Source organism: Liolophura sinensis, chromosome 1 (assembly GCF_032854445.1).
Source record: "Liolophura sinensis isolate JHLJ2023 chromosome 1, CUHK_Ljap_v2, whole genome shotgun sequence".
In the NCBI taxonomy this organism is placed as follows: Eukaryota; Metazoa; Mollusca; class Polyplacophora; order Chitonida; family Chitonidae; genus Liolophura; species Liolophura sinensis.
Genome location: NC_088295.1, coordinates 77,292,296 through 77,397,121, shown reverse-complemented (window position 1 = coordinate 77,397,121; position 104,826 = coordinate 77,292,296). Strand labels below are relative to the sequence as shown.

General features: G+C 39.1%; 4 protein-coding genes across 5 annotated transcripts; 2 read left to right on the top strand and 2 right to left on the bottom strand.

Annotated features, from left to right (window-relative positions):
* Positions 1 to 9,381: 9,381 nt before the first annotated feature.
* On the top strand, positions 9,382 to 41,458 carry LOC135461559 (DNA-directed RNA polymerase III subunit RPC2-like). 2 transcript variants are annotated; one of them, XM_064738713.1, is made up of 30 exons: positions 9,382 to 9,483; positions 11,536 to 11,625; positions 12,078 to 12,142; positions 13,873 to 13,948; positions 14,383 to 14,483; positions 15,044 to 15,253; positions 16,186 to 16,267; positions 16,638 to 16,787; positions 20,913 to 21,029; positions 21,993 to 22,178; positions 23,226 to 23,339; positions 24,802 to 24,912; positions 25,962 to 26,051; positions 26,390 to 26,552; positions 27,783 to 27,936; positions 28,224 to 28,298; positions 29,169 to 29,267; positions 29,742 to 29,869; positions 30,338 to 30,423; positions 31,326 to 31,449; positions 32,855 to 33,013; positions 33,459 to 33,579; positions 34,404 to 34,547; positions 35,001 to 35,049; positions 35,537 to 35,554; positions 35,847 to 35,952; positions 36,420 to 36,516; positions 37,060 to 37,257; positions 40,331 to 40,420; positions 40,876 to 41,458. In XM_064738713.1, the coding sequence occupies exons 1-30, from the start codon at positions 9,415 to 9,417 to the stop codon at positions 41,006 to 41,008; spliced, it is 3,405 nt and encodes a 1,134-aa protein (XP_064594783.1). In that variant the 5' UTR covers positions 9,382 to 9,414; the 3' UTR covers positions 41,009 to 41,458. The 2 variants fall into 2 exon arrangements, 1 of the variants encoding a protein (XP_064594783.1); XR_010443374.1 differs by lacking the exon at positions 40,876 to 41,458 and having other exon boundaries at positions 37,016 to 37,257; positions 40,331 to 40,417.
* A 2,241-nt stretch (positions 41,459 to 43,699) lies between these two features.
* LOC135461563 (dolichyl-diphosphooligosaccharide--protein glycosyltransferase subunit STT3B-like) lies at positions 43,700 to 69,054 on the bottom strand. Its single transcript, XM_064738720.1, is given in 18 exon segments — positions 43,700 to 44,947; positions 45,910 to 46,113; positions 47,074 to 47,187; positions 49,898 to 50,071; positions 50,671 to 50,842; positions 51,710 to 51,903; positions 52,380 to 52,579; positions 53,498 to 53,701; positions 54,479 to 54,561; positions 54,563 to 54,623; positions 56,691 to 56,789; positions 58,308 to 58,407; positions 60,313 to 60,378; positions 60,743 to 60,831; positions 61,357 to 61,445; positions 62,256 to 62,365; positions 63,732 to 63,840; positions 68,882 to 69,054. Coding segments are annotated over 18 exon segments (2,331 nt in total). The 3' UTR covers positions 43,700 to 44,857.
* Positions 69,055 to 76,655: 7,601 nt separating this feature from the next.
* Positions 76,656 to 94,422, bottom strand: LOC135461565 (centrosomal protein of 70 kDa-like). The gene is made up of 19 exons (XM_064738722.1): positions 94,383 to 94,422; positions 92,446 to 92,520; positions 89,883 to 89,982; positions 89,498 to 89,624; positions 88,325 to 88,421; positions 87,258 to 87,431; positions 86,907 to 86,992; positions 86,100 to 86,168; positions 85,661 to 85,757; positions 84,991 to 85,079; positions 84,066 to 84,143; positions 83,370 to 83,481; positions 82,674 to 82,772; positions 82,215 to 82,379; positions 81,670 to 81,810; positions 79,863 to 80,034; positions 78,737 to 78,851; positions 78,192 to 78,271; positions 76,656 to 77,377 (listed from the first exon to the last, which is right to left on the bottom strand). Exons 1-19 carry the CDS (start codon positions 94,410 to 94,412, stop codon positions 77,316 to 77,318), a joined length of 1,968 nt encoding a protein of 655 aa, XP_064594792.1. The 5' UTR covers positions 94,413 to 94,422; the 3' UTR covers positions 76,656 to 77,315.
* Positions 94,423 to 94,623: 201 nt separating this feature from the next.
* Positions 94,624 to 99,599, top strand: LOC135461583 (fas apoptotic inhibitory molecule 1-like). The gene is made up of 5 exons (XM_064738749.1): positions 94,624 to 94,687; positions 96,372 to 96,507; positions 96,831 to 97,053; positions 97,425 to 97,474; positions 98,242 to 99,599. Exons 2-5 carry the CDS (start codon positions 96,394 to 96,396, stop codon positions 98,389 to 98,391), a joined length of 537 nt encoding a protein of 178 aa, XP_064594819.1. The 5' UTR covers positions 94,624 to 94,687; positions 96,372 to 96,393; the 3' UTR covers positions 98,392 to 99,599.
* The last annotated feature ends 5,227 nt before the right edge of the window (positions 99,600 to 104,826 follow it).

Below are 104,826 nucleotides of genomic sequence, written 5' to 3'. Positions count from 1 at the left end.
GAATCAAATTTTAATCTGGAATTCTTGCAAGACCACTGGATACGCCATGTAAAAGAAACTGGACACAACGATATATTGCTGAAAGGCAAAACAGAATTGATAACATGGTTGTGCTTTCGACTTTCAGAATGTGAGCGTTTTAGCTTACATTAAACTGTGATATTTCGGTTAAGCAACATTACAATACTAAAAAGGTATACGCTGCTTAAACTTTATGCGGGATGAAGTATATTTTCGTTTCTTTTAAATTGGTCTATAACAAGTAAAAATCCGAATGGTGAGTTTGCCCTTTTAAGGTAAGCGAGAACCATGGCGAGATAACCCCCCTAATTCCTCACCCAGGCCTCAGTCTCTGACCTCCATAAATCACTGATTGCACAATACCACCCAGGGTAGACTCCTAATCGACCCAGTCAACAAAACAGCTAATAAAACCCCGTACCATGAATCTGTTAACAGCTTCAAGAAAATCGATCGAAACCGATTCACTTGAAGGATTCTCCTTGATTACTTTTTCTCCTCCGTCTATTCTCAATTTCACAGCGCTATCAGCCAACCTTAAAGATGACACATGCCGCTGACAGTTCTATACTCCATGGTCGTCGCTTTTTCACAACAAAGATTGACTGGAGTGTAAAAGGGTGGAAAGCACAGATGTGTTTTTCAATCTGGTGAGTAAAGCCAGCACAGGTGGATTGGGAAAGAGTTTGGTGAGAGCCTCCAGGACAAAAGTAGGTAGCACGCCTACATGGTAATGTTGTCAAAAAAGAAGTCATTTGCTACCAAACGTGTAAATTGTTGCGCGTACAACTGTAGCATGAAGTAGACGATGTGATGTAGGTCACATGTAAATATATTTATTTATTTATTTATTTGATGAGTGTTTTACGGTGTACTCAAGAATATTTCACTTATACGACGGCGGCCAGCATTCATGTAAATATAGGTTCTATGGTTCCGACATATATACATTGAGCTACCAGCAGTCAGTTGCCATTTTGTACTAAATGAATAAATGTTAAAGTCTAAAACCATAGCCTTAAGTGACATTAATCGATGTTTATACGCCCCTACATGGTTAGATGTCAAATATATAGCTTATGATGCCGGACGATTGCATAATTTTACCCTTAATATCTAAGGAATTGTTGGTGTTGATTGTGACAGTTTTAATAACTGCATCTCAATTACGACAAAAGCAGTTTCTCTTTAACAATAGAGTATTGCGAGATAACAAAATATTATTTCTGCGGAAATGTCCCTGTGCAGATTTGACTCATAAATGATAGCAATAATTTGGATATTTCTTCAGAAACTTCATGCACTCTATAGAGGATATTGCACCGTAAAGGTTGAATACCATAAATATTGTTCGAGTGAGAGGTGGAAATGATAACCCACGAGACGCGAATTCTATTTATTATGTATATCCTGACATTTTCTCTATATGTATGTAAATGTGTATCAGTTTATCTGTTGCATTCGTGAAAAAAATAAGCATAAGCAACATCTTCGTCGTTTATCTATTTATTTATTTGATTGGTATTTTACGCCGTACTCAAGAATGTTTCACTTATACGACGGCGGCCAGCATTATGGTGGGAGGAAACCGGGCAGAGCCTGGCAGAAACCCACGACCATCCGCAGGCTGCTGACAGGCCTTCCCACGTACGGCCGGAGAGGAAGCCAGCAAGAGCTGGACTTGAACTCACAGCGGCCGCATTGTTGAGAGGCTCCTGGATCATTACGTATCTTCGTCATATTTCTGATTCTATTCATACGCGCTGCAATTTCGTTCACGACTGCGCTCACAAAACTTTTTTACAGTTTCGGCCTGTCATAGATACATGACCAGATTATTTTCAAGATACATGTAGTTACACAATTAAGACGCACATCACAGAGAGAAAAAACAGTGCAGCAACGACAGTATGATAGCTGGCAAATGGTCACACGTAACCGGTGAAATATGGCCTCTTGTCAACTTACCTCTAAAGCAGCTGTATTACTGAAAAACCAAGACAACGAATGATTGATCAATGCCCTCACGGCCAGCAAGACCATTTTGGCCATCAGTGATTGGTCAGTCACTGCCCTCATGGCCAATAAGGCCATCATGACCAACAGTGAATGGTCAATGCCCTCATGGCCAGCAATGCCATCATGATCACCAGTGATTGGTCAATGCCCTCATGGCCTGCAAGGTCATCGTGACCACCAGTGATGGGTCAGTCTCCCTCAAGTCCACCAAGGCCACCATGACCAGCAGTGATCGGCCAGTCCCCTGAGGCCCAACAAGACAATCGTGAGTACCAGTGATTGGTCAATTCCTTCATGTCTAGCAAAGAAATCATGACGACTTTTATTCCGACAAAATTAAAACGATAAAACATATACTGAACCCTATAGAGGAAAATAAAGTTAGAGCGAGAAAATAGTTAACACTTAATTTTCTTATAGCTATCGTGACGTGTAATGATTCCATCATCGCAATCAGATCGATGGCAATAAACAACACTTTCACTACAGTTAGTCTCGCAGTTCCCCTAAAAGATTAGGGTTTACCGGAGTTCAGTGTCAATAAGGGACGTGTTGTGTTTACAAACGGCAGACTGTTATGTTTAAATCCTGATTCTGACGCCTGGCGGTGTGTTCCAGTACACAGGCTTAGTTTGGCTAGGTTTCGGCATGGCGGAAGATAAGATCAACCCGAAGGCATTATAGATCTGTTCATAGGTATGTACTAAATTAAAAGATTTGCATTTGCAGATAGCAGAGCTGAATTTTTTTCTGAGCATTATGCTCACTTTTTATCACAGATGCAGATAATATGGATATACAAATATATTTCTGGAATAGAGCTCGTATTATATTCAGCAGTGGCACTGGCAAACGGCAAACTACTAGAGAAAATCCCAGTATTTCCATTAACACGTTAACGTCCACCAAGACAATTATACAGTCTTTAGTCTGATCTGATTTAACACACCTATAGGGACTGTCTGTTATTACACATGATCGAATAGTGATGGGAAACAAATGCCAACAAGACCGTCTGGCAAAATGTGCATATCTAGACACTGCAGAACCAAGGCAATGGCACGCACAGTCTCTTGCCTGGCTGCTTGATTTAGCATACCTATAGGATATTGCATATTATTATGCATGGTGGGATAGTGAATGGCACAAATTCAAGACCAACTCAAAAAATGTGTGCATTTCCCACTATACACACACTTCGTGATTATTGAAAATATTATCGCCAGAGGCCAAGAGATGTGGATACGTTCATGGCCCATGTAGATGGACATTTATCGGCTATCTCAAGGCCTGTCTGACAAATCAAATGCAATGGTTCCAAATGAAGTGCAATAAACGTTCTCGTCTTGTCATTATACCAACGATCCTTAAAATCTGCTGTAAAAGATAGCGCGTTTCTCGAATTGTTTTGCCCAAAGCTATGTGAAAATGTCTTGAAATCAACACCGAAGGTATTTCAAACAGAGTATTTCTCACAGCTCGATGTGGAATTCAGGAGTGTTCGTGTTGACCATTACTCCTATAACATTGAATAAATCGAATTCAAGCTATCATCTAAAGAGATAATTGTAACCTCTGTCAAAAAAAAAGAAGAAGAAGAAAAAAAAAAAAAACAAGAAAGAAAGAAAAAATAGGAAACCTTTCGAAAGCTTTCAGAGAGGAATATATTCTTAGGATCTTTATGATCACCTTTCGATGGACTGAGACGAGGGTTATCGCTATATATTATACAGTTCTATGTACCACCTAAATATAGAAAGATTGCAGATGATTCTAGATGAATCTTAAATCATCTGTGAGCATTCCATACACGTTAGAGTTCGTGTATTTATCAAACTGAGATGTACAATGACTCTATAATGCCAGCCATCATGCCATCCCACAAGACATCAGCAGAGTTCATTATCATTTTATATCTGAATCGTCTGTGATGAATGGGACGTTTTGTGTAAATTATCACAATTTTCAGCCTTTCGCGTCTGGAATGGGGATAACTGTACCAATGTATCTTCTCTAGGGCTTCTCCTTTATCACCGGCTTATATGACTAAGTGAATTCAAGGAGAGCTCTAGACAGTCGGCCTCCGCCATGATAAATACTGTATACCGTGAGCGCAGATATCCCTCAGTGCTGCTGCAGCTCGCTTATTACGTTTGAGATCCTAAAGACTCCCTACAGACATACCAGCTGCAATATATCAAAGACAGAGTTGAGCTGTCCAGCGTTTGTCTGCGAGAACCCCAAGACTAAAGATGTGACAGTTTTATACATGAGCGATACAGACAAAATTTGTACATACAGACCCTGTGTCATAATGGAAATTCACCTCGGAAAGATCTTGTCGTAAATTTTTTTCGGGCACCACACATTATATAGCCAGATAATGTAAACCCTACAACCAAATGCCGTAAATCATACACCCAGACATCCTTAATCATACAGTCAGATATCGTAATTTAGACAGCGTTTAAGCTAGAGTCACGGATACAGATGAATCGAACGTGCATTCGATAAATGTATTTATTTCCTTAATGGATTATTTTTTGACGCCATGCACGAAACTTATACAATATGAAACCAGAGTGCGTCGCAAGAAAGGTTTTGTCATGTCATGCCTTCCACCAGACTGACACTACTTTTACAGTTGTCTAGTCCGAAACCTGTAAGGGTCAAGCTGAACACATGTAGCAAAGACAACACATTTAAATCTAAACCGTGTCTCTTTCTTTTGTGTCATTTAGCTTCATGTTGTAGGGTTACACCTTTAAAGATTTACATTGGGTCATCTTGGGCCAGTCTTGAACACTCTGACCCATAAACTTTGCTTATCTTAATGTTTATGAGGCAACAAACTAGACGCACAGTCTCACATCTCTTTTTCATGAAATCTGCATGGGTAATTAACTGGTTAAGCTAAAGACACCAGCTAGAGCCAGACAAACTGGATCTCTCTACTGAGTAAGGCGAAAGCCTTCGTTCTACTGATCGGTCCAAATATTTATAGTCTGAGACATTACAAGATTTATTCAATTAATGTTTAGCGCCTCAAAAATTTTTCACTTATGTGACTATGGTCAGGTTTATGGCTCCGGAGTGGTTAAAATAAACCACGATGGACTTGGCTGTAGGTCCCTGACAAACCTACTGTCTTAAAGCCGCATCCGCGAAACAGACAGAGTTGGGTTCGAACACGCAGCCTCAATACAAGGGCTTGATATTCACAGCCAGCGCTTTTACTATCTCAGACATGGAAGGTTCTCAGGCAGACAGGCTAATCTAGATCTGCATCAACCGATATAATCATAAACATGTATATGTACATATATATCGTGTACATATCGTGTTTAACCCTTAATCCTTCAAGACGCTGAGAGTAAAACACTTGTTTCTTCATTTCTTGGATATTTAAGTCTTGAGAGAAGTTTATTACGGTTGTATTAGCTAATGAGTTCGTCAATGTTCTGTAAGTTGATTCGGATAGTGTGTTTGATTTTAGTAAAGAAGACAACTTCTGTTGAAATTATATACTATAGCCTCTTGATGGAAACACACAAGCTCCAGGTCAGTACCAGGATGTGGAGTCCTATATACGGTCAGATGAACCGTTATAATCCGTTGAGCATCCTACTCTACGTAGTTCATTCCGCCGTGTAATCCCTCCTGTCATGCGCAGACTGATTGCACGCTAAACCATGTGCCATGGGGGAATTATACTGAGGAACGCTAGTAGAAGTTGGCCTTTAGGCACTAATTTTGTACCAGACAGAAACAAGCGGTAATCTTTCCAAATTCGAGACGTATCTTCTCTATAGTGACACCATGTACACTTAGAAGGCTGGTATCACCATATATATACGATGTTGATGTGTCCAAGAAGTCGCCAGCCAGTCAAATCAAAGCAGTGTACGAGAGAATCCAATCAGGCAACCATTCACATACATTATGTGAGATTAGCCAATGAATTTTCACGCATGAATACAATGTAGCTAACATAACAAATTGGGAAAGAACTGTCCCGGAAAAAGCATCGCACCATAGCAAATAGTTCCTAAAACAAGGAAATTCCTTACATATAAACCTAAACACCGAGACAAAGCAACAAAAGTTGTCTTATACATTAGTATATGGTGGTGAATCGGTTTAGGTATGAAGGAAACGGCTTCAACGTAGACGAAATCACTGTATTTTAACACGCAAATTTAAATCCATGGCAATGAAACAGAATTTAGTGTTTTATGTATGTATATATGTATTTGTGTGCGCGTGCGTATGGGTGTGTATGTAGTCCGTGCGTGTATGGATACATGTATATGCTGTATGTTTTACATCGTATCTTTGCCACGATACGGCTGAAATATTGCCAATGTGGAGTTAAGCCCTAACCATTCATTCATTTTACATCGTCCCGGCACTTACCAACTTTTCAGTCAGATGACGACGAGGAGTAAACTCATTTAGCCCATAGGCCATGACCTGGTTGAAGAGAGTCACACACAAAAGCCCTGGCGCACCAATATAATGTAATGATGAGTGGCGTCTGAAGGAAGTAAAAACTGGGAGGGGTCGGGGGGAAAGGTTCTAGGGGCCGCCTAAACCCCATGCAGAAGATCCGCGACTCTAAATTGCCCTACATGAGATCTCAGCCATTTTGGGGCTTTGGAAGATGGGGTCTGGAAGGTATAGAGTTGTAAACGTGACATGCTGAAAATGAAAATCACATTAGGCGAGGTTCAGGGGTCGCTTAGGCCCTGGAGGCTCGGTGACCGTATTCTCATAGACGTATTCTTGAGAAGATACTTTTTAAACATGGGTTGAAAAAGTTCAGAGCCGTAAGAGGGACCAGGTTAAACAAATTTGGCTGAAGATTTAAGGTGGGGCATCGGGTGAGGAGTGGCAGTTTTCGGAGCACATTGGGCCAGGGCCCAGGAGCCGCTTAGGGCCCAGATGCTCCGTGACTCTATTGTCGAATACAGACCATAGTTTTCAGTCATTTAAATGTAACTGTTGCTCCGAGACGTGAGGTCTAAAAGAGAACGGATTCGAAAACTGAAAAAAATGTCAAAGATTAGAATAAAGTTATGTCGTTGAGTTTAGGAGTGCTGGTTCGAGGTGTTACATTGGGGCCCCAACTTTCATTTGACAACCATAGATGGGCGTCTTTTTTGCACTATGTAAAAGGCGTCGTAAAAGAGCCTGTTTGATCCAAAGAAAATAAAAAAAATTAATATAAATTTGAATACTTTCTTACTTCACGTTAGGCCTACTTGAGAAAACCAAAGAGAATCTACCTCTAAACTGTATAGAAGCCAAAGTTGTGAAGTTAGCCAAACGCAGTTATATAGTTAAAAAATCAATCATATGTAGGCACTTAATCTGTTTGATTAAGAAACGATGACTTATCTAGTCGTTTTGTTCATTTTAGCATACAGCGAATGTGGAAAAACTGAACTTTTAGAACGATACTTAGCGTTTCCTGTCGGATGAAATACTCTCTAACATGTAAAAAGTGAGGGGGACTGAGTATTTGGGTCCCCATCTCTTGAAAAGTGGGGGTGCCCTGGCCCCCCTCCCCAGGTTCCGACGCCACTGATGGTACATACAACAATGGCTGTTATCTATATAACGTAGTTATATTACAACAATGATGTAATGCAGCATATCAGGGGGGGCATGGGGGGCGAGCCCATGCACCTTCAAAAGTGTGTGACTGGGGGGGGGGGGGGGGCATAAGTTTTGGCCCCTCCACTTTTCACCCCAACCATATAAAAAATAGGCCTACACCACAGTGAAGTGTTTTCTTCACTTTCTTATGCTCCAGCACCCCGCAAAACTCAGTGCAGTATTTCCCTTATTTTATGGGATATTTTCAGCAAGGCGATAATATTTACAAACGATGCCAATGTTTTATGAAACCATGCATGTTTAACACTGAACGTAAGAATATAAATATCGAGTTTACCTAGATTATTATCATAATGTTGAATAGGAATTCCCTTTTGCGATTTTGTGGATGCTTGTAGCTTCCCGTTGCAGATGATCTCCACCTTTTCACACAAATTTTCAATATTATTAAGTCAGTCTCCATACGTCTCTTTGCATTTACTTTAATAGGTCGAAAGGGCATTTGGAACGTGTCTCCGGACGTCTGGAATCTCGGACAGTCGTTCCGCTTGCCTGTGTGCGACCGCACCACCTTTCAACCTCGCTGCCTACAGGCCTGATAACTCTGGTCAATGAATAATAAACATGGTTCAGTTTTATCCTTATGTGCTGATATAATAAATATTTCACAATTCAAACAGCTCTTATCGGTATTTCAACGGAAATTATAAGTATATACATGTAAAACTAAATTTGTGCCAGAATGTGCAGTAGGCCTATAGGCCTTCTTCATCACAACCTTGAGGATGGATATTTTTTTCACTTAAAACACGTTCAAACGCGCGTACGGCCTTACAGGGTACATCGCTTCCTATACCGGTACGCCTCTGACTGTACCGGTATGTGATCACACTGACTGAACCCACGGCATGAAATCCTGACATGAAGAGCTTGATGTTAATGTGATATGATTTTGATACGCTGTTTTCAAAGCCTATTTCAAAACCGTAAATAAAATGTCGGTAATCAAGGTTAATAATCATGGTTTATTCACACATGTTGTGTCCAGGTTACAAAGAGCTCACGTACACTTAATTGTTCAACTCTTTTCTTTTAACACTCTTGTATTTTCCACTTTGTTCCTAAAGTAATTGTAGGTTTTTACTGTTTTTTTTATTTCAATTAATTGAAACCGGCCTGGTCATATGTGGCATGGATATATAGGCCTATATGTAATCTTGATTGCAAGTCTGTGATTGCATGTTGCTTGTGTTTTATTTGAATATAATTGTTGAAGGCAAGAAAGCATATATACACTGGCGGGATAAAAGCCCCACTGATCCTGTTTTTATAACTTTTTTTTATTTCACACAGAATTAAAGCCATGTATAATCTTATGGTACCATAAATCCGGTTGAATGGTAACATGAATCCGGTTGAATGTATTTAAGACAAAATACATTTAGAAGTAGACCCCACGGTGTCAGATCGGTAGTGCATGTACATGTAACTGTAACATGTAAACTCTTGTTACATACACCTGAACTAGCGAACATTTCGATGTTGGTTCCATGGAGTCTGGTTCCCTGATGTATTCTGCGTACCTTGAATGTGATGGCTGAAGCGAGTAACACGACATGAAGTCGGGGGCAAGGAACCAAATACGTAGCTCTTCAACGATTAGAGATAGAAACGGTGTCTCAGGGGTTGCAGCGTGCGCTTTCGGTTTTCATGATAGAATTTGGTTGCTGTGGGCTGACAAACGGTAGCAAGATGGAAAGCATTGAGGAAATGATGAAAATGGACAAGGAAAAGCTTGTGTCTAGGATTGACAAAGTGGAAGTGCGTGGCAAGGTTCTTCTAATTTCTGTCCACGAATGCCAACATGTTGTTGTTGTTGCAGATCAAGCTATGTTGCAATTTGCATGCAAGATAGCCGCAACTATCCCAATGTTTACTGTGCTAACTTCTGTACCATCGTCGTAAATGTCACTGAGTTCAGAGGTGGAATATGACACCTGCATACTTCATATTGTTCCCACATTCCCGATCTGACTTACAACTTATTTATTTGTTTATTTATTTGATTGGTGTTTCACGCCATACTCTTGTACGATGGCGGCTAACATCATGGTGGGAGAAAACCTGGCAGAACCCGGGGAAACCCACTACAATCCGCAGGTTGCTGAGAGATCCTCCCATGTGTAGCCAAAGAGAAAGCCAGCAAGAGCTGGATTTAAACTGATAGCGATGCATTGGGGAAAGGCTTCTGGGTCATTGCGCCGTGCTGGCACGCTGAGAACCTCAGCCATGGAGGTCCCCTGACTTATGAGGAGAGAACGCCTGTCCCACTCGTCAAGTAGTCCGAGTACACTGACTGTAGGTGATTGGTCTTTTACGCCATACTGGCTGTAGATGATAGGTGTGTTACGCCATACTGACTGTAGGTGATTGGTGTTTTACACCATACTGACTGTAGGTGATTGGTGTTTTACACCATACTGACTCTAGGTGATTGGTGTTTTGCGCCATACTGACTGTAGGTGATTGGTCTTTTACGCCATACTGACTGTAGGTGATTGGTCTTTTACGCTATACTGACTAGGTGAGTGAGTGAGTGAGTGCTTGGGGTTTAACGTCGTACTCAACAATTTTTCAGTCATATGACGACGAAGGAATCATTAGGGTGCATGTACGTGTAATGTGCCTCCTTTGTTGCAGGACGGATTTCCACCGCTCTTTTATTTAGTGCTGCATCACTGAGATACTGACTAGGTGATTGGTCTTTTACGCCATACTGACTGTAGGTGATTGGTGTTTTACGCCACACTGACTGTAGGTGATTGGTGTTTTACGCCATACTGGCTGTAGATGATAGGTGTGTTACGCCATATTGACTCTAGGTGGTTGGTGTTTTACGCCATACTGACTGTAGGTGATTGGTGTTTTACACCATACTGACTGTAGGTGATTGGTGTTTTAGGCCATACTGACTGTAGGTTGAGGAATATTTGCATAAAGCATATTTATGTCAGCTCAAACTACAGTCAGAGACCAGTGCCGTCATCTAAATTGTGAACAGATGACAGCCCAAGTAAGCACTCCACTTACCTCTAGCTGGGGATATCAGACAATGTGATTTACAGGGATAGGGCTTCCCTTGGTCCTTTGCTTGATGTGGAGCACTGCTACAGTTATTACGCCTTTGGACTGAGTGATACTTGTGATAATGCTACATGTAATCATCAGAGTGGTGTAGTTATGCTGTAGCCTGTATTTTTAACAGGATCTAATGACAGATACAAGCCAGGGGTCAGGGTCTCAGAACTGGCTGTTTCATCAAACATGACCTCTTAGATTAGGGGTAATTAACATGGGCAAGAAAGGGGAGTAGTAAAAAATAATGTGCAAATTAGAATAGAAATTATATACATATGGTCCTAGTTTTCCACTATGACTAGTAGAACAAACTTATCTAGCCAGCACATTCTTTGAAAACAGAAATTTTTGCAGATTTGTAAACAGGCAAAATTCAGGAAAAGTTGATATTCTTCCTATTCGATGCTCATGTTCAATTAGCATGTTTCAAATGAACTAGCTGGCCCCATGATTTCTACCTGGGCAGCCTAGATTCAGAATGATATTGCTTATCACATCCATAATCAGTTGGTCGAGTTATAAGTCAGTGATGGAAGCGTAGTTAAAGCATAATTTTTTGCAGATTAATTATTTAATTAATTTACAAACTAAGGTGTACAGGGTGTGCCATAATTAGTAAAACACACATGAAATCTTGAGAAAGGTGTTTACACACCAATACAGCAAATAAATAAATAAATTCTTAACAATGAGATGTTGACCATTCAGAACAAATTTTGTGTTTTCTTATTTCAGGATAAGTGGAAGCTTCTTCCAGCTTTTTTGAAAGTAAAAGGACTTGTCAAGCAACACATAGACTCCTTTAACTACTTTGTGAATATTGAGGTAATTTTTGTATGTGGATGAAAAGTACTTTTTTTTTTCAAGTTGTAAAATATGTACATGTAAGATCACTGCGTTGTGTCTGTTATGGACATGTTTTGTGTTTGTTTTTGTTGATTTGTACCCTGACATTCATAGTGTCAACTGAACTCAAGCACATAGATAATCAGTAATGTAGTAAAATTGTCAATTTACAAAACATTAAACAGAGTTATTAAACAAAGTTGACTGAAAACGTCAGCAAGAATTAGACTGTCTTTTTTCTCAACATTTACTCTCGTTGATGAGGTATTGAACTAGAAAAGAACGAAAATGAATGAATGCAGTTAAATGATATATACTTGTGTGATATGTACTTTTAAATAGTAAGGACTTACTAAATGTATGTTTAACATAAATGTGGGTTAATTGCAGAGAATGGTCTTTATTGTTGCTAATTTTTTCATGTTTTCCAGATTAAAAATATCATGAAGGCCAATGAGAAGATCTCTTCAGATGCTGATCCAATGTTTTATATGAAGTAAGCTTATTTTCATGGTGTAGTAGGTTATGGCTCAACATTGTCTTAGTAATCATACTGGGGGCCTCCTTGGTCGAGTCAGTGGTGTAACTTCACGCCTGTGCACATGCCAAATGTAGGCAAAAATCGCTGCGGGCATGTTACAGGCTTGCATAGCCTACCATATTTGGCAGCCACTATTTCTCGATGCCCATTTTCTCCTTCACGAATAAATTTAACTCGTAAGGCTTGATGGATATCATGTGTTACCCTTTTACTCTTCTGTTGTTGTTGTTAACTCGACAAAAGTGCCTCCGCCACACAAGAGTTCTGACAATGAGTGAGGAAGTTGTCTATGTTCTCCGTGACTAGGTTCTTTGCGATCCGGTAACCATGATGTATACATCCAGTACAGGCCGGGCACAGGAGAGTTTGTGTTTTAAACATCAAATCCATTGCTAACGAGAAACTACAATTTTGTGGTGTGCACTGTTTTCAAATGAACATTACTCCGAAAAATCCAAACAAAGGTCATGCTACCAGCTCTTTATCATCTGATGGCTATAGGTTGTATGACCATAGAGTATCTTTTGGCGTGCTATTCTGAGATTTAAGTACACCCGACTTGCCATGGCAGCTCAAAGTTATTTTGACGAGGAAGAAGGAAATATTTCTGTGGATTTCAAGAGCTTTTCGACTCAGGAATGGATTTATACTCATAGGAGTGGTAATTAAGGTCCTATTCTCTTCAATGCGCACCAGAAATTGGCGTTTGGAGCCGTTTCAAAGTGGATTTAAATGCCTACTTCTTCCTGCAGTGCCTTGCGGACTGGACCTACAGGGCTTTTTAATCCAACGATTAATCGTTGAGGCAGGTAAATATTAGAAAGTGTTGAAAATTATAGACCTCAGCATTTAGTTTAATTGAGTTAGTATGACCAGGACAGGAGAATGATCAATTTATATAATATATGTTATGCTTTGTCCTTCATTGTGTCATCCATTTTGAGAAAGGCATTTTAGTTGGTAATATTTGGCTGTTGAAGATTGGCTTTGGGCAGGTAGGTTAAGGCTGTTACCTGCCCTGATGGCAGGCACCAAAAAAAAATGAAGTTACACCACTGCGAGGTGGTTGGCATGCCAGTGTGGTACAATGACCCAGGGGTCTCTCACTGATAAGGTCACTGTGAGTTGAAGTCCAGCTGATGCTAGCTTCCTCTCTGGTCTTACGTGGGAGGGTCTAACTGCAACCTGTGGATGGTCATGGGTTTCTCCAGGGCTTTGTCCTCCCACCATAATGCTGCTCGCTCTCGTATAAGTGAAATACAGGCATTCTTGGTGTAAAACACCAATCAAAAAAAAAAGAAAGAAATAGTAATCATACTAATGTGTTACTATAACTTTAGAAATATCAGCCATCTTTGTATCAGAGGAAAATAAACCTGTTGTTCCAGAAGTTACATTTTTTTAGTACACTTTTTACCTGTAAATTTGATGTTACAACAGTGTGCAGTTTATAACTTTGATGTTACAACAGTGGGCAGTTTGTAACTTTGATGTTACAACAGTGTGCAGTTTGTAACTTTATATATATTGTAACATGTTAGTGTATACAGTGGGGAAGTTCATCAGTTAATTGCTGATGGGCAGTGGTTTTCTCAGCGCCCATTCCAGATTTCTCCACCTATAAACCTGACCACTACCCTAGTAAAGTATTTTAGAGCATACTAATAAATTGTTTCATGTTGAAGGTATTTGAACATATATGTGGGCAGTCCAGATGTGGAGGAAGGATTTAACATCACCAAACCAGTATCTCCACATGAGGTATGTTTATTATTGTGGATTGCAATTGCTAATGTGAGTTACAGAGGAACTTGACAAAATTTTTGATAATACAACTCAGTGTTTTATAGAAGTATTACACTGGATCAGAGCTTCATTGTCTAGTTTTATCCTGATGTTCTCATTGGAGATGTAGATTATGGTTGTGGTCTTGGTTACCTTTGCTGTCTATGTTATTGTTTTTTTTGTTTTTTTTCGATGAATGAGTTTCTGCTTTGATTCACAATGACCTCAGTGATTGTTATTGTTTTCCGAAGCTAGTATGGACATGTATTATCTAGACATTTACATGTAACATGTTTCTCCACAGTTTTTATCTGACAACCATGCTTTGATTCCGTCAACCTTTGGTACGGGTTTATGGTAATCATTCAAAAAGTTAAAAATTTGGTTTTCTTAAAATTTATCCACAACAGTGTAGGTTGAGAGATATGACCTATTCAGCTCCAATCACAGTTGACATTGAGTACACCCGAGGGAACCAGAGGATAGTTCGCAAGGGTCTGCCTATAGGAAGGTAACAGAATTATAACAATGTTTACTTTTTATTGCAATAGATTATCTTTCTAATAAAAGTGAGTATAAAAAATTTAAAAAGCTGTGAATGTTAATCTTGTCATGATGTAGGGAACAATGTTTCATTGTTGTAATTTCATTTCTCAAATGTTAGCAGTTATCCCTAATCACACTAACACTGTTACATAGAAGTCCACTTCCTTAATGACATTTACCAATCTGATTTACAGATGTTGACAGGAGATTTTCTTATTTCTTCAGCTTCCTGAATTTTGTGTATTTATTTTTTTATTTTATGTTTGATTGGTGTTCTGCACAACATTCAAGAATATTTCATGTACTAGACAGCGACCAGCATTATAGTGGCAGGAAAGCAAGTAGAAACTGTTAGCATGCTTATGTTCATTTGCAGGTTTGCTGACAGACCTTGCTGAGAGATAGTGGAGAGGAAGCCAGCATGAGTTGGGCTTGAACTCACGGCGACCACATGATGCCCTAGCATGTTAACCATTTGTTGCTGTATGTAATATAGATGTAACATTGCTAATAAATGTCTTGTAGAATGCCCATTATGCTGCGCAGCTCTAACTGTGTGTTAGCCGGGAAGTCGCCAGCTGAATTTGCTAAGCTGAATGAGTGCCCCATGGATCCAGGAGGGTACTTCATCGTGAAGGGCTGTGAGAAGGTCATACTCATCCAGGAACAGCTGTCCAAGAACAGAATGATTGTAGATATTGACAAGAAGGGCAATGTAGAGTGCTCAGTTACAAGGTGAGGTGATGGCTTGCTGAAGTATGTGGATAGTGAGGCGTGAGGTGAGAAAATGTGGATGAGAAGGGAATATTAGGTGAGGATGTGAGTATGGAATTCATGTGATGTGAGAAAATGTGGATGAGAATGGGACATTAGGTGAGAAAATGAGGATAGAAGGTATGTGAGGTGAGAAAATGTGGATGAGAAGAGAATATTAGGTGAGGATGTGAGTATGGAATTCATGTGATGTGAGAAAATGTGGATGAGAATGGGACATTAGGTGAGGAAGTGAGCATAGAAGGCATGTGATGTGACAAAATGTGGATGAAAAGGGGACATTAGGTGAGAAAATGAGTATAGAAAGTATGTGAGGTGAGAAAATGTGGATGAAAAGGGAAGTTAGCTGATGAAGTGTGGATGAAGAGTATGTGGGCTGAAATTGTGTGAATGTAGAGTAGTTGCACAGGAAATGTGTGGATGGGTTAAAAAGTTGGGGAAAAGTTAGCCATGGAAGTGTGGATAGAGGTTATATGAGGTGAAAATAATGTAAGCTTGAGAAATGTGTTATATAAGTTTTTGGGTAATGTACTAAGAGTGGCCTCCAGGTGTTGAGGGTGTGTATGTTCACCTACCTACATGTACCTGATGACGCTTAGCAGGTAACATGCCAAGCTTTCAAGTTTGTATGATTGACATTTATTAATAAAGATTACTTAACAGTCGGTTTAATTTGTGTACATATTTTATTAGGGAAATACATTAAATTTATGCCAATTTTACTGTCCTTATTATTCGTATTTAAGTCTGTCTATGATCTCATTTTATGTAACATACTGTACATGCACTGTAAGTTTAATACGTTATTGCCGTGTTTCATGTAATTTGTTTATCATTGTCTGGTATCACAGCTTGTTTGCTGACCATGTGTTGTACTTCCATCTTCTTCATAGCTCTACCCATGAAGTGAAGAGTAAAACTTATGTATCAGTGAAGCATGGGAAGTACTACCTCCGCCATAACACATTCACTGATGTAAGTAAGAAAATGATTGGTTTTCTCAGTACAAGAGAAACCCACTGACAGCTGACAAATATTTGCTGATTAATAGTCGAGCAAATGCCTTTAATATACTTTTCATGAAAACTTTTGACGTGTTTCACCACTTTTGTGGAAATTACTTCTGAGTCATGCAGTTCTATGCTCCTGAAGCAAGTGGCCATATTTCATGTCATGAAGACTTTTTGTTTGAATTATCCGACTGTTTATTCTTACCCATGAGAAATTCACCTCACTGCAGTCACAAAAATTGCGTTGTCTAGGAGACCAAATGGCAGAACTGCTTGTAGGATTAATACAGTGGTATATCGCCATTAGGTAGAGTTGGGTGGAATTGTTGTTGTAGGACATACCAGTGGCTATAGCATTCAAGGCTATGGGCATAGAGTGTGACCAAGAGATAGTGCAGATGATTGGCTGTGAGGAAGATGTACTCGATGCAGTATCACCCTGTCTAGAGGAGTGTCATAGGGCTCAGGTGTTCTCACAGTTACAGGTGAGTATCACTGTGGATAGATAATTGGCAGTGAGGAGAACATACTTGACACAGGGTCACAGGGCTCAGGTGTTCTTACAGTTACAGGTGAGTATCACTGTGGATAGATGATTGACAGTGAAGAGGACCTCCTTGACACAGTGTGAGCCTGTCTAGAGGAGTGTCTCAGGGCTCAGGTGTTCTCACAGTTACAGGTGAGTATCAATCATACTGTGGATAGATGATTGGCAGTGAGGAGGACATACTTGACACAGTGTGAGCCTGTCTAGAGGAGTATCTCAGGGCTCAGGTGTTCTCACAGTTACAGGTGAGTGTCAGTCTTACCACGGATAGATGATTGACAATAAGGAGGACATACTTGACACAGTGTCAGTCTGTCTAGAGGAGTATCTCAGGGCTCAGGTGTTCTCACAGTTACAGGTGAGTATCACTGTGGATAGATGATTGGCAGTGATGAGGACATACTTGACACAGTGTGAGCCTGTCTAGAGGAGTATCTCAGGGCTCAGGTGTTCTCACAGTTACAGGTGAGTATCAGTCTTACTGTGGATAGATGATTGACAGTGATGAGGACATACTTGACACAGTGTAAGCCTGTCTAGAGGAGTATCTCAGGGCTCAGGTGTTCTCACAGTTACAGGTGAGTATCAGTCTTACTGTGGATAGATGATTGACAGTGATGAGGACATACTTGACACAGTGTGAGCCTGTCTAGAGGAGTGTCACAGGGCTCAGGTGTTCTCACATTTACAGGTGAGTATCAATCATACTGTGGATAGATGATTGGCAGTGAGGAGGACATACTTGACACAGTGTGAGCCTGTCTAGAGGAGTATCTCAGGGCTCAGGTGTTCTCACAGTTACAGGTGAGTATCAGTCTTACTGTGGATAGATAATTGGCAGTGAGGAGGACATACTTGACACAGTGTGAGCCTGTCTAGAGGAGTATCTCAGGGCTCAGGTGTTCTCACAGTTACAGGTGAGTATCAGTCTTACTGTGGATAGATAATTGGCAGTGAGGAGGACATTCTTGACACAGTGTGAGCCTGTCTAGAGGAGTGTCTCAGGGCTCAGGTGTTCTCACAGTTACAGGTGAGTATCACTGTGGATAGATGATTGGCAGTGAGGAGGACATACTTGACACAGTGTAAGCCTGTCTAGAGGAGTATCTCAGGGCTCAGGTGTTCTCACAGTTACAGGTGAGTATCAGTCTTACTGTGGATAGATGATTGGCAGTGAGGAGGACATACTTGACACAGTGTGAGCCTGTCTAGAGGAGTATCTCAGGGCTCAGGTGTTCTCACAGTTACAGGTGAGTATCAGTCTTACTGTGGATAGATGATTGACAGTGATGAGGACATACTTGACACAGTGTGAGCCTGTCTAGAGGAGTGTCTCAGGGCTCAGGTGTTCTTACAGTTACAGGTGAGTATCAATCATACTGTGGATAGATGATTGACAGTGAGGAGGACATACTTGACACAGTGTAAGCCTGTCTAGAGGAGTATCTCAGGGCTCAGGTGTTCTCACAGTTACAGGTGAGTATCAGTCTTACTGTGGATAGATGATTGACAGTGATGAGGACATACTTGACACAGTGTAAGCCTGTCTAGAGGAGTGTCACAGGGCTCAGGTGTTCTCACATTTACAGGTGAGTATCAATCATACTGTGGATAGATGATTGGCAGTGAGGAGGACATACTTGACACAGTGTGAGCCTGTCTAGAGGAGTATCTCAGGGCTCAGGTGTTCTCACAGTTACAGGTGAGTATCAGTCTTACTGTGGATAGATGATTGACAGTGATGAGGACATACTTGACACAGTGTAAGCCTGTCTAGAGGAGTGTCACAGGGCTCAGGTGTTCTCACATTTACAGGTGAGTATCAATCATACTGTGGATAGATGATTGGCAGTGAGGAGGACATACTTGACACAGTGTGAGCCTGTCTAGAGGAGTATCTCAGGGCTCAGGTGTTCTCACAGTTACAGGTGAGTATCAGTCTTACTGTGGATAGATAATTGGCAGTGAGGAGGACATTCTTGACACAGTGTGAGCCTGTCTAGAGGAGTGTCTCAGGGCTCAGGTGTTCTCACAGTTACAGGTGAGTATCACTGTGGATAGATGATTGGCAGTGAGGAGGACATACTTGACACAGTGTGAGCCTGTCTAGAGGAGTATCTCAGGGCTCAGGTGTTCTCACAGTTACAGGTGAGTATCAGTCTTACTGTGGATAGATGATTGGCAGTGATGAGGACATACTTGACACAGTGTAAGCCTGTCTAGAGGAGTATCTCAGGGCTCAGGTGTTCTCACAGTTACAGGTGAGTGTCAGTCTTACCATGGATAGATGATTGACAGTGAGGAGGACATACTTGACACAGTGTAAGCCTGTCTAGAGGAGTATCTCAGGGCTCAGGTGTTCTCACATTTACAGGTGAGTATCAGTCTTACTGTGGATAGATGATTGACAGTGATGAGGACATACTTGACACAGTGTAAGCCTGTCTAGAGGAGTGTCACAGGGCTCAGGTGTTCTCACATTTACAGGTGAGTATCAATCATACTGTGGATAGATGATTGGCAGTGAGGAGGACATACTTGACACAGTGTGAGCCTGTCTAGAGGAGTATCTCAGGGCTCAGGTGTTCTCACAGTTACAGGTGAGTATCAGTCTTACTGTGGATAGATAATTGGCAGTGAGGAGGACATTCTTGACACAGTGTGAGCCTGTCTAGAGGAGTGTCTCAGGGCTCAGGTGTTCTTACAGTTTCAGGTGAGTGTCAGTCTTACCATGGATAGATGATTGACAGTGATGAGGACATACTTGACACAGTGTAAGCCTGTCTAGAGGAGTGTCACAGGGCTCAGGTGTTCTCACATTTACAGGTGAGTATCAATCATACTGTGGATAGATGATTGGCAGTGAAGAGGACATACTTGACACAGTGTGAGCCTGTCTAGAGGAGTGTCACAGGGCTCAGGTGTTCTCACAGTTACAGGTGAGTATCAGTCTTACTGTGGATAGATGATTGACAGTGATGAGGACATACTTGACACAGTGTAAGCCTGTCTAGAGGAGTGTCTCAGGGCTCAGGTGTTCTCACATTTACAGGTGAGTATCACTGTGGATAGATAATTGGCAGTGAGGAGGACATACTTGACACAGTGTGAGCCTGTCCAGAGGAGTATCTCAGGGCTCAGGTGTTCTTACAGTTACAGGTGAGTGTCAGTCTTACCATGGATAGATGATTGACAGTGATGAGGATATACTTGACACAGTGTGAGCCTGTCTAAAGGAGTATCTCAGGGCTCAGGTGTTCTCACAGTTACAGGTGAGTATCACTGTGGATAGATGATTGGCAGTGAGGAGGACATACTTGACACAGTGTGAGCCTGTCTAGAGGAGTGTCTCAGGGCTCAGGTGTTCTCACAGTTACAGGTGAGTATCAATCATACTGTGGATAGATGATTGGCAGTGAGGAGGACATACTTGACACAGTGTGAGCCTGTCTAGAGGAGTATCTCAGGGCTCAGGTGTTCTCACAGTTACAGGTGAGTGTCAGTCTTACCACGGATAGATGATTGACAGTAAGGAGGACATACTTGACACAGTGTCAGTCTGTCTAGAGGAGCGTCTCAGGGCTCAGGTGTTCTCACATTAACAGGTTAGTATGTCTCTTAATATTGATACATATTTACTTAACTTGGTGGAAGAGCCATACCTGGAAAGGCCTGTCAGCAACGCTGTCAGCGGATGGTCATGGGTTTCCCCAGGGCTCTGCCCATTTTCCTCCCACCATAATGCTGGCCGTCATCGTATAAGTGAAATATTCTTGAGTATGACGTGAAAGACCAGTCAAATAAATAAATAAACTGGCTGGAAGAAAGATATGGATCTGGAGGTTTGTTATGACAGTTCCATCTTGTCTGCCTTTTTCACTTGTTTCACATGTCCCTGATTGCTGTCTGCAGAGAAATTTTCCTTTGTACTGCTTAAAACATGGATAAAATAAATACAGTATTAAACAGTGTTGTTTTCTGAGAATACAATTTGAGTGATACTGAATCAGTGAATGGATTTATCATTGAAATGGATGCATTTACAGTACATATTGTTTTGTAGGCTCTGAAGTACATAGGCTCAAAAGTCCGTCCTCGTAGGATGTGGGGTGGACCAAAGAAGACAAAACTGGAAGAGGCCAGAGAAGTTCTTCATACAACAGTATTATCACATGTGCCAGTAAGATAGTTTTATAACCTCAGCTAGATGTTCTTACCCACATCAGTAAAAAACAAGTTTTATGCCTTCTCTTGTGTAGTGTTACCTTGTATCACAGGAGTTCAATAGTGCTTACTTGTTTTGCTTTATAACGACATACTCAAGAATTTTTCACTTACGTGATGGTGGTAAGTTTCATGGGTGAAGGAAACTGAATTGCCTGGTGTATTCCATCAGCCTTTGGCAGACTATTGAGGAACTTCCCCACGGTTGGTGTCCAGGTATGCACACCATATTGGTGGAAAAGAGGTGATCTTCAACAAGTGCTACACGAGGCAAACAGCCACACCAAGCATCATTGGCTGGTTATTGTTACTATGGCCCCACAAGGAGCTGGAGCTAGGGAGATTTTAACAGTAAGATCATTTTATATGCTCCAAGGGGCAGATTATAGCAAGTCCTGCCTGTAAGGTAGCTGTATGTGCCAGAAGACTCATCTTTCATCATTGTAAAGGAATATGCAGGTGTAGCCAAGTGTAATCAACTTCGTCCACTGTTGTGGGTATCAGGTGGATGAAGTTATTCACATCCTGGAGTAAATTTTTGTAACGTATACTGATAATAAACTAAAATATTAGTAGCTTTGTAAAGAAAGATATGACTGCTTGTAATCAATTCTGAATATTTATTCATCTGTTTGATTTGTGTTTTACGTCGTACTCAAGAATATTTCACGTATATACGATGGTTGCCAGCATTATGATAGGAAGAAACTGGGCAGAGCATGAGGGAAACCATCCTGATGACCATCTTTCCATGTATGGCCGAAGAGGAGGCCAGTATGAGTCACGGTTTGAACTGACAGTGATAGCAATGGTGAGAGGCTCCTGGGTCGTTGCGTCGCGCTGCCGTGCCAACCACCTCGGCCACGGAAGCCCCATATTCTGATTATGCTGTGAACATGTCTATGTATTTTGGTGACAGGTAAACCAATGGAACTTCAAAGCTAAAGCCACTTACCTGGCCTTGATGACGAGACGAGTTGTCCTCACCCAGAAGAACACAGCCAAGCTGGATGACAAGGATTACTATGGCAACAAGAGGCTGGAGCTGGCAGGACAACTGCTCTCACTGCTCTTTGAGGACTTGTTCAAAAAGTTTAATGCTGAGGTGGGTTTGAAGGGAATGAGATAATCATCTGATATTCCAGATTTAAGTTGATAGTGGACGTTTGGTAGTGTTCGTGGTGCAGTGATGAAAGCTGATTAGGAAATGATGACATGTAGTTGTGATTTAGTGATCAAGATGGTAAGGTGGTATTATATTAAGGTTGACATTGTTTTTACTAATGTGTAAGTTAGAATAAGTCCAAAGTGGGCCTAGATACATATTCACGTACCCGTGGTTAGCGTGCTAGTACGGCACAATGACCCAGGAGACTCTCATCGTTGTCGCTGTGAGTTCAAGTCCAGCTCATACTAGCTCCCTCTCTGGTCATACGTGGGAAAGCCTACCAGCAAGCTGTAGATTGGCGTAGGTTTCCCCCATGGCACTGGCTGGTTTCCGCCCACCATAATGCTGGCCTGGGTCATATATAAGTGAAATATTCTAGAGTACGGCATAAAGCACCAATCAAATAAATCAATTAAATAAATTCAGGAAGATGTAAGAGACTATTGTGATAAGGTTTTCCCTGATCAGTGTTCATGTGATGGTGATGCTTTTGATGGAAGTCTGAAGATTGTCAAACAGGACATATGTGACATGTCAAACAGGACATATGTGACAGATCACTGGAGAGAATCAGAAGACAGTGTCAGTCATTCTTCATATCTGTGGTATAAAACTTAAAAATACGTGTAAATGTTTGTGGTACATTTCTGAAGTTCAGGTGTCAGTTTCTTGGAACAAACTGGGTATTAAATAGGCCTTTGCTACATGCATGTAAGTGCACTTCATACATGTATCTGAGGTCGGTTTCATGAAGCATACTTAGTGTTAAGTTGCCCTGAGCTAAGTACACTTCATATCTTTACAACACACGTTGTCATGGTAGTTAAGGGCATACTTAGCTAATTAAGCTTTATGAAACTGGCCCCTGTACAACAGGCCATGACATGGTAGTTAAGGGCTTACTTAGCCTAGTATGCCTAATAAAAACGGTTACTGATTTTTAACCAACCATTGCATGTTCTTTTCTTTCTTTGTTCTTTGTAGCTTAAGAAGATAGCTGACCAGACAATCCCTAAACCCAGGGCTGCACAGTTTGATATTGTCAAGCACATGAGACAAGATCAGATTACTAATGGGCTTGTCAATGCTATTTCCACAGTAAGTTGTTGTTGTCAAAGCTGTTTTTATTGCAGTAGGTTTTATGAGAGTCAGTGCTATTTCGACAGTTTTTATTGTCAGATCTGTTTCAACCATGTAGTAGGTCTTCTGAAAGTCAACGCTATTTCCACATTAAATTGTCAGTGTCAAAGTTGTTTTCACTGTACTTTACGTGTAGGTGTCCAGAGAGTCAATGCTATTTCCACATTAAGTTGTTGGTGTCAAAGCTGTTTTTACTGTACAGTACATGTAGGTTTCAGGAGAATCAATGCTATTTCTACATTAAGTTGTTGGTGTCAAAGTTGTTTTTACTGTACAGTACATGTAGGTTTCAGGAGAATCAATGCTATTTCCACATTAAGTTGTCCATGTCAAAGCTGTTTTTACTGTACAGTACGTGTAGGTTTCATGAGAGTCATTGCTATTTCCACATTAAGTTGTTGGTGTCAAAGTTGTTTTTACTGTACAGTACATGTAGGTTTCAGGAGAATCAATGCTATTTCCACATGAAGTTGTCCATGTCAAGGCTGTTTTTACTGTACAGTACATGTAGGTTTCATGAGAGTCATTGCTATTTCCACATTAAGTTGTTGGTGTCAAAGTTGTTTTTACTGTACAGTACGTGTAGATGTCCGGAGAGTCAATGCTATTTCCTCATTAAGTTGTTGGTGTCAAAGCTGTTTTTACTGTACAGTACATGTAGGTTTCAGGAGAATCAATGCTATTTCCACATTAAGTTGTCCATGTCAAAGCTGTTTTTCTGTACAGTACATGTAGGTTTCAGGAGAATCAATGCTATTTCCACATTAAGTTGTCCATGTCAAAGCTGTTTTTCTGTACAGTACGTGTAGGTTTCATGAGAGTCATTGCTATTTCCACATTAAGTTGTTGGTGTCAAAGTTGTTTTTACTGCACAGTACGTGTAGATGTCCGGAGAGTCATGGCTATTTCCTCATTAAGTTGTTGGTGTCAAAGTTGTTTTTATTGTACTGTACATGTAGGTTTCAGGAGAATCAATGCTATTTCCTCATTAAGTTGTCGGTGTCAAAGCTATTTTTACTGTACAGTATGTGTCAGTTTCAGGAGAATCAGTGCTATTTCCACATTAATTTGTCGGTGTCAAGGCTGTTTTTACTGTACAGTACGTGTAGGTTTCATGAGAGTCAGTGCTAATTCCACATTAAACTGACTGTCAAAGCTGTTTTTACTGTACTGTACGTGTAGGTTTCAGGAGTGTCAATGCTATTTCCACATTAAGTTGTCGGTGTCAAAGCTGTTTTTTACTGTGTTAAAAATTGTTAAAACCTTTGTTCAAAACACAATGGGGTGAAATTAAGTGGTAAATCATTAGTTATGGCCTAGAAATGAATGGTGCTGATACAGGTGTAACATCAAGTGAACTACACCTGGGAGCCATTCTCGTGTGGTGTGTTGTGCTTTTACCTGAGCCTTCCTTTCACAGGGTAACTGGTCAATTAAGAGGTTTAAGATGGACAGGGCGGGTGTCACACAGGTGCTGTCTCGACTGTCCTACATCTCGGCCCTGGGCATGATGACGAGAATATCCAGCCAGGTAATCTACGTCGCTTTCTGTCAACTGGCTTTGATGTCACATTAAATTGATCTGTACACACAAATGTATGTATTATTTTATGTAAGCTACTGAAGGAGTGTTCTTGCAGTGCTGTGTTGCTGCATGTATATGAGGGCACTATCACACCATGAGCAACTGTTCAGCTAGAAATTACTCATCTATTGAGTGAGTGAGTGAGTGAGTGAGTGCTTGGGGTTTAACGTCGTACTTAACAATTTTTCAGTAATATGACGATGAAGGAATCATTAGTGTGCTTGTAATGCCCACTGCTCTTTTATCTCGTGCTGCTTCACTGAGACGACTTACCGAAGGCAAGTAAGCCGCCCCGCCCGAGCCATTAAACTGATACGGGTCAACCAGTCAAGCGAGGAAGTTACAACTTACTCTTTTAAAGTCTTAGGTGTGATTCGACCCTGGATTTACCGCTCTACTCATCTATTGTGAATAGATTAAGAAAATCATATATTTTCTTGATCCTGTGAAAGCAGCCTTTAGAATTAAATATGAAATTATTTATTATTTCTGATAAATAAATGCTTATTACATGTACTTATGTCTGATAAATAAATGCCCCAATGTATGAGGAACTGAGAAACATATCAAAGCTGAAATTTAAAATTTGTTTAATATCAAAATTTGTTATTGGGTAGGATGTACTGTAGTAAAAGAAACATGCCACATACCTGTTGTAAATGTGACGAATGATCATACCATAAATCGTTATGTCACCAAGGACATTCTGGATGGTGAAGCTTTGAGGTCATAGCTAAGGAGGAATCTTCAGCCTTTTTGCCAGAGGTTTTTCACACATATTCTCAAAGTAAGCTCACAAAGATATCGTTGAAATATTGCGGAAGAGGAATTAAACCATAATCGTTCATTGACTCTCGCAGCAAACAAACTTTGTTTATTCCACATTTATTTTTATCTCCCTTAAAATCGTTGTTAACTTTAAAAATAAATTATTTCAGTTAATACTGTTTATTTTTCAGGTAGCATTAACCACTACTTTTGTTTTAATTTTGTAGTTCGAGAAAACTCGTAAAGTCAGTGGTCCTCGATCACTTCAGCCCTCACAGTGGGGAATGCTGTGCCCTTCTGACACTCCAGAGGGAGAGGTGGGTACATGTAGATTAATATGTCCCCTGAGGGAGACATAGGTAGTTATGACTCCAATTTCAGAATGTGCTTAATAATTTGAAAAGTTTTATACTCACTGTCACCATATTGTATATTTGATTATCTAGGTATACTCTGTGGAAATGTCTGGTTTCTCATTACTTAGCTTATAGTCTTCATAACTGTGAATTGTGATTTCTAACGTGGATAAAAATCATATTATATATAATGAGTAACTTTAAAAAAAAATTAACAGTTAAACTTCTTTGAAATGAATTCTTGACTTAGCCAGTGCAGGTTGGTGATGGTTGACTGTTGATGTACCCTTATTTCTCAGGCGTGTGGTTTAGTGAAGAATTTGGCCCTGATGACCCACATAACCACGGACCTAGATGAGGAAGCCATAGTGCGTCTGGCCTTTAACCTTGGGGTGGAGGACATTCACTTCCTGAGTGGGGAGGAAATGAACGGGCCGTATGTCTACACTGTCTTTCTGAATGGTAAGGTGGACCAGGGAGATGTGCTGTGTTTAGATAGTATTAAGGATCCCTGCAGCACAACCTCATGAATTGCTCGTTTTCGAAGTGGTGCCTAATTGTTCCAAGCCAGATCAGTATGGTACCTAGATTTTCAATGAATAAAAACTGAAACTAGGCTCTGAGTTTAAAAATGATAAAATTGTTCAGGTTTTCTTCGCAGATTCTTGCAACAGCTTGTTAAACTTTGGAGACACATTTGTGGTCATGCTGTGATGTATTATTTGTGCAGTATTTCAGCCATATCTTGGCGAGAAGTTGTTAGAACCAAGATCAGTGAGGGTATAAAACAAACAAGATGCTATTAAAATCAAATAATAAAACAAAAATCTGACAAAATATAGAAACTTTCTTAATTCAGTTTACAATATACAGTAGTTTTTACACTATCCCAAATAGACTGCCTTGGTGACTTAATGGTGAGAGCATCGGCCTTGAAGTCCTGAGACCTGGGATCAAACTTGGGTCGAGTTATACCAAAGAAAAAATGGTTCTTGTTGCTGCCTCACTTGGCACTCAGCAGTGAGAAGTTAGAGCAAGGAAATAGGACTGTTTGGCCTTGTTTCAGTATAATGTGACTGGGTGGGGTGTCATGTCTGGTGTCATTGGCATGATACTTCAGTGGCGGCATCACTCGTCCTGCCACAAGACGACACAGTATACGTAAACACCACTAAATGAATCCTCGTCATCATATGGCTGCAGAATTGTTGAGTACGATGTTAAACTCCATGCGAGTACGATGTTAAACCCCATACGAGTACAATGTTAAACCCCATACGAGTATGATGTTAAACCCCATACGAGTACGATGTTAAACCCCATACGAGTATGATGTTAAACCCCATACGAGTACGATGTTAAACCCCATACGAGTATGATGTTAAACCCAATACGAGTACGATGTTAAACCCCATATGAGTATGATGTTAATCCCCACACAAGTACGATGTTAAACATACATACATGTATCCCAAATACCAGCACCAGGTAGTCATTGCTCCCATAGCCAACACAACTAGCTTTAGATATAAGGACCCACTCGGTTCACCAGGCCCGCACTGGAGAGCCCTAGGTTAGTTGCCTTTTATGCTAGTGTGTTATCCTATTCTTTTCAACTTATAGATGCCGCAGCGGATGTTATAATAAGGGCCTACAAGTTTGTTTTTCTTCATTTCACGTTGTAATTCTCAGGTAATATTTTGGGTGTGGTGAGAGATTATGTGCGCTTGGTGAAGACTTTCCGCTTGATGCGGCGTTCTGGTTACATCAGTGAGTTTGTATCAATCTGCCCCAACCACGGCCATCGTTGTGTATACATAGCATCTGATGCAGGGCGGGTGTGCCGGTGAGTAGGAGATACTGCCTGGTGATATTTATGCCTGGCTTGTTAGCTGTAAATAATAAAGCATGATAGGGATGGAAATGTAGAACAAAGAGAAGCAAAAAAGCTTGAAATATTGGAGTTGTTGTTCAAGCATTTTCGCCAATTCTTAAAATATAGAAGTTAATTTTTGAATCATTTTTACCAGCATGACTGTTATGCAAATATGTTTGTTTGAAACCAGCCAATCCTTTGTAAAATTCTGTAAATATTATGCCAAATCAGTGATAAACCTTAGCTTGTGTTGACAGACCGTACATCATTGTGAGTGATGGGCGCCCCTTGGTGACCAGAAAACACATCAAGGAGCTCACACAGGGCTTCAGGTACGTGTGCACCAGTGGCTGATGAGCCTGAATGTTTCTTGCTTGTGATAATTTGGTTGTGATTCAGTGAATACCTGTAACTTAATTAAGGCAACTTTTATCCAGTCCCCACCCCCAAACCCCCCAACCCCCCAGACAACTATCAAACCTATGGTTTGAGTAATATTATACTCATCTGTGGTGCATCAGTATTTGTGTGGTAGCTAATTGTGCTATATACTGATTAATAAAAACCCAGCAAAGCAAATAGAAAAGATTGTACATATATCTTGGAAGCTGCTTATTACAGAATGGCTATGTTTGCTACTGCTGCTTTGGTATAATGTGTCTTAGGGTTAATAAATTGGTGACCTAGATTTGGTAAGGGTAAATTACAGGCACATGTTTCATTTCAAGTTGGGAGACTTTGAATCAAACTCAAGTTGGGACATACCAAAGACTTTCAAAAGAGTACGTGTTGCTTGCTTGCTTCTCGCTCAGCATTGAGAAGGGCAGGGCTGGCTGACCAAGTGTCAGTGTGATGTGACTGGGTGGGGTGTCATGCCTGTTGTCTTAGGCATGACACTTCAGTGGCGGCAGCACTTTGGTCGAATGGACTCGCCCCGCCACAGGAAAACACAGTATATATACACATTTCTGATGATGATGACTCTGCATACAACTGAAAAATTGTTAAGCGCAACATAAAATCTTGTATATACATACATACATACATACATACATGTATACATTTCAAGCCGTTCATTATTTTCAACACTACATTTGATGTTACGGTTAAGTTAGATGAGCTCTATCAGCAAAACTAGTATTGATTTTATTTGTACTACCCATGAAAAGATAACAGTGCCAATAGTTTACTTACTTTTTTAGGAGTTTTGAGGACTTTCTCCATGATGGTTTGGTGGAGTACTTGGATGTGAATGAGGAGAATGACTGTATGATTTCTCTGTATGAGGATGAAATCAGCAGGTAAATCAACAACACTTATTAATCTTTCTGTGGTTCTGTAAAATGGTTCTGTTTTGTGGATGCAGTATTCAGTATTCCCGTAAAATGAATTTGAAGTTATTTCATATTGGCCTAAAGGCAAGAAGGGATTCCCAGATTTCTATGCCGTTTCAGGAAAAACTGTAATTCTTCTGATTTTAAGGACAGATCATAGCAGTGCTGAAAGCTAAAAATACTTTTCTTTCCTCGTTTTTTTTTGGAAGAGTAAAAATATGAATATGTTATTCGTTAGATGCACTAAGTATGTGAGAAAATACAAGCTGTATCTTCTTCTTACACTTACATGTATATTGACTAAAAAGAGCCGACCAAATGTCCCAAAAATTAGAAGAATTACACTGATTTTAGTTACATGTAATTAACTGGGAATTACATATTTTCCATGTTACTTTAAACAAGGATGATCCGCACATGTTCTTCCCTGGTTTTTTGTAGCGACACAACCCACCTTGAGATAGAGCCGTTCACCATCCTGGGGGTATGTGCTGGGCTGATCCCCTACCCCCATCACAACCAGTCCCCCAGAAACACCTACCAGTGTGCCATGGGAAAACAGGCTATGGGTATGTTCACAGGCTTAGTACTGATAGATATAGCTGGGTAGAGTGTGTTCCATATCTAAAGCTTGGCCAATCTACCATTGACCAAGAACTTACCATTGGTTTCATGGTAGAAATCCAGGCTGCAATCCAAATCAGACTGGTGAAAGTTGCTAACATCAAGTTGTTGGTATGCGAACACAGAAGAATTTTGTGTATAGAAGGGTGTTGAAGTTCAAGAGCACTATTCAGAACTGGCTGTGGATAAGCTCTAAAAACTATTTGTATATGTTGGTTAGATCATTTGTGAGAATCAGTTTTGGTTTTGGCTTTTAGACAAAGCTAAAGAATACTTGTACAATGGAGATTCACGTATTGCTGTGTTGAAATGTCATTGTGGTATTTCTTTGTTTTATTTCTTTGTTTTTGTATACATTTGGTGGTTAGCAGATTTATAAACAAACAATGACAGATAGGATATCTCTGTTTTAGGAACAATTGGTTATAATCAGCGTAATCGCATTGACACCCTGCTCTACTTCCTGTGTTACCCTCAAGCACCTTTAGTCAAATCCAAGGTTTGTATTGATACATGTAAGAAAAAATAAAACAGGAACAGGTAACACCTATATGTATTATGATCAATTTTGCTCTGAAATGAAAGAATCTGTTACTGTTACATGTACCTATTTTTATTGGTTTTGATTCATAGTATTAAGTATCGTGTATAAAAATATATTAGCTTGACATTGCTTTATGATGTGAAGAAATTTGATAAATACATTAAAACCACAACATTATCTTTCATTACAGACAATAGTTGATCAACTGACATTGAATTTTCTGCCAGGTATCCACAATACATTTATACACAACGTTATCCTTCATTACCTGGTTTCCTCTCCGTCTGTACGTGGGAAGGTTTGTCAGCAACCTGCAGGTGGTCGTGGGTTTCCCTGGGCACTGCCCAGTTTCCCCCCACCGTAATGATGACGGCCGTCGTATAAGTGAAATATTCTTGAGTACGGTGTAAAACACCAGTCAAATAAATAAATCCTTCATTGCAGACAATAGAGTTGATCAAGTGACATTGAATTTTCTGCCAGGTATCCACAATACATTTATACCACAACATTATCTTTCATTACAGACAATAGAGTTGATCAACTGGAATTGAATTTTCAGCCAGGTATCCACAATACATTTATACCACAACATTATCTTTCAGTACAGACAATAGAGTTGATCAACTGGAATTGAATTTTCTGCCAGGTATCCACAATACATTTATACTACGACCTTATCTTTTATTACAGACAATAGAGTTGATCAAGTGACATTGAATTTTCAGCCAGGTATCCACAATACATTTATACCACAACACTATCTTACATTACAGACAATAGTTGATCAAGTGACATTGAATTTTCAGCCAGGTATCCACAATACATTTATACCACAACATTATCTTTCATTACAGACAATAGAGTTGATCAACTTTGACAAATTGCCTGCTGGCCAGAACGCAACTGTGGCAGTGATGAGTTACAGTGGCTATGACATTGAGGATGCTCTGGTGCTTAACAAGGCCTCTTTGGACAGGGGTAATACTATACTAACGTGTCTAACCCAGCACCTCACAGGAACAGGGGCCACTTTCACAAAACTTCATATTTCTCGTATCTTTTTTCCTAAAAGAAGTTGTCTGGGTTATCCTGCCATAAGGCGATATCATTTATGAGAAAAGTTATGAAAAATTGATCTACAAAGTGTTGTGAAAGTGGCCTGAGTTTGCTTCAGATAAGATGTTGGCTCCTTTGAACATTGACATAAAAGACATAAGTGGACTAAGAAATATTGTCAGGTTAGGCAAGGTATTGTGATACTGAGGTGTCTGTTTAGATAGGTTTCAGGGTACATATAAAGAGGATATGTAATGAGTGACTCTCGATATCAAATTTATTAAACTAGAGTAGTAGTTTCCATGAAAATGAAAACTACTGCTCGAGTTTAATAAATTTGATATCGAGGGTCATGAATTGCATATCCTATTTATCCCATAAATGCCTTATTGTAAATTTATAGCGGAAATAATCATTACGATTTAAACTTTTCGGAAACTGCGCAGACTTCTAACCGCATAGTAATCTCACATGCATAGTTCAAGTGAAACCTCATTAGTAAGTGGCAAATACATGGAGTATAATATAGCACAGACAAAATTTATTTACATAACGACTTTTTATACCACAGATATGTCAAAAGTTTGCTTTACACAATATATCATTCCATACATTAACATTTATGACAGAAACAAAGTTCAGAAAAATAATGTCAAAATTAGCAAAGCACAAAGTTTTAGGCCTATAGAATAATGTCAAGATGTTTCCATTCTGGGGATTTCACTTAGCCTTCTTGGCGATATCTCTATGTCGTAGTCAATGTCGAGGATTTTTACATTGATTCGATTATCTCTTGTCACATTTATAACTCTGCCGTGTCATTTTTTGTCAATTTTTACAATATCTCCTTGTCGAACGTAGGCCATATTGACATTTGCAGACGACAAGAAAAAGTTGTAAAAAAAAGTAGTGCCTGTACAGATGAGTTGTAACTTTTGATTGGTAGATTTGATGAATGAAAAGATACATGGACCAGTCAAAATGTCGGAATTTGTATTGCGTGTGGTGCATATCAAAACGATATGTCATGCCTTTATTACCAGGAAAAATGAACGTTTATGGGAAAAATGTATTGTAGATTTTCAGTTTATGATATATGTATAAATGTGGCCTGTGACTGTCTGGAAACCTCAACAAATGAAACATACATTTCGGGAGTCAGCAGGAATTTGTCATCTGAAATGGACCACATATGTATGATCATTTTCATTTTGCTTCGGGAACAAGTTGAATTATTGCTAATGTGAAATGTGTAATATTTCTAAATTTAAAGAATAAATCACCAAAAGCAGCACTGATGTCTGGTCATGTTTTGTTTTTTTTGCAGGATTTGGTCGATGTCTTGTTTACAGAAAACAAAATGTGACCTTGAAGAGATATGCTAATCAGACTTTTGACAAGGTCATGGGGCCAATGGTGGATGCGACAACTCGTAAATCAATATGGAAGCATGACTGCCTGGACTCCGATGGAATTGCTGCCCCAGGTTTGTGCATGGAAATAGCGTACATAGAATGAGACTCGAGCTGAAGCTCAATTTAATGAATTACTGTAAAGGAAACTTTCAGGAACTGGGTTTGATAGTATAAAACTGTGCATGTTTAAAACTTCATTTTGTGCTGACTATTGGATTCAAATCATATTGGATAAGGTCTACAGGAATATGCCGTAAAACATAGGTTTAAGATTTTGCTTTCTAGAAGTTAATTATTTTATTCCAGTTTGAATGTTCCACACATCTATTACAGGAGTACATTGTAACTAGTAATTTTCAGATGACAGCTGCAGGTCATGAAGTTTTAGGTACTGGGTATGCTGCTTTTCAGGATTGTGATCCACTAATCATTTTGTTGATTTTAAATACATTTTCCTGTTTAGTGGCAAAAGAAAACCTGAATGCTTAAGGATGTTTTTGTTTCACGACGGTTTAGGTGTTAGAGCTGAGAATCGGCAGGTGTTGGTAAACAAGTATATGCCCACAGTGACAGCGAGCCCTATTCAGTCTACCCCGGGGCAACCCCAGCAGCCCGAGTACAGGGATGTTCCTATCACGTGAGTAGGGAACCATTAGTGTTCGTCTGTAAAATACGCAGTTTTCGAAGTGATGTCCCAGCGCAAAATGACATCATTGCTTTATGGCATAGTAAGTCTACTTACTAAGTTTTTTTTTTTTTGCTAAGTTTTTAACATAGCAGTGTTTGTGCTAAGTCTAAGATAAGACTAATGGCACAGTATCATTTTTTTTTTAAATATTTGACATCCAAGCCCACCGAAGAACATAATTCAAAAGATTAATCCAATTCTATTTAATTAGTTCTCTATAATTTTTATATACCACTGTGTTAAACATGGCCCAAGGACCTTTGTACCTTAAAGTGATGGCATCAGACTGCAAAGGGACATTACTCTGTTGGTGTATTTTGAAACCGAGGGGTTGTGGCTGATGGAAGTAGTCAGAATTGGGCTTCGGCAGGGGGGTTGTCCGAGTACTTCTTGTTCCAGATATTGTATTTTATATAATGCTCCAGAAGAAATTGACTGAGAAGATTTTTCCTCTGACTGACGCTTGTCCATATTTAACTGTAAAAACAGCATCGATTTAAATGCCGTCACCGGTAGAGTGGGTTATAGTGATATTCTCTATGTCCACTAGAAATGCACTGGGCTAGTTATTTAAAAAAATGCACAAAAAGTCAGTATTACTTGGAGGACACTGCCTGATATCGTGTCAAATAGTTATTAACATGTAGCCTTGGCTGTTTCTGAGTGCTTTTGGACCTCTTTGTAGTCTAAAAATCCCATTTGCTGTGTGTTTAGTTTTCTGGCTGCTACAGGTTGTATCAAGTGAAAAATGTAAGCTATGATTCTAATTGCAGGTATAAAGGTGCTGAAGCCTCCTATGTGGAGAAAGTGATGATTTCATCCAATCAGGAAGAGGCTTTTCTCATTAAGCTACTGATGCGACAAACCCGCCGACCAGAAATAGGGGACAAATTCAGTAGTCGGCATGGACAGAAAGGGTGAATGTTTTGTATCAAACTATTGCTTCAACCACTTGCTTCAGAATGAGAAAGTTGTTCTTTTGGAAGTATGGTAGTTGTGGTGATAGGACTGGATTGTACATACGTGTACATGTATGCTGCAAATCTAGTTGATAGTGTCATATTGTAATAATTGATTATTATGATGGTTGCCTCTTCGCCCGTTCGTGGAAAGGCCTGGCAGCAACCTGCAGATGGTCGTGCATTTCCCTCGGGCTCTACCTGGTTTCTTCCCACCATGATGCTGGACGCTGTTGTATTAGTGAAATATTCTTCAGTTTGGTGTATAATGATTGAACATTATATTAAATTTCATCAAAAATTTTTTGAGTGTCATGCTAACATTTGAACGTATGCATTTGAGCTAGGTAAATGCATGTGACAGTTGAGACAAAATTCTGACTGATAGCTCTATGTTTTTGATTGTTTTAGAGTTTGTGGCCTAATAGTGCCTCAAGAGGACATGCCATTTAATGATCTGGTGAGTTCAACCATTGGGAGTGAAGCACTAGTTGTATAGTGAGGCATCATTTCTTGCTGGTACTATTGTTCTCAGTGTGTAAGAGTGATTTCTAGAGCGTGCCAGATTTTTAGTGTGTGACATCATCCATGTAGTGCAACATTTTTCTGAGTCTGTCGGTTAGTCCAGTTTCACATCATTCAGTGGGAATCTAAGATTTTAGGCCAGACTTCAAAGTATTTCTCTTAAATGAAGATGGTCTGGTTTATGGATGGAGGTGTGTCATTGCAGTTCTGACTGACATACAAGGCATACCCCGATGATAACATAGCCCAGAATGTGCAGCAGAACAAAAACTGTGCAATCAATGTAATTAGAAGGAAATTGATCAAATAATTATATCAGTAGTTTTAGAAGAAGCTAAAAGACTTAGTTTGCCATAGTAAAAGTGTGAAAAGGGTTTTCTGTACAAAATTCTTACCTGTTTACAACATTGCTTTCTTTGTAGGGGATGTGTCCGGATGTGGTATGTTGATGTTTTTATCAGTATATGTATGTATAAAGGAAAACCATGTAAATTTTGATTACAGTTTTCAGATTTTTGTTACAATATCCAAATTTTTGTTTTGGATTTCTTTTGTGCTTGAGTTGGATTTTTCACATATTTTCTGCTGGGTTTGATATCTGATGACTTGGCCGTTAACATTGGCACGTTGATAATGTTTTAGATCATGATTTAGCTTTGCTGCCCTGTTTCGTTGGTCTGTAGATACGTTGTACATGTATGTCTAGTGTATATGACTATGTGACTTGCACAGATCATGAATCCTCATGGGTACCCTTCCCGTATGACGGTGGGCAAATTGATGGAATTGTTAGGCGGGAAAGCAGGTGTGCTGGATGGGAAATTCCATTATGGAACAGGTAAAGTATCATGTGAAATAACCAAATTTTGAAATTGAAGCCTATTTCTCCAAAACACTTTCATAACCTTCATTTCTGAAAGTATTACAGGTTGTGTGTATGTCTACTGAAGATTATACTTGGGCATGCACTTCAAGTGGACTTAACATTTTACTGTTTTAAAAAAATAATTGAAACACACACAAAAAAATAAAGACATATAGTATATTCATATGCAGTGATTATGATTCTGTATTGTGGGTTATTTGTTTTATCGCATTATGGTTTTGTATTGTTTATTTATTTATTTGATTGATGTTTTACACCGTACTCAAGAATATTTCATTATTTGACAGTGGCAGCATTATGAAGGGAGGAAAGTAGGCACAGCCCGGAGGAAACCCATGACCACTCGTAGGTGGCTCTGTATTGTGAGTTGTTTATTTTATAGCATTATGATTTTGTGTTGTGGTTTATTTATTTTGCAGCATTTGGAGGAGACAAAGTAGCTGATCTCTCCGAGGATTTAGTCCGCCATGGCTTCAACTATCTGGGCAAGGATTTTGTTACCTCAGGCATTACAGGGTAATTTAGAGTCTTAAAAGTATTCCAAATACCAGAAAGTAACATTTTTTATGGCCATTGTTAACTTGTTATTACATCAGAGTTGTCTTACCCTCAGTAATTTCAGAATCAAACTACACGATTATGCCTTTGATTGGTCACATTTGGATGCATTGCGAAGACAGCTTTGCCAATGAACACTGGATACCTTTTTTCCTTTCTGTTCTTGATTTTTCTCTGTCTACAGAATGATAAAACAAATTTTTTTTTAATGAATTTTTGGCCTAAATATCAAAAGAAAACTACCTCAGTGGGTCTTTGGGCTTGAAGGCTCTTACCATAAAAAACATGTTGAAAATCTCCCTGAAATGGTCACCAACACAGCGCAAACATATAGCTATACATTGATTTGATCGGGAAGTTAGCCAGTGGTCACAAATGAGAAATGTAATAAGATACAACCCTATATACGTGTACATGTACATTTGTGTAGTCTTGTTTTGTTGTCGTTGCCCTGCAGGCAGATTTGGACTAATGTTGATTTCCTGATGCCTACATTGTCAGAGAGTCCCTGTCAGCTTATATCTTCTTCGGACCAATCTACTATCAGAAGCTCAAACACATGGTCATGGACAAGATGCATGCACGAGCTAAAGGTCCCCGTGCAGTTCTGACACGACAACCCACGGAGGGCAGATCCCGTGACGGAGGGCTCCGATTGGGTGAGATGGAGCGGGACTGTTTGATTGGATATGGTGTGAGGTGAGTTCCACAGTTGTGTGTGAAAAGTCTAAATCAAATTACATCAGTTGATCAAAATACATACAATGTAGATGATAAGGAAGAAAAGAAAACTGTCACAAAATGTTATGCCCTTTCAAGGATATGTGAGGACATCAATATTGACCTATCAACTTGCTGCATGTCCTCTCAGACCTGATCATTCTCTCCTGTTTGTCCTCCATTCCAGTGTAACTTTTTGTTGCATGTCCTCTCAGACCTGATCATTCTCTCCTGTTTGTCCTCCATTCCAGTGTAACTTTTTGCTGCATGTCCTCTCAGACCTGATCATTCTCTCCTGTCTGTCCTCCATTCCAGTGTAACTTTTTGCTGCATGTCCTTTCAGACTTAGTCATTCTTTAATGTTTATCCTCCATTCCAATGTAACTTTTTGCTGCATGTCCTCTCAGACCTGGTCATTCTCTCCTGTTTGTCCTCCATTCCATTGTAACTTTTTGCTGCATGTCCTCTCAGGCCTGACCATTCTCTCCTGTTTGTCCTCCATTCCAGTGTAACTTTTTGCTGCATATCCTCTCAGACCTAGTCATTCTTTAATGTTTGTCCTCCATTCCAGTGTAACTCTTTGCTCCATGTCCTCTCAGGCCTGATCATTCTCTCCTGTTTGTCCTCCATTCCATTGTAACTTTTTGCTACATGTCCTCTCAGACCTGATCATTCTCTCCTGTTTGTCCTCCATTCCAGTGTAACTTTTTGCTGCATGTCCTCTCAGACCTGATCATTCTCTCCTGTTTGTCCTCCATTCCAGTGTAACTTTTTGCTGCATGTCCTCTCAGACCTGATCATTCTGTCCTGTTTGTCCTCCATTCCAGTGTAACTTTTTGCTGCATATCCTCTCAGACCTAGTCATTCTTTAATGTTTGTCCTTCATTCCATTGTAACTTTTTGCTCGATGTCCTCTCAGGCCTGATCATTCTCTCCTGTTTGTCCTCCATTCCAGTGTAACTTTTTGCTGCATGTCCTCTCAGACCTGATCATTCTCTCCTGTTTGTCCTCCATTCCAGTGTAACTTTTTGCTGCATGTCCTCTCAGACCTGATCATTCTCTCCTGTTTGTCCTCCATTCCAATGTAACTTTTTGCTGCATGTCCTCTCAGACCTGGCCATTCTCTCCTGTTTGTCCTTCATTCCATTGTAACTTTTTGCTGCATGTCCTCTCAGACCTGATCATTCTCTCTTGTTTGTCCTCCATTTCAGTGTAACTTTTTGCTGCATGTCCTCTCAGACCTGATCATTCTCTCCTGTTTGTCCTCCATTCCATTGTAACTTTTTGCTGCATGTCCTCTCAGACCTAGTCATTCTTTAATGTTTGTCCTCCATTCCAATGTAACTTTTTGCTGCATGTCCTCTCAGACCTGGCCATTCTCTCCTGTTTGTCCTCCATTCCAGTGTAACTTTTTGCTGCATGTCCTCTCAGGCCTGACCATTCTCTCCTGTTTGTTCTCCATTCCAGTGTAACTTTTTGCTGCATGTCCTCTCAGACCTGGCCATTCTCTCCTGTTTGTCCTCCATTCCAGTGTAACTTTTTGCTGCATGTCCTCTCAGACCTGATCATTCTGTCCTGTTTGTCCTCCATTCCAGTGTAACTTTTTGCTGCATGTCCTCTCAGACCTGATCATTCTCTCCTGTTTGTCCTCCATTCCAGTGTAACTTTTTGCTGCATGTCCTCTCAGACCTAGTCATTCTCTCTTGTTTGTCCTCCATTCCAATGTAACTTTTTGCTGCATGTCCTCTCAGACCTGATCATTCTCTCCTGTTTGTCCTCCATTCCAGTGTAACTTTTTGTTGCATGTCCTCTCAGACCTGGCCATTCTGTCCTGTTTGTCCTCCATTTCAGTGTAACTTTTTGCTACATGTCCTCTCAGACCTGATCATTCTCTCTTGTTTGTCCTCCATTCCAATGTAACTTTTTGCTGTATGTCCTCTCAGACCTGATCATTCTGTCCTGTTTATCCTCCATTCCAGTGTAACTTTTTGCTGCATGTCCTCTAAGATCTGGCCATTCTCTCTTGTTTATCCTCCATTCCAGTCTAACTTTTTGCTGCATGCCCTCTCAGACCTGATCATTCTGTCCTGTTTATCCTTCATTGCAATGCATGTTGTTGTTTTAACACTGTATGATTCATTCTTTCCTGTTTATACTCCATTCCAATGTAACTTTTTGTTTTGCATGCAGTATGAATCATTCTGTCCAGTTTATCCTCCATTCTAATGTAACTTTTTGTTTTGCGCGCGGTATGGATAAATGTCAGAGGAGGATAAAAAATAAAACTGAAAAACTGATTTGTGGGAAAAGATAGACTGTACCAGCGATTGTTCCTGTTAATAAAACATTTTAATGATTGGAAAGCCTTGAGAAACCTGAAAATCATAAAATAAATTAGGATTGGACAAAATAAGTAAAAGTAAATTTTTGTTCCATTTTTGGATTTTTTTAGTATGGGCTCGCCCATAAAATACGGAGTAAAGTTGTTGTCATTTAATGACATTACATATTTCCTGGGTTACAGTCACCAAAACGTGTACGCTCATGTTGACGTAAGGTTCATGTTGATGTATGGTTCGTGTTGATGTAAGATTCGTGTTGATGTAAGGTTCATGTTGATGTAAGGTTCATGTTGATGTATGGTTCATGTTGATGTAAGATTCGTGTTGATGTAAGGTTCATGTTGATGTAAGATTCGTGTTGATGTAAGGTTCATGTTGATGTAAGGTTCATGTTGATGTAAGGTTCATGTTGATGTATGATTCGTGTTGATGTAAGGTTCATGTTGATGTATGATTCGTGTTGATGTAAGGTTCATGTTGATGTATGATTCGTGTTGATGTAAGGTTCATGTTGATGTATGATTCGTGTTGATGTAAGGTTCATGTTGATGTAAGGGCGATTCCAGAACATTTGTCTGCATCGTTTTGAGAGGAGACTTTTGACCGCAGTTTCATATCAAACTTCGAAGTAAAATCTAAAAAAGTGGTCTTTTTGATCACTCATGTCATTATAGTGATCATGACATTTTACCTGTGTGTTTTGCTCACAGCATGCTGCTTCTTGAGAGACTAATGATCTCAAGTGATGCCTTTGAAGTGGACGTCTGTGGAAGCTGTGGTCTGATTGGATACTCAGGATGGTGGGTTTACTGTGTGCTTTGTGTTCATATACAGTGAAAACACTGCTTGGTCTGAACAACAACAGATTCATTACTTATTTTCATGTGAATGATTTTGTTTCCTGCTCAATGAATAATACTTTCTCAATCAGTTTTAGATGTGACGGGCAACTCTGTGGGTCACCTTATTTGGTCAAATTTTTAAGTAACATGTGTCTGTGTGTTAGAAATTCTTCTAACATGGACCAGTGCGTTAAAAAGGTTACATCCTCTGTTGACTTAAACAGAGGCTTGAGTACATGGCAACATCAACATTTTGTGGAGTATTACTGCTATTGCAAATTAAAATTTGCACTCAATTGGCTTCGTTATGTTCATGTTTTTTTCTCGCAGAATTTCTCATTTGTTGGGTGCAACTTGTAATTGATAATTTGTAACCCTATTCTGTAGTCAGCATTATCATTTCTCTGTTTAAGGTGCCATTACTGCAAATCCTCCACCAACGTCTCTTCCATCAAAATACCCTACGCCTGTAAACTGCTCTTCCAGGAGCTCCAGTCCATGAACATTGTGCCCAGACTATCCCTGAAGCGATACAACGAAGTCTGACACAGGTTGTCACACCACTGAACTTTGCAGTGTCAGTTTTGAGAGTGACAAGTCACACAGGTGAACTGTAACAAGTTACTTCTGAGGCTGACCCAAGTTTTGACACTTTTAAGCTGGACCATGTCTATCTGGAGTCAGACATTTGAAACAGCTGTGCTGGACCAAGTTATTTCTGAATCTGACGATGTTTTAACACTGCAAGTCAGGAGCATGTCAGTGATAAGCCCGGACTAAGTTTTGACAGTGCTAGATTGGACTATTCCAAGACTGACCTAATTTTTACAATTTGAGCCTATGGCAAGTTTGACACATCTAGACCGGACCATGTCAATTCTTGGTCTGGCACCGTCCACAGACTTTTAAGTCGATTGATATAAGTCACTGTGGAGAATGTGTTGCGAAGCACAGGGGAGAAAGGTCAAAACCCAAATACAGCTAAGTTATTGTTAACATGTTGGTCTTCTGTTATTCATTGTCAAGTCCAGCTCATGCTGGCTTCCTCTCCGGCTGTACATGGGAAGGTGTGGCGCAAACCTGCGGATGGTCTTGTGTTTCCCCCGGGTTGTGCCCAGTTTCCTCCCACCATATTGCTGGCCGCCGTCGTATAAGTGAAATATTCTCGAGTGTGGCGTAAAATACCAATCAGATAAATCATTTAGGCTGCAGAACCACATTTGCAAGGGCTTTGTGAGTGAGTGAGTGAGTGAGTGCTTGGGGTTTAACGTTGTACTCAACAATTTTTCATATGACGACGAAGGAATCCTTAAGGTGCATGTACGTGTAATGTGCCTCCTTGTTGCAGGACGGATTTCCACCGCTCTTTTATTTAGTGCTGCTTCACTGAGACGACTTACCGAAGGCAAGTAAGCTGCCCCGCCCGAGCCATTATACTGATACTGGTCAGCCAGTCGTTGCACTATCCCCTTCATGCTGAACGCCAAGCGAGGAAGTTACAACTTCTTAGGTCTTAGGTGTGACTCGATCAAGGATTGATCCTGGATCTACCGGTCCCGAAGCGGACGCTCTATCAACTGTGCTATCCGGGCTGGTCAAGGGCTTTGTGGCTTCCCCATGGTATTTAGGCTGCAGAACCACATTTGCAAGGGCTTTGTTGCTTCTTTCTTGGATCCAATTTGAGCACGTGTGGTACATGTATGAAGTTCACCAAAACATTGCTCGGTGATGTTACAGTACTAAATGGCGGTATGTACTGAATGCAGTCAGTTGTCGGAGATCCTAGGCCTCCTTTCTTCCCACGGGATCCTGTAGGACCTTAAGTATACCTTGATTGCCGGGACAATCCACAACAAAAATTAATACTCCAGGTGGGCTTTGGACGGATTCCATAACGAATGGTCTCAAAGCAAAGTATCCATGGAGACAGATCTTAATTAAAGTTTATGTGGGCCTCAGCACTGCTGTGAGATTGTGATGATAGATCATTGTACAAGCGTGCCCAGTAGGGCAGTGAGATGATTGATCATTGTACAAGCGTGCCCAGTAGGGCAGTGAGATGATTGATCATTGTACAAGCGTGCCCAGTGAGCAGTGAGATGATTGATCATTGTACAAGCGTGCCAGTGAGATGATTGATCATTGTACAAGCGTGCCTAGTGAGCAGTGAGATGATTGATCATTGTACAAGCGTGCCCAGTAGGGCAGTGAGATGATTGATCATTGTACAAGCGTGCCTAGTGAGCAGTGAGATGATTGATCATTGTACAAGCGTGCCTAGTGAGCAGTGAGATGATTGATCATTGTACAAGCGTGCCCAGTAGGGCAGTGAGATGGTTGATCATTGTACAAGCGTGCCCAGTAGGGCAGTGAGATGATTGATCATTGTACAAGCGTGCCCAGTGAGCAGATTGATCATTGTACATGCGTGCCCAGTAGGGCAGTGAGATGATTGATCATTGTACAAGCGTGCCTAGTTGAGCAGTGAGATGATTGATCATTGTACAAGCGTGCCCAGTAGGGCAGTGAGATGATTGATCATTGTACAAGCGTGCCCAGTGAGCAGATTGATCATTGTACAAGCGTGCCCAGTAGGGCAGTGAGATGATTGATCATTGTACAAGCGTGCCCAGTAGGGCAGTGAGATGATTGATCATTGTACAAGTGTGCCTAGTGAGCAGTGAGATGATTGATCATTGTACAAGCGTGCCCAGTAGGGCAGTGAAATGATTGATCATTGTACAAGCGTGCCCAATGAGAAGTGAGATGATTGATCATTGTACATGCGTGCCTAGTGAGCAGTGAGATGATTGATCATTGTACAAGCGTGCCTAGTGAGCAGTGAGATGATTGATCATTGTACAAGCGTGCCCAGTAGGGCAGTGAAATGATTGATCATTGTACATGCGTGCCTAGTGAGCAGTGAGATGATTGATCATTGTACAAGCGTGCCTAGTGAGCAGTGAGATGCTTGATCATTGTACAAATGTGCCTAGTGAGCAGTGAGATGATTGATATTTGTACATATGGACCCAGTAGGATAGCGAGATCACGATCTGCACATATGGGCCCAGTAGGGCAGTGAGATCATGATCCTTGTACATATCAGCCCAATACAGCAGAGATCATGATCTTTCCACGAAAAAGCCCATAATTTTTAAACATGTATGCCAAGCATTGTTAGCCTGGATGTACATATATTATGGAGAACAGACACCACAAACACAGTTCAGACAATCCTGTTGAGAAGGCTTTATTAGGCCATCTGCAATATGATATATACATCCACTGTGCAACCGTGAAAGAATACATATAACATGACATATACACATTCAAGGTTCACCCCTGTATGTTTACAACACTGACACACCTAACTCTCCCATCATACCTCAACAGCAAAATCAACAAACATGTCATCTGGAAAATAATGAAAATGAGACCTAGCAAATACTTGATTTTCATAAATATTGCTCTACATACATGTATATATTTTTAGTGTCTGTCTGACAGCTCAAGCATGGAGCTACAACCTGGCTCCTACCATCACAAGTATAAAATCTACTCCACCTATCAGAGACGAACAAAGGAGTGAATAGGAAGGTCTCGGAAAGTAAAGCAAGGACAGGTTTTTCGGGGTTTTTTTTTCGTGAAATGCAAAATAATTTTCAAGGAATTGTATTGAAATAATGAAGCATCAGCAGTGTTAACAAAGCAAATTTGTAGGACAGTCATTCTTGGATACAGTTGACTCTTAGTCTAAATACCTCGCACTAGTGCAGCAAAAAGTTCAATCTCTGAAGCAGTACCAAGCAAATAATATGCTTGTAAGCCAATTTTTATGAAAACATATGCAAAAATGAAAGAGTCTACATGTACACAAATGTTAACAATAAATCTTATCTATTTACATAAACTCATGTACAACACAACGACATACATCTATTTCATTTAGAGGTATAAGCTGTTGATTGTTGTGGTGCTGGTCAATATATCCTAGGTAACAACTGATCCCATTGGTCAGAGTCAAAACCAACATAAATGCATTTACTGTGCCATCTCTATTTGCGATAGGAACAACCTCATCCATGATCTTTACACAGTTTTTTTAGTTACCACGTACTGGTACATACATGTTTCAAAAAGTAACAAATTTTTTATGTCCAGTAAAGTCAAAAGTACATTGTATGTGTTAGGAGAGCAGAGTTGCGGGGTAGGGGAGAAACGTAATTTACACATAACTTCACAGGGGTATATTTAAAACTGTAAATTTGCTCAGTGGTGTAAGCTGTAGCACTGGTCATCTTATTACCCGGTAGATGGACTGCTGCATGTCTCTCTACGCATCACCTGGTTACACCTACATCTTTGCTTAACCATCAACCTGCACTGTTGGGTTCAAGGTCGACCAGTCTTGACCTTTGATTTCTTCTGACCTTTCACAACTTTTGGCTTGTCTTTGATAAATCCTTTCCTTTTTTTACTTGTCTGAAAACACAGAAAAGCAGAAAGATTCAGAAGAATACCAACACTTGCTGAATACATGAAACTAATCATCAAACAATTCTGAGGTACATGTAGATTTTTAAGATAATTCTTCCGAGTCAAATGTTACTGAACTTATAACCTCAAAACTTTCTACAAGTTGAAAATCTACAGCAACACAGTTGAAGAAAGCACCACACTTTCTTTCATCAAAAGCAAAAAAGGAAAAGACAACAGTGAACAGATATTGTCAGAGACACAAACAACCAACACAGTCAAGTAATGGGATGGGTGGATTGTAGTCTGCTGTTACTATAGCAACCCTGCTCAGCAGTTTTAGCGTCATGACCAGATTAAACTATTATCATTGGTTGCTCATTTGTTTAACTAATTAGTGTATAATGCAATACTTGTTATGTTACAGCAGTCAGGTGTATCCGTGGAGTAAACCTGCAGTCATAACTAAAAAGTGGGTGGCTGTAGTCTGCCAGTGGGTGACTGCCCTTTTCACTGATATTCCAACAAGAAACCCCATTTGCCTTGGGACTAATAGTCACACAGCGACTGCCAGTCACTGGCTGTTTCTGAATTCTAGTTCCTGACAAAATTTATCTCTTTTTCTACATGGTTAATATCTTCGAACACCATTTTTAGCTCTGTGGTACAAATTACAAGCATAGTTTTTGTCATACCCCGAGCGTCTGCATCCAATAATGGGCAAAGCAATGTTAAACAAAATGTTAGGGGTGCGATCTTATAAAATACTGCATATATTGAGCTCAGGTCTTGAACACCTGAAGAGCACAATAACACGTGGGGGGTGTTCAATTGCTGATTTGCTGTGTGCATATTAATTACTATAAAGTACAAAATGTTTGACTTCAGTACTTCATGCATCTCTTTCAGGTCTTTGGTTGGCTACCAAATCTAAGTTCATTTCATGGTGATACTGATCCCTCCAGTACCTTTTTAGATATGTATTTCTTTTTGCTGGACCTCTTTTTCTTGGGTTTAATACTGTCCCTGTTGGCGATGTCCTTGACACGGTATATCCTGACCAACCAGTGCTCTGTGGTGTATGCCTCCTCCAGATGGGTCAGCTCAAAGTTTTTGTTCCCAATCTCCACGCCTCGAGTCCGATCGTAACCAGCCGGGGTACGGAAGTCCAGCTACCAAATAGAAAAGTAAGATATTCAGCAGGATGGCATGGGATGACTGTTTACCCAAGCTGTTTGTGCTATGATTATCTTAAATGAAATGTCTACCCACGCACACACTTCAGACAAGTGTAGCATTAGTAGCAGTGATGATCAGAAATAAAACATATTTATTTTATGTACATGATTGATTATCCTTGTGTGAACAAGGTGAAGAAATAATGTTTTTTTTTGAGTGGCGAGTAACATTGAACTTTCACTCGCATGACGATAGTCAAGTGGAGGAAACTGGAATGCCAGTGGTAAATCACTGCTTTTCACCTGACACCTCCTGACTTGTAGCCACAGCAAAAGCAATCACTGCTGGATTTGAACACATGACCTCATCGGCGAAGAGTCGGTCAGTGGCTTCAAGCATCTCAGCCAGCAAAATAATGTTGTATGAATACACTTTACATAAATTACAATCAACACATACTAATGATATGTCAGAGATTCAAACGACCCAGCCAGTCATGGGACGGGACGGGTGGATTGTGGTCTCCTGTTACTATGGCAACCGTGCTCAGCAGTTTTATCATCACATGATCAGATGACACTGTTATCATTGGTTGCTTATTAACCGACGAAGAATGCTAAATCATGAAGCACTGCCCTGGAAATATTGCAAGACTATTAGCTTCACACAACCCTACTCAGGGGGCACCCAAAGAGGACATGGATGAGACATGAACGCTGTGGACAGGACCTGTATTATACAGGTAGTGGCTCTACCTGTACCAGACAGGCAGCCAGTGAGGATGTCACACCTACCGCGCTGGGTAAGAATAACTGTCTGGTACTGAAAGTCTTGTGTAAGAAATAACAGACAGACCAAATTTCTCTGAATGAGCAGCATGATGAATGATTATGGCTTAATTTTGGCAATATTTCAGCCATATCCTGGCGAAGCAAAATGCATTGAGATCTCACCTGAAGCTGACCAAATCTGTAATAGCAGAGTTTGTACATCAGACAGTTGAGGAGAGTCTGGGAGCCGGCACTGTCCACACGAAACTCTCCTTGTGGGGTGAAGTAATCAGACTCCTAGAGGACAGAAATGAAATCGATATGATATATGCGGTAACAGTATGTGACGTTCCAGAACCCATCAACCCTTATGTGACAATCACTGTTGGACCCTACTGTTTATACACAACAACTGTGTGCCCACAAAAAGTGCAGGTTTGTGAAAAAGTTGAACACTAACCATTGGTATTCAGATTCCACAGCGTTCACGAACAGTTTCAAGAGATTTTTGTTGCCTCTCTTGTTCAGCTTGATTATGATGGTTTAACCTGATAACTGTGTTATAATTGTGGCCGACTCTTTTCGTCTGTATGCTCTCCATGAGCACAGACGTAGATCCAGCTGTGATCCCTGGCATATGTGAGAAATCCTACCAGCGCAGAAGCCAATATTCATTTACTAATTTCATTAGCGTTTTTTGTTGTGAAACCCAAGAATATTTCATTTACAGGCAAGCGGCCAATACTATGGTGAGAGGAAACCCCTGACCATTCTAAGTTGTTAGTAGTAGCACCATAGAATACCGAAGTTAAATCATTTGTTTTTCACTTTGCCTAATCCTCCAGACCATCTACTGAAGAGGCTGAATTTAGTGATTCATAACTTCATCGGGAGGGACAAGATCGAAGAAAGTTACGAGTTTGCAGGATTAAAAATGATTGGTTTGTTTTCTTTTGTGCAGTCTGCAAAGATTGCACGCTTATGACGCTTAACTGGGTCAACCGATTCTTTTTTTTTTTTTTTTTTTTTGATTGGTGTTTTACGCCGTACTCAAGAATATTTCACTTATACGACGGCGGCCAGCATTATGGTGGGTGGAAACCCACGACCATCCGCAGGTTGCTGACAAACCTTCCCACGTACGGCCCCGATTCCATATTATTCCATATAAACTGGGAATGGAATATAATTTAGGAAATGTGGCCCCTCAAAACTCAAAAACCTCAGTGACATTAAAAAACAGTTGTTGGTCAGAAGTATTTTGAGGCAATGTTTCAAAAAGAACATATACGATACCTTTGAATCAGCTGTATCACAAACTTTATGGTACAATGATAATATTACATTTGGTTACCAATCAGTGTTTTATAGACAGTGGTATTTAGTATGGTATTCAATATGTAAGTGACCTCTTAGATGCTAACGAGACAAAGTTAATAAGCTTTGGTGAATTCAAAGTTGAATATGGAATTAACACTAGCTTTATGCAATCTGCACGTCTGTTAAAATTTATATGCAGAACTTCAAAGAGAGAGACACCAACACTGTGTATCCAATAATTCCATATCCTATAAATTTACTTTTAAATTATAGGAAAGGCTGTGAGCCCTATGCTTGTTGGTATAGACCAAATGCGGGATAAAATGGGAAGGATTTGTACAAGAGACCTAAATGGTTCCAGTTTCAAACTGCATTTAAGTAGAAATAGATTCCCCTTTCAGATACATGTGAAGCATCAGCTCTGTGTGATAAAAACACAAGAACACTCATTTTTTGAATGTAGCAGAAGTAAAGAATTTTGGGATGATTTAAGTGAGTGGTTCAAAACTTCCTCGCACTGTATGCCAGTGAATTTAACAAAACATATAGCTCTTCTGAAAATGGACAGCACAGACAAGGCCATTGATACCATGATAATTTTGGTTTAATTGTATATTTATCAGTGTAAATTTAGAATACAAAAACCAAATGGATCAGCTTTTAAATATGTTCTTAGACAATACTGGGCAATTTAAAGGGTATCTTTTTTATGTTCAAGGAAAGAACTAACCTTTGACAGACGATGGAAACTTTGGACACAATTGTTTACATCCCAATCACCTTAGTGGAATATTGATAAAATATTGTACTCTACTGTATTGTAACCAATCTCATATATGCCTGTACTTCTAATACATCAGCTGTAAAATAAAACTGTTGTTTAAAAAAAAAAAGTATGGATTACACAATCCGAGGAATTTTTCATGAAGACATGCTAACAAAGTATCCGTGTACAAATTAAAGAAATCTAAACACAAATGCAACCAAAAAAAAAAGTCCCACAAGAGAGGAAGCTAGAATTAGCTGCCAAAAACTGCACTGTTCAGAGGCTCCTGCATCATTGTGCTGCGATACGTGCTAACAACTTAGCCATAAAGGCCGAGACAAAGGCAGTAAACATGTAAAAGCATGAAAGTTCACACTAATTTGTATGTATGTGTGTATGTATGTGTGTGTGTATGTGTGTGTGTATGTATGTGTGTATGTATGTGTGTGCGTGTGTATGTGTGTGCGTGTGTATGTATGTATGTGTGTATGTATGTATGTGTGCGCGCGCGTGCGCGTGTGTGTGTGTGTGTGTATGTGTGTGTGTGTGTATGTATGTATGTATGTATGCTTGAGATTTACCCTCGTGCTTAACAATTTTTCATGAGGAGTCATTAGGTGTGTGTACATGTACTGAGTCCTCTTGTGGCAAGTCTCCAGGCCCAATTTTTATGTATGAAACTTATGTGCATTGTTGAAGATGGAATGATGTTAAGCAATATGCTACAAACCTGTTTAACTACCTAAAATTACATAGGAGTCAAGACTGCTACTCACATCTCTGTTAAATTCATTCAAATTATTATCAATGTACACAAATGCAATACTATTTTGACATGACTTCTTTGTAACTGAGACAGTTGCCTGCACAGAGAACAAATCCTTTCTGGATCAAGGGAGATAACTGAAATGGAAAACCTACCCTGATGTCTTTGGGATGCTCTCCCTCGGCAATACGGACCATCCAGAGGAATTTGTTGATGTCATCTCCAGAGTAACCAATCACACCCCCGAAGATGACAAGGACATAATCAACATCCAGCATCCTCATTATGCTGTAAGCAGCTGTTTCGTTGGAGGACATAGCTTTTCCTACCTACAAAATGAGCAAATTAAAAAGGCTATATTTGAGATTTTGGGCAAAACCTTGATTTGCGCCAATCCAATTGAACTTTTGCTAGTATTTTAAGTCCCCTAAACAAAACCAGTACAAAAGTCCCTGAAACTTTTCAAAGCAAGGCGCACTGTAATGCATTTATAACTTTATCATTATTTTAACACTATACAAGTCTGATAGTTTCTTAAGGCAATAAGTTAAGCAAATATTGGCAAATACAGGAAGTTCAATTTGTTTGGTGAACATGAATTTTTTGCCAAAAATCTCCAGTATAGCCTCTTTAAAAATAAAGACATTTTTGTCACACCAATTACATTAATTTCACAAGTTCATAGATTGCTTTAAATATGAACGCTAGAAACAAGGTCTTATATTCACTAGCTTTAAATTGTTTCATATCTGTGTATATTTTGACTAAAATTCACGTTCTGATTTGGTTTAATTCTGCAAGTCATTACAATAAATCTAATTGTGTTATTGAAGATTTACCAATTCCAAGTCCAGTGTTGGACTTACAGAGGACCTCTACTGGATGAAGATATGATAAGAATACAAGAACTCTTGAGCACCAGACTTACCAAGGCTATGTGACTATTATTCCACGTGTTATTGTCCACTAGCGTCGTCCGATTGCCCATGCCTGCTATCTGATACCCATAATCCCACCATGACATTACGCGGGCCTTATCATGAGTGTTCTGACGCAACCAGAAATAAGCCTCACGAAAGTCATCAAGAATTGTTCGACTCCTGATAAAGCAAAAGGAATACAAACAATTCATGCATGATGGAGTCGTTTGTTTACAATGTAACAACACTTCTTCATGATGCTTGGACCGATTCATTTATTTATTTCCACAATTGGTGTTTTATACAACAATGAAGAATATTTCACTTCTATGGCGGCAGCCAACATTATGGTGGGAGGAAACGGGGCAGAGCCCAGGGAAAACCCACGACCATTTGAGGTCAGATAGCTGGCAGACCTCCCCACGCATGGCCAGAGTGGAAGCCGGAATGTGCTGGACTTGAGCTCACACGAACTGCATTGCATGATTAGTGAGAGGCTCCAGGGTCATTGGAACGCTAACCAACTCGGCCCCAGAGGACCCTGCTGCGACTGAAGATGGACCTGTTGAAGACATGCAGGAACCCAGACAGCCATGTGATGGGTGGATTGTGGTCTTTTACTATAGCAACCGTGGTCAGCAGTTTTATCATGACATGATCCGATGACACTGTTATCATTGGCTGCACTATATAAATGACTTGACTATAAAAATCACATCGCGCACTTTGTAGTCTGGTCTAATTTCTTTATCCATGTTTTAGTGATTATGCATATTTCTTTCATGTTCCAAGGGTATTTATCTCAGTATATTTCACATTTCTATAAACTGCTGGACTGTGTATAATAGACCTGGTTCAGAATAACCAAGTGGCTTTCTAAGATATCATGCTCACTTCAGTCTGCTCTCTGGTAGTCATCTCTGTTGGGGTAGAGTTTTAACGCACAATGAGTAAGTTTTATGTTTACAAGAAATCGAAGCAGACATCGCAGCCTCGTGTGTGCGGTAATTAAGGTGAGCAATGCTGTGAGAAATGTACATGACTAACCCGTCATGGTTGTAAGAGGCGAGTACAATACTGGGGCTGGAGTAGGCATTACTGGTGACCCAAGTACAGTGGACAGCAAACAGCATGAGCATCATGAGCAGGGCTATGATAATCACACTCTTTATGTTCATCCCCACAGACTCCTGCTCCTTAGGTTTGTCCTCGCGCACTTTCTTTGTCTTCCCAACTTGAGGCTGTAACAAACAGAGGTAACATGAAATACTTCTCTACATCTACACATACACAATGTATGTATCAGACTCAACAACCCCACCTCCCACTCCATGTACAACATACAGCAAGTACTTGTGTGTTTACGGAGCCAGATCTTCAAATGTTCTATGGACTTCTAAGCAGATGTAAATTAAAAAATAAGGAAGACCAAAGTCACGTTCAACAATCCTGCTCCAAGTGCTAATTTGAACAAAAGACGAGGATCTAAATATATCAAATGAAGGTTAAGAGAATACTTGATCATTTTTCTATAACAGAATGAACTGAAAATGAAACATTTCAGCTTCTCACCACTCACGGTAGTCATCGTAGCTGGGTTCTGCTGACAAAACTATAGGTGGCTAACATAACACTGTATTACGATGAAACCAGTTTCTTAAACAATTCAATTTCTCTACTTTATATCTTGTGTCCATTTCAGCATATCTGAACTGACCTTGTCATAGAGCCGCTCATTCTTGTTCTCTGGGTTCTTCTCTTCCTTCTGTAATGGCTTGGGTCCGTCATCCTTCAGATAGAGCTCCATGGTTTTGGAGAAGGCAATGGCAGCCAGGACACAGACTATGGGGGTTAGGGTGAGCATCAGGCGGACCATAACACCGGCAAAGTAAGAGGCACTAATGGCATACAGAATAACTGCAAAGAAAATATATGTCCTTAAACATTTGCAAAAATGTTGATATACTTCTTAAATTCATTTAGACTAGAGTTAAAAAGTTATCGTAACAGTATATTTTCATCTTGGGTAATTAACACACAGCAAATGCTGTACAATGAAACAATTAAGTTACAGGATACTGGTCAAGTTGACAAGTGGGAAACCACATACTTTTTTTTTGAAATGTCTGATTAGAATTTAAGGCTGCACTCCCCACTTAGCTGTTCTTCCCTTCCCACTGGGGTGCTCGGCCCTGACAAACTGTCTGACTTGCAGTCACAGCAAGAGCAGCCAGTATTAGATTTGAACATATGATCTCTTCAGCCAAAATCTTCAGGCTTCAACAGCCTGGCCCAGGGAAGGCCCTTTGGAAATAATATTGTACAAGTTTACTTCACATAAAATACAATCAACACACAATGGGAGACTCGAGGATGGGCTTCACAAAAGGTCCAAATGACCACAGCATGCACTGTTTTCTTCTGCGACATTACAGTGCGAGTACTTCATATTTGTTTCATTCAACGATAACTCTGATGTAATAAAGGCAAGAACATGTGACTTCATAGCTTTGGACCATTTTATTACAGGCTGGAAGGAGCTTTGTGAGTTCCCCAATTAATGATATGTCAGAGACAAAAAACGACCCGGCCAGTCAAGTGACAGGATGGGTGGATTGTGGTCTCCTGTTACTATAGCAACCGTGCTCAGCAGTTTTATCATCACATGATCAGATGACACTGTTATCATTGGCTGCTTATCAACCAGTGTTCTGTCCAATCAAGGGTTCTGCCCTCCCAACTCTGGAGTTCAGCCTTTCCTGACTTAGGGATTTCTGCCTTCTCGCTCGCTGGTTCTGCCCTAATCCTTTGGATAATCTGCCTTTTCCCACTCACCAAAAACACGCTCATCATTGATCTCCTTTATACAGAACCAAACTCCGGCCGGAAATGTACAAACTAGAATGTGAAGGTCGAAGAAAAAGGAGACCCAAGTTGTGGGTTGATGTTCAGAGACGGAGGCGATGATTGGGATGTGAATTTTAGCATAACCTGTGTCCCAGAGAGAGTAGAATCGTCCACTCCATGGAGCCACCACACCTGGAATTGATCATATATAAATATAAGAAAAAAAACAAACAAAAACTTTTGCACAAGAAAAAGAGAAAAATCATTTCTTTGATGTGATAAAGAAAAGAAAAGCCAAATTAGACTGCTGTTAAATTTCAATACTTACACACAGATGTACAAATTAATAATACACCAAAAAAAGTGGGTACATCAAACTTAATCCTGACGAAATCACTGTATCAAAAAGTGTGGACACCTATCAGTGCCAAGTTTTTTAGTTATTAATTTATTTAGTCGATTTGTTTAATTTGCTTTTTCACCAATATGATGGCAATCAGTTTTATACATGAAGGAAACCTGAGGGCATTGCCCATTGGTAAGTTCTTATCAAACTATTCCACATGTGACAAACTTTCCCACGCATGACAAACTTTCCCACATACAAACACCATACTGGCAGAAACCATACTGCGCATATGGTCATACCAGCAACGTCTACAACTCAATGTAACCATGGTCCCCAGAACAGTGGAATCCACAAATTCCTAAAATTCTCCAAGAATGGGATTGAACCCGTACCACGTGTCTTCATGATTGAAACAGAGGCACTTTCAACCACTCATCCACGATATACTTCCCAGGTAAGGTTACATTTCTTGAATTACTCAAATCATCTGTCCCTCTTTCTATCTTGCATGTTTTTATATGAGTAGTTTCATCTATCTTAAAATAGATTTGTTATCGCTATACAAGGGTTTTCAACTGCTAACTAAACCCCCTGCATATCACTTGTGCTAACTCACTCACCTGCCCAGGTCAGGCCGACCACAGCCACAAAGACCACCCCAGCAGCCACAACCACCGACACATAAAACAAGTACTGAATTCTTTTTTGTGAGCAGTGACTGCATGTACTTAAGTAACGCATAGGCATTCAGTAGTGCAAACACACCTGTGGGAGTAAACAAAATGCACATCAAAATCAGGATTATTGCTAGAAAATGAGCTTATTTTCCTTACAATTGACATTCATTCACACCATTCTCCATTTTTACACATGCAGCAACATTTAGATTTTTTATGCAGGAAAATATATTTAGTTATTTATCTATTTATTTAATATCCTAGTGAAGAACGTTTTGATGGTGAAATGTACTGGACTTGGTCAGGCGAAGTGTTGAACACCCAAACGACTCGGCAAGTCCTGTAACAGTATGGGTGGATTGTTGTCTCCTGTTACTATAGCAACCCGTGCTCAGCAGTTTTATCATCACATGATCAGATGATTTCCCGGGGAAACCCACGACCATCCGCAGGTTGCTGACAGACCTTCTCACGTACGTCGGAGAGTAAGCCAGCATGAGCTAGACTTGAACTCACAGCGACTGCATTGGTGAAAGACTCCTGGGTCATTATGCTGCGCTAGCGCTTTAACCGACTGAGCCACGGAGGCCCCCCCCATGATCAGATGACACTGTTATCATTGGCTGCCATGAAATAATCATCAAACCCAATATGACTGATTCACAACACTCAATTAACTGACACATGGTATAGTGATACTAGTCTGCTGTGGCCACTCGTTGCTATGGTAACCATACCCACTGTTTGGAAGACCACACAGGACACTTATCAGCTACATTCCTTATGTAAACATATGTAAATGGTTATTGACAACAATCTGGCTGCAGGCAACAGAGCTAGTATATACCAAGTGCCATGCTCTGCATAACCATAGACAGAGCGAGTATATACCAACTGCCATGCTCTACATAACAACAGACAGAGCGAGTATATACCAAGTGCCATGCTCTACATAACAATAGACAGAGCGAGTATATACCAAGTGCCATGCTCTGCATAACCATAGACAGAGCGAGTATATACCAAGTGCCATGCTCTGCATAACCATAGACAGAGCGAGTATATACCAAGTGCCATGCTCTACATAATAATAGACAGAGCGAGTATATACCAAATGCCATGCTCTGCATAACCATAGACAGAGCGAGTATATACCAAGTGCCATGCTCTACATAACCATAGACAGAGCTAGTATATACCAAGTGCCATGCTCTACATAACAACAGACAGAGCTAGTATATACCAAGTGCCATGCTCAACATAACAATAGACAGAGCTAGTATATACCAAGTGCCATGCTCTACATAACAATAGACAGAGTGACAAATGATATTAGTAACACTAACATAAAACATATGGAACAAACTTGTAACATCTGAGTGTCTACTTAATATGACAGACTTCTGTGTTAGGAGGAGAATTGCCGTCAGAAACCACCAAAGCGCAGTTCGTACATTTCCGCTAGAACTCTTCTTCCCAGAAGGTAGCCAACAGTATAGTTCGCTTTTCACTTGACGATCGGGAAACCGAAATGTTGGGCGTAGGTTCCGAGTTTACACGAACAAGCCGGCAGTTTTAACCACTCTCAATAGCTGAGAGGCAACACACCCCCAACATAAATCATAGGGTGTTAAAGATGGAGGACGCGATGGACAGCGATTTATGCCAGCTTTGCCGTTTTTAGGCTTTACGTGTATGGCGAGAAACTCGCAAAATTATGCAGCAGGCACCACCAGATAGAAAAATATTTGCCCTTTTCAGCCTATAGTGTCATGTTTTTTTGAAGTTTTCTTCTGTAAAAACAGAAGGACAAATTTGATATCCTTACTTAATAGATAATTCTCTGTCTATAAATATAGGATATTTTATTTTAACAATATTTGTGACCTCACAAGTTGTTAAGGTCCAAGCCTAAAATGATGGTATTCATTCGCTCAGGGAGCAAAGACTGAGTTTTAGCACTGAGATAAAGCCACAACAGGCAAACAGAATGTACATACATTCTGCTAGTTTTAATTTAATCATATTGTTTTCTTCTGGTATTCCCCCATAAAACTAGAATCAGGATGTCCGAAATACCACAAAAATAAAAGAAGAAAACCAACATTCGATGTTCAGCAATTATTGTGGAGGATACCCTACTTCCAGAACTCACCTGCAGCAGCCATGTGTTCACTGGTTCTAATAGGCTGGAAACCAACAAATGGAACTTGCATGGACAAGATGAGGCCCACGATATAAAATGATGTATATGCTGTTGGAAGAGAAAACAAGGACAATATGAGGCCCCCGATATAAAATGATGTATATGCTGTTGGAAGAGAGAACAAGGACAAGATGACGCCTACGATATAAAATGATGTATATGCTGTTGAAAGAGAGAACAAGGACAATATGAGGCCCACGATATAAAATGATGTATATGCTGTTGGAAGAGAGAACAAGGACAAGATGAGGCCCATGATATAAAATGATGCATATGTTGTTGAAAGAGAGAACAAGGACAATATGAGGCCCCCGAAATAAAATGATGCATATGCTGTTGGAAGAGAGAACAAGGACAATATGACGCCCACGATATAAAATGATGTATATGCTGTTGGAAGAGAGACCAAGGACAAGATGAGGCCCTCGATATAAAATGATGTATATGCTGTTGGAAGAGAGAACAAGGACAATATGAGGCCCTCGATATAAAATGATGTATATGCTGTTGGAAGAGAGAACAAGGACAAGATGAGGCCCACAATATAAAATGATGTATATGCTGTTGGAAGAGAGAACAAGGACAATATGAGGCCCTCGATATAAAATGATGTATATGCTGTTGGAAGAGAGAACAAGGACAATATGAGGCCCTCGATATAAAATGATGTATATGCTGTTGGAAGAGAGAACAAGGACAAGATGAGGCCCACAATATAAAATGATGTATATGCTGTTGGAAAAGAGAACAAGGACAATATGAGGCCCCCGATATAAAATGATGTATATGCTGTTGGAAGAGAGAACAAGGTCAAGATGAGGCCCACAATATAAAATGATGTATATGCTGTTGGAAGAGAGAACAAGGACAAGATGAGGCCCACAATATAAAATGATGTATATGCTGTTGGAAGAGAGAACAAGGACATTAACATTATTTCCACTGCAAACCTAAACAGCACCAACAGGCTTTTATTTTCCTCATGTTGTTATCATTTTTCACCAGAACCTAAGCATGGTCCTGTAAATTATGTTTCATTTTTTTATTTATTTACTTGGTTGGTGTTTTACGGCATACTTAAGAATATTTCACTTAAAGGTATATGGCGCCATCACTTAAAGGTATATGGCAGCATGTGGTGAGAAGATACCGTGCACAGCTCGGGGGAAACACAAGACCATCCGCAGGTTGCTGGAAGACCTTCCCACATACAGCCGGAGAGGAAGTCAGCATGAGCTGAACTTCAACATCGACCGCATTGGCGACAGGCTCCTGGGTCATTATGCTGTCTTTGCGCTAACCAACCCTACTCTGCCAGATTCTAGTACCACAAAGCAGATGTTCCAAGCTATCGTTTCAATACATATTAATGTAAACAGATTCTCTGCATGCCAAACGGAATATTTTCATGCCACCTCAGGTAAACTATACAGAAAACTGCCAAGGATTTTGTGTTTGGGGACATTCTCCGTACCACATGAAAGCCCTAATGTAGTTTCTCTTAAAACTGGATTATCACTTTCAACATTACAATGGCATATTCATAGCCTGGAAATATGCACTTACCTACAAAAATTCTATTTGAGTACCGCCCCATGAGCAGCAGAACAAAGACATGGAGAGGGATGAGGTTTGTGATGAAGACATAGCCTCCCCAGGCAGACACCTGCACACACATACACAAAACTTATTTATTCATTTATTGATTTGGATTGACTCTTGCTTAACATAGTACACAAGAATTTTTCACTTATGCAATGGTGGTCAGTTTTACGGGTCAAGGAAACTGGAGTGCCTGGCTTAAACCACTGACCTATGGCAAGTTACTGATGAACTTTTAAATATGTGATGAACAGATATGCATATTGGTGAAGACAAGTGGTCTTCGACAACTGCTAAACCGCCCACATGGTTGAACGAATGTGGCGGACTGCCTATTGTCGCCAAGGCCTCACAAACAGAGAGACTGGGGGATCCACAAATTGCCTGTCCAAGGCCAGTTTTGAACCGCTGGCAAGATTGTAACATGGGCTGGCCACAGTGAGAAGACTACACCAACATACAGTACGCCCAATCTAATTTCCTTCAAAATTGTGCCTCAGCCACAGTGAATCTGAGCCTGGGCCACGATTTGATCATCCCAAAAGAGTTCACATTAAAAAGTTTAGGCTAGTTAGTAGTGCAGGGACTATCACCGTGACTCCAGTATCATTTACCATTTATAAGTGACAAAAATCAATGACGTTTTTTTTTCTTCGATTTGTTTGGCAATGAATGCATGGTCTTGTACGACTGTTTTACTTGTTATATTTTATTTTAAACTCTTATTGTCCCACTATACACTTTTTATTTCCCTACATGAAAAGAGAACATGAAACGGCGGACTCTCAGTGGCATCCTCCAAAAAAATATTCTTTCATGTTTTTGATGCACTCATGAATGTGAAGGTTAGAAAATGGTCGCTTTACTTCAAATCTTCCTTATCTTTAGCAAATCTGCAATAAAATAGCACAACTGCCAAAGCATTCCATTATGTGGATCAATTCCTGGACGAACCGTGACTCTGTTAGGAGGTATGTGTATGCTTAAAAAAAGACGTGAACAAGCGCGTCTTCACTGTGCTCAATCAATGTGTCATGAATCCGAGACTGATCAGGGAAGTTAGATGTCGGGAGTACTGTAGTTGTAACATTGGGAGGCTGTACAACAGAGTGGGTGGTTTGTTTGATCCACACATCACGTTGGGAGTACTGTAGTTGTAACATTGGGAGGCTGTACAACAGAGTGGGTGGTTTGTTTGATCCACACATCACGTTGGGAGTACTGTAGTTGTCACATTGGGAGGCTGTACAACAGAGTGGGTGGTTTGTTTGATCCACACATCACGTTGGGAGTACTGTAGTTGTCACTTTAGGAGACTGTACATGTACAACTGAGGGTTGGGTTCACATATCACAAAAATTCAGATTTTTGTTAAAAAGTCTTGTCAGAAACACAAACGACCCAGCCAGTCATGGGACAGGACGGGTGGATTGTGGCCTCTTGTTACTATGGCAACCGTGCTCAGCAGTTTTATCATCACATGATCGGATGACACTGTTATCATTGGTTGCCAACTAATCTCTTCAATGGGGAAAGTTATTGCGCCTCAAAAAAACAGGTTGATGGCTAAGATCCGCTCTATACATTGTCGTTATTAAGAAACACATATACCAATTTTAACTACTTTGTTGTTTTAAGCTTATTATTAATTTTATGCTAATATATAACATAAATTCCGCAACATCCTTATTCTTTTAGCTGTGAAGAAATCAACTGGTCAAGAAAGATCATGAGATTATATTTCTTCACAACAGACTGATGGATTTTATCATGACATTCAAACACTTAATAATTTAGTCTAGTTTGAATCTATTTATTTACTCTGAGATCCAACAGTCCATTTACTGGCTCAATAACAAAACTGCATATATAATGAGTAAAACAGAAACAGAAGCACGGTATAAAACAATGAAAATGACAAATATCTTGAGCATATGAGGAAGTGTGTAAGAACTCATGTTGTACTTACCATATAAAAATATGACAATGCTGAACAAATGCCCCAAAACAAAGCACCCGTTTTGACTGCTTTTATCTGAAGCGAAAAATTTTGATATAACCTTTTTCACTTTTCCCTCAAGGTGAATTTCTTTAAAAAAAAAAAGTCAGAATTCTTGATTGACCCATGTTATATTTTCTTTCTATGGGGTTGAGTTAAGGTATCAAAGAAATTTTACTGATGATTTATTGATTTTATTCAATTCACCAACAAAGGCATCTTGATGCACTTGTATAAAAATAAACTGTAGATTTAGACACTATAATTAATAGAACAGTATTAAAATCAGATAATGGTAAACACTTTTTTTTTAAATACAAAGAAAATGCAATCTATTATTTGTGCACTTCACATGTACAAATGCTATAAAAATTAGGCTATCAGTGAGAAAATAACTTACCCATAAGTAATATGTGAACATAAGTGCAAATATAGCTATACCCTCATTATCATAGCTGCCTGCTACTGACCGGCTTATATACCCAGGTACTGAAACAAAGACAATATTGTAATATACAAAAACAATGAACAATGTTTTGTCATTAAGCAGAACTTCATATCAATCACAGGGCAAATCACTACAGCATCTGTGGCCAAGTGGCTACGGGGATTGCCTTTCAAAAGTTGAATTAGAAGAGCCTTAGAGGCATGGGTTTTGTTTCATTTTCAGACTGGGAATTTTCTAGATTCCTTTGAGAGCATTAAATGGTAGCAGTAACTTGCCAAAAAGGTGGGCGCTATTCTCTATGCACTTTGGTTTATACCACCTATAACAATGGTGGCCATTGTTCAAGTAAAATATTCCCCAGTAAGTTGTTAAGCAAAAATCTTCAAACACTCAACCAATATAACTATAAATTCAACTAAATTCCCATCACCAGTAGTCAGAAGGTTAGTCTAAACTCACAAGCCTTTCATTCTAACATTTTTTATACCTAGATGTATGAATGTTTTTGTATAACATTTTACAGATCAAAACATTCTGAAGTCCAACAGTAAACACAGAGTCCTTACCTATGGCTATGAAACAGGCAGCAAACATTCCTGCCCCAGAATTCCATACTTCCTTTGTCAGGAAATATGTTGCCAATGCTGTCAGGCCACTGTAAACAGAGCAATGATATGTGATCAATCAGAAAGTAATAGAATAGAATTGGGTGGTGATAAAACTACAACAAGACATTTCTGGAACTCCTCTGTGTCAATGGTTCACATGGTGTTTGGGCGACCTGTTACTTCAATATCTTAGACATATGTTGTAAAAAAATAAACAACTAACATGTTGGAGACACAAACGACCCAGAAAGTCATGTGACAGGATGGGTGGATTGAGGTTTCCTGTTACTATAGCAACCGTGCTCAGCAGTTTTAACATCACATGATCAGGTGACACTGTTATCATTGGTTGCCCTAGAAAAATCTGAAGCAGCTTATCAACACACAACACTTCTGAAAACTGGCTTGCTGACTATTGAACATTTTTCAGTTGACAGTAAACTTCTACCCTTCTTTTGGAGGCAAAGGAGCATGACAACAGTTAAAATAGAAATAATATATATTCCTACCAGACACTTATGGTTTGTAACACAATATTTAACAAATTTGTAGCTTATTCACTTACATTCTGATTTATGTAACTGAATGTTAATTTATTCTTAGTTTCTCGTTCTTTTAGCCTGTTCATAAAAATAGAGATGCTGAGACTAATAATAATTATTGAGTAATTTCACAGAATATGTATAAATTGTGAAATTGAAGGAATTTCTAATTTAAAATGCCAATCTCACACGTCTAACATCTTGAAATATTACACGTCAGAGTGGCCATAAGAAATGAACAATTAAACAATAGAGGCCTTATGTGCCTAGGTTACAACCTATGCTACAGAATCCAGTAAAAAATATGCACTCTACCTGAAAACGGGGGCTAGAAATACACAGATGTCTCTGATATGGACAGGTATATTTAGAGTGTGTAAGAGCCAGTGGATTGACCCCGATGTCACCATCAGCCCGGGATACACCTGTAGATTGAAAAAACAAATCAATAGTACTTAAATATTCTTGTTTAGAAATAAGGTATTTGTGGAGTATGGTACGGCTCATATACATGAAATATCCATGTACATGTACATCTCCATAACTTTTGGTCGTGGGATACCATATACTGGATCCGAGAGAAACATAAATGGGATAAGAAACAGAGCAAGATCAGGCCATGCTTGAAAATGTGTTTTTTTAGTTCTGGCTAGGCCCAACAAAATAATAATCCACAATCAGCCTCAATATTTAAAACAAAAAACGAAAAAAAAAAACAAAAAAAAAAAGCAAAAAAAAAAACAAATGGGAAATAAAACAAACCCACTCATGTTCCTCACACCAGGTGATGCAATTTGTAAATAACAATTCTTTACATAACAGTCAGCGAAAACTTCCTTATGGGTGCCAAAGGGGTTTACTGAGACTAGAAGACGACATCTGAGTGTAGAGCATTTAAACTTTAATTTTCCGTTATTTTACATTAAAAAGTAATGATGTTTTTCTTTGAATTTATCATAACTGACATGACAGAAGAATTTTAATTTGGCTCATTTGTCTTTCTTAAAAACCATGGATGTTTCTTTATTCTCTAGTTATTTTATAAAAAGCAGTAAAACTATTCCAGCGCAGCATTAGACCTGGTGTGTCTCTGATGTCCTCTGATGCAGGTGAGCAAGAAAGTTCATTTTACAATCCACCAGCAATGCACTTTAGATATAATGGGAGGAGTTGGTACAATTCTTGAACCACAAAAAGTAACCTTAAAGTCGTGTGTCTGCATAACCCTGATTCAATGGTAACTGATAGTAACATCAGTTCCACCTTTTCTCTCTGACGGTTCTGGCCTGCCCACATATCCACATGTGCTTTAGCTTATGACTTGAATGTGTCTAATTTCTGGACAATATCTATCAATGGTTAGTCACTTGAGCTTTTACAGTCAGTTTCCACACCCATTTTTCTGTCATATACAGCTTAAGAGAATAATACAGAAATTAACTCTGACATGAAAAAGAATAAAGGTGACTTCACACTGCTGTTGACAATGTTGACATGTTAAATTCCTGTCAAATTTAAGCTTCACCAAACTTTAATAAGGTTGAAAAAAAAAATAATTACTTTGTCAGTTTAAGATACTCTGAATACTGGCCTTTCATTGAAAATAGACAATAACCAGGTGTTAGTCTTATACTTTACCACATTTTCATGTTTCTGTCTAGAGCTCTCTTTAAAGGATGACCTAATGCAAAACACTGCTCGCTGCATGAATACTTCTGCCCCCCCCCCCCCAAAATGCTATTTGTATGTTAAGACTTTGTGCACAATATTGCTGGGCTTTGTTGTCCTTACCGTTCCCCCAACGATACGCCCAAGAGGGTACCAAGCCCGGTCATCAAACCAGTTGAGGAAGTTATAAAACCCATTTTCCACCATATGGTGTGTGGCCCTGTAGTTAAACCTGGAAATACGAAACAATCAGGACTTAGTGACTTGTGAAATTCTAACCTGTAAATGAGAACAGTACATAATCTCTACCAGCTTTGCAGCACATTAATCTGTACACTAAGACAAAAGCAAGTCAATCCACATCTTTATGTGGATCTTGCATCAGTGCATGTGATAAATTATTTATTTGATCGAGCTTTAACATCATTTTACAAATGTATATTTCTCTTATATGATGCCACTCAGTTTTATGGCGGGGAGAAATTACTGCACTTTGGCAAGTAGCCAATCCACTTTACCATGTTTGATGTACAGATGTATGTTCTATACATGATGATTGACAAATGTCATATAAAACTACCTGAATAAGCCATTCTCTCCCTGCCACCCACCACCCTTACCCACAGTTATGTGACCCCTGTTACCTGCCTATATATAGCTGACCATCATTACAAATTACCAAATGATATTCTTCATCTTACTCTCAGACTGTGAACATACTGGGCACGAAAGTGCTGCTCTGTCAGCTGCACATCCAGAATCTGTTCTATTACCGGTACAACTGTTAGACGGGTTCATTTAGAAAGCCGCCACATGTATAAGACAGTACCACACAGTGTTAGACAAGGGACTATCTATAAGGAACATCTCCAGGTGGTGGCTCATTATCTCTGCCCACTGCTAATGGTGAGGACATTTTAGTTAGGGAAAAAAAAAAGATATGTGGGAGAAGATATATCAGAAAGACTGGATCAATTCTTCTTTACAGAGTAGACTTAGCACTGGCAAGTCTAGGAATAAGAAAATGTCTATAAACCATTACTTTTAACTAGCAGGTACCGTAATGAAGTGAGCTTTGAAAGTAGTCATTGTAGTGATGGCTGTTAACTCCTAAAATAGCAGTCAATGTCATGTAATCTGCATGAGTACTTAAGTTGAATTCATATGAAATGTGATGCAGATAAATCTATCAACTCTTTTACTCACTTAATACCACTTCTATCTATAACTTTACTTTAGATATCATCAGGCTGAGGTTCACATCACTGAGTACATACGAATACAACCTAGCCAACATGGTATGGGCAAAAGACAACAAGTTTCACCTGAATTTATCACTACGTTTACAGCATTGCACTGACTTGAATATATATTGAACTGCATGTAGTAATGTGGTAACACTGAGCCTAATGAAACAGTTACATGAATGATCGTGGCTGTACAATTCCATAATGATTTCTGTGGTATTGTAGCCATGTCCTTGTGATGACTAATGTCAAGAAACTAATAAAACATTTCATCAGATGTTTTCTTTAAGCTTCCTTCATTTGTTGCATGGCAGAAGGCAATTCTTTTCTTGCCTGCATACAGGTGCCTCTTGTTGCTGAACCTAAAGATCTGAGCCACTTGTCGCACATATATTTATTCAGTTTAGTTCACAATTGATTTTTAACACAGATTTTTAAACGCATCAGACCTAAACCCAACCACAGTACACACATCAAGATATTTAATAGGCTTAAATTGAAAATCCATACAAAAAATGAGAAATGCCTCTGTATATTACTATTAAACCAAGTCTATTCCATTAGCATCTGGTAACAACTGGAGACAGTGTTCAAGAAAATTTATGTCCAGTTGTTAACTAATAAAAAGACCTGCCTCTTTAAATAAGGAGGGAAATGTATTTCATGGCAACTTTTAACACATATATGGACTATCAGTAGTCCAACAACTGACAGCCATAAAATGAATGATAGCTGATTCTATGGATAATGAAACCAAGGAGACAGTTTAGCAGCCCATTTTAAAAGATACAATGTCATATATTTAACTAGCTGACAAAAGTAACAAAAAACATATAAAGATGCTTAGTCAAAGCAAAAATAAAATTGCAGAATTTTACAATTTCCTGCTGCAAACAATTAGGGAGCGGAAAAGTGGTCTGGATGAAATACAGCTCTGCCCCCCCCCCCTCCCCCCATTAAAAAAAAAAGAGTTTGTTTCTAACTTTATGGTTTCACTCATATTTTCGTCTCTTAATACCATCAACCTTTGGAGAAATAAGCAAGGATTTCAATCAACTTTGTTCCCAACTTCCAAATTACAGAGTTTAGATTATTAATACTGAATCTGGCATTTAAGTACCTGTAATAGCCCTTGTAGAGAAAGTTCTTCCTCCCTTTTTCCTGTGACTATGTTTGCAACTCAACATAGAATCTTGCTTTATTTTTGGATTTTGGGATGATGCATGTAGTACGCCTTATTAGCTGATATTTATTTATTTATTTCATTGGTATTTTATGCCATACTTAAAAATACTTCACTTATGTGACGGCGGCCAGCAATATGGTGTGAAGAAACCAGGCAGTGCCTAGGGGAAACTCACGACCATCTGCAGGTTGCTGCAGACCTTCCCACATACTGCTGGAGACGAAGTCAGCATGAGCTGGAATTGAACTCACAGCGATCGCATGGGTGGGAGGCTCCTGGGTCATTGTGCCGTGCTGCATTGCTAACCCTCCGGCTAAGAAGGCCCCTATTAGCTAATATGAAAATGACATACATAAAGGTTGTGCCGCGCTGGATTGCTAACCCTCCGGCTAAGAAGGCCCCTATTAGCTAATATGAAAATGACATACATAAAGGTTTGCTCCCGTGAAAATAAGGTGAGTTATATTCTCAATGATGCACAATTGAATGCAGCATAGAATCACTGCAACTTTCAGAGTCACTAAGTGCCTTTCTTGACATCATGACATCTAAGTGCCATCACAACAGTCATCTTACGTAAGTGAACAATGAAGCTATGGCTCACCTCAGTCATCATGTATTATGATGTTTCTGAACTTGCTATGAAGAATCAGAAAAATGTCAAGGACAGTTAGCGGTTTTAAGCCATCTTTACCACAAGAGCTCTACAGTTCTAAAATCCATCTTAATGCTGGTACTGAAAACATCCTGTAAACTATATTTTCATTATGGTGTATCAGCTCTAATCTTTAAAATTCCAACTGAGGACGAAACAAAGCCTTGCATGCAAGTGTGAGTGCCACAAGCATGGAACAACTTCCATGGAGATGACAATCGGAACTACACGATGACTGGTTTGAAAGACATCAAATGATGAGTTGCACAATGAATACTGGAACTTTAAAACAGCTCACAGAGTCCATTTAAATGGACTACCACATGACAAACTTTACAACTACATGTACCATTCCTTGCAATGACTTCACCAGGACTAGAGTAGTGCATTTACTTTGTTTCATTTGGTCAGCTGCAGGTGCCTGCAGTACTGCTGTCCAGTGAGAGTATCTGCATGTACAAATTCCAGGTAAACGTCCACCTCCATTGATTTCTAAGAAACACTGCTATCGTATAATCTACAGAAATAATTATATGATTTATCAGATAATTTGTTTAAATCAAAATGCAAGTTATGAATTTCTTCACGGAATCTGAACGATCTAGTCAGAAGTGCACCGTGGCTTAGTCTTTCAGTTTAAAAATTTAGCTGTTGTAAAGACTAGGCTTGCACTTACATGTGGCTTCAGATTCATTCATGCTTCCCTGAATGAGGCTGTGTGAACAAAGACTCTGTAAGTATCGAGGAGACCCTCGCATGTCACAAAAGCACATGCCATTTAACCATGACCATATTCATCCGTCTTAAACCTGTCTGAGAATAGGACTGATTACATTACTATCGTAGCCTAACAAACATACTCTGTCAAATAAAAAAAAAATTTATTTTTTTATATGACAATCAGGGTTATGGACCCAACATGTTGTCTGATCATTAGATGATCATCAGATGGAAGATCAAATCCACATACAGGTTTTCTAAGATAAACATTATCCAACATAAAGGTTAACATAGCTGAATACATACATATATACATGTAATCCGATTATAGGTGTGCAGACCACACTTTACCATGTATCAGGTGACAGAATGTGGTATGAAATAAGTGTATATTTTTGCTTTATTTTTGCAAATCAAACATGGTGCTAATCCACAGCTTGTAACAGTGGCACTTCAGCATGACCAATGAACAGGCTGACAGGGATTTGCTTTCTGAAGGGGAAGAACTAGAACCCTATAGCAAATCCATACTCTCCCCAAATTTGTGACCTTTTGGACGATATCCGGGAGTTGTAAAGACTAGGGTAATATGTTGATTTCCACAAGCATTCTGACGTCATTTTTCTCCCACGGTCACATGCATTCACTGATTTTTCATTGGTTAAAATTGCTGGGGTTCAATATGTTCAATTTGCATATGGAGAAAAACTGCGTAAAAAATTCTCATTCTTCTTTCTGTCACAGGTCACTACTATATATGAGATTTCTGCGTTGTATTCTTCGCGGTTCATACATTTTTGAAAGGATTTCTGTAGAATGTTGTGAATCACTCCGAATTCGAACTTCCATCACATCAGTCAGTATGTTCCGTCCGCAGCCGGTTGTTTATACATCACTTGAGTTGATGTGCTAAAATGTTGATTTTTATAAACAGACAAACATGGTAAGGGTTGAATGCACATGTGTGTGTCACATTCTTTCGTCATGTGGACCACATCTGAAAAGAGTCTCCTCTATATTTGACCAGCCTCATCCAGGGAAGCATGAATGGAATTGACGTAAGCTGTGACAAAGAAAGTTACACGTAAATATTACCCTAGTCTTTACAACTTCCCGATACCCTGGGCACATGCTTTTCTTGTTAAGGGGAATGCAGTTTTCGCCACCATTGTGTAACTAATTTAGCCACGATTGTTCGGCTATGCATCGAGTATATCAACCCAAGCATATCCCCACCAGGTAGTTTAATTGTGAGCATACACGAAAAAACCAACAAGCATCTTACACGGCTCAATACAACAATTCACACAAAATAACAGCATGGAAAGTTCATATCGGTACATGTAAAGTAAATGGACAGGCTGCACCCAATCTGAAAGCGCAGCACCATCCCCGCACATGGTCGCTCAGAGCACGCTGGATAAAGCTACAAACAACAACAACACAAGTGCGACATGGTACTTACCAAGGATCGAACTCATGGATTATGCTTTCAAATCGAATAACAGCGAATAAACGTGAGCTAAACCCAGCCAACCATGCCAAGGCAAGCACAAAAAACGTCAACAAGCTTTTCCAACCGCCCGGATTCCACATAGCTGTGCGAATGTCTGTCTTCGAGACACCGGCGTCCGCCATTTTGTAGATCACAAAGCCACGTTCGCTTCATCAGCCAATGAACGGCCTGCATCTGTAATATTTTGGTTCCGCAATTCATTGTAAATAGGCCATGCAATGAGCCGATGACCCAGTCCTGTGCGTTGTGTGGCAGTGTCTTTGTCGTTCTCCCGTCACGCCAACGAAACTGGAAATGTATGTAATTAAATAAAAAATGGAAAATTTAAAACATTTATCGATACGCGTAAGTAATATGAATAACAATTGTCACGGCGAAAATTTTTCGCGAGACCATCAAATTCATTTCACCTGGGACTAATAGTCCCAGATTTGCCCAGTTATTAATATCCGATTTACCGTGTAAGGTATAGGTCTACACACGACTAGCTCTGCTAAATGTTTAATGCCTTTGCTAATATTTGAATATTTCTCCAAATTGCAAACAACTGCTTGTGCAGACCTTTACCAGCAGACCAACATTGTGGGCTTTATTTATTATATACATGTGAAGAAAAACAACATATTTTATCACCCCACCGCGAAGACATTATAGCAACCGGCGGATTCTGTTCGGTTTCCTCCCAACATAGTGTCGACCACCGTAGTGTAGGCTCACGGTGAAATACTTAGAGGCTCGAGTAGGCTACGGTTTAAACACAATGCCGTAGGTTTTGCTCAGGTATTAAAATTTCAACACTTTTTTTTACTTTTTCGTAAAGCACAATACACACATTACAATTTTACACACCGTATACTGGTCTATATGGGTAGGTGGATATACCCCATTAGTATTTTCACTGGCGGCGGGAGAGAATGCATTGATGAATTTTGTCGCACATGGGCCTCCTCCGGATATTTTGCTCATTTTATCTCGCTTTGTTTTCGAGATAGTCAAAGGATGGAATAAGCGTAGGCCTACACTGACATGAATAGTTCTCGCTTAGTTTTCCAGTGTAAAACTTTTAAATTTTGTAAACATGAATAGCTAATTAAATATGCTCACAAAGGCCCACAAATCTGATATATTTTCCATTTTAAAGATAGTAGTAAAAAAATGTCAAAGTTTCCAGAACATTAGGAACCCTTTTTAAAGCTTTAACTCCATATGATCATTCTGTAAAATCTGAAGACGAATATTAAAAATCTGTTTGATCGTTTTGCAGTTTAAATAGTAAATTATCCATACACTGGGAAAAGAAAACAGAAAGAAGAAACAAGATGTTGTAAATCTGTGAAAAACGGCATTTGAAAAACAGCCTTATATGTACGTATTTTCGGCTAAATACATGCAAGCACATAAGGCAACATGGGATTTTGCCTAAGAGGGGTTGCGGTAGACCTAAATCCTTCTCTGGCCTCTTAGTCCAGAGAAGGATTTAGACCAAGGCCCAAAATTTCACATACTTGATTCTTGGTAAATCAAGTATTACCAGTATTATTGATGGAAAGTCGAAAAATCGGATCAAAGGTTTGACTTGTAATTAACAGGGAAGGAAATATAGACAAAATATGGGCAGCTTTCTTTGCTTCTTAACCAATCCAAACCACCCTTTTAAACTGATCTTATTATATATTAACCAAGAGTTCTCGATATATTGATGTCTCTCTTGTTTTTTGTAATTTGCGCAACGCCTTATAGGGTGATTTTTCATTTTATCAAAATGTGTGATAAAGCTAACATTGCTGAAGGGCTATCATGTCTTAATTTACTTCTTTGACCCTATATTTGACCTAATAAATTTGACGCTATAAACATGTTAGTACCAAATAGGTTTGGCCACCTCAGGTGGCACCAATATCATGCATGTCTGGCCCAGACTGTGTTGTGCATGGGCGACAGAAGGTGCGAAGTGGGCCAACCTCTTTGTATTCGTGGGAAGCCATATGTATCAAACCAACCAATATTTTAATATATTCAATTGCTCACATACCCGGAATACACTAGAGTTTTTTTTCCTTTTTTATGATAGCGGACAGTTTTATTCGCGAAAGCGTGTAAGAGCAAAACCACTGATCTTTGGCAGGTTAAGACTGGAGAACTTTTCTCGCGTGTGACATGTATGTTAACGTGTACTTGTTGAACAAACGTTGGACTGTGTGACACGTAGGCCAGCGTGTACATGTGGAACAAACGTTCGACAGCCAAAATTCGTTTATTGTCATCAACTAACCAAATCCCATGCATGAACTGTGTAAACGGGTGGGCTATCATGGGGTATCTTTTACCGCCCAATGGCAACTTGGTCGATGATGACATGGCATTGTTCTCTTTCAGTGAATCACTATACTACGTTATTCAAGTTTGCTCACTAAACGTTATGAAATATCCACTACTCGATCAGCTTTGACCCAACTTACTTTAAATTCACAAATTCCCGTAAACCCGTATCTGTTTTTCAAAACCCGTATCTGTTCTACGCCCATGGGGGCTCTTGCAAAAGCGATTGTAAGGTAACATGACAGTAACTAACAAGGCAACTAATGTTTTTAACATCTGTCACCATGGTAGTTACAATAAACTTAGCATACAGTCGCGCTGTAGCCTACAAGCGGACCCAGAGACCTAAACTTATTAAAACCGAGGTCTTATATATCACCTCTACAAAGGAAGCATTTTTGACTGTATGATGGCACATGACGTACTGTGCTCACAAGCATACATATTATGTATGTTTCAATCCACTAACACAATTATAAATATACAGCCTATATAAATAGCCTTGAAGATAGACTGGCGCATCTGCATATATTTAAATCCGACTATATACTATTGGTTACATGGTTACTCAGTGATAGGACAGACAAATGTATGCTGCCAATAATCCTTATAGTAAGCGAGGCTGACGCCTGGCATGCACCTAGGACAATGTTCAAATACAAATGATAGATCTGCACGTGTCAATACAGGGGCGTAGGAATTAATTTCAAAGTGAGGGGGGGGGGGGGGGTATGGCAAGAATCCCCCATTAGCGTATAATAACAATTAATAATGGGTAAAAGCGTAGGCCTATACACAGGGCGTGCAATCTCTCCTATAGCCCGATTGACGTTTTTTAAACGTTCTTTTTTTAATCATTGTTTTGAATCAAAAATGGAAAAACGGCTATGCCAAATACCGTTAAAAGATTAGTGTGCACATTTAGCTACTGGTCCTAATTATAAGATCATAGTTTGTTTAAATAGTAGATTATCGAGAGGGCTTCTGAGAAGCAAAATGATGACTTTAAATACACCAAAAAAAAAAAGAGAAGAAAAAACGGTTTACTCAAGACTGCCCGGTAGGCCTACGCCTCAGCCAGTAATGTCATTGCTGGCCAACCGAAGGATGGTTGGGCTATACAACCTAACAATTCGTATCGAATCGCTGTCTTTTTCGACATGGATACACAGAGACAAATATACTGCTGTATCAATTTGAACCCAAAATGGACGACGTTCAAGTTCCCCTTTATGACACTACATCTCCGGCCAGAATTCAGATTCTGAGTTTTCACACGCTGAAGTTAACCTCTGTCAACGCATTTTCAACCGCACTGGCAATACGGACTTACACAGAAAGATCTCGGGCCTCGACATAATAAGACAATCGGATTACGTTCCGATTCGCACTTTTGAAACGCACATGTATGTGACACTGTCATTGGATTGTTATCTCGGGCTCCGACATAACTTAGTCGGGCCACGAGTTAATCAGCCAATGGCTGTGCGGCTGTGTTTATTTTCCTAAGTAAGCATAAGAAATACAACATATGCTCTGTGTTCATAATAAATTTGACCTAAGTCAGAAACACATCAAAAGGATATTACGGTTATCTATGACTTTAACGCAGCCACTGGCTCGGGGTCCGGCATTGTTATGTCGGGCAGTGACAGTATCTCATACATGAGGGTTTCAACAGATGCGCGAAGCAAAACGTAATCTGATTGGCTTATTAAGTTGGGGTTCGAGATCTTTTTGTGGAGTTTCCTTTTTCTTTTCGTCTGCTTAAAAAAAAATCCCACCCGATTTCTTTCTGTGGGAGTTTTTCTCCGACTGCTAGTTGAAAAAAAAAATAAAAACGCACACTTAAAAAAAGAAGACCGCGATGTTCATTTTACTGCTCCGTACACACTATACATTTAATAAGTTTATCTTAAAATGCAATGTTTATTATTCTCTCCCCATGTCCGCTTCACAACAAATATCATTCTACTGAGTGAGGTATTTTACGTTTATATCTATATGCGAAGACAACTGCAAGTTATTGTCGGCATTCCAAATAGCCTATGTAGTCGTACACAATATAAACGTGGACGTCGGCATAAGTGTAGAGATTTGTTATCTATCGGTTTTAAGTTCAGTCAGGCTTGAGGATTCAGTCGACTGTGGCCGCCATAGCAGGCCTGCAAGCATGTTCTATATTTTACCACGTTTTGTTTAAAATTTTCGATATTTTCATTATTTACCGTATCATGTTTTTTATGCGAGTTACCCGTTGTAACAAATTTGGGGTTATGTCATTGTGCTGACTTCACACCATGCTGTTATGGATGTCAAGGTGTTTACTTAACAGGTACGTGCTTTGAACACATTTAATAAACAACCCCAATGAAGTTAACTGAATAGTAATTAAGGCCCAGTCAGTTTTAAGTGTAAATTCTGATTTTGTCCTCTTCAAATGCTCTTTTGACTCAATTTAGATAATTGAGTATCAGAAATGAGGCATACATTTTTAGAAGTCCTATGTTTTGTAACCGAAGAGCCATTTTAGCAAAATCAATTTTGTTCTTGCATTGTATATATGAAACCCTTAACATTCACAAATAAGTAAGTAAACTGGTCGACTGGTTTCAAAAAATGCACTTCTTTGAATCGCTGGTTTAATATTATTAGAATACATGTTAAATTTTGCTCTCACTGATTATTTCCAGATCTTCAATATTTTGTCAAGACTTGATAATCATGCCTCCACCAACAAAGGTCCAATAGTCTTGGTTGGACCAAAAAGACTGTAAAGGCAATAGACTTAGTGAATAGTGCAAACAAGATCCATCGTGTTTATCTGCATGGGGCTTATTGCATATTGTGAAGTAAATCGATTAGCTGTTAATATGGTGGTATACCTCAAGTATTGTGGCATGCAAAAGGTACTAAGCATAGGTCAATTCTAGATTTACGCAACAACAAAATTCAACATAAGCTAGATGCATGTCATGCCATTTCATAAAGTCTGCTCTTCCCTCAACATCAGTTATACACCCTGTACTTGTCTTGGATAAATCCCTTGTAGAGAAAACAACCTCAACTTAGGTTTTTTTCAGACCGCAATGTCTAGACTCCTGAGTCTCCGCTGATGGGCCAAATGTAAATAAAATATATGGAAAAAGGTGCATGGATCACAGAAAGAAGCTGGATTCCCAGAACTGTTGTCTTTTATTCCATGGAATCTCCATGTTGCCCACAATGCTTTTCGTGCAGGATTAAATATTTATGGGGGACCATAATAAGTATTGCTTCTAGCCATTTGGACTACGGGTTTGCAATATCGACGAGAAGATTTGAAGGACGTTCTCTCATATCTTGACCTGGAAGACAATGTTTATCAGGCATGTGCGGTCACGTTGGTTGACCTTAATACCAGCTGTTCAGAGAATAGTCAAGAACTGGGACGCAGTTAGAAGGTATTTTCAAAAAGATGCATTAACTCTGTCTAGACAATAAGGCACTAGTAAAACCCTAGAATTCAATTATCGGTACATGAGAATATGTAGGAAACTAGGGGAGTCAACAATTTTTATACAGATTTGCTTCTTCTTGTCAATTGCCCCAATACTACAGAAGTTTCTAGCCTTTTTTCAGACAGAAGGAACTCTTGTCCATGATACAGTGGGTGAGCTTCTAAAATCAGTGATAGGGAGATCTGTGATGGAGTCAGTGGAAGGGAAAAAGTTGTTGGATGTGAAGTATCAGATCCATGAAAACCAGGTCAACCTAAAAGAGATGCATGGAGATAGGACAAGAAACACGCTGCGCACTTGCAAAAAAATCAAAAAGCACCACTGTTTGCCATGAGCCAGTTCTTTGTAGTGATTACAAGGTATTTAACACAACATTTACACCTCTCCAACAGTCTTCTCTGTGATTTCACAAATTTACGTTTATGTAGAAGAGTACAAAAAGTGAATCAGGCATTTGAAGAATAGCAAACATCCTTCCTACTGTGACCGACGAAAAAGTTGCCCTCATTATAAATGACCGGTAAAATTTATCAAGAACAGGACATCCCAGTGGACCGGCATTCCTTCTTTGATGATAATGGGGAACTGAAGTTCAAAAAATAGACCATTACTGGAAAAAGGGAAAGCTCAACGCAACAGCAACAAACATGAAAGGAAATTGCAGCTGCAATTCTAGGGATTAATATCTTTGTTAGACATACTATATACATGTACTACATAATAAACCGCTCAGATATTGGGGCAAATTTTAAGTGCAAATTTGTATACTCCAAATGCTGTGAGAAACACTGTTTTGGACCAGCATGGTATGAAGACAGAGCTTAATTCCCCCCTTTTGAGTCCCTCCCGTAACTTTCAGGTGAAAAATAGCCAGAGAAGATGCGGCTGTTTTAGGTGGGTACTGAATCCTTACGTCCTGTTCTGTAAATTGACGCCTTCCTGAGCGTCAAGATGTCTGCAAACTTTGGGAAAACTAACTCCAGGGTTCTTCGACGACGTATCCTTACAGGTAACTCTTGTAACTTTCAGATGAAAAATGGCGAGAGCAGATGCGGCTGTTCTTGGTGGGTACAAAATTTTTCCGTTACGTAAACCCACAAGCTTTCACAGGGTCAAATTTGCCTCCAAATTTGAAAAAAAAACCAAAAAAAAAAAAAACAACTCAGGGTAATTCGACGACCTGTCTTTACCTCCGCATACAAAGCAGCAAACCACATGGTGAAGAAATTGAATGTTTGTTGTCACTCTTGTAACGTTTTTAACAATGACCTAAATGGCGAACCCCTGACAGCTCGTAACTTCGGTTGGACTTTCATGAAGTAACTCAGTGGAGACTACCGACTGTTTGCGGAAAGAATGCACAAAACCAGCCTCATTACTGATTTTAAGCGCCATTAATGAACCCTATTTCAGTATTTTTATGAACACAAATTAGCAATATATATGTATATTATATAAAGTTTAAAGCCTGTAAATTCGGGTAACGGCAGCAAATCCACTGGGCACAGAAAACTTCAAAACCAAGCAAGTAAATACAGTTCATTTATTTTCCGTTTCCTGTAAAAATCGGTACTGTACCCTATTAAATGTAACCAAAATGTGCGCGCAGAGAAGTTTAAGACACCATGATACAAATCTGTAGTTGAAATCAGTAGCTGTTTTCATTCGTCACATAAGCCTACCTATATATTTATCTAGGGTAATAATAAAATGGTAAATTCATAAAAATACAGATATTTCTGTATGTGTATATTTTTCATTTCTGGAAATGAAACAGGTGTGAACATAGGACCATTAACACCACACCCACAGTGTAGTGGCCCAGGTTGATATAACACTTACTGGTCAAGCCTGAAAATAGGTGCCTGGCGTACTTTTGGAACACCCTGGGAGAAAGTGGCACCTATTTTCAGGCTTTCTAGTATATGTACATTCGAACCGTTAGGAATGTACTAGTAAGGGTATTATCTGAACATGGGCTACCTACATGTACAGTGCTACAATACACCATATTTTGAAATTCCAAGATAAAAATTAACTGGTTTTAAGGTGATATTTGATTATTATTTAAAATAGCATTGCATGTAGTTTATAATAAACCATGCATCAAAATACTATTTATAAACAGACATTCCCAACTAGAGCTACCAATATTCTACATCTGCTACACCTTACAAAACATTCACATTTATATAAAATAAAATGTAGGGGATTCATCATTGGCACCATGTAGCATATACATTGTAAAGTGTGTGGCTCATTTCCTGCCTTTGGTTTCATAATGACTTGGATCATATTTAGACTTGATCCAAACCAAGTTCATGATAAAGATTGCTGCCAAAGAGCACATATTTTCACTGATTTGTAATAAGTGTATATTATATAAATAAATAGTCCTACTGTATCAAATAAAAACTTACATACATGCATTTCTAATTTACAATTTCACATGATAACAAATTGTTTACAGAAACCAATCTGTATGAATGGAAGATGAAGACGAGGTTTTCTTTAATCTGGACTGGTGCACCTGAACTTGGATATCCTGCATTCTTTAACGCTTCTCAAGCAGCCAAAAGTTTCAGTGCTCTTACTGCAGGAATGACTTGATCCATCTTTTCTAAACCTGCAAATGAACAATATGTTTGTAAGTATGATGCATAATAATGTCACCCAGTACTAAACCATCCTGTAACATACATGTAACAAGTAAGAAGGCATGCTGAACCACTACAGTTTGATTAAAAGCAGGAGGAATGGTTTGGGTGGGGGGGGGGGGGGGGGGGGGTCATCAGTGGCTTGGCAGATTGTTATAAATATATTTATTTATAACATCTTACTTAAAGACACATTGCAACTGGCATTTATGCTGTCGAACTCCTGTCTTACACAGGACTCACAATTTAGACTGTTATGTCATATATGTGTTTCACAGAAAATGAATACTACAGAATAAAGGAAGCCATTTCATTACATTGTTTGCCATCACGATATGCCTAAAAGTGTCAATCCTAGCTTGTGGGTCCTAGATTTTGATATTAAACAAAAAAGACTGTGACCACACTTAATTTCTGAAATCTCTCCTATGTTCATAAGGACAGAAAGCAATACGTGGCTGCTGACAATCAAAGCCAACAGAAATTTTACATGTAACAGCCAATATATTACTAGAATTTGAAACAGAACATTTAATTTAATGAAATTTAAGACATTTTTTTAACGTGTAATCTTGTTTCCCTATCCTGGCAATATAAATGTTGTCAATAAACCTTGTCGATGAAAACAGAATAGTAACACTAGACCCTTGTTCATCAACATGAACACACTTTTAGCGTTGATGTTCACTGTCCAGCACTCATAAGCCTTTACCTGGCTCACGGACTATCTTTCAGAGGCATGTGTAGGTAGCTATTAAAGAGAAGGGGAGTTCTTACACTTACCCAAAATATCTAATAGCTTTGTCATGACTTCATAGAAAATCGGGAAGAAGACAGAATGTTCCTCTAATCGTCTAATGACACTGCAAATAACAACAACAAACTTGCAATTAACAAAGTTTCTAAATAGAAGACTTGAAACCAATCATCTGAATATTTCCTGAGACAATGTGTAAATATTGCTAATAACACTGGACACACTGGAAATCAGACACACTGGCAAGAAGTCGTACAAGATCTCTTTGTAAAGTGCCACGTGGTGAAAGTTGTGCTGTGCACTGTATAAACAAAATATATAAATACAAAATATCTGTGCCTTCCTCGCATGCAAGTAAACGTGTTACGAAAACAAGTCGTTTGGATATCTTTTCTGCAAGTAATACACAGGACAGATTTCTTGATAAACTCTTTTTTGGTAGCATTTACATACCAAGTACATCCAAGACTGGATAAATACGCACAAACTTAGGGAAACGGAGACAAAAGGGCCACGAAGCCAGCCCAAACAGACAAACTAACAAAATGGAATTGATGTAATTTTATCTTACCTGTCCAAGTCATCAGCCTGCAACAATCGTCTCAGCTGATCTGAAGTAGTAGAGTTGTGAGCCTGACACAGTTTTCCCACAGAGTCTACAATAGCTGTGGACTTTGCATCCTCTTCTGCAAAGTGGGCAATTCAAATTCAGTATATTACATGTACTTGTAATCTTAAATTAGATATGCATCTATTATAAAAAATACATCAAAGAAATTGTGAGCACAGTTAAATATTTATCCTACATTATAAGAACAATAAGGTCAATTATTCATGTGTCAATTTCACTGAGTTTGTGTTTGGTCACATTGGTCCGAGCAGTGTCCACGTTAAGGTCACTATATGTAGCAGGTAACAACAACATTTACCCTTATGAAAAAAGACACTGGTGTCCCCTTGTGTATCTTCACTGTTTAGAGACTTTCTCTCAGGTAATGCATGTTAAAAGTTTTCTTTTAATAACAGAGCCAATATATAACTTTATTTCATTTTAAAAGTGATATGGTACAGGCCTACAGAAAGTATTAACAGTGAAGGACATCACAGGCCTACAGGAAGTATTAACAGAGAAGGACATTAGGATATTGCACAGTGAAGGTTGAATACAATAAATATTGTTCGTGTGAGAGGTGTGAAGCATCAAGTGGGTTATCATTTCTACCTTTCATGAGAACAATATTTATGGTATTCAACCTTAACTGCAATATTCTATTTATTATTTATATCCTGATATTCCCTCTACATGTATATAAATGCATATCACTTGCATATCTGTTGCATCCGGGGGAAAAAATAATCAATGTTTTTTTACATGTTTACGTAAATTAAGCACATGAGGCATTTCTTCTACCTCTTATTTTTTGGCAAACTATATATTGCGCAAAAGTGCACGGCCTTGTGATGTGGTCCATGAAGATATCAATGAATGTAGCAGACAGCATGTACAAAAGTATTTCCTGCAAGGTCAACGGTGGGTCATGGGTCAACGTCTCCAGAAGTGTAATAGCAAAATGTAATAACAAAAGTAATATCTAACTAGTGAAGATATCATTTTCATCAGTGAAGGATATACTGGGATTTCAATGACGTATAAATAATAAAAATGTTATGCTCACAATAGAGCGATCATTACTTACTGAGGCCAAGGATATTTCTGAGCGTATGAAGGACATTTTGCACCTCTCCATATTTGGTATACAAGTCATTCATCCTGGGGAAGACTCCAGCAATGTGGGGTACTTCAAACAACATCTGGAAGTGTGACACAATATCTTTGAGCTGTTGTTTTGACAGACCATCATCTTTTCCCTGTAAAACAGAATCAGATGTATGTTTGATAATAATAAATATGTTTTAGTCATGATAAACAGGCAAGTAACTTTTGTTCACAGATTCTTGTGAGTCTGGCTTAGTTTGGCACCCTGGCAAAAGTGTTGTTCTTCTGAAGCCACTGACTTCCCTCTGACTACATGCAAGAATGTGAAATATCAGTTTCATAAGCAGGCAGCGAAATTTGGCGCGAACGAAACCGTCGGTCGCGCAACGGTTACGTGCGGTTCAATTTGGCTAACCGGAAAATCGGTTAGGCCAACTGTCCAACGAGAACGTTCTTAGAGTCAGTGTGCATTAGGTAACTACAGATAAACTGGACTGAACAGCTTTCATAATCACAACGCGGCCAGTATGGCAACGCGTCTAAAAATAGAAACATCGATTTCAGCCACAGCCAGCTGCCTGTGCTGGTCACATGGAAATGTAATCATTCATATATGCTTTACAGGCTTTGAGATAATACTCAAATTATTTATTTTGACTTATCTTTTCACGATCACGCAAGTAAATAAAACAAGGTTACCTTTTCATGTACATGTAGTTTAACTGCTACTCGAGCGCAAATTAGTCGAGTCTACCGTACAGAATGATGGAACCCTTACGGGACCTCACCGGCTGCGTTCTGATTTAGAGCACAGGCCTGTGACGTCAAGGTCTCTCCCGGCCCTGTAGCGAGTATATATATACTGTATATATATATATCACTATGGTAAGACTCACACCACGTGCGTTGGAAACTGCGTTAATTATCAGTAATCAGGGATACCAAACTCGCTCCCCAATACCGTAATGACACTTACTGGAAGTACTTAATGTTGGACTGGGCATATTGCAAACATATAAGCCTGTATTACGGAATTTCACGTAAAAATGTGCCACAGGAGTCAAGTACCAACCAGGCAACACACAATGTTGAAACACCGTGTGAGTGTAAAATTTCTCTTTCTTTTGTTCACCAACCTTACGGTATGAGCTGCTAGATATAGAAAAGAAAAAAAAATAACATTGAGCTGAATACTTTTATTAATGATCCATAATGATGCCTGAAACATAAACCACGTAAACAATTAGCGTAACCAATCGTTATCGGGTTGATAAACATACGTGGCGTAACCGAATGATCGGTTAGGCGAGGCGGAAAAGACGTAACCGATTTCTGGGTTTCGCCGGCAGGCCAAATTTCGCTGCCTGCATAAGTGATGCAAATCATGGTCTTTCACCTTTATGCAATTAATAAACATAAATATCAGGGTTATACTTTCGATCAGTATCTAGGTATCCGATTCTTGTAATGACTCCTGTAAACCTATTAAAACTATTAAGTTTTAATTAAAAATTAAGACAAAAGTTACATTAAATTCATGTTTTTATTGCAATAGAATGCACTAAAAATCATAACAATGGAATCACCAAATTCTGTTTAATTCTATATGCATTAAAACCTTGACTTGGACTACGTTAATTGGTGCTAGATTTGGATTAGATTGTCGTGGATGTCTGCAAAGCTAATCTTCAGGAACTGATTTAGATACTGGTAAAAAATGACGAAAACAAAGATCTGAGTATTGTCCTAAATCTTCCTAAATTTTATTCACATGTAAGCAGTCATACCGAGAGCTGGTGTACATCCTCATCCTCTATGAGTCGATCAATCACTGCCACCAGCTTACAGACAGGCAGGTCATCAGACAAACTGAGACGTAACCACGGGGCCACTTTATGTGACAGACGCTTGATGGCATCCTGAAGACCCTGATAGAATCACAATCATCAGATATAACATAGCATCACCGCACACCATTATCACATCAATACAGTTCAGTCACAAACATTTCCTTAAAAACAGAAAAATAAAAGTGAATGATGAAGCAGAAATTATAATTAAAATCACATCACAACCCAGTACAAGAGTGCAGATGATGACAATGATCACAATGATATTTGTAATCTGTACTCATGCAAATAAGGAGGCAGTGGAGGTGTAATATAGTTTTTAATGGCCTTTCCTTTGATGTTCATTCACTTTTTTGATTTGTTTTTTCACTTAAAATACAATGACCATGGTACAAATATCTAAAAACATACAGTGCATTTAAAAAATCAAATAAATATATCTAATGCTTGTTATATAAAGGTAATAAGCACTTTGTACTTACAGGTAACTGTCTTTCATCCTCCCTCCATTGCTCTATGACAGCTAGATCATGGTCCATGCCCTCATCAGAGAGCTGCTCAGAATGTTTAGAGATCACCCGTTTGTGACGTCTACTGCCAGAGGTGCTGGCTAAACTCTGTACTATATAGTGTACATCTAAGGCAAACTGTAACACACCAAGCATAACATTACTCAGAAGCCACTACTGATTGATACCTAATGATTTTTGTATCATTGTGCAATACAACACATTGAAACTTTTTATAAAACAAAACAAAACAAAAAAAACAAAAACATTCTTACATTCTTTCAGAATAGTAGACCTTTGATTATTTGTACAGAACCGTATATGCTTAACTTTGCTTTATCAAACCTACATTTACCCCTTCTGTTACATCACAACCTTTCCATTTCTTTTCAGATAAGACCAGAAAGAGTAAGAGCCTCATCGAGTACTTACCCTTTCAAACCTGTTTAACTCATTTTCACTATCTTTCTGTTTGTGTACAGTTGAAATGATATCTTCAACATCATCAACCCCGATTTCTTTGCACAGATCCTGAAAAACGGATATCTACAATTAATATTTCAATGAAAACAATAAATTGCATTACTACGTAGGTTATAAGAATAAACAACAAAAGTACATGTACATTTTACACTAATGAGAGATTCAAGGATGAAGGCAGAAGGTCCAAATGACAGGAGAATGTAGCGTTTTCTTCTGTGACGTTGCAGTGCGTGTGTACTTCATCGTTTTCATTTTACTGATGAAAGGGGTATAATAAATGATGTGTAAATATAAACTATATTTGAAACATTCGAGATACATTAAATACCTGTGCGAAAGCATTAAATATATGAAAACAAGAGAATTGCTCTGGCCTTGTATTGATGGTTAACAGCCCCTGAAAACAAATTTATGTAGAATTTTACTTAACTTGGATCATACTTATACAGAGGGCTTACATACATGCTACTGGTGGATCCAAACAAAAAAGACATTACTTGTTCTAGGCCATGACTCTCAGATCTGATATCACTTTGAGAGTCATAACCCAGAACTGTAGCTAAGACTTCCATGAGCAGTGCTTTATGTTGAGAGCATGGCCATGTGAACCAGACCCTTCCTCAACACTTCCTGCCACTGACTGACCTTGAGGTACTTTCTACAGTTCTCTACAGGCAGCACATCCAGATCATCCACACTGGTGCTGTATCGTCTCTTACGTCGGTACAAGTCTTTGCTACTTTTCTCTCCGGACAGACTACAAAATGGACAGAGAGTGTGTTTATACATTGTTAAGGATGTCTACAATGTATGTGTTGTATTAAATTAATTTTTTTATCCTTTAGTATTACATGTATTAAATTCTGACACTTCAAAACCATACCAAAACAGTCAATAATGTATGCTACCAAAACAGTGAGTAACGTATGCTACCAAAACAGTCAATAATGTAGATGAAAAAAACAGTGAGTAATGTATGCTTTTGAGTAATGTATGTAAACAATGCAGCGAATAATGTAAACAAAACAGTGAATAATGTATGTGAACAAAACAGTGAATAATGCATAAAAACAAAACAGTGAATAATGTATTTAAACAAAACAGTGAATAATGTATGTGAACAAAGCAGTAATGTGTGCAAACAAAACAGTAATGTATGGAAACAAAACAGTAATCCATGTCAATGAAACTGCACTCACTGTATGCCAATGAAATAGTGAATAATGTAGGTAATATGTAAGATGGAATTAGATGATAATGGATAAAGTTTGAAAAGTGGTGATGAGTGGAAGATTTTTACATTATCAAAACACTATATCATTAAGGCAATGAGAAAACTACCTGATTTTATTTGAAGCCAAAACTTTTTCTAGCTTTTTTATTCTTTGCTGAGCAGCCCTGTAATCCTTCATTAGTGGTCTGAAATATAACATCAAGTTGACTGTAAGCATCAGAAACATTTACCTTCAATCTATATCTGACAGATGATTAAAATTTGCTGGTGTCTAAACCATATCTTATAGTTTATAAGGACTGGGGACTAACATTAATTAGATACCTTGATTATAATGGTATGAAGCTGTGACGGTACTTAAGCGAGGAAGACTACATATCTACAGGCTGATAGCTGCATGTCACATGAGCAAAATTTTACTTGTCATCGAAATATCCATTAGAAAATATTTTATTTATTTATTTTTATTGGTGTTTTACACCACACTCAAGAATATTTCACTTATATGACGGTAACCAGCATTATGGTGGGAGGACACCGGGTGCACCTGCGACCATCCATAGGTTGCTGCAGACCTTCCCACATACTGACGGTGAGGAAGCCAGCATGAGCTAGACTTGAACTCACAGCGACCGCATTGGTGAGAGGCTTCTAGCTGCGCTAGCGCCCTAACCAACTGAACCAAGAAAGAATGGAGACCCCCTTCTAATGGAAGCCCCTCCATTAGAAAATACAAGAGGCTATGTTTGCCAGCACAAATGGAACAGCCAAACCAGTAAGAGCTTAACAAGATCACAAGTTTAATACATTAATAAAATAAAACAAAATAAAAAAGTGACCTAAAAGATTTTCATACTATGAGAGACCTCTAGTAAAGTATGTGTGTAAAGTATTATCCATGACTAAATAAACACACATAACCTCAGTCATAGCTTAACAGACCCATATTCTGAGGTAAATGAAGCTAAAGCTTAAGGAATACTTTGAGACACATATCTAATAAAATGTAGCAAATTTAACTTGTGACCTCACCGTCCTTCCAACTCCAGTTTGAGTTCTTCGTTTCTCTCATCCAGATTCTTCAACTGTTTTCTAGCTTCTTTAAGCTGCTTTTCATAAGTCTGTTGGATAAATGTGAAAAAATATACTACATATCATGCTCAAGCTGCACTTCACGTTATACTTAAAAAAATAAAGATAATAATAATGTTTAACAGAAGTTTCACGCTCTAAGCAACACAAACTACATGTATTTTTGCTGATTGTTGTCCACCTTTTCTAAAAGCCATTAAAATAATATACGCTGGTAAATGTGTCTCAAAACCTTTGACGTCTGCAAAGTATCAGTATAGAATACAGCTTAAGTGGATGTCCAAAATATTTTTCATTTGATATCCTCAACTCACCAATTCCTGAACCTTTCAATGAGTCTCATGAGTAGCTGTTATAGCAGATTTCCAATGTATGAGCAGATGTACACAGAGTAACAGGCTATTAGACTCTTCATTTTTACATTATCAAAAAATTCACTGCTTCATGCACACTGTAAAGTTCAGCCCAGTTATTCTACTAACAGACCTGCTGGCCACTACATATATGAATAACAAGCTACTGGCAAATATATACATAATGGCTTATTTAATTCACAGCAGAGGCTTAACAGTCAGATTTGTTTGACATGTTGTCACAATTATACCCTTACTTTTAATAGCCCCTGCTCACTGCTAGAAACCAGGTCAGTACTGTGTAAGTGGAGTCCATTGTTGAAACGCTGAGGTAAAGAGTCTTTATCAATAGCCCTGAACAAGCACAAAAGAATAGACTTACATATTAAGACACAAGTACATTTAGGGATTAACACAGTGATGAATAATTTTAGATGAACACAATATGTAAACAGTACAGTACAACAGTGACGCCAAAGTATTACCCTGATAATCAGACCATAGGATATCAACCAGCATTGTTGGCCCATTTTCTATCTTTCATGCTTTAAATGATCTTGTGGACAACCTATGAAACACAATCATTTTGTCTCATCCTATAATCTCAAAAGATAAAGCATTCAGTATGCAGGGTTGGTTCATTCTGATCATCTAACGCACAAAAATCCCAACATGAATCCTTTCTTAATGAAGTACCTGAGGTAACTGAGCTCTTTCTGTAAATGATTCACCTTGGTCTCGTAAGAGTCTATCACATCCAATAACCTGTAAAACACACACAAAATAGAAAACACATTCACACACTTCAGTGTACATCAACAACTTCCATTTGTCAGCTATTAATAACACTGCCATAGCTTTCTAGTTTTGTAGGAAAATCCATACTTCCTCACCAAAGCAGTCACCAGTATTGTCTACTCTCATGAAACAAATCCTGAAAAATGTACCCTATTGCTTCTAAAATTTGGGACACCTGGTTTCTTCATTTCAGCCATTATATAGGTAATTCAAAAGGCTGGGTAGAGTATTTTACCTTCAAGACTACTAATATCTGTCCCAAATTTTAGAAGAATTAGGCTATGTTGTTTAAATGTCAATTACAACATAGTGGTGGGATGAAACTGGCCTTGTTTAGTACTGATTTACACTTAACTTGAACAGGTAACACCTACATGTAGGTTTCCTCTGCCACTATGTAACTGTCAACAATATAAATCTACCCCATCGGTGTTAATATTAAGAAATCTCAAGAACATCTAACCATCATAGGAAATGAAAATTACTTGAACACTGATGACAATCTTTCCATTAATCAAAAGTAACCATATGGATGATGTGAGCAAGTTTCAGACACAACGGATTATCTATTGAAATATACATGTAGTAGGCATGAAACAAATTGTCTCAGAGAGATTGAAAGAAAGGATGAAAAGTGAAGTCCCGTCCCCCCACACTTTCCCATGAGGATCGGCTGGGGACTAAATATCAAGATCTGGTACTAACTTCTCATCCATAACATTATGTGCTCTGGCAGTTCTTTTCCTAAATTCTTGGAAAATTTGGTTCTGTCGTAAAGATCGTTTTTCTTCCTGTAAAATAAAAAAAATAAATAAATACATAAAAGGCGCATTTGCTCGACATGTTATTACAACCTTTATACATGTACATTCAAAGCTTTACTCAAGCAAATAGTTCAAAACAGATTAGTCTAGACTACTTCATTCACATTCTTCATTCAAAAGTTTTGCTGCTGAGGAGAATTATCTGTGGCCAGGACACTGAGCCTATCTGGTGAACTCCTTTCAATATCTGAACATTTCTGTTAATTAATGCCTAAGTAAGACGAAACTTTACCTCATCACTTAATTTCTGTAATTTCCTCCTCAGCTTTTCTATTTCCAACTCTTTCTTCTGGCAGCTGTCTTCCAGTTGTTTACACCTGGATGACGGTGTGTATGACTTGGATCTTGACCTTTCCAGTTCATCATTACCCAGGGAACTGCTCACATGTTTTTCATGCTCCAGCTCCTAACCAATATGATCAGATATATACACACTATTACTACTACAAGTACAGGAAGTATTAAAATAAATTCATACCAACCAAGTTTCAAAGAATACTATATAACAGTACACACACGGTTAGGAAACGTGACATGCCAGATGAATCGGGACAAGAAATGTTCACACAATTATTTGCTTGATTATGATTTGTTCTATATTATTTGACTGGTGTTGTGATCAAGAATATTTCACCCTAATGGTGGTTTGGTACACCACAATAATCCTGATAAAACAACACAATAAGAGCTTACAGGAAAAGACCCCTAAACATCGAAGTAGGCATCACTAAATAGACCATTTAAAACTGTGCCTAAATATACTTTCACTTATTTTTTTAGATTTTCGTGAAAAGAGTTAAAGGCGCTCAGACATCTAAATCCTAAGGTGGGCTATACGGACAATATTGTAAGGAACTAAGGAACTGAAGTTTATTCATCTCTAATCACAACAATGAAATTTGGAAAAACTGTCTTTGCGCATGAATCAAAGAGTACTGAAATAATGTTCCCAAAAATGGCTTCCTTCTGTGAACATCAGGAAAAAAAAGTGATGTGATGTCAAGAGTTAGTAGATAGCGTCAGTATGACTCATGAAGCTCACCATGGTATTTAAATATTTGAATGCCTTTCAACACTATTAAAAAAATCTGAAAATATAAATGAAAGTCTTTTTACAAACAGTTTTCAGTTGTCTGTAAAATTCATAGTTTGGTTTTATTTTACTTTAATTCAAACCCACAAATTCATTGGTATAAAGCTAAGGAACTTCAGTTATCAGGCATTGGCTCTTCTGAGCAGCGGTGACCCATAATAATTTGTGTTTGGTAATTAATGAGTCAAAACTGTACCAAAGCTTACCTCAACCCTACTTCTGGAGCTCTCCAACATCACCTTTAAGTCCTTTGCTTTGTTTTGAAACTTTTCTGTGAGGTGTGACTGTTTCATTAGATCCTCTCTGGTGTAAAATAAAAAAAAAAAAAATTTTTTTGGAAACTTTTTGACAAACACTGGAAAAAATACATTTTAAACTCCTCTAAGTGTTGTCCAACATTAAGTTATCTACTGACAACAACCAAAAACTAGGTAGATGTTAACATTAGTATGTGCCAGTGTAAGTGCACTTATGGTGGTCTGAGTTATGGTGGGTTTAACAACACCTAAGCAGTGTTTGTTGTGTAACCCGATAATGTCGAACCTCGTTTCGTACCAAGTCAAATCCCTCAAATGCGCAGCTTTCTCCAGATTTGACTTGGTACGAAACAAGGTTCAGCGGTATCAGGTTACACAACAAACACCAAGACAAGGGCATTAAAATTTATTCTACCCCTAAAAATGAAGAAAATGGGGCAAAAACGGCACATTTCATGCCGTTCTTTTCCCCTCTCTCCACACAGGTCACGCATTTTAGACCAATCAACGACAAGATATTTCAAAGCTGTGTATGTATAACGTCGTGTCTCATTGCAGCGTGACATAGGAATGTAAAGGTTTACTGCACGTGTATTATGACGTCATACTGCTGGGCTCACACTGAAACAAATGATTCTTTTCCCACATCATGGCATCTAGGTGATAAATATCACAAATGTAAAAAAAAAAAAAAAAAAAAGCCATATACATTAACTGTGCGAAATAATAGTTTTATCACCAAGGAAATTCTGACAGTTCACTTTCATAAAAATCATAAAACAAATCTAACAAGTAAACAAACTCAAGTTGACACAAACAGTATGAAATCAAATTACTCGGGGAGGTATACGTACTGGCCGGTGTGTTGTGTGACACATTCGATGTTGTTTGAAAGGTCATCTCTATTTAATATGTAACTTTGCACAAGGCCTGCAACTAACAGTGGGGTAGTATTTGAGGTTGATGAGCTTAACAGCAGAAATGGTTATAATGAGCATTTTATGATTAATCAAAACTAACAATAACTTAAGCCATTTGTTTACAAGTTTAAGGATAAACATAATAAACAAGAAAATGTGCATGCAGAGCCAATCAAGAAGAAGCAGGAAAGTGTTGTCATACTTGAGCTGGTCATTCTTTGTAATGAGGTCATGTATCAGTGTTTGTCGTTGGTCACAGTCATTCATCAATGACAGAAGTATCTCACGCAGCCCCAAGGATGCAGCTTCCTCTAAACATTCAACCTTACCTTCAACAAAAAAAAAGAAAAGATAAAAAAAGCATCATGATCCATGTCAACACATTCCACTGTTGCCCATCAGCGAAAGTTCTGGTATTGATGCATGCTTGATTAAAGGTATCACATTCCACTAAAGCAGTGAAAATGAAATATCCATAACACTATATATAACTGAAATCATTTGTTACTTATTCAGTAAAAAATAAAGTTTTACTGTATATCCTTGACTTAAATGAAAAGTAAAAAAAAACACAGCCATAATCATACCAGATAAAGACGAAACCTGGGAGAGAGGCAGAACTTTAACGGCAGCCAGACCATGATGGCGGAGAGACTTATTAACATCACTCCAACTTTTGTCATTGACCTGAAATTAAAAAAAGTTGTTTAACTTCAGAGATGGATCAAGAGTACTGCTTGCATTATACAAAGTGCTTATATAACTGTTCCTAGTACAACCCTCTTTGGTCAACTACAACAGATGCCTTTTAATGATCGAGTTAATTTTACAGTTCTTTCCCCTTTATTTAGAGCCATCAATAACACCGGTGCAAGTCATCTGAAAGAATTGTTTTTGCCAAACAAATATGTTCACACTGCTGCTCTGAGCTCAACACGTTATAATAAGTACATTCCTATTCAACACTCTTACACATGTGCACTGTTCAAACCAAACAGGGAATGGGTCAAAATGGGCCATCTCCTACTCCCTTGGTTTGTGCTATGTACATGTGTGCAGGGGATCCAGCCAGCAGGCAGGGTGGGATGGGGTCGGTAACGGGCCGTCTCCCACTACCCTGTCTCACCTGCTGGTTGGGACAGTTTTCCGCGGTAGCAGTCATACTTTTCCTTTGTCACTGTTTCTATGTAGTACTGTTTTGTTTGTTTAGGCCTTGGGAAGAACAGTTTTGTACAAATTGACTGAGTTACCTTTAATAAATAAAGACATTATTATCATATATAGAATTGTACAGAACTACACTGCAAATGAAGCAATGCTTCTACACAGCACTTCACAACACCAGAGCCACCACCTTCACTACCAGAATAAATGTACCTGTAAGATTACAAGAGAAAAAGTATAAGACACTGAACCAACTACAACAACAGGAATATTGCACTACAGGGCAAATTTGTCCATTTGTAACACAAATATACTTTCTGGAATCCTGTCCCTGATACCTAACTTACCCAGTAATAATTGTTGGAATAATCAATAATCAAAAACCATCATGTGTGATTGTGTGAAATCTGTACACACCTAAAATTATTAACTGATAATCAAATCACTGACCAATTGACACTGTTACTTAAAGGTGATGAAGTTTAGAGCTAGAATCCTTCAAAGTATTTATTAATTTGATTGGTGTGCTTTTTTACACCGTATACAAGAATATTTCACGCGTACAATGGTGGCTGGTACCGGGCAGAGACCAAGGGAAAACCAAGACCATCAGTTAAACCTTCCAAAGTAAACCCAGAGAGGCAGACAGCATGAGCTGGACTAAAAGCAACTGCATTGGTGAGAGGCTCCTGGGTCATTGCACAGAGACCCTTCTTCAAACTAAAAAAAGCACCCTGTTGTTTTGTCTCATCACAGCTGTGTTACCATTGTGAAAGTCACTAATACAAGGACAATTCATGTAACTGTGCATCAAAGACAGAGATGCTCCTCTAATTAATTTCAGAAATATTACATGTTCTATAAATGTATTAAGATACATACAAAAAGCTTGTATGTAAGACAGCAAAAGATAATGATAATATCTGAAATATCACTCACAGCATCTTGGTATTGAAAATCACACTGTAAAAACAATAGGCTATAATTTAATTATATGTATTTCCATTACCTGATATTGAATACAAAATTTAAAGGACAGGCAACTTCAGAATTTCACAATAATCAAAAGTCATATCTATACCAAGTCAATGACATAACTGACAGTCTTTAAAGAGACGGTAAGCTAGTAGATGACAGCAGAGTTCGTGAAACTACGCTTGTCAACAATGTGATTGTACTCAAAAATATTTCATTTAGAGACATGATTATTTATTTATTTATTTGATTGGTGTTTTATGCCATACTCAAGAATATTTCACTTATACGATGGCGGCCAGCATTATGGTGGGAGGAAACTGGGCAGAGCCCGGTGAAACCCATGACCATCCGCAGGTCGCTGGCAGACCTTCCCACTTACGCCCGGAGAGGAAGCCAGTAAGAGCTGGACATGAACTCACAGCGACCGCATTGGTGAGAGGCTCCTGGGTCATTACGCTGCACTAGCGTGCTAACCAACTGAGTCACGGAGGCCCCTAAATACGATGATGGTTATAGTTACACTGAAGAAGACTGTAGTGCTTGCAGTAAACTTTGGCAAGTATTTAATACATGCATGCCCATGTGAGACAGACAGATTTTCACACGTACAGAAAGCTTGACGCCATTTTGATGGATATCCGATGAACTTTACTGTCTGAAAAAAAAAAACCCAACCTAATCAACCCACTTATTGCCACCAAAATCCTGAGAAATCCTGTCTTGGATTGAGCCAATGAGTTGTGAACCCATGGAACTCCTGATTCAAAATCAAGTACCTAATCTTAAATGCGAATTTATGACTCTCTTCAGTCAAGCCAAGGAAGCAATAAGCATACATTTATGAAAATGCAGATGCTCCTGTCTTTCAGTCCCCCAATGTATCAACCATTTAAAGTGTAAGGAGTTCCGGACCTAGGGTGTCTTCCAAACCCATATATATATAGTTTTGGCATCACTAGTTTGGGCGCCCAAAGAAAGGAAAGACAATAATGATACCTATAAGCTAACCTGGTAGGAGGTCTTGTAATGCTGATCATCTGAGCTACTTGAAGCTTCTGAGGTGGAGTCATCCTGGTCGAATGGCTGACACAAAGAAAATGAATAAATAAAATATATAAATAAATGGTATAACAACATTTGCAAGTAGCTTAAAGCATCACTGCATAAAAAAAATTAACAAATTCTTAACCTTGTTCCAGTAACATGCTGGTACTACCTAGCCACTTTGTTCTGTAGTTTTGACTTGACAATGTCATATCTCTCGGACTGTTGTAATGGGTCGAAAGCTACCTGCCACTCAACACAACTTGCATATAACCAGGATATTACTCAAAACACCAGCTGTCTGCTGCTGGATTAAAGATAAATAGCTAAATCCATTAATACCGGTCAACTATTTCTTACCGTCAGGTCAAACTAACCTTGTTTCAAGATGATGTTACAGTACACCAGTACGTGAAATATGCCTCTCTATTAAGTCAGAACGATAAAACCCATGACCATTCGCAGGATGCTAGAAGGCCTTCTCGCATATGAGCAGGGAGGAAATCAGCATGAGCAAGACTTGAAATCACAGCGATCACATTGGTGAGAGGCTTCTGTGTCATTGCGCTGCACTAGCACCCCAAGCAATAAGCCACAGAGGCCACATATCTCTCTTCTGTTATCTGTTTAATGTGGGGCATGTAGATGTAGGCCAAAATGCAGTTATTGATCGTTATTGCATGTACAGGTCAATTTTTCATCACAAAATCACTGATTATGGCACGTAGACTTGGGGACTAACATCAAATAGCCATGTTCCCAAGTCACAGACAATATTACAGTTTCTAACTTATGAACAGGGGAATTCTATCTTAATCACAATATAAGATCTCTGCCAGAAATGGGACGCAGCAGAGATAACATGATATTAGCATGATCACCAGATTAGAAGTCAAGGGGTGCCAGGCATCTATTTCATAAATCGTTACAGAGCATATCAATTAACATGTTAGCCCAAAACTTAAGGTGGACATTCCTACCGCAAAGCCCAGCTGTGGTCACTTATACACTTCCATGAGGGCAATTTCACTCAAAAAACTGGCTTGAACCCTATTTTATTTTTGTTATTCACCGATTCCCTAAAACGCCAGAAATGTAATATATCAAAGACAGCATAGGAAATCATCTTTCAATAGTAATCCAGCGGTTTAAACTTTCGAACTGGACAACTCAAATCAACATCTGCCATGTTTGGAATTTCTTCTGTTTCATCAACAGGCAGGGTGACGGCTGCAAAAATTTTATCCCACCCAACATTCTGTTTTTTGCTTAAAGGCATACCATTCTTAAAGAGAATGTTGGGTAGTATAAAATTTTCCCACTTACAGGGCATGTCATTCTTAAAGAGAATGTTGGGTAGGATAAATTTTTCGTGACCCATCACCTAGCCCGAACCTAACAAAAAAATTTCGGTGAAATCGGTGGATAGCAAAAATAAAGTATGGTCCGAGTCGGCTTTTGCAGTGAAATTGTCCGCGTGGAAATGTATAACTTTTATTAACATACATTAACATGTCAGCACATGTTTCATTCCACCGACATGTATAGTTCAGTGAAAAACTCTGTCATTCAATCAGATTTGTATGTAATTTGCAAAGTGAGTCATTAGAAGAATTTTTTTTGGAAATTCCAAGACATTCTTCATAATGACCTATTAAAGGAATGGCAGGTTTTCTGCTTAAACATCAGAAAAAGGTCCATTTCAAATTTAGCGCGTCGTCTGCAGATTTTCAATTCTTAGCGATGTTGGTTGTACGTGCACAGTGATTTTAGCATAACCAAGAGTATATTAGTGACAATCATCCTGAACCTAACGTCATTTAAATAGTCACAGGTATCAGTTTAAAAATAATTAATAATATCTAGTCAGTAAGACGGTAAACCGTCAAAGTTTCACTTACACGGCCGAAACGATATCTAGCGTTCGCCATTGTTGTTGTCATTTTCTTCGCAAAAGCAACAATTGTAATGAAATCAATCCTAAAAATTACAGGTACAAAATATTTATAGCATTTTATTTATGCAAAATTCATGGCTAAAAAATAATTCAACGAATTGTATTATAAACCACTTAGGTCTTAGATTAATCTTCAGCCCGCTACTAATTTCACCAAGGTGCCCGGATTGTACACAATCTGTTCGGAACTCGAGCCGGGTGGACGTTACGTACAGGTGCAAGTGTTTCACCGAAACACGGTTTGGATTGGTACAGTGACTTATTTATTTGTTTGTCTTGTACGGAATTGTGAAAAATATTTCTCTTGGCAATGTGATGGGTTCGGAGATGGATTTAATTACTACCAACCCATCATTAAGCAATACTGCAACTCGCCTGTTTGGTTGCCTGAAGTGAAGTAAAAGGTTGAATCATGATACTACTAGACTGAGCTATGATGTCTGTTAGTGTTGTCTGATACGTATTGCCTGGCTGTCTATCTGCAGTTGGGTATGAAATCTATAAAGCTCCACAACTTTGCACATATACGAATTATAAACTCCGGAATCCAGAAAAGTCAACTTTTTAGGTAGACAATTTTCTGTCGGTAAAAAAAAATTAAAAAAGAGAGAAGTGCACCCAAAAAAAAAAAAAAAAAAAAAATAAAAACACACACAAAACAACTCAGACATTTCCTGTCGGGACATGAACTGATAATGGAAGCTGATGAGAACACCCTCAGTGTATTGTGTGGCCAATGGGAACTTTGAAACAGTGTGACTGATTGACGGGAGTGAAAGGTTTACGAAAAGATCATTGGGTATAAATCGGTTGTACTTATCGGGTTTGTGTATGTATGAATGAGTCCAAGATTTATCTGACCTTAGGTCTGGCAAAATTTTAACCCCAAACCAAAGTCAGAGCGCATTCCAGTTGAAAACCTGATGCAATTATCTGCCCTCGTCAAATATGTCAAGGCTATCAGAATCGCCATTTGCTTTGAGCATCACCAAGGAATCTCGGCACTATGCCGCCAAGGAAATAACTGATTGATGTTGTGCTTATGATAAGTCCACAGACAAAAAGGTAAGGAACATAAAATTTATATTAAGAGCGTGCATGGAGACGTATTTGATAGATATTTTTTGTCTCAAACGCCGTGATATGCTGCCACGGCATCTGCATCAGGTTTTCAAATTGAGCACACTCTGACATTGACATTGGTTGGGGGTTAAAATTTTGCCAAACCAAACAAAACAGATTGGCCTTTGTCCCTATTCTTCAACATAAGATGGCTATTTTGTTATCGCCATGCTAGGGGGATCATGTGATCTCCAACTTACAGTCAGTCTTATAGCATACTTGTGGTGCTTACCACTGAGCGTGGTGCTTACCACTGAGTGTTGAACTTTCTACTGAGTGTTGAGCTTGCCACTGAGTGTTGTACTTACCACTGAGTGTAATGCTTGCCAGTGAGTGTAATGCTTATCCCTGAGTGTTGGGCTTATCGCTGAGTGCGTTGCTTACCACTGAGTGTTGTACGTACCATTGAATGTCGCGCTTACCTGTAAGTGTTGTGCCTACCACTGAATGTTGTGCTTACCACAGAGTACAATACTTACAACTGAATGTTGTGCTCATCACTGTGTTGTACGTGTGTTATACTCACCAGTTAGTGTGATGCTTACCACTGAGTGTTGTACTCACCAGTTAGTGTGATGCTTACCACTGAGTGATGAACTTACCACCGAGCACTACACATGTACTTACCACGGAGCGCTGTATTTACCATCGGGTGCTATACTTACATAAGGTGCTGTACTTACCACTTAGTGTGAAGCTTACAACTGGGTGTTGAGCTTCCTGTTCAGTGTCATGCTTACCACTCAGTGTTCTCCTTAGGATTCTCGCACATTTCTTGTCTGACATTGTCTTATTTCTTTGTTTGCCTCAGATGTGCTTGTGACTGTCAGAGAATGTCTAGTGATCTTGTGGCTGTCTGGGAGGTGTCGCTGGGAGATGGGGTTCATACAATAGAATTTGAACATGGCACAACATCAGGAAAACGAGTTATTCGAGTAGATGGAAAGGTAAAGGGCATGTCTGGTTATAAAATTAGTTCTCCATTCTTGGGTTACCTGGAACTAAATGTTTTCCGATGAATAAAATGAATGAAAGTTGTGACTATATGGCCTTCAGTGACCGTGAACTACACATACTGTTAATTGTTTGTCTTTGATAACGTAAAGTTTAATTAAAAATTCAATGAAGCAGTGAAAAAAAAAAACAATTAAATGTATTATGAATTTCAAATGAAATGTGTAGAAAATCATAGTACTTTGTTCCATGCTGTTGATTTTGTCAACAAAACTGAACATGTATGTTTACCTTCTCTTTTATGTTCTCTCACTAGGAAATTTACAGAAACAACTGGATGTTTAAATTGGTGGGAAGAGAAGACTTTATTGTAGGAAAAGCCAGGTGTCGCATACTCATAGATGCAATCAGTGGCTTTTCGTATGAATACACCTTAGAAGTAAATGGAAAGAGTCTGAAAAAGTTTTCTGAAAACCAAACAAAGATATTGCGGTCTTGGATTTTGATGATAGGAGAAACAGGAATTAGGGTTACACTTGGTAAGATTCACATATTTGATGTTTTTATTGTGTGCCTTGTTTCATTTAACCTTTACACTGCATCCGGAAATATTGTCTTGTAATAACCTATAGGATAACATTCCAGTGATGAAGCTGGGGAGAAACTTGTTGAGGATATGAGTGGTATTATTTAATGCCATAAAGTAGATGAAGCCTGTACCAAACATTGAAGACAGCAGTTGTATACTTGGTAAGCTTTAAATATGAGAAATTCTTTATTCATGAAATACTGAGAATATATGTTGTATTCAGTTGTATTCTGTTGAGTTTGTTATTGTTAAACATAGGGAAAAAATTGATTTTGCTCATATGGATAACTGAGATTTTTTTGTTTGTTTTGTTTTTTGCAGAAAAGGATACTTTGGATGTCTGGGTAAACGGTGAAAAAGTGGAGACTGCGGTAAGAGTGAGTTAGTGTAATGGTCAGTATTTATTGCTGAGAGGGGTGGCAGTTAATCATGAGTGTTTGTGAACTGAATAATTAATTTTACATTTTCTCTGTTTGCTCAGTGGTTTAATCTTGACTGTGTTTTCATAAAGTCTGTCTTTTCAAGGCTGTAAGTGGCATAACGGTTAGAGTGAAGTCGAGAGAGTTGGGATTAAACCGTGGTCAGGTCATACCAAAGACCTTAAAAGCACTTGCTGCCTCACTTGGTGCTTAGCGTTGAGAGATTAGAGCAAGGAAATCGGAATGATTGGGCCCATTGTTGGTATAATTTGGGATAAAATATGTAATATTATTTAATAATGTAGTATATAATATTGTATACGAAATATAATGTGACTAGTTTTGGTCTGAGGCTTGATGTGTTCGGCATGATACTTCTTTGGCAGCCACACTTTTGCAGCCACAAGAAGGCATAGTGTGTGTACACGCACCTAATGCCCTCTCATCATTTATGACTGAAAAATTGTTAAATACAACGTAAAACCTCAAGCACACATAAATACATACAAGAACTGTGTGACTGTCTTAATAAAGTATTGTCTTTGTGAAAGTTTATCCTGCGGTCTAGCATTGAACATATTTTCATAAGGGCTCACTTTATGACAACTATGTGGCTGCTATCATTCCTTTTGCAACATGTAAATATCATATACTTTGCTGTGAAGTGAGAAATGTTGTACTATGTAAACTATATTAACATTGTGCTTTAATTGTTTCAGGGAGCATTCGTTGACGATGGTACAGAGACTCATTTTGAAATTGCAGGCCGATCTGCATATATCAAAGCTACAAGCAGTGGAAAGAGGAAAGATGGCATTAAACACCAGCTCTTTGTGGAGGACCAGGAAATTCCCCTGGCTAAAGACTGATCTCCGGGGACAAAACATCATGGGGACCAAAAGTTACTTAACACACATGTAACATGACCCAATACACAAACATACGGACAGCTGGTGCATCAGTAATCAAACTGTGCTGATCCCGATGTTGTGAAAGTCTGTGTTATCCTGCAATGGCTTTAAGACTCTAAACTAGGCATTTGTTTCTAGTTATCAATGCTTTTCATCAGTTTTTACCTTTTGATCGCTTTGTTTTATGTTTATAGAATGATGGACACACATAACAAACATGCATACATTGTTGACCTACATACCTGAGTGCATGTATATGGAGCTTCTGTTCAAGAGAGTTTCGTAATCGTACCACGACTGTGGTAATTTTTTTACGACATGACTGAGGTGATATAAATGACATTTTACAAATGTATCAGATTTGACTTGATCTGGTACATTTATAATGTGATGTGTCATCTGTAGCAAGACAAAAATCAATGAAAAATTTTATTCTGTAAATTGTATCCCAGGTGTGAAATTATCTGATTATTTATTAATCATATTTTTAAAAACAGACAATCACATTTTATCCATGCAGGAAATATTCATCTTTACAGAGACAAAACATTGCTGTGTTTGCTAGTATTTGACTTTCTCATCACTCAAGTCTTTTATACTCATGTGTTGAATCTCTCATAAACCTAACTTCTACTTTAATAATAGCTAATATGCCTTATATTCACACATGGAATGAGTTTATGACTTGCATAATCTGATGGGTATGCATGTACAGTGCAAACTTACCAAGCAAGATGCACCTTATTTGCTTCCATTTGAATACAATTTGAGCTCCATAATTTTAAACTATTAAAGTGTAGTTCCATTTCTTAGTTAATACGGCACAACACCTAGAAAGAATTCGTTAGAATTGTCTGTATCATCTGTATGAATTGTTCATATTTTGAAAATATTTTTCCAATAAGTGGTTTCTTGAGAGTGAACATGATAATGTATTGTTTACCTTTTTTTGTTCGCCTTTCCACTGTGAAAAGTTATTTGTCTTATGTTGTACATGTCTACATATGTGTGGTACTAATGTGTGGTATGTATCTTCATTTGTTCAGGAATTCACTAAGGAATTCATCGTGATCAATTATCAGCAAAAACTGACATTGCACAACACTGGTCCATCTCTATCTGAAACCAGTCACAAAAAAGATTTTGTGTTTTTATTTATTCATTTATTTATTTAATTGGTGATTGCGTGGTACTCATAAATATTTCACATATACAACGGTGGCAAGCATTATGAGGTAATCAAGGTTAAAGAGCACTGAAACATGAACGTTTACAAAGTCCTCTGAAAGAGAGGACTGGGCCTATTTGACAAAGCCTGTTAATATCAGTGAAAGAAAATCTTGCAGGTGTTGAGTACTAAATGTGGAAAGATCCCGTATGCTTTACGTGAGGGGAAATCTTTCCTAATTTAAAATTGTATGAGATGTAAATTGAATTTAAATTTAAATTTTCACTTGGTTCAAAAAATCGCCTTGTTGAATCGGCCCCAGGTTCTTAAGGTAGTGATGACATGTATTCCATTCTACAAACTTCATCTGTTACATTGGGTATATACTATATACGATTCATTTTCCGTCCATAATAGGCCAGTGTATCATTATAATCATGGCCGAATGTGTGATTCCTATTGCCGTATGTTCTGTATATGATGGCCGTGTGCTGTATGAAGTGTATATGTTTTAAATAATAAAAGAATGGACATCACATTTAAATCAAGGGCTTCGCAATTCTGCTATCAGATAGGGCTAACCACACTAACTGCTTGCACCCACCGCGCTGCTGGTTTATATATACATGGACTTGCCTGTACCATGGAGGTAGAATAGAAGTAGACACTATTCGGCCTGTGGTTGACTGACCTGCCGACCACATGTTGGTCTGTCTGGTTATGAAAAGGCTTCATGCAGGCTCTGTGATGTTCACTTTACCTTACCGATGTTCAGCTAGATTTGCTCAGAAAAGGAGCTTTCTCCAAAAAACACATAAAATTGCCTCTGTGTGGCATTTCCCCCTGTACGTACATCGTAACTAACTGGTCACCAAGAACGGTTATAAATTGCTTATAAAATGATCTATGAGCACAAGTTTGACTGACAGCTGTACGAGGCTTAGGTTGTTACAGCGATGTGAAAAAGACCGTGCTGTAATACGACGGGCTGTTCTCCCGTAGACCTAATAAAAACAGGAAGGATTAATTAACACCTCCTTATATGTCTATATATAGACTCCAAAGGTTTAACCCCTCTACAGAAACCTAATTTCCCATAGATTTATGTACAATAGCAAATTATTTGCTTTCATTTCCCTGTGGACACATGGCACTATGACCTCTTTATATAAGCACAAATGAAAAACGCGAAGAATTAAGTCTCATTTTTTTTAGGAAGAGCATGGCTGATCGAGACCATTGAGAAAGGATATTCACGCAGAAAAGTTGTCCGAAAACTGTCGTATTTGTGGGGAAAGGGATGTTATGCGGACAAGTCCAGTCAACAGGACAAAATATCAGCGTGAGTTTCTGAATTTCTTAAAACTTGGCATTTGCCATGATGTTATCGGGGTCCATCCAACTTCCATCTGCGGTCTATGTCCATTTATCTCAGTGTTGAATACAAAACTTCGTACTAGTCTCAATCAGCTTGAGCCGTGTTACCTCGTGTTATCAAAACGCGTGTCCTGGCTGTTCGTCTGTGAAAGCCTCGCGAGAGCGCTTGCGCGAAGGGCTGACCAAGCCATCTTGTCAAAACAGAGACCGGCCCACGTGGTGTCGGTAACGTACATTGACCACTTTAAAGCCCCTCATAGTTGTGCCTCCATCTATTCTACCTCCATGCCTGTACCAAATATACGTATTTGGTTGTGTGTATACATGTACGTGCCCACAGCAAAGCCGTGGGCTCAAGGAACTGAACGGTTCGACTTATGTTGCGTGCAATACTGTTCAAGAATATTGTCTCTGTGGGTCACTTCTTTTGGCAGGTGTTCGTGAATTTGTGCTCAGGCTAAACTTAGACATGAGTTGGCAATTAACATGTTAGGCTGCATTTAGGGCCTACCACTTACTATAAAAGCTTCCACGTGCTTTTACTGTCAGTCGCTACAGCAATGCCATGTGCCAGTAGACCTCTGTGTCCACCAGAGTACAATTAAATCGTATAATAGTGGTAGTTAATATTACGCTTGGACTTGTGTTCCTTACTTATAACTAAATGTCAGAGACTCGTCAGTTGTGTCAATAGCCAGGTGACATAACGGAACAACTATACAGGCGGTTGTGTCCCAATGCACCATTGCGCCATTCTCGACTTACGGCAGTCTGTTTTCCTCTGCTAAAGACTGGTGACTCAGGTTGGGTAAAGTTTGTTGTATTTGGATCTAGTTGTCATCTCCGTTGATTGCATACTGTCGAATCGAGTGTCAAACTCAATAATTCAGAGTTGACAATCTTGTTTCTCCCTGGCAGATAACAGTTCATCCTTATACCGCACGGACGTCAAAACCAGTGCTAAATAGGTCATTACGTGTCATATGTAGAAGCACAAGTGTACCAAGATTGGAGACATGCTGGAAACAGGAAGGGATAATAATCAAATCCAGGTAGACTACAGTGTGCATGGCGTTAAACCGTATAACCATTAATTCCAGCGGAGACACCTTTGAGGGACCTTTCCAGCGTAAAGTAATTATAGGGCCAAAGGTCTGTGCATGATCTATTGATGAATTGATTTAATGAACAAACTAGTAAAGTTTTATTTCATTACTCATGCACTGCAATAGTCCGAGACTGCTAACTGACGTCATAGGTTTGGCAAGTTTTATTCGACCAAGGATGGCCCAAACCGACGTCAGAGCACGTTCTATTTAAAAACCTGATGCAGTTACCCGCCCTTGTCAAATGAATCCAGATTGCCAGTACAGCCGTTCTCGGTTCCATGCGAGAAATAACCGATCGACATTGTGCTTGTGATACTTCGACATACGATAAGGGACACAAGCGTGTGCAAATGTCTAGGCCGTGGAGACGTATTTGACGGGTAATTTTGGTCTCAAACGCCGTGACAAGCTACCATGGCAACTGCATCAGGTTTTTAAATGGTGTACGATCTGACGCTAGTTTGGGGCTAGTCCATCCAGATGGACGTAGTGTGCTATTTTAAAATTTTGACATTCTTCGTAACACTGAGTCCATCGACACTTCTCAAACAAATCGCCGCACATCTGCACACTCCAACTCGATGGGGCCGATTTCGATGAAATCCGTGCTGACAGCAGCCAAACTTAGCTGCACAACAATACATGTTCTTTTTTATGCCTTTTTGGTGTGAATTACGTAGACAGAAGTTGTTCTTACAAACGGCACTGGGAATATGATAGTTTTCTAGAGGATTTCAATGCCGAAACTCAGTTGCATTTTAAACCCAGAAGTATGTGACTCAAAATGGCTGTCAACGGAGAGGCACTGGAAAATTACATATCAATGCAGAGAGGAAGTGATTTGAACTACCATAAGTTTGCAGGAAATGAGAGTTTGATATGCGCGCCATGTTTTTTGAGAAGCGTTGATGGTCTCAGTGTTACGATGAATGTCAGAATATTAAAATAGCACACTGAGTCCATCTATGGGCTAGTTTGGGGTCATCCTTGACCGATCAAAACTTTTGCCAAACCTAATGTCAGAGCAGTCTCGGACTAGCACTGCAAGAGAACAATGGTTCATTAAGTTGGGAACCCAGTGGTCAATATTATAACGAACTCCGAAGTTGTTTGTTTCGTTGTGATCATCTCATTTATCCAGTGACCACTTTTCTTTGTGTTACGGTGAGAGTGACATTCGATATTTTCTCTGTAAATAATCCAGAGTCACAGCTACTTCTACTTTGAGTCATACCTAGGATCTTTGTAGATGTTTATCCAGTTGGAGTTGTAGGGAAATAGACTGCAGTTACATTTTTATTTTGGTTCAATCACGCCGTCCGTACCGGCAGATTGCCGATGTCCGCCATGTTTGTTAATTCTACAACGAGGTGAACCTCGACTGTACTTAGATGATGTTTGGTGATTGACTGAGATAGACTCTTACACTTTATTGTTCACACATTATTAATCATCTGGAATGGGATGAAGATAATCTCGCGAGTGAAATTGGTGAAGGCATTTCTATTAATAGGGGAAATACCACAATTTGGGTTATGAGGGTGTGACAGTTGTGGCCAGACGGAGTCAGTTGTGTCATTATCGTTGATTGGTTAAATGGGGATTCAAATTCTTCACCACTAAAACACCACTATTGTTTTCACAAATAGAAGAATAGGAGGCTAAATATAGAACTCTCTCTAGGTGGAAAGAAAATGGTCTTCAAAGACAAGGTAAAATACCTAGGGATGATTCTCCATAGCGAAATAACGTTGAAACGTCAGTTTGATGATCTCACAAGCAGATGTCAATGCGTTTTTAATCTTATAAGATGCATATCAGGCACAAAATGGGGAGCAAACAAAACAAGACATACAGTCTTAAAAAAATCTGTATGCAATACTCAGGTAAAACGAATTGATAGTCTCCAATACTCTGCTCTGAAAATAGCAACAGTTGTCTTCAAGGACACTTCACTCTGTTGCCCGTACATCATTCTCGGAGTGTTACCCGTACATCATTCTCGGAGTGTTACCCGTACATCATTCTCAGGGTGGTACCCGTACATCATTCTCGGGGTGGTACCAGTGCATCATTCTCAGGGTGGAACCCGTACATAATTCTCGGGGTGGTACCAGTGCATCATTCTCAGGGTGGAACCCGTACATAATTCTCGGGGTGGTACCAGTGCATCATTCTCAGGGTGGAACCCGTACATAATTCTCGGGGTGGAACCCGTACATAATTCTCGGGGTGATAGCCGTACATCATTCTCGGAGTGTTACCCGTACATCATTCCCGGAGTGTTACCCGTACATCATTCTCGGGGTGGTACCCGTACATCATTCTCGGGGTGGTACCCGTACATCATTCCCGGAGTGTTACCCGTACATCATTCTCGGAGTGTTACCCGTACATCATTCCCGGAGTGTTACCCGTACATCATTCTCGGAGTGTTACCCGTACATCATTCTCGGGGTGATAGCCGTACATCATTCCCGGAGTGTTACCCGTACATCATTCTCGGAGTGTTACCCGTACATCATTCTCGGAGTGTTACCCGTGCATCATTCTCGGAGTGTAACCCGTACATCATTCTCGGGGTGGCACATTGTTCTCGGGGCGTTACCCGTATATAATTCTCGGTGTGGTACCCGTACATACTTCTTGGTGTGGTACTCGTAAATTATTCTGTTACCCGGACTTTACTCTCGGGCCCCACCCCTACGTTATGCTCGGGGTAGGCGATCTACTATCCTT

What these genes read in the sequence shown, in the direction of transcription:
- LOC135461559 (XM_064738713.1), top strand. Translation starts at nt 9,415, where the DNA reads ATGGAAAGCATTGAGGAAATGATGAAAATGGACAAGGAAAAGCTTGTG. An exon ending in ACTACTTTGTGAATATTGAG is followed by an intron (nt 11,626 to 12,077) that starts GTAATTTTTGTA and finishes CATGTTTTCCAG; the next exon opens with ATTAAAAATATCATGAAGGC. An exon ending in TTGATTGGATATGGTGTGAG is followed by an intron (nt 37,258 to 40,330) that starts GTGAGTTCCACA and finishes TTTTGCTCACAG; the next exon opens with CATGCTGCTTCTTGAGAGAC.
- LOC135461565 (XM_064738722.1), bottom strand. Translation starts at nt 94,412, where the DNA reads ATGGCGAACGCTAGATATCGTTTCGGCCGT. An exon ending in ACAAAGAATGACCAGCTCAA is followed by an intron (nt 88,422 to 89,497) that starts GTATGACAACAC and finishes ATTTTACACCAG; the next exon opens with AGAGGATCTAATGAAACAGT. An exon ending in AGTTAAACAGGTTTGAAAGG is followed by an intron (nt 82,380 to 82,673) that starts GTAAGTACTCGA and finishes GGTGTGTTACAG; the next exon opens with TTTGCCTTAGATGTACACTA.
- LOC135461583 (XM_064738749.1), top strand. Translation starts at nt 96,394, where the DNA reads ATGTCTAGTGATCTTGTGGCTGTCTGGGAGGTGTCGCTGGGAGATGGG. An exon ending in TTATTCGAGTAGATGGAAAG is followed by an intron (nt 96,508 to 96,830) that starts GTAAAGGGCATG and finishes TTCTCTCACTAG; the next exon opens with GAAATTTACAGAAACAACTG. An exon ending in AGGAATTAGGGTTACACTTG is followed by an intron (nt 97,054 to 97,424) that starts GTAAGATTCACA and finishes TGTTTTTTGCAG; the next exon opens with AAAAGGATACTTTGGATGTC.